Genomic DNA, 144,179 nt, shown 5'->3' on the forward strand with positions numbered 1-144,179 from the left:
TTTACTGATGAGTCTAGTAATATAGACTCCTTGTCTGGCGGAGGTGCATCACCTGTAGTTTGGGAATTTGCCCGTTTGCGGGCATTTGCCACTACCAATGAGTCCAGAGGAAGTTGACTTAATGTAAACTGGATCACTTGGAGCCGATTTGTATTTTTATCTCAATTCTAGGATTGAGTTAGCTCAGGCAGTCTTTAAAAACCTCAGGGATATGTTTAATCATCCATTTGAGCACAGGGAGAATGTGTTGTTTTTTGAGGCTGTGAGAATTTCTCTAATAAAAAATCCTATTCCAGGGGATCTGAATGGAGTTGACGCCCATGGTATTGTGCAGCTCTATTTATTAGTTGCACAAACCTTATGTTGTCGCCTGGAGGGGTATAAATCTGGCTCAGGTACATCTGGGACATTATAATCTTCCGAAGAGTCATGAGGTGGAATACTGTGGGTGTCATCATCAGTATCTGTATCATGATGTTGTGGGTCTATGTCCTTACCCTCATCCCCACCCCCTAAATCCTCATTGTCATCTTGTGTTGCAGGTGATAGAGGAGGTATTGGAGAGTGTGCTGGAGAAAGTATAATAGCTGGAAGCTGTGGCGGTGGTGAAAAAGGCCTCATAGGTGAGGGTATCTCAGGTGTTTGGGAGGTGTCCAATTTCCTCTTTTTAGGTGGTATAGAGGTGACATGCCCAGTAATGGGGTCAATATGGAGTGCCTTTTGCTTAGGATCCGGTGGATCTGGATGGAAAAGTTCCTTGGATGCACTGTCATTTTTCGGTGCTGAGCCCATCTTCCTTAGCTTTAGGAGTTTGTCCCCTTCTGCTTAGGTAGTGTGTTCGACTCCGAAGATTTTGGCCGTTTTTTCGGATCCAAAGTTTTGGATGTAATTTGCTTTGGTACCGAAGTTTCTGGTATTTTCAATTTCAGTGCGAAGAGTTTGGAGCCGACAATAACTTGAGCTTGCGTTTCAGTGCCTAAGAGTGTTTTGGCACCGTGATGTGGTTGGCTCGATCCAGAGCAGCCTGGAGGCTTAGTGGGCTTCGGAGCCAGGCCTGGAGGTGGGGCTTCTGAAGCAGTATTGACCCAGACCAGATAGTGAAGGTGTTACCGAAGCCTTGTGTTTTTTCGGGGCCGGGGCGTCTACGTCAGTACTCCCGGTTCATTGACCTGGAGTTACTAATGGTCCTTGTCTGATTCGTCGGCTTCGGAGACGCTGGCTTGCTCATCTCCTGTCTCAGATTCGTCGGGGCCTGCCTCGAAGAGGTCTTCCAGTGCCATGACTGTTGATCTGGACATTTTGAGACGTTGAGCACGGCGATCACGTATAGTCTTTTCAGACCTGAAAGAATCACAGGCCTGGCAGTGTTGACTCTTGTGTTCTGGAGAGAGAAAGGTTGCAGACCTGGGGGAGATCTGTGTGTGGGAATTTAGCTCCACACTTCCATTTTTTAAATGGAGTCCTTCCCATTTGCTGCTTGATGGCGCCGATCGGCCTAATGGCCCACGTCAACGGCCGGACTCAAATCTCTTTGGGAAGTAGATGAGTCAAGAGATCGCGATCTAAATAATACCGTCGAGCGGTGAGAGCTTTGCACGTCAAAGGGGAATCGAAATGAGACCCGGAGCACAGCAAATGACATCCAAACCTGATGGCGGAACAAACATACTGGAGATTGAGTCGATGACCATGCGCACTACTAAGCAAAGGAGGATTCGCCTATCATGACAAAGACTTCTACAACAAAGTGCAAAAATCCAAGCCCAACACTAGATGGCGATTTATGCAAAAGTATGCGATCTACAGCGCTCATGCCTAGAACAAAATCAGACATCTCACAATTTGTTAGGTTATATTTCTAGCAAAACACACAAGATGATGGACGGAATGTTGGACATTGGCAAAACATTCACCCTGTCACAGATCTGGGTTTAATCCATTGTTATTTTGTTCACCACGCCACCCCAGTTCAGACATGGGCATATGCAAATCAGTCTTGACCCTGTGCCTCATGGGAACAGTCCAGCCCGAACTGCCAAGCCAGGTCTTCCCTGGACCGGAATCACGCATCCTAGGACCGGTTTCTGGCTAGCAGCCAGGATAGCTGTACTCCAGTGGCACAGTGAGCACGGGACCCACGTCTGGGCATACCCTTCCCACATAGGGCGAACAGCAAAACACACAAGTTGGACGGAATGTTGCACATTGGAAAAACATTCACCCGAGTTATATTTCTAATCATCTATTGTTAATTTGCCTATTTGCCACAGGCGACACAGCAGGCCAATATTTTGAAATAGTAGTTCTATCCACAGAGGAAGGTGGTGCACAAGAGTGCATTGGTGGATTATGTATGGGGCTTGATGCCCAACTCCTAGAGGGGCAGTGCTCTGCCTGGACCTGCAGCTGCTTGCGATTTTTAGAAGCGCATTGAGTGTTTACAGTACTTTCGCATCTCAATGTGGTCATCAAACTAGGTGTGAGTGTCTTCCTCCTTGGGCTCCAAGGAGTCGGAGACTAATATTTCTGATGGACCGGAAGATCAGGGGACTCCCCATATTCTTTGGCGCAGAGCAGATCTGCCTTGCTGAAGATGTCCAATGCCTTTGAGGATGACCAAATAATTTTGTTGTGGGCCCACCACCTGTCTCTCCGCTCTTGAAGGGCCTTTTAGCTCTTGAAGGTGGAGCATGAATCACAGCTGTTATGGTTGTGCTCTGGCAAGAGGCACAGGTTACAGATAGTGTGGAGGTCGGCCCAACAATACTTGGAGTGGCATAGAGGACATCTTTTGAAGGGTGTCCATTTCATAACCTTCCACTTGTCATTCTCCAGAGTCAGTAAAGAGGATGGATGTGCTGCTCCTAAGGTTGGTGGCACCTTGAGGGCCAGGAGACCAGGTTATTTGACTGAGATCTTCAGCAGTGGAGTAGAGGAAGTTGAAGAATAGACAATTTGAAAAATCTTCGGCAATCGGAAGACAAGACAACTGGCTTCGGGGCTGCAATAGTCAACATTGAACACAAAGACCGGGAGCCATGGCAGAAAAAAAAAAATACCTAACTATGAGCGCTCATGACCAGAGGATGAGTCATCAAGACCACACGACTCAGACTTCTTCAAAGAAAAACAAGTTGCAACAGACCGAGCCTAACCGTTGATGCCACACAAGCTATGCACCTAACTGTTCACTACATCTTTTGAGACACTATAATCATTTTTTTAACTAAAGGATTTGGTGTAGTTGATGGAGCAAGGATTCGCACGTAAAGCGACTTGCTCTTACTCAAGAACCTCGCCTAACTTGTAATAATATTAATTCAACCTGTCCGTCATTTATTTCGCCTTTTTCCCCAACACGCAGGTGTCCCTAGGAGGCTTGCCTATGTGTTTTTCCATAATAACAAGCTTGCACTATTGAATGGCCGCTTCCCAGAAATCCAGTCTGCGCATGCGTCGGTCATACCCACGTGATGTGACGCACTCGCATTTTGGAGGGAGATTGTTGCTCATGCGCATTGTTGCTAAAATGGCCGCTTGTAATTAACCATGTTCTCTGCTTGCTCAAGCTGCTTTTGCACATCTGTCTTTTTTCGCACTAACTTTAATGCTATAGATATTATAAAGTAAGGGGTGCAGTGAAGCATTACCTGGTATACAGTGTATTCATTTTTGTCTGTGTTTCTAATTTGTTTTCGCTTACTTTTCATGTATTACACATCCATGGGCCTGGGTCGGGAGATTGAATCCATTTTGAAGCCTATAAACTCCCCGCACACGTGATGAGGGAAAAACCCAACTGCGCAGAAGCAAAACTCAGCCAGCTGGCTCCTGAAGCAAGATGCGCCTGGGAACCTACCTAGGTCATGGGAGAAGATGCTGCTATCTACCTAAATTGTGCTACAATGTTTCTATATTCTGTACACTCATTGTTTTCCATATTCCTATGCCTGGGAACGTGAACGCAAGGGGCGGGTATGAAAAATTAAATATTCATTGTGGGAACACAGAATTTTAGGTGGTAACCATGACATAACCACCTCTCCTGACCAATCATAAGTTGGGACCTTGTCACTTGCAACATTTGTGGGTGGTCTAGGGGTCCCAAAAGAGTATAACTAGTCTAGTTAGCTTAGAAAATTTGTCCGACTTGTCCGAGTAGCAGACCTGTCACTGACCCTACAAACTCTATAGGTGATTGATACAGAGCGCTGCGGAGCACTCTGTCCACACTTTCCACCAACTCCAAGGGGTGGAAATAGACCGAAGTACTGGCGAAGCACTTTGCTGGGAAATTCGAAAACCCAATCGGGGTTACTGGCGGATTCCGTGCAGAACAGGGGGCAACGCAGGCGTTGCATCCGAGGCTGCAGGTGTTGGTCGTGCCCTTTGGGGAGCCCAGTCCTGACCCAAAACCTGAGGGGTATCCTGTCCTGACTATCCGTGAGCTGCACCTGCTCACATTCTGGTATTCCTGATTCCTTGAGGGTCCTTGTCCCCGATCTTGTCCCAACTGACCCGTGGCCAGGGTTAGTCTTCATTCCTGTCCTAGGTAAATATTTTATGTGGGTGTCCGTTTGACTATACTCTTACCTTTCCTCTTCTTAATAAAGCACTCTTGCCTGTGATATTGCTCTATCACCTTTAAAGTGATTTATATGCAGTTGTTTATTAGTGATGTTCCACTTCTCTCCCTACCTGTAGGACATTATTAAAACTGTCACATTATGTTGGTGTGTTCCATTTTTCCTTCCCTTTATTATGATTGCAGTGAACTTAGTAAGAATAGCATAGAGTTTAGAATAAGAATATTAGTGCACATGTTAGGTCCTTCTCACGCCCCTGCCTTAGTTTAAATTTGTACTGAATGAAGTGTTCTCCAATACTCTAATGGTACTTGCCCTAATCCATAGTTACATTGTGGCTTTAATCCTAATTATTGATGTACTGATTTGTATCTGCCTCATTATCCTGGCATATTCATTCTAAAGATTCTTTATATAAACTTTGAAAACCCATCAGGTGTCTGTGGTCATTATACATTATAAAGTGTGGATAAATGTACTAAGTGTATAAAAGTTCTACTCCTTTTAAGGAATCTTGTTGCCTGTCCACTGCTAGCTCCTGGTCCATCAGGAGTAATGTGCCTGTGGTAAGTCAGGTACATGAACAGTAAGTGGTGAGAGAGTCACCCCCAAATTACTCATAGTAGCGTGTGGAAAATCACCCGGTTCACGCAAAACACTGTCATTCGTATGCACGCCAGGGCCCAGTGCGTGGAAATAGGGAAAAAGGTGACCCGGGTGACCTGCGCGCTCTATCATAGTCACCATTGAGACTTTTTCAATATATTGGTTTAATCATTTTAGGTGCAGGACTGGTCTCCGCTCCCTTCTTCAGAATTAGTAGGAAAATTGTTAATAGTACCCTTGGTCACCTTTTCTATTGTTTTTTGAGCAACTGTAGGTACTTGTGCTTTTTACGTTTTGGCATACTAGTCTGAGGTTTGATGATTAACTCCAGCACATGAACCTTCATATGTTCCCAGGACCCATTTGTCTTCTGATAGGTTTGCAGTCCTGTTTGAAACTTGTTCCATCATTGGCAGGGACAATAGGATCAGGGACGTCTTCAAGTGGTTTGTCTTTTGGCGGGCCAGTTTCCAACCCAATCGATTGTTTTAAAGAAGTGCCTATATGACTTCTTTGCCATCTTTGAGGTTAATCAAATTGGCATGAGTAATACAGTGGCTGGTATGTTCCAAGAATTCATATTTTTGGCAATACACCCAGAACAGGATTTAGCTTTTGTATGAACAGTCTTGCCTTCTTTGCAGAGTTCCTAAAGAACATTCCATATCAGCGTGTTTATAGTGCTTGGTGGACTTAATCTAGTTCTTTGCTGAAAACGTTCTTTCCAGTCAAATTGCATAGCCATTATTTTTGCTTGAGCTTCTGATATTGATCTAATGCTCTTAAGCCAACCATGTCTTTGCTACTGAATTTGCAGTTTGTTTAATGACTATCATAAACCAGCAGTTCATGGCTGAATCTATTATAGCCTTATAGCCCACCGTAGAGGACTATACCGGCTATTAAAGGCCCTCTCCAGCGTTAAAGGTCCCGAGCCGAAGGCGAGGGCCTTTAACAAGGGAGAGGGCCTTTAGGCTATTAGAACATTCTGTCACTAGAGGACAGAATGTTCTAACAAAAAATACAAAGCCTTTTGGGAGCGTCAGGGGCTTGGACTACCCTCAGTCTCCCTGAAGCCTTTGTTCACAGCCAGAGCTGTGAACAAAAACATTGGAATGTTGGAGCACCAGGCTTATACCAGCCATTATAAGCCCAGAGCACCCCATTGTTTTCAATGGAGCTCCCAACATTCCAATGTTCGAATAAGGAGGACAGCTCATCTTCCTGCATTATGGTAAAGGCCTGCACATCATCTTCCACTGGTAACGTCTGAAGAAAATAGGACATGCCAAGATTGCCTATTGTAACTGGAAACTGTAGTGGATGCATTAGTGTTTTTTCATCCCGGGTGCGGATTTAGTTTCCCCATAGTATCCCATATTCTATGTTATTTGTCTGGTGGTGCAGTGCACAGTGCTAAAGGTGTTTTTTGTATCTTTGAGCAGCTGTTGAAATTAGAGTCTATACTGGGTTTGATAAGAGTAGGCATAATTACTCCGGTGCTTTGTTTGTTCTCATTTAGCTATATTAACCATAAAATATGTGGGAAGTTTCATGTTTTGAAGCCCTTTCTACCAAAGATGCTCAAGAATTAGGATTGCTCCAATTGAGTTTTGGGATTTTTCTTTACAGTCAAAGACAATGTTTACATGTGCATTTAGGTAGGCTAAATTCATAAGAACCTCCATCCACAAAGATCATCAGCCGATACAGTCAGTGGAGAATCCTTTGCTGTGGGCTGTGAACTTGCATCGTCTGGTGCTACATATCAACCCACTCAAACATAGGACTTGTTATCTAAGCACATGATTCTCTTGGTCCTCCTTGCTACACGCTTCCTGGTTATCTTCATCTTCCTCAGACACAAGAGGAAGTAGTCTGGTTATGTTCATCATTAGAAAACAAAAGGGTTCAGTTTGTCTTGGTGATAGCCTTTCCTTTAGGTGTGATGCATTTGACTCAATAGTAGCCCAATCTGTAGTAGGCTGATCTTGAACTTTATCTGCAACATTCAATTACTGATTAATATTTTGTTTTTGTGGTAGATATGAAGATGTAAATGATGTACTCATTGACTGCAGTGAAAAAATCAAGTCTGTTGGGACCTGACCCATTGGAGCAGATTGAGTGTTTCTGGAAGTCATCACGAATCATACCTTGTGCTGGCTGGTGATTGTAAATAACTCCATTGGTATGTTTCCTAAGCAGGCAGTAAAAGGGTTGGCAACAACAGAATATGTACTTGGCCAGGCTTGCAGCTTTTTTGTCGTCACCTTAATTAACCAATGACAATAAGGTTTCAATCTTATTCATTGCCATCATTGTTCGAAATCTCATCTGAGAAGACTATTGGTCACATTTTTGGAGGTCATGGTTTGGGTGAAGGGAAGCATTACATAAGCTATGCTTATCCTTCTCATATAACTGTTGCCACACCTGCACACTTTTAGAAACCGGAAAAGACAATTGGTAGTTGTGTTCCCTAAAAGGGGGTAACCACACATCTAAATATATATAATTTTAGAAGAACTTATTAATCATGGCACAGAAATGTCACAATTGCTGCGAGTACAGCCGGAGTGCTAGAGACCACTGTCACCCACTACCCAGAGTGACTAGAGCAAATCAATGTGACCTGCTGAACAGAAAAATTGAAAGTGTCAGTAAAGCACTATCCAAATTACAACATTGAGAATAACTTATTGGTCGCAAGATTGTTTCAACTGTATAATTGTAATATGCACATAATACATCAATCATTTGTGATCAGGACCTTGATTGGTTTAGCTCACTTTTTACCAATTAAGATTTTGGATATTATCTATGGACATAAGGTGACACTCCAACTTAATTTCATAAACCGTATAGTGGAACTCTATTTCCGACCTGTACCCCGTGCCTGAGACACTCCCTAAGGATGCAAGTCGGTCTTTTTAAGTGAGCCAATCCACAAACAAAACTTAAGAAACTTCTTCCTGCGTCTTCTCATCTGGGACCGGTCTGGCTTGGGTATTTCCTGCTTGCCACCACATCCACTTCCTGCAGCGACTGAATTTCTTTGTGGTTGCTATACCACAACTTCAAGCATCCTGATTCATTTAAGATATTCTTGCCTTGAGGAAGTCTGGGTACGAACTTTGTACTGACGAAACACGTGTTGGCTGCTTTTGGCGTTTGAATTTTAATACATGAATAAAAGAAAATCACATGCACAAAGTCTTCGATTTGGTCATCTTGCCTAACAATGTATTGATGTATTACAATTATACTGTTGAAACAATTTTGCGACCAATAATTTATTCTCAATATTGTAATTTGGATAGTGCTGTACTGACCCTTTCAATTTTACTTTTAGAAACGTGACTGCTCCTTACTGTCATCTTCAGCAATAAGTGAGTTGGTAGTGAAAAGGGAAATGGGGAATAATGCTAAGGTGCACTAAATCCAAAGTTCCTTTTTTTAACTGAAAATGTTGTATGTAGATCTGATCTATGTGTCAGGTTCATTTCATAAGTGAATTGTGAAAAAACCTGGCAGTTGGAGGGAAGGCTGAAGTTTGGATTACACAATGAGATGGACTTATATGTATGCACTGTGTTCGTCTGAAGTTAATACAGCACAAGGACTGTTTTTCAAGCTAATTTACTATGAAAGATATATATATATATATATATATATATATATATATATATATATATATATCTATATATCTCTCTCCCAAAATCCAATGCTGAACAGATTATATACGTACTCCTGCCCCATCATACACACTTTAGAATGACTGGACTTCACTTTCATGCAGTTACCCCACGCAGCTGCGCACTCTGCTGGCAATGCTTTCGACTGTATTCCCGGTAGCTCCCTTGTTGCAGTCCATAACCTAAATCAATTGGTTTGGGCAGAACTTGGATTGTTTCTACATATTTATCCACCTTTTACCTCAGTTTCTATTACTAGTGTAGACTGCGGCACGTGTAACCACCTTTGGAAGAATGTTAACCGTAGATCATGACATTTTGTCCTTTTGAAAAATTGGATTTTTAATTCGGAGCTTAATCAGGACCACTAGCCCTCTTATTTTACCAAAACATTTTAAGAGCCAGTCCTAATCCCTCAGTGAAATTGCTTGAATCAACCGTTATGCTGAGTAAACCGCAACTGAAATGGTTTACTGATAAACATAGGGTTGAAAAAAAGCAACCATCTTTCAATTGCATTCAAAGTGGAGACCAAATTGATAGCAACATGAACTTAACGCACAAATATATATGTATTTTCCAAATGTTATTTTCTGGGTGCCAAATACCTGACAAACAGAAATAAGTTTCTCCTGCTACAACAAGAGTAAGTTTCTTTAATTACCTTCATTATTCCATCTTCTGACCTGTACACCAATCCAATTTTTGTTGTTTATGGGGTATGCGGATTTCTCCATCTAAATCCACTCGAGGTTAAAAAATCCACGAGGAGGTTAAAAAGTAGGTTTGTGGAAGAGAAACACACAGGATCTTACTTTTTTTTTACAAATTATTAAGCATAAACGTTTCTTTGAGAAATTATGCCCCAATTTTTGGAAGATAAGCGCTGTGAACTTGTAAGGCCCCTTAAACATATGAGTTTGTTGGTGTGCACGAACTTTCAGCTCATTCCACCATAGACCAACAAATACCCACATACTTATCTGTCCATGTTGGCAGCTAACATTAACCATGTTAACATTAGTAAACTCTATGCCAAGTTGAAATTGCTGTTTCCAACTGAATTGTAAGCAAAACTTTATCATCCTGTTTTTTCTGCAGTGAATGCACTGGTTTCATCCAGGTGGGCTGGCTTCCTTCTATACAAAATGTAGTGTCTGGGATGAAGGAAGTTGTACATGTCCCCTGTTCCAAGCTCTACAGACCGGGCCCTTGATCAAAAGGGAGACATTTCAATTTACTGTCCTTGGGCTAACTGTATCAAACTGCCTCACAAACTTTGAAAAATAAATTCCAGAAGCACCATTCTTTGGGCATCTTTCACTCCTATGTCAATGTAAATGGTGACCTTTTGGCCTAAAAAGCGATACAAAAGGGGATGATGGACGGAGCGTTTGAGCAAATCAAACACTCACCCCAGTCAACTGATCTGGGTTTAATCCATCACCATTCTTTAGCTCACTCTGCCACCCCAGTTCAGACATGGCGCGGCTGAGTGAGCGAAAGAATGGTGATGGATTAAACCCTGTTCAGTTGACTAGGGGTGAGTGTTTGATTTGCTCAAAAGCTGCGTCCATCATCCCCTTTTGTATCGCCTTTGGCTTAAAAAGCGCAGTGAGTAGGGTGGGGGGAGCATTTCAGAATCAGGTCTTTGCTGAAGCCACAAGGGAAATGAAGGAGGAATTGGAAGACATTTAAATTTATGTAAAGGCCTGAAAATGTAATGAGGAAGTCAGGGAGCAAGTTTTGCCAAAAAATCTATAGCATAACGAATCAATGTGTTAAGCGCTAGATCCAATCACTCAAGCACTTTAAACCAAACATCTGTTTGAGAGATTTGTACCCACTGAGTGCAGCTGCTTAAAGTACTTAGGATTTACTTCCTACTCTAATTAGAACACACCCATGACCAAATGAGATCCCTTCCAAATGAACTCAAGTTAAAATGTTTTCACTTGCTGAGGCATATTTATTGGAGTAAAATTAGGTGCGGGAGAGCACACGCATTAAGAGTACACTTAAATAGTAAGATCCCATAGGAAAAAAATCCAAAGAGAATTAATTGTAAATGTGTATGTAATAAAGAAAAAAACTCAAAGGTAGAAGATCTTTATTAAAAAGTTGCAAATCTGATTTAACACAGGTGGTAAAAAGAGGCACTCAAGCCACTGATCTAGTTTGAGGAGAACAGTAACAATTACACTTTGTATGAGCAAATAGAAAACACATTGGAGTGTGCTCACACAGCATTTAAACCCACAGGAATTGAATATCTTCAATATCTATTAAAGACAAACAACATTGGATGGGGATTCTTCAATTTCCCCACAAGAACTAAAAACAAACAATTAACCGAATGTCAACTCATAAAATATAAACAAAAAGTACCAACCGAATACTCCATGTGGATTAATGCACTCATCCATATTTTAATTGCCCATTATTTCCCCATAACCAAATAGGACTACATTGTTCTGAAAAACTGCAGCAAGAACTACACATAACCATTCACTCCAGGGACATGGGTGCAAACATCATAAAAGCAATTAGACATGCTCTTGGTTAGCAATGGTTTTGAGCCACAGCATGATCGGTAGCAATCTGTATCAACGATTCTAGTACTGGAACAAATTTAGGTTAATTTTAACATGATTCTTTTTTACAGCAGTTAATTACCAGATTCATGCTACGTCCTGCATAACAACCCAGATATTTTAAAATGTGTAGATTACGTGACGTGTGTAAAAATTACATTTAGAAAATGTCTTTCAGATGGACCAGCAAACTTGCTTTGAACACCACATTAAAAGGGTATCATTTCAATAATAAAAATGGATTTCATTAATTACTCTCCCACTTTTCTTCCCAATCTCCAATAATGAATGTCCAATAAAAGTCCTGTAAAGAAAGTCATTGAGAAGATGTTTTGCTCGCCAAAACTTTAATTCACTTTCCATTTAAAGAGTGTAGGCATTATTCATGAGGCATTCCTTATCGTCAATAGGACTCCACACACCTCCAAGACCACTGTTGCGCTGGTTTCGTCTAGCCATCTTGACGAAAACCACCACCATTGCCCCAAGTAATATCGCAATCATGATTGCAAGAAGCACTGACAATGCAACGGCTGTGAAAACAAGAAACATGGTTTACAAGGTCACACTTTGATTACATGGATGTCACAGAATTTATTAAATATCTTTGCTAGAGGCAAAAAGCATCGCTAGAACTCTCAGAAATTAACCCAAACAAGCACGGTGTGCAACTGCATGACTGAAATAACAAATGTACAGAAGATTTTGCCACCTGACCTCATATCTGCCAACATGGACAGATAAGTATGTGGGAATTTGTTGGTCTATGGTGGAATGAGCTGAAAGTTCGTGCACACCAACAAACTCATATGTTTAAGGGTACTTAAACTCCTTTCAATCTCTTCCCACAATGGGAAAGGTTACACATTTACTCTGACAAGGGCAGGAATAAAACATTTTAATGTGCAAGGAAAAAAAAAGGCGGTGTAGAAAAAAGTGAACTTCTAGTCACTCAGCAGGTTCTCACATCAGAAAATACATATGCATTTTTTTTGTTCATGTTAAAATGGAAATTCACAGAAGTATTCTAGGAACAGTTTCCAGGCAGACTTTCGCACATGCTTGTAAATTCATGAAAGTCATAAATATACACCATGCAAGAACAAATACATGTCACAATCGCCCACTGCATCCAAAATAGTGGACACCAAGACCACTGAGGACGTGCTGCAAACAATCAGAGACCCATCCCATAACAAAACACCAGGTCTTGACTGTATACCCATCTAGTAGTACAGCACTTTTTCCTCACCACTACCACCCAAATTGACCGACATGTACTAAGTGGCACTGGCTGTAGGTGAACTTCCACCGTCGCTCTGAGGAATCTCTCATGGTTTCAGTCGTGAAAGCTGGTAGACCCCTGACACAATCCACATATTGACCTACTGACATTCTGGGGGCACATAAGAGATTGGGCAAAATGCTAGCAGACATCCTATGTCCAAATACTCCCAGATCTCATCCATATAGATCAGAATTGATTCGCCCCATAGCGCAGAGTTGCTCAAAATATTTGCCGGCTGTCCCACATACAAGCTAGGTTGGAGGACGCTCTCGACGAGCCGCTTTGCGGATATTAAACCTGGAGAATGCGTTCAATTTGCTAATATTGAGCTACATTTTCCAGGTCGTGACAATCGGGCATTGGTCCCCAACTTCTTGCATACTCTACTCCTTTAAACCAATCAGATATCATTGGTCCATCTGGGTCGCCTCATCTCTGCCCCTATTCCCAGTGAGCAGGGAAACCAGACAGGACTGTTCCCGTTCCCCTCTGCACTTCGCCCTCACAGTAGAGCCCATAGCCATCTGCTTACAAAGTGAGGGCACTGATGGTGGGATACCGCTGGAGGATAGGACACATGTGGCATCCCTGTACGCCAATGAACTGCTCTATTTAAAGACAACAGCCACTGGACTCTGGGTAAATTAGGACATATCAGTGATCCAGCCCCTCCACTCTGACCAACCACCCTGGTCGGTACATCTGGGCACTACCCCTCTACTACGCTGGCAGGGTAGACCCACTCGCTATTTGGGGGGGGGGGGGGGGGGGGGTTGTCTTTACCACACTCCCTAAGACACATTTGATGGGAACCTCCGGGCAGTAATGCAGGGCATCAAGCCACAAATGCATTTCTGGTGCTAGTTAACTCTGGACCAGATAGGGAAAATTGAACTGGCAAACATGATCATACTGCCTCACCTACTGTATCACTTTACTAACCTCCATTTGGTCCAGCCCAGCTCATTTCAAGAGCTTGTCTCACTGTGAAGTCCTCTTATCTGGAGCAAAGGATGGAATTGTGTAGCACTTCGCAAATTATAGCTCCCAATGGACTGAGGAGGGTTGGGTGCCCAGTCTTTTGAGGCGTGTTATCTAAAAGCACAATTGCAGCAGGTATCACTTTGGACTGCTGTGAGATCCGTTGGGAGACATGCAATGCAGATGGCGTGATATCATCCCCGGCAATCCATTGCCTCCTACTTAAAATACCCCCGCCCCACCTCACCACCCATAAAAGTGGCTGTGGCCCGCACTAGCATGACACGTATACACAGCGTGTCCCCGAAATCACTGGTGTATGCTTCTGCGTTGCCCTGGTTGGTCTTCCAAAATTACCCAGGTTCTATACAAGACTACCTGACTCTCCACAGAACGCTTGATTGACACAGAAGGGATCTTTACCTCAATGGGCAATTTCTCTCATTTGATCAGCTGGTAACAGATTATGGTTTACCCCGGGGCAATTCCGCTTCCACCGCCAGCTCACGCATACCTATCCGATCCTGTGGAAAGCCACAGTTAAAGCCCATAACACACCCTGTACTACAGAAGATTTGAATGACTGGTCCTGGCAGTCATCTAATTACCTGGCTGTATAAAGCTACAAGAGAGTTAACTAGGATTCCCCTAGACACTCTCCGGCATAGATGGGAGGAGGAGTCTGGATGAGCACTGCATGACTCAGCCACATCCGGCCTCAAGTTGGTGCCAAAACTATGAGAAGTTCCCTTTCCGAAAAAGGTGTAGGTGCCAGCAAGGCAAGCTTTCGGCGCCGCCCCAGCGCCGACTCAACCTCATCCAAGACAGGCTCCCATTATGGAGAAAGGAGTGGAGGCGGTGCTGAGGAGGGGAGCTTCCAGCGCCGGAAAACCACCAACCCCAGCTCAGGACAGGCGACCGCCTGTCCAGAAGCCCGGGGTGTGCTCAAGTCAGGGCTAGGAGCACAGGGCAACCACCTGCAGCGCAGCAGAGGTGCTGTGGGTCAGAGGGGGACCCAGGTGGGCCGCGCCCTAACTAATCCATTTGGAGTGAAAAGGGGGACCCAGCCGGGTCTCGCCCTGACACCACATCTGACGTTCTTAGGGGCAAAGACTCAATATGCGCCAGGCTAAACCCACCTGCGACTCAGTCGGGGATCCCACAAGAAGCAGAGGCCGCGAGGACGCCCCAGGAACAGGAGAGGACACAAGAGGCTTGCAAAGTCACAGCATATGCCTCCATCTGGGCCCGCGTCTCCACGCACACCCGGAAAGGGCGGATAAGGGGGGGGTGACTGTCTGTAGCGCACGTCCGGAATGTTCTGGGAACCAGTGCTCCTGACAACTGGAGGAGAGGTTGAAGACCTTGGCGACAAGTGCCTCGGTGGTGAACGAATGCCCGGGACCCCCAAGTGCGATAGACAGCAGAACTGGACAGTAGAGGGAGCTGCTGTGGACGATGGGGCCGGGGACGAGACGACTCGGACCGGGACAGCCGAGCTGAAATAAGCTTCATATGATGCTCCCGCTGAGACTTCGGTTTCAGATGTTGGCAGGCGTCGCAATCCGTGGAGTCATGGTGCTCGGCCAGACACCACATACAAATAAGATGCAGGTCCATTACAGACATCTGCCATGAACAAGAATTACATGTTTTAAAGCCCAAAGGCATTGCACACTGTTCCGGGTGCGAAACAGGCCTGCGAAACCGCTCACTCCAGATCCGCGTTGCACGAGGAAAAGGAAAATTATGTCAGAGCGCCAGGAGGGATTTATATGACCTCACTGTAGTCACGTACTTTGGTGACCTCACAGTGGGGTCATGTGGCACCGTCCTCCGGCACACACAGGTGCTGCTGCAAAAAATTCCGGATCCAGTCTCACGCCTGGGGATATTCTAAGTTAAGGAATCTGCAGTTAGAGGTCTATCAGATACTTAAGCTTTAAAAGGAACCAGACTAAAATAACTGAAATTATGCATACCTGTAGTTGAATGATGAAATGGATGCAGGGGATCATAGTTTTCATGCTCATCTAAAACCAAAATACAAACTCCATTAAGCTCCTTGAGAAGAACAAGAAACAAGATTGGCAGCAACACTATTCTTAAGTAATTTTGTAGAAAATATAATTTGGTGTTACCCATTGTTCATCCAGGATGGGGAGAAACAAATTAATCTCTAGGCTATATTGTGTTTTCAATAGAAGCAAGGGTACTTCAATTAACTGCAGCAACCAAACTGGAGTTCAAACATTACACACATTGTAAGATTGGTCATACATGTATCTCTAAAGCTCATGGCAGTTACTGAAATATCAGGCAGTCATGTACGCTAGTCACTCTAATTTCAACAACCATCAGATTAATTGGCAGAGTAGATTGTGGATCACTACAATATTTGACAAGTCAATGACAGCCTAAAAGCAATTACATCTGCTACATTCAGGTACATCAATTCAAGGAACACACATTTAGCACAGGGAAAGTACAGACTTTGGTAGAGGTCAAGGTATTGTTCTCTTAAAAGCTTTGCAGTCAGAGTTGAATACTTGCAGATGTACCTTATGGCAGACAGTCACTACCAAATCCAAAAAGTTTTTTGTAACGGAAAAAGCTAGCTGGAAGTAGCAGTGGCTGACTTCGCAGAACATGTACTGGACCAAGGCCATCGGAAAAAGGTGCTGTACACATTGTTTTATGCAGAGTTCAGTTGAAGCCAGTTTACACAATTTAGAACTGTACAGTAATGTACATTTGGTAGTCTGGTGACTGAGCGGTTCCGTCACCAGCAGGGGAGGGGTTAAAGAGGGGCAAAAAAGAAAACAATGCTTCGTTTTTCTAGCTGTATATTAAGAAATGATATTCATGACGTTTATTTTTTGCTCTCATTGAGAGATTGCAGAAAAGTCAGAATCTTTCTGCATGTTTCAACTGGGCTATTTTTTGTGCTTCGTTTTCATAAACAAAAATATTAACTTGTGTACATGCTCCCTCTTTGATTTGAAGGAGCCATGCACCAAGGATTTAAGTGGTTTGTGGGAAAGGTGACGGTGTGACCATGTATTATATGGAACAAAGTACACCCGGACGTACATGATAAGAATACTGCAAGTCACCTTGGAGTTCCATAACCCAATTAAAGAAAACCTGCCTGTTTTCCGCATTCCTCTATCTAGTCATAACTTCTTGGTGACTTGCATTATTCTTAGAATGTATACCTGGAGTACTTTATCCCATATATCTTACGAGTCACCTTTTACATATTTATAGTTTGAGGCATAAGATTCACACTATTTTCCCAGTCAAGTAAAGTAAACCTAGGTCGCTTCCAGGGGAATCCTCAAAGTCCTACGCAATTAATTTAACTGCCACACAAAGGATCCCAGAGAACTTAAAAAACATTTATAAAAACTACACATTTATATATGCATGATGCTTTTCAGAATAAAAGTGCCCTTAAAAAGAGAAAAAAAACCCTGTTGCAGCCTATTAGCAGGCTAAACATGGCCAATTTTTTTATTTTAAACAAGTAAACAAAAGTCACCACATTAACTAAAATGGTTAGAAATACCGGTCAGAAAAGAAAATGAATGGTAAGATTAGCAGATAGGCTGCCAGAGACACGGAAAAACTAGTACTGAACCTTTAACCCTGTATCTGCTGAGGCAGAGCAGTGCCCTGGAGTGTTTGACCACTGCATTTGTTTCCTAAAGTGTTTTTTTCACAAAAGGTATCCAGGCCATATTTGCATCTCCTTGCCCAGACCCCACCTATTTTGCATATTCTAAAAGTTATGTGGGTCCCTTGCTCTTTGTCACTGGATTCAGGCTAGGATGGCTGATGGGCGTTACCCCGAAACTGGTCCCAAGATGCAGGTTTCTTGTCAAGTGAAGAACTAGCTTGGCAGTTTGGGCTTGACTGTTCCCACAAGGAACATTGTCATGACTGATTTGCATATGGCTGGGTCTGAACTGGGGTGGCGAAGTGCGCTAAAAAAAAAAAATTATGGATTCAACCCAGATCTGTGACTGGGGGTGAAGTTTAAACACTCAATCCATCATCTCCTTCTGTTTTCTTTGCAATGATAGAGCCTGGTCTGCAAATTAAGATCAACGGAACAAGAACAAATTCATACAGAAATCTCCGACCAGTCTTTCAAAAGTGAATTCACATTTGACCTGGGTTGAAATCTCCGACCAGTCTTTCAAAAGTGAATTCACATTTGACCTGGGTTGATGGTATCTGGAGGCATAGTTTGGGTATTTCCTGCTTTCTCAATTTGTAAACAATCCTATTTGAGGAGTGCCAAAGCTGCAAAAGACACTTTCCAGCATAATGTCGTTTAGGACCTGTAGGTGGGTGTCTTGGAATGATCAGCTGAGTGTCGGCCTCCACATTTTGGATCCCTGGCAGATGAGCCACCATAGTGTGCAAATCGCCTGCTATGAGCAACCACCAGAAGGTTGGCACTTCCGTAAGCAGGTATTCTTAAATTTGTTCAGGTACATTGTAGTCAGTCTGAACCTCAGGCACTTTCATCTTTTTGGAGTGCTCTCAATTTCAGCAAGTTAATTTGATAGGTGTTCTTCAACTACATTTCCCGATCATGGAGATTGTGTGTTTCCCATCCATGAAGGGAACAGCCCGTGACAAGTGTGTTGGATGATCTTGGTGGAAAGCTATTCCCTTCAGCAGATTCGACCTACACAACCAGGGAAGAGGCAATCACTGGGACACCATAAACTTGTTTTCCGTGTTGGCCATACGCAGACTCCATTAGTTCCCGAGACACTGCTGCAGTGGTCTCCTAAGCCTGGCAAAACCCCAGAAAAACACAGGAGGCCATCAATCCTAGCAGTGATAACTGTCATGTAGAATGAGTTGTCCGCAAGAGACGGCTGCTTCTGAAGGAGCTACTATTGTGACCAACGTGCCCAAGACTGCACACGTATAATGCATCTTTTGGAATGGAGTTGCATTTTTTTTTTTTTTTTTTTTTTTAAACAAACACATATGAAGACTTGGGTACAAAAGATCTAAGAAGAATGATGCAGTGGTTCAGAGTTCCCTCTGAAGTCTCAGCCTTTATCAACCAGTCCTTTATACAGGAGTTGCCGAAAATCTGGTGCCATGTTGTGCTGCAACCACCTCCACACACTTTGAAAGTTTATGATGCTGACTTCAGTCATTATATATATATATATATATATATATATATATATATATATATATAGGAGGACCTTGAACTGGATAGGATTTTCACCTACCACAAACTCAGAACTTACAATTATTTCCTACAGGGGGATAAGAAAAGAAGCATCCTGAAGATCTGTGACACCAGTTCCCCTCGCCCCCTCGATTTAACAGGGGGAATGTGGTGTAAAATCAACATCCTGAACTTCCCTCTCCTTATTCATTTTGTAAGAAATTGGGTTATTAGTTGAAAAGGATGAGAGTCCTTCACAAATCAGTCTGCAATTGTCTTGGGAACCAATAACCCCATTGCAGCACTTTACTCTCTCATGGTAGTCAAGCAGGGCAACTCCAGGACTACTTCGTGGATGTGGTGTGGCCTAGCAAGCTCAGCTTGCTGGTACACAAAACACAAATTATTGTCCAGTTTGTTAATCTTTTGAAAAGGAAAAGTACTTAAAATTACACATACAGACACTACTAAATACTACGCATTAAATTACAAACTTCTATAATTGGGTCGATGGAAATACCTTTGGCTACACCCACATATCACGGTTCATCCCTAGTGGGTTCAGAAATGTGTATCCACAATACCCCCAGTACTACTAGACACTATTACCAATATAAGGGGGGTGTCCGACAGTAAGGCAGATCTATTGACTATCTGAATGTCCCCACATTGGTAAAAGCAACCAAGTAATACTTAATCAATGTGACATAATTGAAGTCCATGGGAATCATACCAACAGCCAATAGCAGTCATTACACTGCTGAGCCTTGCAATGTTTTTGTCACAATGTTGACATTGACAATACAGTCAATAGTTCTGCATCGATATTCCCTTTTACTTTTATTAGTCCAGAAAAAGCCTTGGGACCAGCCACTAAAGGTTCCTGGTCTCCCAACCCCATGGTCAAAAGCTCAAGGAGTGCTTGTAAGTAGGAAATACAGCCTCCCCAGGTCATGTATCTTATGAACTGGGAGAAATAGGGCGTCTTCTTTTGCTAGTGTTTCTGGGGAGGCTGCTGCCATTCAGAAGCCCCTGACATCAGCAATGTTTGTGGTCTCCCTGATCCTCCCAGGGCACAACAAAGACATATGAAATTAGTTACTTGCCTGTAACTCCAGCTCTCCAACGTTGGTATCTTTGATATATTCACATGCTTGAGTCCTCAGTACATTTAAAATAGCAGTGTTGAAATTGCCACAGGTATTAAACATTTAGTTCGTAGCACATCCACCTCATTTGACAAAAACCTAAGTTCAGCCAATGAGGTGGAAGTTTAAGCTCTCGTACTTCCCCTAGCAGCCATAATAGCTCAGATTTCAAAGCACAAGTATGATGAGTGTATAATGAATGAGTCTCTGACCGGGAGGGTTGCATGTGAATATATAAAAAATAAAACATTGGAGAACTGAAGTTACAGGAAAGTAGTTTCTCCAACATTGGACATTTTATAAATTCACTTGATTGAATCAGAATAGCAGGCAGCAGACATTAAAGTGGGACGCAGGCTCACATTTATCGAAACAGGTTTCTCAGGACTGCCTGACCCACTGAGACTTCAGCTTCTGCACCCATGACTAGGCAATAATGAGTCCTGAACGTATGTCTGCTGTTCCAAGTGGATGCATCGCTAATGACTTTCAAGGACACACCAACATAGACTGCCACAGTTGATGCCATGCTCCTACTGGAATGCACCCTCGCTCTGCTGTTGTGGGCACTTAGCCTGTATTGCCTTCTGTTATGTGCAGGCTAAGAGCCACGAGCTGTCCCCCATTTGGACAGGTCATACCTTTGTGATTGTCCAAAGACACAAACAGCTGGTCTGCCGTGCGTATGTTTCTGTCGATGAAGAACCTGAGACATGAACGCAGGTCGAAGGAATACAATGAGTTTTCTACTGTAGTAGACAGATTTGGAAAGAAAGATTGGAGAATGACAGGTTCATTTAAGTAAAAGTCAGTAGGAGCCTAGAGTAGAAATCAAGGGTTGGGTCTCAAAATTAATTTTTGTGAATCTGAGGAAAGGTTCCATGATGCTGAATGCTTGAACTTCACTCTCCTTGAACCCGTCAAGGCTGGGAGAAGAGCAGTCTTCCAGGAGCCAATTTCAGATGTGCCTTAGTCAGTTAATGCTACCTCCTTTCGAAAAAACTACCCGAGCACAGTGTTAAACTCTTGTAGAATAGGTGGGAATGCCTTGAAGAACCTTTCATAAACTGTTTTGGGATCCATTAGGACAGAGTGAGTGAAAGTTCAGTTCTTTTAAATCTTAAAATTGCAGCCAAATGGACTAGGACTGAAGAATATTTAAAACTGCTTTAAGATAGATCCAACAAATATGGGAAAAATGTCATGAGCTGTAATTCAAAGAGAATGATGGCCTTTATCCCCAACAGACAAAAAAGGTTCATTTCGCGGTGTAAGTCTTTGTGGTCACTGGAGCTCGTGCCCTCTATTTATTTTTTTTAAGTCTGCCAGATTCTTTAGCATAATGTCCATGTTAAGAGACCGAAGAGGTGGCTGGAAACACTGTCCTAAATAAGTCAAATTCAGGACTGAGCTTCCTTTTTTGCACTGCCTTTGTGGAAGTGGCTGGAGGAGCATCTTTCACTGAATCTTCCCCCTGACGAGGGTTGGTCTCCTTTAGAAGGTGACAAATCTCTTGAGTGGTCACATATAGTCTTAGATGTAAATAAGTCCCATAGAGATAACATTTAGATGACTTCTGCTTTGGATGAAGACAGACTGAACAGGAGGATAATCAATGTAAATCTTTAAGACCACAGGATGAACAAGCCTTGAAGAGAGATTTGTTACCTCCTTCAGCTAAAGTGATGGCTGGCAATTAAAAAGATCTTCCTGATCCAGAATTTTCCTAAAAACAACTCACAGTACTTCAGAGCTGAAGATGGGGCATGTTCACATCAAGTGCAGACCAAGTTTGTAACAAATTATGGTTCACTGAAAGGTTAGAGCAGAGCTCTTCCAGGGGCCATCCTCACAAAAAAAATCTGCCTATGGAGGACTCTAAGGAGCGTAGAAGAGCTTAAGCTTCTACCTTATATGCTAAAGGTTAGTTTCTTTCAAATGAGGTCAATGTGGTACTAAATACACAAAGTTGTTTCAGGCCAACAGCATTTTTATATTAATATATCCTAATAATGCTATGCAAAATGTTAACATACTAAGATAACTGCTTTTAGAGCATGTAATACTCGAAGTATTGTCAGTTTAGAACTATGGTTGTAGTAATATCAAATACAGTAACAATGACCTGCTAAAAGTATGAAAATCAAAGGGATCCCAATTCAAGTTACAATTAGTAAGCAACTTAAAACAGAAATACCACCATACCTGGATGATCAACACAGTTTTGGGTGCAGTCAGCTTCTGATAAATAATTGTTCTTGTTCCCTTTGCATCCACCGTAAATAAATTTTGAGCATGCACCAGTTGCAACATCATAATACCAACGAGGGAAAGCAGCACGACAGGGACCAGTAACTTTATCAACTGCACAATATTCTAAGAGATTGAAGAAAAATTATTTAGAGGGTGTCTGAAGAAAAACTGAATTGACAGAAAATTGCAATTAAACAAAACTTGCCTTGGAAGCTTCTGCCATTTACTCCTTGAATCTTCTGGGGATCAGGCTTGGGAACTGCAAATATTAACAGTTATAATCATGGTCAAATGGCAAGTTTATTTAAGAAATAAACATGTTAAAGTTATAGCAGAAGCCTTCATGATTCTTTTGCAAGGCGAGAACTGAATCATATGAAAAGAGCTGGCAAAAAGGCTTGTAGTTTGCATGGATTAAAGGAAAGAGCTTCTGTGACAGACAACAAGCTTTAAAAAACCACCAGTTCATGGTCTGCATTGGACCCCCTCTTTACTCCCCCCCCCCCCCCAAATAAAATCAAAATATTCTAAACAGCTTTTGATTACTTACAAAATATCATAAGCAGAAGAAATCAACATTACAAATGTTAGTTACATGGACAGAATTGTAATTAAGTGCAGCCAGTGAAATATAAAGTTTCAGATTTCCAGAGATACACATTGCTAAACGCAGCAATGCCACATTTGCTTGCATTTCCTTTTAGCCATTCCTTCACATGCTTTGCTACTGAAAGTGGTGCATTAAAGAAATGAAGTAGATGGCAAAGGAAGGTGGACTAGTCAAATTATAGTTTCTCCATAAGTATTTTATTTGAAATCATACATTTCAGCAACTCCACCTCAATTACGTGGAATCCTAGAACTCATTTCAATAGATCAAATACAGTTTTCTGTAGTGATCTAGACTGAAAGATGCTAGTCAGAAGATGCTCAAAAATAAAAAGCTGAGATTGTAGTGCAAACTTAAATCAATTTTTCGCTATTCTCTTATTTGGAATGAGTGGATCCTTACTCTGATGTTTCCATCTAAATAGACCGCAACATGTGTAAAAGAGTACTCCCAAGTGCACCATTTCGGGAATTGGATCAAGAAAGGTGCCTACTCCAATGGTTTTCAGTATCAAATTTTACTTATTGCCGCATTTTTAAAAAGTGGTGGAATCTATACATATTTTCTTTGAGAGTTTACAAAAACTCATGGTTTTCATGATGGATCCTACTGAGTGAGTCTGCTTCCAAGTTCTTAACTCTTTAGAGATGAACTCCTTAATAACCAGCCAGTTCTAGATAGTTTGAGTTTCAAAAGGCAACATTTGGGGTAGTTACTCTTTGCTTATTTAGATCATGTCTTATGTCGTTTGCTGGACTAAATAATGACTGCAATGTGAAAGCTGGAAGAAGAGAATTGAGAACAGGTGGACTACCCTCAGGTTTAGGAGGTTGTAGTGGTAAGGCTTTCTCTCAGTCCATGAGCATTGAATTGGCAAGGGGCCCTTGTGCCCATCTCATCTCAGAAGGGAAGCAACCATCAATATGGCCTGAAGACCTATCCCAATGAAACAGGATGCTTTTTGGAACATTCTCCAATCTGCACCACTAGTCCACAGACTGGATTGCAGCTGTTGAGTTGGTCAACCCAGCTGCCTGAAAACTGACACCACTAAACTTCTAACTTCTGTTGTAAGCAACAGTCTTATGTGAAGTCATGCAAGATGAACCAGTAATATGCTAAATAGATGTGATGTCTTTAGAAGATTGTGACACTTTAGATGCAAGTCTCTCCACCAAAGGATTTGCCAACTATCTATCCAAAAGTATCTCCAGATAATGGGGTGGAGAGAATGAGAGCTTCATTCAAAGTCATGCATGCTTAGGCCTGGGCACTGCAGAATAAAAACAGTTATGTGAAGTGTTGTTGGACCTTGTGAGTTATAAGCTTTCAGGAGCAACTCATCCAGTTACAAAGATCTTCACTTGTCCTAAGTATTCAGCCTCCTCCAGCATGCATCTCGAAACAATTTGCAGACACTAGTCCAAAGGGAAGGACTTTATTGATAGTGCTAGTTTCCCACTATAAAATCGTATGCATTTGTTAAGTCTTTTGGATTTGCATGCAAAAATACACATCTGCAAATGTATTTTAAGCATCCAGTCTGCTTGATTTTGTTGACAGTGGATCAATGAAGGGTAAGCCATTCAAAAGCTTTCCTTTCTAATCTATTTGATTGCTGTTCTGAGACCTAAAATGTGCCTGAATTTGTGCAATGGATTCAGCTTTCAACTCAGAACTAGGGATATATTCAGATCCCTGTTCAGTTCCAGGAAGGAACTGCCTTCTCCACAGCTTCCTTATGCAGTAGGATGCCGAAATAAGTCTCAGACAAGACTACTCTGAAGGAATGGCTGGACAACAATTGAACAGCATTTACTGGTCTCCGGTGATATTATTCCCACGGTTCCAGATAATTCCTAATGCTTCTCCTCCCTCCCCCCTCTGGGATGGCAAATGGAGAGGAGTCAGTAGTTGGCACGAGACTTTCCAGCTGCAACACAAATCTGATAGCCACCTCTTCCTTTACTTGACTTTTTAGGAAAATGCCGATTAGGCTGCTGCTGATGGTACTGCAGTGGCCACTAAGGTATGTGTACCCTCTGTTGAGAACAGCAGTAATTATAGGAAACACTGCAAACATCAATAAAAGCCCTGCTTTTTTCTAAGCTGACTGCCTTTGGGAATTTCCAACTTAGTGTACTGTATAACTTCATCTTTGCAAAAGAAAATCGTAAGCAAATGGAAAATCGTATGCGCCGCAACAATCTCCGAGTCCTGGGAATACCCGAAAAAAGTGAAGGGGCGACATACGTGGCTTTGTGATTCAACTTTTTAAAGATACCTTCCCGGAGTTATCTTCATGGAACTGGGAACTGGAAGTCCAACGTGTTCATAGAACCCCTGCTACACTTCGTTCTGCCAACTCGCAGAGCAAATATCCTAGGGCAATCCTGGTCTATTTCGGTAACTTTTTGCTACGACAAACTATTGCGGAGAAAGCGAGACCTGAGGCCCATCGGATTCGTGGTGATATTTCATATTTTGTCAGGCCGGACTTCTGTCATACAATTGTGGAGCGGAGATGGCGTCTTCGGCAGCTAATTAAACCTTTTTTGGACAAAAAAGCTAAGGTTTATTTGAATAACCCAGCCACACTTAAAGTGATGTATAATGGTCAGGTAAAAATTTTTTCTTCCGAGATCAAAGCGAAGGCTTTTTTAGATAGCCTGAACTAATTTGAGACATTATGTCTTTCTTTAATGAATACTTTATGCGACGTTGATTAACAACTCAGAAAATTATACGCATATTTCAACTTTAATTTTTTTTTCTTTCTTCTCTATCTTTCTCTGGTTATTTCGCTTTGAATAAGACTTGAATATGCTGTATGCTCTATAATCTGGCATAATAATCTGTTATTGTTATTATGAATTCTTTTTCTTCCAGCATTTATGGGCTCTACGTATGAGCCACTGGGTACCGTGTAGTTCTAGGGGGTACTGTGTAGTTCTAGGATGATTATTCTTTTATAATTTTGCATATTTCCTTTATTTTCTTTACATACCCTTCCATTAGTCTACACACGAGTAATTTGAAGTCTTTAGAACTAAAGCCCAGGCACGGTCACAGGGTGTCTCCCCATCACTTTAGACTCTAGTGAGAGTCTACATGCCTCAAAGGGTGGAGTGTGGGGGGAGGGGGGGGGGGGAAGGCCTGGGGAGGGGGCTGAGGAGGTGGGGAGGGAAGGGGGGGAACCAAAAAAGAAAAATTGGCAAAATCAGTCATAATCTATGCTATATAGGGAGCAAAAGCTGCAGAAAAGTTAAAACAAAGCAAAACCGTACTATGCATCTAAAAGAAAACAGCGGCTCTAAGCATTTTGGGCTAGCTTTTCAAGCTAATACATGGGGAGAGTAAGTCTATCTACCTGGAATGTGGCAGGCCTCAACCATAAAGACAAAAGGGCTCAACTATTTCAATTAACTCAACAAAACCCTGTTGATATTTTATGTCTCCAAGAGACACACATTGCATATTCTGATAGGAACTTACTTAAACTACCTGGTTACAATTTAATGGCAGCTACATCCCAAACATCTAAAACTAGAGGGGTAGCCATCTTCGCTAAACCTATAATAGGTCCTCCAATTCGTAAATTAGTTGATAAACAGGGTAGATGGGTCATCATTCAGCTTCAATTGGGTATTACTATTTGTGTAATCTATGGCTCAAATTTAGACGACCCTGCTATTTTTCACGAGCTCGAAGTTGAATTGGCCTCTTGGACTGGTCCTTTGGTTTTTTGTGGAGACTTCAACATTGACATAGGGTTATCTTCTGGGAACTATTTATCTCAAATTTATAAAGGACGCAAACCAAAGGTATACAGTGCATTGGATCAGATGATGAAAAGCCATAACTTAGCTGACGTCTGGGGTCTACTCCGGGGGCCTAATGTTGATGGTTATACATATTTTTCTTTCCCCCACAACAAATATGTTAGAATTGACTATATTATGTCAAGCATAAATCCGAAGGATATCATTGAAATAATTAAATCTCCGAAAATCTTATCTGACCACAATGCACTGACCTTTACCTTTGATACGGATAATTTAACTAAACCAATTACACAATGGACTTTTGATAGGAGATTATTGGTTAATCCTGAATACATAGCTCATATTAAATCATGGACCCAGTCTTTTTTTGAATGTAACCAGTTTAGTGCACCCCGTATTATAGTATGGGACTGTTTTAAAGCGGCACTGAGAGGAGAAACCATTTCATTTGTTGCTAATAAACGTAAGCTCGAAAAACAATCCAATATAGAAATGACGTTGCAATTATCTGATCTTGAGGCCCTTCATGCCTCCCAGTTAAATCTATCTCGTAGAGGACAAGTCCATCCTACTTTAGATCCCGGGAAAACCCTAAATAAAATAATGGTCTTAAAAAATGAGATTAATAGCACGCTTATTCAAAAAGCTGCGGAAACCTATCAGGCCAATAAAGATAGTCTGTACGAATCAGGGGAAAATGTGGGGAAGCAGTTAGCACTACGTACCCGACAAAAGCAATCACGTAGTAATATTAAAAAGATAGAATTTGAAGGAAATGAGTATACTACCCCCAAAGATATTATTAAAGTATTTCAAAAGTACTATCAAAAACTTTATAGTAGCGATATCTCACACCCTGTTAATGAAATTACATCATTTCTAAATAATTGGCTCCCAGACCACACTTATCATAAAACTATCGACGAAGCAAGTAAGCTTTATCTGGATAGAGAGATCACTATCACTGAGGTGGAGATTGCATTAGCCGAGATGACTAATGGTAAGGCGGCCGGACCAGATAAAATTCCATTGGACCTGTATAAAATTCTTGGCCATCAGATAATTCCTTTTCTATTCGATTTGTTTCTTGGAGTTCATTACCACACAATTCCCCCTGAGTCTTGGAAACAAACAAATTTAATAATTTTTCATAAGAAGGGTAAACCACCTCACCTACCTTCTTCATATAGGCCCATATCTTTGATTAATTCCGATTCAAAGTTATACGCTAAAATTTTTGCAAATCGTCTGAGTGGGGTCAGATTAAGTAAGTAAGATTAGCGACATTAGCGTGGCAACACGGTTTCATACCCGGCAAAGGTACTACAGATCACACCCGTAGAGCTATAACCCTATTTGACATCATGGGTGCCACGGGGGGCGAAATGTCGATGATCTTCCTTGATGCCGAAAAGGCATTCGACCGAGTATCATGGCAGTTTCTCTGGAACATCTTGGAAAGCAAAAACATCGGCAATAATTTTATCAATGCCATTAAAGCCATTTATACTAATCCCACGGCAAAAATTTGTGTAGCAGGTAACGAGTCGGAAGTTATCACGATCCAGAGAGGTACAAGGCAGGGCTGCCCGTGCTCCCCGGTCCTATTTGCACTCTATATAGATCCCCTTATTCAAAAATTATTAATGTCAACATCCATACTACCAGTATTCACATGGCCCTTTTCCAACAAAGTTATGGCATATGCGGACGACATTACCGTAATAACCACTAAACCATCTGAAGCAGTTCAGGAAATCGAGTTAATTACTCGAGATTTTGGCAAATATTCAGGGTACTCTTTGAATAGGGATAAGACTATGGTATTGTCCACTAGTAATACCCAATATGAAAGCACACTTAGGGTTAAGCAGGCCACTTATCTAGGTGTGGCGCTCTCGGCAGATATAAGTAAGATTAGCGACATTAATTATCTCCCCCTTATTGATAAAATCAAAAGCGATTTAAGAAGGGTAGATAGTTTACACCTCTCTATCATAGGTAGGTCCAATTACGTTAAAATGAATATATTCCCTCGTGTTTTGTATCTTTTCAGAGCAATCCCTCTTACCTGGGGAGCACTTTATGAAGACCATAGATTCTCTCATAGCAAAATTTATGTGGAGCTATGGAAAAATAAGGCGGGCCCTCCCCCTGCTAGCACTTCCTCAAAGTAGAGGCGGCTTAGCCCTACCAAATTTAAGATTATATTTTTGGGCATCATTATTACAACACATGGATCCTCTTTTGACCGCAAAACCTGGTGGCCCAACCTTTATAACTCCATATATACCATCGATATATACGAGCTCAGTTTAGGTAAAAAACATAAGGGACTTTTTTTAAGACAGGTTGAAGCATCCTATTATAAAAAAATTAAATTAAAAACTGTTTTAGATGCTCGCTCAGTCTGGGAAGCTATTGGTAAACATCTACGCCTTCCCATATATACAAAATATACACCGTTATGGCAGTGCAAAATTTTTCCTAGTATCCTCATTGACAGCAGATTCAAGAGCTGGGAGCTCCTTGGCATTAAAACAATTGGAGACTTTTGTGTTAATAATCTCCCTCTTTCTTTTGAGCTCTTTCAAGAGAGATATAATGTCCCCTCAAGTGACTTCTTAAAATGTTATCAAATATCTGTTAGTATCCACAATTCCAACCCTAAAATCCTACTAGATAATATCCCAATTTTTGATATTATAGGTAAAAAATCTACTAGAATTGGGGTTCTATATCAGCTACTTTTAGCCAACACTCCCGATGATTTGGAGCGCACGGAACAATCTTGGGCTTTAAAATTATCTAACCCAAATGTAGATCTCTTTAGCCCTCTCAACTAGATATTTTATAGCCTCTAATTTAAAGGCTCAATATTATAGAATCATCTATAATTTGTATTACACTCCGGCCAAATTGTTTGCATGGGGGCTCAGAACTGATGATAAATGTCCTAGATGTAAACAACCACTCGCAAATCTCCTACATATGTTTGCTGAATGCCCTACACTCGTAACTATTAAAACTATGATACTGGAATTCTGGACCCAAATTTTTGGACATCGCATTAAGGATTCTGTAACATTGCTCCTATTGGGTCATGATGACTCTTTGAAACACAATAGTGAAGAACAGGCAGTTTTGTTTCTGGGATATGCCGTGCTACGGATAATTCTTGCAGCTAGGTGGAAAGATACAGAGCCTCCTACTTTTAATATGTGGCTTAGTCGTTTTATTGCTATCTATAAACAAGAAATCTTAATATATACCACAAGAGGTAGGAAAATGAGAGCAATAGGAAAACAGATATGGGAACCTATTACCAGGTGGTATATTGAAGTAAGGGGTAATTAGTTATAGGGTCTTTTGATTGATTGTTTCTAGTCTTGATGTTATTTTGTATTTCTTTCCATTTTCTGTCTCGGTGTTCTCTCTTTTCGTATTATTATTCATTTGTATCTCAGTGTTTCTTTTCCTAATCGTCATATTTTTCCCAGAGGTAGAATTTTTGAATTTTTGATTATTCATATTTGAGTATGTACCTTGTAATCCTCGCATACCGTATCACTCCATATTGTTTATTCTGTACTGTCATGTTTTTGTCTTCTGAATTTGCCAATAAAAAAAAAAAAAAAAAGCAAAAGAAAGCAGTCCCAGAGAAGAGTGGATTTAGAATTATTTAGAATCATTTGCTGAAGTTGTGTCATTAATCCTGCTAGTCGAAAGAAGGGTGAATGCCTCTTGGCCAATCCATGGCAAAATATGTAGGTTGACATATCTGATGAATTAGTAGAAGCATTGATGGCTTGGTTGACCACCACCTTACCTTCCTGAGGAACCTACCTAACATATTGCCCAACTTTAGATACACCTTCCATTAAAATTTGGAGCAAATCACACAAGGAACAGCACTTCTGTCCAAGCGATGCTGTGGTACTAGCAGCTTTCATGGCAGACACAGATGTTCTACAGAACTTTCAGCCAACAGCATCCATCCATCCACTTACATTCCTTTTCACGAGGCACAGTAGATCCTTGAGAAGTAGGATGGTGTCCCTTTGCAGCATAAGACACAGTTGAGGGTCTGGCTGCAGAAAGAATCTTTGAACAGGGCGTGCCTCGTTTCTGCAACCAGACTCGTGGCCCAGATTAACAGCTCAAAGGCATTCTTTCAAGCCTGAACTAAAGGAAGGAGAGATTATGTAGCAAGATGCTGAATGCTTGATGTCGTTATTCTAACAGTTATTATGGTATGTGGTAATGTATGGGGTAATGTTTGGGGTAATGTTTGGGGTAATGTTTGGGGTAATGTCGGTTCATGAGGAAAACACTTCGCAAGGGTGAGCAATGCCTGGTGGAAGACATATGACCAGAGATCTTGAACAAAAGTGCTATGTTGACCGGAAACTTATTCAAACCTGGAAAGCAGTACGTGAGGTCTGCACCTTCTAGAGTGCCTTACCAATGAGCTGGAGAGGTGTCGGTCCATCAGAGGTTTCTGGTCACGTTAAAAGGTCAATAAAAGCATCAGGGCCAAAGTCACTGGCTGAGAAACTGGGGGGGGAGGTGGGAAAGTTAATGAGTTACCAGAGGTGTTAGGTCTGCATGTAGCATGAATTGGAGAAGCAGACAATACTGGTGTTAAAAGCTGAAAGGGGGGGGGGGGGAGTTGTGTTAGATTACACACTCTTCCTATGCAGAATACACTCTGGAGTATTTAGAGTTCAATGTGTCTGGAATCCTTCTGTGTTCTAATTTAGACCTCCCCTTCTGCAACAAGGTGTCAATATTTGCTTGATACTGTTCCCTATGGTGAGGAAATAAGTTTGAATATATAGTTTGACTTACTGTGCTTACATGAGGGGGCCAGAACCTTGGAGTACTGCTCAACTCCCTGGCTGGGGAATCCATTGTCGAGCAGCCACAGCGCCTGGAGGCGCAGCAACAATTTGGAAAGGGGGTGGGGCCGCTTGAGACCAACATTCAAAAGCCCAACCACGCTCTACCGATGTATGGTATGTGTCTGGGCAAAGCCCGGGCCAAGGGCTGGCCGGTCATTGGCCAGAGGATGTATGGCTAGGCCAGACAGACCCCATCTCTCCCCACTGCCGCCTGGACTCAAGTGCCTGGAATAACCATGCGGTTCTGCAATTAAATCATCCCTAGTCAAGTTTCACAGCCACGTTTCCTGAAGTGGAAGACAATCTATATGCTGGAACCAGTCGAGAAGGGACTTTGAAGTCACTGGAGAACTTGCGCATGGAGGAGCGAACTATATTCTTCATCACCAAAATAAGCTTGGTGACAATACTTTTGTCCCTGTTATTGGCAACTGCCTTCCCTTATGCATCGGGCAGTTGGGGGTGGAGGGGGTCAGCACTACTAATTAACCGTTTGCCCAAGTATTTACATCTATGGATTGGATCTACACTTTGGCTGAGTGTGCAACACCACTAAATGTAAAGCCCCCAACTCTGCCAAATCTGGCCAACTCACCGCATCACTGGATGAATATATTAAATGGGCAGTGGGGGTTCTAAATAAAGAGACCGAACAGGTGGAGGGCCTTTTAGCAGCCACTAAGCTGCAGACCCAGAGGCTCTACCAAACAACCGGGCCCAGAACCTGGTACTGATGCAGCTTCAGGAATGCTGCAGGACCAAGTGGTAGTTCCGGTGGTAATGTCAGTGAGGCACACTCAAGCCGGAGACAAAGGATGCAACATCAGTAGTCCTATACCGTTTGAGTAATAGTGCTCCCCCAGCCACACGCAAAAGGAGACCAGTGACGAAAAAGCTCCACCATGCTACTCAACCTAATGTAGCTGTTCTCAATAAAGAGAATTTTACTGTTTCTTAGCAGGCTGAGGAAGTCCAAGGACAACCCGTATTCCAATTTGAAAGATGTTGAAAAATCTGTTATCGCCCATTCATGAACGGCTGGGAGTGATTAAATGACAATTGAACCATAGTAAATCAAAGTACATCTTGGCTAACGGAGCACTTCCCCAGACAATCCCACCAATACAAAAGGTCCCTGCTGTGTGGTGAGGACGACCCTGTAACTGCAATGCATATGCAATGCATATGCATACAACCCTGTATAGGGTAATGGTATATTACAGATGTCTCCAGCTAGTCATTGCAAGCTACCAGTAACTCACAGATCTTCAGAGAAGCTCATTTTTTTACTAACTATGAACTGCATTTTTTTTTTTTTAACTATGAACTGCAATAACTAAGTGTCGCGTTTTTCTTTCAAAGTTCAGGGTAAGGATAGGTGTATTTTGCATTATAAGGCTGCAGATGGAGTCTGATAATTAGCAGTGTCCCCCTCAAATGTATTAACCATGTGGGCACCACAGGTTCAGAACTGAAGCACTGATGTATTTAACTCAAATAAAAATAGTTTTCAACTCAGTATTGGAGCATGAGACCAAAATGATATTTCTGAATGCTTTTCAAATTAGAGAAAATTAAAATGAAGTTAACTTAATAAAGTTTACTCTTCATTTTAATTTGGCACCATTTCTACAGGCACTGGGAATAATATGCCTGCTGTTTGGAAAGCCACTTTGACTTTGGGAGAAAAGGAATGGTTTCTTACCTGTAACGTCTTTTCTCTCTCAGGGGAATTTCCATGATTGAGATAAGCGCTGGAGTCCCACCCATGTGCGGGACCCCAGAGCAGTTATATATAGAAATCTTCTTAAGTGTAGAATGTTAGCATTACTTCAGGAAGGCCTGTAAAGACACTTAAGAAAAAGAGACAGATTATGCAGACTATTTACCTAGCCTACACTGGCCAGGGACTTCATCCTGAAGAGAATAAAGTGGCCAGAAAAAGTAAATTTGAGATAATTTTAGTGTTAATCAGTAGAAATCTCAAACCCTTTTTTATCCTTATGAAAGAGATGAAGGGAGCAGGGCAGAGTAGCTTCATAGGCGGTCATAGGTCTAAAAAACACTGCCTTTCAGGGATCAGGCACCACCAGTATCCCATCATGCATAGCAGGTGGTAGTTACTTCAGTTCTTTTGGAAGCTACTGATGACAGTTAAGAAAAACAACTCTTCCGCCGGGGAGGAGGGAGGGTTGCTTAGGACCATCATGGAAATTGCCTTGCGAGAGGAAAGTTACAGGTAAGGATTTCCATCTAGCCCATTCCAAAGAAAGCGACGAAACAGAGGAAAAGACCAAAGGACTTAGGAAAAAAAAAAAGATTCCAGAGTGAGGCTGGCTTGGCCTATGAGAGTCTGCTCTAGCGTCAGAATCTAGGCAGTAATGCTTTGTAACGAATAGTTTTACCTGTCGGTGTAGTTTTGCAGCTTGAAGATCTTTCTGGATTCACTATGCTGTGCATATTCCGCGGTCTTGTGGTTGGGTCCGGATTCGTAGTTTTTTTTTGTAGCCCTTGTGGCCGTCGGCGTCACACCTCCTCGGGTGCATTTCCGGTGACGTCGGCATGCTTCCTGCGGAAGCTCCCACTCTTGGGCGCCATCTTCGGATTTTTTTCCGTATCTTTCTTTTCCGAAGCAATGGCAATGTTCTAATCAGGTGATAATTTCTTTACCACTTGTCCTTATATTCTCTCTTTTTTTTTTTTGACCACCTCTTCTCTCTCCAGCCTCATCTTTCTGGCGGAGGTGGGTGGGTTCGCTAGTGAATCCAGAAAGATCTTCAAGCTGCAAAACTACACCGACAGGTAAGAAACTATTCTTTTTGCAGCATGAATCTTTCTGGATTCACTATGCTGTGCATAGATTTCGTAGCGGTTTCTCATTTCCGTGGCGGCTGGGTGGAAGATGAGCTCTGGTTTCTGAATATATGCTGGAGCACCCTTTGTCCGACTTGTGCTTCTTTGTTCATCTGAACATCCACGCAATAGTGCTTCGTGAATGTGTGCACCGAAGCCCATGTTGCCGCCAGGCATATGTCTTGTATGGGTGTATTGGCCAGGAAGGCTATTGTAGCCCCCTTTTTTCTAGTGGAGTGGGCGCGTGCCCCCTCTGCCAGTTCTTCTCCTGCCCTTTTGTGGCAGAGCTGGGTTGTTTGCGCGATCCATCGTGCAATAGTGGTCTTAGTCACTGCCTTGCCCATGTAACTGTTGGCGAACGACACAAAGAACTGTTTGGTTTTCCTGTGTCCTTTTGTCCTTTCAATGTAATGCATGACCGCCCTTCTGGCGTCCAGGGTGTGCAGAGATCGCTCTGCGCTAGTGGTTGGTTTTTGGAAAAAACTTGGAATCTGTATGGACTGGTTCATATGGAACTTGGACACCACCTTCGGCATGAAGTGTGGGTCGGTTCTCATCACCACCCTGTCATTGTGTATTTGTAAGTAGGGCTCCTGTAGTGTTAGCGCTTGCAGCTCGCTCACTCTGCGCAAGGACGTAATAGCAACCAGGAAAGCGTTTTTCATAGTTAGCATCTTCAAGGAGGCCTTGTGGAGCGGCTCGAAGGGCTCCTTCATGAGTTCAGTCAGGACTACGTTTAGGTTCCATGCCGGTGGTGGCACCCGCTTGGGTGGTGCAATCCTTTTTGCTCCTTCCAGGAACTTCTTTACAATTTGTGATGTGAAGAAGCTTCTGCCCATCTCACCCCTTGTGTATGCCACTATAGCCGCCAGGTGAACTCTTAAGGAGGACGAGCTGAGATTTTTCTCCAGCAAGTGTGTCAGGTACTTCAGTACCGTTGAGTCCTTTCTCATTTTATTGTGGAGTCTCTCCCTCCTGCACCACATCGTGAATCTTTTCCACTTTGCGACATAGCACTTCCTTGTGCTGGGCCTTCGTGCCTCCCGAAGGACCCTGAGGGTGCTCTCTGGCAGTCTCAAATGTGCGAACTCTGTCCTCAGGAGCCATGCTACCAGGCTCATGCTCTCCGGTTCTGGGTGCAGCACCTCTCCGTTCTGCATGGAGAGCAGGTCTTTTCTTCTGCCGAACCTGTGGGGTGCACACTGCGCCATCTCCATGATTTGCGAGTACCACGTCTGCCTCGCCCACTGTGGCGCGACCAGTATCAGGGTCATGGTGCTCGCTCTGCACTTGCTCAGTACTCTATCAGTGGTATTGGGGGAAAAGCGCACACAAATTTCCCGGACCAATCTATCCATAGGGCATTCCCAAGGGACCCTTCTTCGTGTTGTCTGGATGTGAAGTTTCGGCATTTCGCATTCTGGCGTGTTGCAAACAGGTCCACTGATGGCGTTCCCCACCTGTTGAACAGCCTCCTCGACTCCTGAGCATTGAGCTCCCACTCGTGGGATGCCGAGGTCTGTCTGCTCCGCCAGTCTGCCTGAATGTTCTCCTTCCCTGGTAGGTGTATGGCTAGCAGGTCTATCTGGAGAGGGATGGCCCACCTCCATATCTCCTGCGCCAGCGTCGAGAGCGTTGTCGACTGTGTTCCACCCTGTTTGTTTATGTAGAACATCGCCGTAGTGTTGTCTGTCTGTAGCAACACCCTTTGCCTGTACAGTCTTGTCTGGAAGGCTTTCAGTGCAAGGAAGATTGTCTTCAATTCGAGGTAATTGATGTGCTTTGTCGCATCTGCCGGCATCCAAAGACCCCTCACTTTGATTTCCTCCATGTGAGCGCCCCATCCCTTCAGGGATGCGTCCGTGGTGATGGTCACTGTCGGAGTTGGGAGTGTTAGAGGCAGTCCCCTTGTTAAGTTCTCCAAGGTCCACCATGTCATCTCCTTCTGCACTGCGTGCGTCACCACCACAAGATCCTCCCAACTGCCAGAAGCCTGTGACCATTGTTCCTGGAGCCATTCTTGCATGGGTCTCATGTGGAGCCGCACATTCGGCACTAGGTGGATGCACGATGCCATCATCCCCATGATCTTGCTCGCAGTCCTCACTGTCCGAGCTTGTCCCTTCCGGTAGAGGCGAGCTTCCTTGACCAGTGCCCTTGCTCTCTTCTCGCTGGGGAACACTTTGCCCTGTAAAGTGTTGATCTCTGCTCCCAGGAAGATCTTCACTTGCTCCGGCTCCATCGATGATTTCTTCCAATGGACGGAGAACCCCAGGTTTATGAGCGTGCTCGTCACTGTATGTGCATGCTGCTTGCACTTCTGGTACGAGTTTGCTTTCACCAGCCAGTCGTCCAGGTAAGGGTATACGTGTATCCCCCGTCTTCGTAAGTGCGCTGCGACTGCCGCGAGGCACTTCGTGAATACCCTTGGTGCTGATTTCAGTCCGAAGGCCAGCGTTGTGAACTGATAGTGGCCCCCTCCGATTGCGAACCTGAGCATATGCTTGTGCTTCTCGTTCATCGGTATGTGTAAGTAGGCGTCCTTGAGGTCTATCGTGACCATGAAGTCTCCGACCTGCAATTGTGGCAGCACCTCCTGCAGAAAGGTCATTTTGAACTTGTGTTCTTATGAATTTGTTGAGGAACCTTAGGTCTAGGATGGGTCTCATCTTGTCGTCGACCTTTGGTACTAGGAAGTACGTTGAGTATATTCCCTTGTTCCTTTCCCTGAAGGGAACTCTTTCTATGGCCTGTTTTTGTAGAAGTTCTTGCACTTCTTCCTGAAGCCTCGCCAGCTGTTCTCTTGCTGGTGGCTTTCCCCTTGGTTTTCTGTTTGTTGGCTCTCTCCAACTCCAAGCAGTATCCGAATTGGATGTTTAGGATCCATTTGTCTGATGTGATTTCTCTCCATTCTTGGAGAGAACTTTAATCTTCCTCCCACTGGTGTCATGTGGTCGTAGGTGTTTAGATTGTCCTGACCCCTTCGTACGTGGTGCCCCCTGGGATCCTTTCTGTGGTCGGGCACCCGGAGGTCTCTGAAGTCACTTCGAGGTGGGCTGCTGCCCCCCTCTTCTATTCTGGCCACGTCCATTCCTCCCTCGAAAGGACTGACCTCTTGGCTGGTACTGCCAGGACTGCTTCTGGTGACCTTGCTGGGCCTGCGAGTCTGCCTGGTGCGTCTGCTGGAAGGCCTGGTGCGATGTACCTGGCTGGTTTCCACCTCTCCCGCCGGGCAAACGTGCCGGGGTGCCTCTCCTGTTGCCTCTGAACTGCAATGCCCCCATGAATCTTGCCGTCTCGTTATCTTTTTTGAGTTGGCATAGTTTCTCGTCAACTGTTGCTCCGAAAAGCGTTTCGCCGTTGAACGGTGTGTTCAGGATACTGTGTTGTACCTCGGGTTTGAACCCTGAGATCCTGAGCCAGGCGTGCCTCCTTTCCGTGACACCCATCATCATGAGCCTGCTGGCGGAGTCTGCCCCGTCCAGGGCCGTCTTAAGGCAAGAATTTGCCGCGTTCTTCCCTTCTTCGATCAATTTTTCGGCCTTCTGCCTGGCATCCTGGGGTAGGTCCTTCAACTGTCCCAGCCCCTCCATGATCTGATACATGTGCCTGTTTAACAGGGCGTTGGAATTAGCCATTCGCCCATGTGTCGCGGCATTCCGCTCGATCCTTCTCCCCACCAGATCCATCCTCTTGCTCTCCTTATCCGGTGGTGGGCCCGAGGTAGTGGATACGCTCGCCCTCTTCCTAGCTGTGGCCGTGATAATGGAGTCGGCGGAGACCTCGCCTCGAATGTAGGCCGGGTCCTTCGAGGAGTGTTTGTATTTTTTCTCTGTTCTGGGAGTTACCGCCTTGCATGTTGCGGGCTCTTTGAACGCTTCCTTTACCTGAGCCAAGACGCTCTCGAGCATTGGCAGGAACTGGCTTCTTGTTTGTGTTGGGAGCAATGTCTCTAGCAGGAAGTCTTTCTGCTTTTCCTCGTCGAGCTTTAGCTTGAATGCAGTTGCGGCAGATTGTATCGCCGAGTTGTATGCCCCGATGTCGTCCGGCGGCGAGGGTCTCGAGGGGTATGAGTCGACCGCCTCTTCCGGGCTCTGTGTCGACGTCTAGGTAATCCTCCTCGCGTGGGTCAGAGGTGGCCGACTCTGCGTCCAACCTATTGCCCTCATCGTCCTCATAGCTGTAATCCTCGTAGGGATTCTCTTCACCTTCCTGGTCGTCGACCATCTCGTCGCTAGGCACATGGTCGTCGACATGTTCTTCTTCCTCCTCGACCAGATCTAGCACGACGTGCTTGGTCTTGTGTGGAATCGTGAAGGCACTCATCTCGGCGGCGACATCTTTTATCCGCTGCAAGAGGCTTGCCATCTCGGCTTCTAGCCGACGCCTCTTCCTTTCCATCTCGGCCGAGTTTTCGCCTTCGGAACGTTCGGCGGCGAGATTTTCGGCGTCGACGGCTTGGATGGCGAACTGGCTTTCGGGTCCTTTGACGGTGCCGAGGCTTTAGGGTCTTTTTCCCTCGACGTCGATCGGTCCCTTTCGGCGACAATCTTCAACGCTTTCTGCTGCACAACAGCTTTCGGCGCCAGGGACTCCTTCTCAGAGGATCCGCTGGGCCTGCTTGTGGTCGCGGACGGCAGATGTCGCTGCGTCGGCGCCTTCGGGCTCTTGGCCTCGTACTTTCGAGACTCAGAGTCTCTCGTGCTCTTGTGGGACGTCGAGTCTCCTACCTTATCAGGCGTCTTCTTGTAATCGGTCTCTACGACCGTGTAGCTGTCGTCTTCGGCGGCAGCGTTGTCCTCCTCCGAGGACATCCCCAGCTCGTACAGCGATGGCGTCTGGGATTTTCCTTCGAGGGCGGCGTGTGCTACCCTCTGTCTCTTCCTCACACGAAGGGTCTTCTTGGCGAAGACGGCGCAGCCGTTGCAGTCCTCGCTTCTGTGTTCTACCGGTAGGCAAAGGTTGCAAACCGGGTGCTGGTCCTTCTGCGCGTACTTGTGTCTGCAGTTCGGGCAGAACTTGAACGGCGTGTTGTCCATCCTCGTGCATTCAGGCCTCCCTGACCGCGTGGACGTCGACGATCGTCGAAGTTCAAGGTTTTCACCTTCTTTTCTCCTAGTCAATGTTCTGTGAAGTCTTCCTTAGTCTTCTTCCAATATCTACTCCAACTTCCACTCTTTTCAGTACTTTTTCCAAAAATGTCTGGAGCCCAACGGGAACGATCCAGACCCGACCGCGGAAAAAAGAATCTGAAGATGGCGCCCAAGAGTGGGAGCTTCCGCAGGAAGCATGCCGACGTCACCGGAAATGCACCCAAGGAGGTGACGCCGACAAGGGCTACAAAAAAAAAAAAAAAAAAAACACAAAGAAAAGACTACGAATCCGGACCCAACCACAAGACCGCGGAATATGCACAGCATAGTGAATCCAGAAAGATTCACACTGCAAAAATGGGTGTACTGACTTAGTTGGCTGCTTTACAGATCCCTGGAACTGGGATATTACATAATAAAGCCATAGTGGCTGCATTTCCCCTAGTAGTGTGAGCCTTAGGTTTGGCTGAAAGGCTTACGTTAGATTTCTGATAGCATAAAAGGATGCAGGAGACTATCCATCTTGAGACTGTTTTGAAGTAGCAAGCCCTGTTCGAACTGGGCCATAGTTTACAAATTGCTGTTGTGATTGGTGAATACTTAGTTCTATCTAGGTAGAACTTCAGAACTCTTTACATCCAGGGAATGAAGAGATCTTTCTGCTGGTGAAGAGGGATTCTGGAAGAAAGTTGCAAGGGATATTATCTGATTGACATGAGTCGGATACCACCTTGGGGAGGAATTTAGGGTGGGTCCTCAGAACTACCTTGCTCGAGTGGAAAACAGTGCAAGGTTCATGAGAACACAGGGCTTGAATTTCACCAACAGGCTGATTGCCATAAGGCAAGCTGTTTCCCAAGATAAATGTTGGAGATGCCTTGTGAATGGGTTTGAAAGGGTCTTGCATAAGGAGAGAGAGAACGAGATCAAGCTCCCAGGGGGGAGAAGGTCATCTGATTGGAGGAAAGACTTTTCTCAAGCCCTCCAAGAAACCCTTAATAACCGGTTTGTGAGAAACATTTTCTCTAAGCAGTCAAAGCTCGCATGTGAACTTTTATGGATGAGATTTGTTAGCCAGATTTTGCTAGGTGGAGTAAGTATGGAAGAATAAAGTCTTCCTGGCAAGAGGTGGGATCTAAGTTTCTGGAAGAACACCATATGCAGAATCTCTTCCGCTTGAATGCCTATGCCGAACGCGTGTAAGGATGCCTAGCCTCTGAGGATCTCCATGCAGTCTTGTGGCAGGTTCAGATGTCCATATTGTAACAGCTCAGGAGTCATGCGGCCAAATTCAAAGAGGAGAGACTGGGATGTACTATCTGGCCTCCGAATTTTGTTAGTAGATCCGGTCTGCATTTCAGCCACAGATGTGGACGGATGGACCGGTGAAGGAAGTCTGTGAACCACCATTGGCGTGGCCATTCCGGAGCTATGAGGATCATCCTCGTAGATAATGGAGCCAATTTGATGAGAATGTCCAGAATCTGGGGGGGGGGGGGGGAGAAAAAAAAAAATCGGAGGAAAGGCGTAGACAAACTTTCTGGACCAATCGATCAATAGGGTATTCCCCAGAGTTCCTGTCTGGTAAAACCTTGATGCAAAGCTTCAGCATTTTTTGTTTTCTGCGGTGGCGATCAAGTTGATGCTGGGGAGTACCCCCTCGCTGAAATCAGTCTTGTACCACATCGTCGTGCAAGACCCACTCACGGTTTTCCTGAGTATGCTGAGTGAGTAAGCTTGAACATTTGACACCTGGGAGATGTACCGCTGCGATTGTCAAGCCCCTAGCAAGAAGACAATTCTAGATCGTCTGAGACTCCCTTCCTGCTTGTTGAGGTAGTACATCATTGTGGTGTTGTCTATTTGAACAAGCAGGGAAGGGGTTTTGAATGAGGGGCAGAACACTTTGTATGCCAGATGAAATGCCCGAAGCTCCAAGAGGTTGATGTGGTACGAAGCTGCCTTCTCTTACCATTTCCCCTGGATCTGGAAATGGTCCATATGCGCTCCCCAGCCCAGCAACAATGCATCCATGACAACAGTCGGAGGAGGAATCTCCTGATGAAATGGAGTGCCCTGGGGTAGATTGAATGAGGCGCACCACCATTTGAGAGAACTTCACATGAAGGGATAGTTGAATCTTGTCCTCCCAGTTAGCTGGTCCCATTGTTCCTGAGACATTCTTGCAGAATTCTCATGTGCAGACAGGCATTTGGTGTGAGGAATATGCAGGGAGCCATCAAGCTGAGGAGAGAGACAACAGTCCTGGCTGTTGGGTGGGAAGCTTTCATGAGCCTCTGACACTTCAGAAGGATTGATAAGAGTCTCTCCTCTGAAAGAAGTGAAGCTGTGCCTCTTGAGGCAAGGAGGATTTGATTAGCCAATTGTTCAGATATGGATAGACTAATACCATGTGTGTCCAGAGATGGGCAGAGACTACTGCCACACATTTGGAGAATGTTCTGGGAGCTGACTACAGCCCAAAGGAAGGACCTGGTACTGGTAATGGTCCAGTCCCACCACGAACCTTAAGAATTTGTGATGCTTTCTGGCAATTGGGACGTGAAAGTACGAATCTTTAAGGTTGATCTAACAGAGCCAATCTCCTTGATTTAATTGGGGATACATTTGGTGTAAAGCCAGCATCCTGAACTTTACTCGCCGAATCCATTTGTTGGCTGTCTTGAGTTCTAGAATGGGTCTGAATCCTTGTTTATATTTCTTCTTGACAAGAAAATATCTTGAATAAATGCCTTGTCCTCTTTGATGGTGAGGAACTGGTTCCCCGCCAGTTTCTGTAAAAGGATGTTGACCTGAGCTTGTAAGAGGAAGCCTGTCTGCTTCGGAGGGATAGATGGTGGAGGACTGATCAACTGCAGGCAATATCCATTGCACACAATATTCAGCACCTATGAGTCTTGTTATGTTTTGCCACACTATCAGGTAATGACACATGATTACCCCCACTGGTGTGTGTGTGTGGGGGGGGGGGGGGGGGGGGGGGGGGGGGGGGGAACCAGAAGAGGGTGAAGTAACGACTTGGGGCTTCTGCCCAGCAGGCAGTTTACCCCTTTGAGGGTGTTGCTGGGAGGATCTTCCTCTTGTCTGACGTCGTGGATATGACTGGTAAGGTAGTTGTTTTGACTGCGGGCCACCCTGCTGTCGACCCAGGTACCATGATGAAAGGTGACCTCTGGGAAGATTAAAGTCACTGGTAAGGCTGGAAAGATTCTCTGGTCTCCATTTCCGCTTTCAGGCGCATCATCTCTTCATCCGCGAGTGATCCAAAGAGAGTGGTGCCTGAGCAGGTTAAAATTCTTTGCTGCGCCTCTGGCTTGAGGTGAGACGCAGTCACGATTGCCGTCTGAGATCTATCCTGTGTCAGTACTCTTGAGCGGCTAGTAGTGAAGTCTGCTGCTGCACTGATCACCTGGTTGGAGACCATCAGGCCTTCGTTGAGGATCTCCATGAAGTCCTCATTTTTGTCCTTGGGTACACGGTCCAAAATTGGCGTAAGTACTCCCAAAGGGCTCTATCATACCTGCCTAGCAAGGCAGTGGCGCTAGCTGCTTTTATGGTCGTTGCAGCTGTTCCGCACATCTTACAGCCTACAGAGTCCAGCTTTCTTTATCCGAAGGGACCGTGGATGAAGGAGAAGTGGCATGTTGCTTTCTAGCCACCACCACAGCTACGTAATCTGGTGCAGAGTCAGAGCGGAGAAAGGCTGGATCCTGCTCTGAAGGTCAGTACTTCTTTTGAAGTCGCGAGGTAGCTGTTTTTAGGTCTCGCCTAATGCGCACTGCTTAGGAGGGGACCTTTTGAAATCAATCAGCATTTTGGGAAAAAGCATGCACGTTTTGCATTGCCATCTATTGCAACTCGTGCACGTTTGGCATTTCCTTTGTGGGAGCGAGCAGCGGCGCCATCTGTTAGCAATTATCGCGCTGGCTGCCAAAAGGTAAATGCCGAGTGTCGCAGTCAGACACGCCTTCCTGATTGCCAATCTGCCTGCCCCAGTCCCTGCTGTTGGCCGCACTTCCCCCCCACCCCTACCACTTGTTTATTATTGTAGTTTTAAAGGCGGCAACTCCCCTTCCTGTATGCAACGCTAGCCGGGGACGCACTTGTTTTTCTTTGCCGCCGCTGCAGCTGCTTGGAGCTGCCTTCCGCCCACACTTGGCATGTTGACCCCTCATCTCCCATGGGACACTTATTTTAATTAATTTCTGTGCACTCGCTGCTCTTTCTGCCCATGCTGCAACATGACCGTATCGTTGCCTGCATAGCAGACGCCAGCTTTCTCTGCTCGCGATGCAGGGCTATACAAATGCAGCCCCCATGAAATACTGGAAACAACTTGCTCTCTCGGGCACTGCTAAACAGTCAGTGATATCTCCCTGGATTACTGTGTGCCTTGGCTGTAGTGCCCCATGAGGGCTGCTCCCAAACAACTGCATCTACCTGGTTGAAAACGTGCTCCCCTTTCCCATTGCGGTCCTAACTCATGCTTGGGCTTGGGCTGGCTGGCCCCCTGAGCGATATGAGGAGCCATTGAGACGACATGACTTTTGGTAACCACTTGTGCTAAAGTAGATTCATCGTTCTCATTGCCTGACCTACCTTCGCACATAAACCCCCCCCCGGCCCGGTTTTCGCCCAGGTTAACCCTTTCCTCCCATAAAATGGATGACATCTTCACTAGGCTTTCATTTTGGGTGCCTGACCACAAAAAGTGAAAAAGGATTCTGACTTACTTGCCTGCTCCCATTGGAAGAAAGCCCACCTTCACCATTACAATGATGGTCAGAAACTAGAAAGCAACATTGGAGCCCATCCTTCCCAAAGCCAGAAACTGAAAGTGGACTCCTTTGCCTGAAATCAACAAAGGAGGCAGACATCTTGAAGTGAGCCCTGGCTTCCCATCTCTACCCGCATTTCGACCCAGCGAGTTACTCACCTACCCACTAACCCTTTCCCTCCCACAGGCAATGCTTGTTCATCGAGGTCATACTCAGGACATCACCCCCTTGCTGGGCTCTTACTGCAGTGGCTGCACCTTCAACGTATAATCCACCAGTCTCTTTATTCCTATAAAGGGCTAGATGACATAGGGCCCATACATTGCAGCTGCTTACAGGGTGCATTAGTGATAATAATGGTACCCCTCTGATCGTAAATAGTAATATCTACCTGTTTAGGATCAATGTCTTTGAATGAGAGCCTTTCTATGCGGCATGGAGCCCTCTCACCTCACTAATCCCCTCCCTAATGGCACCCTTCCTGAAAAGCACCTTTAACTACACTAATTTACTCAACCCTAAGTTAAGTCATCCTTGGCTTTGTCAAGAGGGTCACCAAAGTAAAATGCCATGTCAAATACCAAATTTCACACTTGAAACAAATTGATTCAGTAATCACATTTAAACATTCCCTATCAATAAGTAAAACATTGTTCATCCACAGTTGTCAAAGCAGCATTTGTTTTCAAAAACGTATTATACATACGTTAGTCTTTCTTTACCACTTAAGGCCACCTAATATATGTATAGGACCAACCACCTGGGATCCTTTTACCCCCAAGTTCAACAATATCAAGTTCCATCTCCAGGAATGCTTGACCTAAGATCTAGGCTTAATTTCCTAAATCAGTCCAGGGAGTGCAGCCGCACATCCTGAATCCCCTGCAACACTTAAACAAGCATTGGTATAGCCAATAGGTCTTGCCTTTGGGACTTGAAAATAATTTAATTATGCAGCACAATCTTTGGTGCAACATCAACTGTTGCATAGCTAAACACTTATAAGGTCCCAAAGGAGAGACCTATCGGCTATGCCAATGCTTGTGATTGATGCTGGAGTAAGGAAGAGCTCCATGGCCAGTTCAAGGGAGCCTGGGACCAAAGACAACAATGGCCTAGCAACAGATCTTTGTTGAAGTGTTTCAAAATAACCATTGTAGTCTGAGTTGGTGTGGATAAAGGGATATTCAGCTTTGTAGCATCCATCCGAGAGATTCATGGAGGTGGAGAGTCAGTCAATGTTGGTGAGCATTGACCTGTAGAAGTAGAAGATGTTGATCTCGTATGATGGAGACAACAATTAGACCTTTGGGAGAAAGAGGAGAGACGATAACGATGTCTAGAACATGATCAAGACCTTGAATCTTATTGGTGGTGGAGGCGGGAGAGGAGGAGGCGTGAAAGAGGAGGAGAAGGAGGTGGCGGAGGAGGCTAGGGATGCGGAGGAGACGCAGGCAGCGCTGGTGGCGATGGAGAATATTCAGAGTCTGGTGAGAAATAGATGCGCCTCCTCTTTTTTCCTGACTTCTAAAGACTGGAAGAAAAAGATAGACTTCAAATGCCTCAACGTCGACCTGCTTGTCAAAGGAGTGTCGACGGCGCTTCGATGAGCTTGAGCGCCTCAACGTCTTAGCTTCCAGTATGCCTCAATGGCGATCTTCGGTGCCTTGACGTCTACATCCGTGGTCGACTACATTGATCAGTGTCCATGTCTCGACGTAGACTTGTGAGGTGTACGCCTCTATGCCGAACTTCACTGCTTGTGTCTTGAAGGAGACCTACTTGGAGTCTTGTCATCATCCTCCGGCGCTTGCTCAACGTTGTGTCTTGAATCAACAGCAAGCATGTCAGCACAGTATCTCCGCTCGACATCAATCGGGACCGATGTCTCTGCGTTTCCCTCTTCCTGGGACTCTGAGGAAGTTAACAGAGACTTGGCAGATGTTCTACACTCTCAAAGTCCTGAGGTCCCACCTTCAGATTGTAACTTTCTCCGCTCCTCAGTTCCATGGAGACTAATCTTCTCCCGGTCTCAGTGTATGCTTGGAGAAGCCTGCAGTGTTGACATGATTCAGGAACATGAAGGCCTGGAAGACAGAGGATACAGAGCTCATGGGGGTATGTCTTGGCCTGCTTTCTCCCATAAGCTGGTAGAAATAAGATAGCTTCTTGCTTCTCCATCCTGGGGCAGATGGTGGCTCGGGCAGTGCTGCTGCTGCTCCTTCTGGGGTTGGCAGACGCCTTCCAGGGAGACAGGGAGCCCATGTACCTGGACTACGTGAGAAAGTGTGACCGGAGCAACTGCACCGCACGTTTGTGCAAGAAACCACGAGGGAGCGCCACACAACAAACAATACACAAATGGTTTTCTTATCTGTGTAGTTTTACATGTAACTGAGCAAATGTATTTAAAGTGCCTCACTGACATTGAGAGATGTTGTCTATTTCGAAGTGCGGGTGACAAAGATTGGAGGACGCTTACAGTTTAGGTATTGACCACTGTACTTCGTATTTAACCAGCCGTATAATTCTAAGGCAGCACCGCAGGCAATGGTTATACTGTTAGTCTTTACAATATAATGGCAGCCAAAACACAACAACTTTAAAATACAAATACTTCTATAGGCTAAAAGTACAATAAAGGACCACAATTCGTCCTACAATATTTTCTTACAACCTCATTATCCTCAATTGCAGCTAAGTGCTCAGTTTTATTTGATGCTGGACGTTTGCGTGCTTAAGGCAAAGAAAGCATACATGTCAAGTCCCTTCTTGATTATTGTGCCAATTTGTGAGGGCGATTGCTTGGAGTGGCTTTTGTTCCTAGAGCCCAGGGGTAGAATATCAGTGGTCCTTCCTGTATTCTTTGGGGGTGCACAGTAATCTCTTCTGCGAGCTGGCTATTAGCCGCTGTGACATCTTTGGCTGGCCCCAGGCTCCCTTTAACCATTCGAAAGGAGCTCCGATTGTTTAGTTCAGGGGGATATGAGTGTGAATAATCCCATCTCTCATATCGTGGGCACTATGGCATTAGCGCAAGCACTCCTATAATATTTCCTTTGCATTAGCAGTGCCAACCAAATTACGTCTGACTATTTTAAATATTTGTTTAGCTTCTAGGCACATGTTCAAAATAATTACCAGTTCAAGCAGCATAAAGTGGATCTATTTTTTTGTCTGTCCTAATTGAAGTGTAGATAATATTTCGTCCTGTGGTCTCCACAGAGGATTTATTTTTTTCCTAGTCAACAGCTCAGTCAGATTGGAGTGAAACACGGAGCGATTGTCATTGGTTAGACTTCTAGCAACCATTCCATGTGTTTAATTCAACGACCGGAGGGGCTAAGTGTATGCCCAGGCACAGGTCTTGTGCTCACTGTGCTACTGGAACCACGCTGCACCCAACCGAAGAGAGGTAAACTGTGAAACTGGTCTTTGGTTAATTACTTTCTGGTTCAGGAAGGTCCTGGAAGTTCAGACTGCACTGCCCCTATTGGAGAAAAGTCGAGACTGATTTGTATACAACAGGGTCCAAACTGAGGTGGAATGGTTGGAAAGAGCGATGCATTAGAATGCCACACTGATAGTTTGCCAGTGGTTACACTTATTGCAAGCATTCCTCCCATCACCATTTGTGTTTCAGCGCCATAATTGTACATCTTTAGTTCTGCCTTCACACTGCAGCTCTCACTATACCTTGTGTGAACACCAGAAAAAGATTTAAGAAGAAATACTAAAAGATGGTCTTAACTTCTGCCCACATGTTTTTTCTGTACACACTTGATTAGGCAGGAGGTGTGTGCTTCTACTGAAAGAGTGCTTGTTTTGCCTTGTGGGAAAGTTTTTGCTCAATACAGTGAGCTGGAGTTGATCATGGCTACAGGCCAGTGGCAAAAGCTATAAACTTGATTTGTGTGTCAGGAAACGTTATGTCAGGTGCTATAGGTCTGGTTCCTTTGCAATGAGAAGGTAGAAGTCCTGCCTTACTGACTGTGAAAAGCATATATTGAATCCAATATACCTTTTAAGGGTGTGAAGTAATTCAACATCTGTTGAAGCTTGCACATAGGTGTTTTGTTACCTAGAATCTCACAGGTTAGCATAGCAATAGCAAGGGTTTTGGTATTGGTTTTTCCCTCTGAGAAACCTTGGTGGCAGAAGATTTGTACTATGAGAACCTTTTTAGGCTCTTTGAGAGGTTTACTATTTTGCCAACTCATTTTGTACATATTTATAATGTCACAAATATATACCGAATGGTTGCCTTGTGCAAAAACTTTTCCTCAATATAGTAGACCGTGGTTGGTTATGGTGACCCGTTCGTGTTAAAATCTGTAGCTTGGTTAGTTTGTTGTTTAGAGTTATGTCAAATGGCATATGTATGATTTGTTTATTATAAAAACTTGAGAGAAAGACAGTAGGCCTGACTTTTTTTATTGTGAAAAGCATGTTAAAGCCAATAGATCTTGGTGTGAATTATTTTAATATGTTAAAGCATGTCAATAGGTATTTTATTACATGAATTTCACAGACTGGGTGTGTATAAGGGAAGGGTTGAAGCAACAAGAGGGTAGGGAAAGCAACATGGATGCAACAGAGTGAAAATAGAGGGGGCACAGAACTACAGGCGTGAGATAGGGCAATACGGATGTGGGTTTCACAGAAACACTGCTCATGGCGTGCAAGGGAAAACAAGCATTGGCTTAGCCAATAGGTCTCACTTTTGGGACCTTATAAGTAGTTAGTTATGCAGCACAATATCCTGGGGGCAACAACATCAACTGTTGCATCGCTAAACACTTATAAGGTCAAAAAGGCAAAACCTATTGGTTATGCCAATGCTTGTTTAGACATATAATGACAGCCTATGAGGCTACTCTAACCTGCTCCCTTGATTTTTCATAAGGATAAAAAAGGGTTTGAGAGATTACTGATTAACACTAAAATGATCTCAAATTTACTTTTTCTGGCCACTTTCTCTTCAGGATGAAGATCCTGGCCAGTGTAGCCTTGGTAAATAGGCTGCATAATCTGTCTTTAGGTGTCTTTACAGACCTTCCTGAAGTAAGGCAAAAATTCTAGACTTAAGATTTATATATACACAACTGCTCCAGGGTCCCCGCACATGGGCGGGACTATTGAGCGCTTAGGATTATCATGGAAATTCCCTTGAGAGAGAATTAAAATTATGTTTTATGTAATGCATGCAAACTTAAAGTTTACTCTTCAGTTCAATTTTCTACCATTTCAAAGTGTTGCATTTACACACAGCAGGCATTTTCCTCCTATTGGCTGGTAGACATGCTGCTATATTTGTAACGGAAAAACACAGCCATTTGCTTTTAAATGGAGAAATTTAAAGTGCAGAAAATGTTCCATATTATGAACATTTTTCTGTAGAAAATGTTTCTGCACTCCCCCCCCCCCCCATGTTTAAAAAAGAAAAATTGGCATATTTGTGTTGTACGTATAGCAGTGCCACATACAGTGAAAGGTATGCCCTGTGCGGCAAGAACATACGAGACAGGGTCGCAGTCACTCATACAAATCTATTCCATTCATTCACACCTTCATACATTCAGACCATGGATTCTCGGATGCACATGGCAGCCCTATCATAACACCGAGTAATCGGATTTTGTTCAAACCATAGTATGAGGCCCCATGGACGTTGGGTTTAAAGTCCATGAAGCTGGACAAGGGGGTGTGTGGTAACAAAATGCGAGTAACATGGCCTTCAGTAGCTAACAACAATTTTCACTGATCAGAAGCAGCTCTCATTACAGAAAAGGTTGGAGACCTTGGTACATTACATAAAGATCAGTTAAACCCTACAGATACGATTGGGACTGTGGAAAAGCCACCTAGACAAGCGGACCCCCCCCCATATTTTGGTTCCGGAAATAGTAAGGGGTTCGCCTCATTCAGTTATATGAGCTTAGAATAGATGGTTGGTCACCTTTCCTGGTAATAGATGCTCACCTGGCTCATTATAGACCGGTACCAGCTAGCAACTAAGGGACAATACTAGTGCAGGGAAGAAGGGGGGCAATTTGAGATTATTAACATCAATATACAAGCTGCTTGTTGCCCTTATGTGGCAATTCTGATGAGCGTCCCCCCTATGAGCCCCGGAACAGTGGAGTAATTCGACCAACTGAGGAATAAGGGCATACACTGGCTACAGACCAAGTCAGTTTTCCCAATTGCGGAGCCGACCAAATAATTATGACATGGGTTGGGTAGATTGGACCTACTAGGAAGACAAACGGGGACTGTTATAGAAGTCAGACATCCTAGAGCTACAGGAGAGATTCTATTAAGGGCTCCAATGCCCAAAATAGACTTGTGTGACCTTTTCCTCATGGGGTTCTTCTACCATCAACTGCCCCCTCTTGTCAGATGTTAGGTGCCCTCCCTCTTGTTCAGTGCCCCAAACACCGCCCACACAAGATTGATCACTAATTCACCATTACTGCAGTTAACAGGTTTGCGGCCTTAACCAAGTTGCGCGAGACAGACTGACCCAACATATCATGGGAAGCTCCATTAGGAGGAAGTAGGAGATCCAAGTTAACTCTACAAGCCCTAGTTATGGTCTCGCTGCAGAACAGATTACTCCTCTACTCCTCTTCTTCCTTCTCCCCCCTCCCCCTACCCCCCGACCTGACATTAAGGGAAGGCCACGACGGCCCGTCTCCGGCAAGGAAGACCCCAGCAAGCGCCCAACCTCCAGGGAAGAGTGTTAAAACAAGTTTTAGACAATTGTCCTGAAAACATTCTAAAAAGTACACATTAATTTAAACCTTTAAATGAACCCCCTCCTCACTGCCCCATCCCAATTACATTTCATTTTTTAATTTATGTTTAACAGATCGTAAGAACCGAGCAATCCCAACTGCCACATCTAAATAGCACATCTCAGACAGTAAGTCCACCGCTTTGTTCCTATGAAGATAATCATATTTAAAACACAAAGGTCTTAAAAACTTGATCCGATTTGCAAGCTAAAAAGCAAGATAAAAAGCGCAGTCCATAAGAACATGCGTAACAGTACATTTAGCTTTCAAAGGGCAGGGACAAAGACCACTATTATTCTGAATCCCAGTACTATAATGGTAGGATGAATAGATTGGATTACATCCCACCTAAATCCTTAGGATTTCTTTTCTCCAACCTGGGGGAAGAGGGCAGGCCTCCGCCACATCACACGGCTGGAACCGAGGCAGCAAAGGGACAGCGTCGACTACCTCCGATGAGGTAGCCGCCTGCGATAGGGATGAGAGGGACCCGGGGAGTGAGGAGAGGGAGATGGGGAGTGACAAGGAGTCCCCGCCAGCCTTGACCCATGATGGTATGGGGGGGTCCGCCGCCAAGGCAGACTACCTCCAGCGAGGCAGATGCCTGCGTGGAGGGACGAGAGGGACCCGGGGGGGGCGAGGGGTCCCCCATCAGCCTTGATCCATGATGGGATGGGGAGGGGGGTCCGCCAACCCCTGTGGCGCCGCAAGGGCCAACAGCTGCCAGCGCCGTAGCAGCATCACCTAGGCCTCAGACAAGATCACTGCCTGTCCATAGGGCGGAGAGGGGCTCATGGATGTGACCAGAGCCCTGGCAACCTCCAGCGACACCACAGGGACTCCCGCAGGAGTTTGCGACAAAGCAGGGGTGCCGTAGTCCGAAGGAGGGACCCCGAAGGGCCACACCCCAACAGCACCACATCCTCCAAGCCTGGAACTGAGCCAGTCAGTGCCAGAGCCGCCCACACAAGGGATCCGCCGATGTCCCAGGAGGAGGAAGAGAAGCCAGCTAGCCCTGCAAAGCCGCCGCATGTGTCTCCATCTGGGCTCTTGACGCCCCCTCACCGGAAAACGGTGAGTAGGGGGATGATTTGCGGGGCTGAATCACCAGCGGAGAGCCCATGCCTTCAACTTGCCGGAAACCAGCCCTCTGGGACAAACTGCGACACTCAGACAGGTAAGCGACGCTCATGCGGCTTAGGAGAGGGATGAGGACGACGGCGGCTTCGAAAACCTTATGCAGAAGTCGAGCGAGGTGATGAAGCCGATCTGGACATGCGATCAGAGAGAAGTTATCCGGCACTCCTACCGCAACTTCAACTGCTGGCACACCTCGCTATCAGAAGAGTTGTGATGTTCCCCCCCTAAGCACCACATGCAAATAAGGTGAGGGTCAGTCACCGACATCAGGCGTCCACAAGACGAGCAAGTCTTAAAGCCCAAAGGCATCCGCACACTGTTCCCACAAACACACGCACGAGCAAAAGGGAAAGGCCTAAACAGGCCCAGAGCACGAACAGGATCTGCGTTGCACGCAGAAAAGGAAAAAACTGACGTAGGCGCGCCGGGGTGGAACATGTGACCTTGCCGACATCACGTATGCGGACAATGCCTGGGCAGTCACATGATGCCGTCCCACCAGCGCACAGGCATGCTGTGGGAAAAAAAAAATCCGGATCCAGTCTCACGCCTGGGGATTATTCTACGTTAAGGCATCTGCGGCTAGTAGTCTATCAGATAGCAAAGGCACTAATTGAATACGAAACAAGTACATGACTGACAAGAATGCCAAGCAATATAAAGCAACAGGTTATTCAAAAGCCGGCTGTTAGTACTTGTACCGACCGCAATAAGTCTTTCGACAGACCGTTAAAGAGGCCTGCAGGGGAGACCTAAACAGGACGAAGTACAGGAGATTTCTTGCTGAGTGCTGGTACTGGGTGGAGACAGTCAGTGGTGCAAAAATAACGCAGATGGATTCTTGCAAGGGGGAGATTTACAAATACCTACTCACTGCATGTGAGAAGTTGGCCTGGTATATGCTGTCCACTAATTAAAGTGGGCACCCTGTACCAGTCCAAACAACCCTTATGGTGATTTAAGAGGTCAAAGATAAAACTTAGAAAGGTATCCAAGTGGTAGCTGTGGAGAGCAGCCTTCAGGCTTAGTCCTGAAAGAATGTAAAGCAGCTTATTTTACCAGAATGCAACCTTATAGTATTGGTTACATGAAAGGAGAACCACACATGGATTATAAACATATGGTTTTATTGATATAACACTAAGCATGACATAAGCCTCTACACGAGGATACTCACAAATAACACAATACTGTAGCACAGAAACAATAGTAAATGCACTAATACACTGTGGCTCCAGGGGGAGACCAAACCAAATACTGAAATAGTGGTATAAGAACCACGACTTGAGTAGAGTCAAGACAGTGTCTAGAGGATGTAGAACTGCTGGGACCCCAAGGAACCACACGAGGAGAGTGAGCAGGGACCCCACGGAGGACGGGTGCAGTGTGGGAACATGATCGCGTGCTACGTACAATTCTATGGGAGAGTCGTGGTTGAAGTTTTAAAAATTAAGATCCCTTCTAAGTGGACTTCAAAGAAACCCCGTGGAAGTTAAGCGGTTGGAGAGGCACCCCACCCGTGGATACCATAGTACCAGAATAACCTATCCCAGGGAAGTTGGGTGCATCGGTCTGAAGTGGCGTTGGAAACCATTGATCTCTATGGAGGACTTTGAGGAAGAGCCACTGTTGGAAAGAAGAAAAAGTGTCAGTCGGAATCCAAAGGTGGATTCTTGGTTAAGAGTACCTGAAAGCAGAAGGGACAGAGTCTAGGTCACTCAGGAGTGATAAGGGGCTCGGTAGACGAATGCCCACTTATGTTGCGTGCTTCAGGCAGGTGTGCCGAGGTTTTGTTTGACTCTGCAGCCACCGGGACCAGGAAACGTCAAGGATGACCAGGAGCCGGATACGAGCTGCCCCATGAAGAATGTTGAGTACTTCGGGGTCGATGTCCGTCTGGAGAACCAACAAGCCTTGGCAAGGGCAACCCACGCAAAAGGTCAAAGGTTACAGATCAGACCAGCAAGGTTCAGGAGACTCACCAAACACAGGGAAGTCGGGAAAATCCTGGAGCAACCAGGGGAGACCAAGAAAAGTAAAGTGGACCCTCAAGAGGAACCACAGGAGTCGTGAGGGGACGTCGAGCAGTTTTGCAAAGCAACAGCCCACGGAGCACTTGGTGCGAGGAGGCCGTAGTTCTTTAGTGGGAATGGTCTCAGAGGTTGGCGCTACTCAGAGCCCAGTGCACTTGTTTTGGAAACGCCAACAAGCAAATGCACTTGCAAAAGTATGTGGTGCCCAGGGGTATGGGTATTTCAGCCCCCATGAAAGATTCTGGCCTCATACTTGGTGAGAGGAAACTTTGATCTCGCGGGACTTAGAAACCCAGCTCCTGTGTTGCTGGAGCCTTCGGAGTCCATAGGAGGTCAGAAGCAGCAGACCGGTCAGTTGGGATGTCGTGCCTGTGGTTGCAGGGGAGCAACTCCTTCACACCAAGAGAGATCTCTTCAGTTGTCCTTGATGCTCTACAGGTGCTACACAGAGCCTGTATGGTGCACGGGCACAGACTATGCTTGGACGGAGAGGGAGATTAAGTCAGGCCCAAACAAAGACCAGCGTGTTCAGACGGTCAAAGGTCAGTAGTTTCTTGATCAGAATTTTGTTCATGTCAAATCTAGGGTCCTACAGCCAGAAAAGCCCCTTTGTACCCACGGGAGAGGGTTGGGCATGTTCAGGGGACCCTCCCTGGGGAGGGTCTGGACAGTGGGGAGTTACTCCCATGTCCTTTGTCCAGTTTCGTGCCAGAGTTGGTGCCAACGGCTCCCAGGACTGGTTTGAAATAGACTATGCATAGGACACCAAATGTGCCCCTTGTACAGAGTTGGTCGCTGGCAAGCTTCCAACAGCCACTGTTCTTGAACATAAATGGAATAAAGTCGATTTTTTTCTAAAAAAATTGGACATTACTTGTATCGTCTTTGTAATACGTTTGTGATCGAGATTGTTCACAAATTCAATATGTGGTGCACCTGAGCTTATGTATGAAATAATACCACTCTATGTCGTGAATGGTAATGTGAGAGAATGGACTGCGCAGGCTGCAGGGGTGTCCTGCTCATGCATTGGCACCCGCTCACTTAGAACAAAGCACCCTGCCTTCAGAATTGTTAAGGCCTGCTATAGGGATGACTTATCGGTTTTAAGTATAGTGACCTTAGAAATAGTAAACCTATATTTTAAGTGGTGCATGCAACAACTAACAGGCTACAATGGCAGGCCTATAGTTCCATTTTGCATGGCCTATCATGGGTGGCATAATACATGCTTCAGCCCATGGGAGGCCTCTGGGGTACCTAGGCCCTGTGTACATGGGTACCATTTACTAGGGACTGACAAGGTGTTGGAAAACGAGGCAGCATCTGTGAGGCCTGCACAAACATGACACATTTGTCCTTCTCTGGGAACCAAACACCCTAGGGAAGCGCCTGACTGAGGGTAGCGTTGCAGAGCAGTCTGAGGCTTACTCAAGGGAGGTGGTGTGGGCTAGTAATCGCCATTTGCAGGTGCGCAGGAATAACTCAATAATTGATTGTCCAGTCTGTACTTTGCTTTATAAAAGTAAGAGTACATTTATTAAACACACACCACTCAATACTATACACCAATTTACAAATATACATAAGCTGTTGGAATTACTTTGTGACAATGCATAACATCTCCACCCCTCCTGCAGGGGGGTGGGGTCTAGTACCACCACTCCCATGTATGCACATCATCTTGCCCCCAATGCAATTAGTTGAACCTATTATACACAAGCATCAGTGCACATCATTTGCAGTTACTATTATCCAATTGGGCAGTCAGCCTCCAAATCCAATGTCTCTTGTCTTATAAGACCACTTCCTCAATCCAAATGGAAACGTATAGAGTCAATCAGTACAAAAGTTTCTTTATTTATTCCTTTTCTTATCACAGCCAACGGGCGTTTCGCCCCAATGGGCTTTTTCAAGGCAAAAACTTTTCCAACTATGCGGCACTTCTTCCAAAACTGTAAATTTTCTTAAAGTGTGCAAGGCACTGTTCCTTCAAGCCTCTCTTTAGTACGCGAGTAATGAATGTTTCTTTCTTTTCATAGGGTCCACACAGTAATAGTCTAGTGCTGTATCTTCATTTGTTTAGGATCCTTGATAAGTTCCATCGCCAATGCGTCCGATTGTGCTCCCAGCCCGATGTGCTCTCACGCGTCTTCCGCCTAAGCCTGCACTCCCATGTATGCACATCATCTTGCACCCAATGCAATAAGTTGAACCTATCCTGGAGCGAGGGCCCTGCGCACTGGCACCATCCCAGTGGCGTTCCCCCTCCCATTACCTCAACAAGCATTAAACAGGATACACTTGCCTTGGTGACACATGACCCTGACCAAGCATCTACTGACCCTAAAGTATACCCCTCTACATCTTAAGGGCTAACAGTCTGGGGTCTTCACCTAAGCGCAGCAGCAGGACTACATGTTTACGCACACTTTAGAATGACAGTACTCAGCACATTTGGATATCAAAAATTCATTGCAATTGCAGCCCCTAAAGGCATCAGATTATCGCAGGATTAAGTTGTAAATACAGTCAGATACCCTAGCAGGAGTGTCTAGCCACTTCAATCCACTTTGCTTGTGACCACCTTACACCAGTACTTCACATTGAACTTCAGTCCCTCTAAAAGAAAAAACATTAAGAAAATGCATTTCAGTGCAATTACGCCATTTCACCTCCAGGGGATGCCCTTCGAGACATCTCCAACTCAGACCTTCAATCTTTGATGCACTTCTAAATGAACCCCCAGCTGTAGAGAAAAGTTCCAGCCTAGGAGGTGATGCAATCTTCGCTGAGAGTTGAGGGGTTATTCTTTTTAAATCCTTAAGAAACTTAGGGTGGGACTTCGCTTTCTGCTGGGGGCGAGACTGCGCTGCTCCAGCAACTCCCCCCAACACCTTTTCACACTCAAGGGTGACCTCTGTCCTCTGGGGGCCACCAAAATGCCAAAAACAATCCATTCCTCATGCCTTGCAAGGCATCATGGGGCTCTTCAAGCTCCTGCTGCTTTCTGGGGCCTTGGTGGGGGGCCCGGTCCCACCCGGACCCCTGGGTAAGGGTATGCGATGCAGGGAGCCCACACCTGGCCGCTCCGTGCTTTGGTCGGGGGCCCGGTCCCACCCGAGACCCCCGCAGGCTCTCCACGTTGGAGGGCGGTCCCCGGGACCTGACCCACCACGGGGGCCTTTTCTGGACCGGCGGCGGAGCCTCACGCGTTTTGCCATCAGGGGCCACAAGTCAAAGGTCGCTCACCTTTTGGGGGCCATATCTCAGCCCCTGGAGGTCCGATCTGCCCCATGTTCGGGTCTTCTTGCTCCTGGCGGTGTCCCCCAGCCACTGGGTGCATTCTCCTTCACCCTCCGGGTCTCCAAGAGGGTCATTCTGCAGGCAGTCTGCACTGGCTCCCTGCGCAAGCCTTTCGCCTGGCTCTCCTCCTGCGCCTCTTCTCCCTGTGCAGAGGCCTCTTCTGCACACGGGTCCTGGGCTCTTCTTCTGGTGCTGTTAGGGGCCGGGGGGGGGGGGGGGGGGGTGTCCTCCTTCCAACTGCCCATTGCACCAGGCTCCAGCACCTTCTGCCTCCGCAGGCCACACCCCAGAGAGCTTCTCTTCCTGTGCAAGTACTTTTTAAAAGTTGAGTAGAGGCTGGCAGAAAGTCTCTGTGGATCCTATCAAACAGCGACACATCACTTCGCTGCCGCTGCTCCCTCCTGGTCAAGCCTCTGGGTTTGTTCAAAATGGAGTCATCCAGTGTCTCTGGCCACATGGCCTCTGAAACCCTACTCTTTCCTTCTTGGTGCAGCCTGGTGCCTGGCATCCAGTGACAGCTGCTAATGGATGAGCCTGTAGCCCCACCCATCTTTGTGGAGAGGAGGCCCTAGCTTGTGGAAGAAAGGTTATCAATCCATCCAGCTGAGGTCGACCCTCAGCCTGGGTCTGGTCATGGCTGGCTCACAGAACTGTAATTTTTTCTCCATGACCCAAAAGCAGTACATATGACTTTGGACTATGCAGAATACTTATTTTCACCTACTCTACAATGGACTTTAGTGCGAGTCTGGAATCTGTAGGCCTTGTGGAAGTCATTTTAGCCATGGGCTCCACATTCCCATAGGGGAATAATTAAGTGAAAACACATTAAAACACATTGACTGTCCCTGGCATGTTCCTTTCCCAGGGTATAAAGCCTATTCAGTGTTACCACCCAATTCTGCATAAGTCCTGCCACACCATTCACTCTGTAGCTGCTCCTGGACTGCGCATGCTAGGAATCTCCCCTGCGCAGCTCCTACACATGTGCACACGCATGTACACCCGTGTCTGCATGTAACCAGCAGTGTCCCATACTCCAGCTGCTGCGCAGCAGCCTAGTCAAGCCAGATGGACACTAGTAAAATCTCCATGCAGTCTCCTTCATGAGTTCACTGTGGATGAATCTCAGATTAGGAGGCTCCCCCACAGTAAAAGCTCAACAATTAGGTGCTCAAAATGCGATAATTTCAGGCGGCCCCTAGTGTCAGAACCACTTTCTAACACAAGGGTACACCAGTACCCAATCTGGATTGTACCCAAGTACATAACAAAAGGTTAGGGAGAAAGTAGATAGGGTCCTGATTAGCCGGATTCCAGTCAGACTAGTCAAAAACCAGCACAGCAGCAAGCAAAAAGTGGGGGTAACTATGCACCTTCTTAAACTGCATTATTTTGGAGAAATCGCATGCAAGTGGTAATCAGTTGGTACAGAGGGAAAGCAGGACTATAGCCTTTGCATGAGGTATTCCAAGTCAGAACAGGTTCTTTCTCCAGGACTCTACAAAAACTTCATAGCAAACACAAAGAGGGGACTATATCAATAAACAGAGGGATAGCATGTTTAAGGAGGGTGGAAGGGTTGGTAATGTTAGAGGGGGAAATCATGGTCTAGGTTCTACAGGGCTGGTCGCATTCTGGTTGTGAGAAGCGATACTGAAAGGTTATGGACCAAAATAATACGGACAGCTCGCTAGTTAGGTAGCCTTGGGAAATGAGCTGGAAAGTGGACTCCAGAGGACCTCTTCAGTATCAATTCAGCAGGGCTTGAGTTTCTTAGAACTTTAACATTTTGATTTAGAAGTAAATGTTGAATTAATTCATTATACAAACAAACATTACAGATGGAGTTGTAGCTGCCACGGTCACGGTTGCACGATTGCACAATTACATGTGTAGCTTTAGCCACTACAAGCACAATTTTTATTTTATAGCAAAAGAAACAAAAGCACACAAAAAACTGTAAATATTGTGGAAATAGAGTAACTGAATGGGAAAAATAAAAAGTAGCTGAAAATGCTCAATGTGTCAGCAACAAAGACTAAACACAAGAATAGCAGATTTAGCAGATCGCCCAAACAAAATAACTGCAGAACAGAAAGTGTCATATAAAGTCAGTCTACCCCACCCAATAATTCCAGTTTCCACCTGGATTTTGTCTCCCTCTTCCACACACACCCTCCATAAGCTATTCTAGCCGTGTGAACGTAGAACTATGAGAATCAGAGTACAAATGCATAAGATTGGGTCCAACACACTGAACAAAGAACATTTTTCATTGCTAACTAGCATGGCTCAATAAAGTGCTAAACATGCTCTTTGTATACTTACCAAAGCATTTATCCAGGCATTCTCTCTCAGACTTAAAGTTATTCTTGTTCCCACCACACCCTCCAAAAGTGAATGCTTTGCAGGTACTACTTTCAGTATCAAAATACCAGCGAGGGATTGCAGCACGGCAAAGCCCAGTTTCTGATTTTGGAGTACAGTAATCTGGAAGAAAAATTAATAATTTGGGTCCAGCTTTAGAAAAGTCTTAATCAATAAATCTCTATTCACCAGTCTTTATAATTAAGTTGCCAATGCTGCTCGGACCCTAAAGAACAAGTTACTTATCTGAACAGTGTGGTTCTCCAGTATTGCGATCTTTCATAGATTTAGATGCTTGAATCCTTTTTGTCATCATGGTAGGAGTACTACAGTATTAGTTTAAAGCAGTGCACTGAAGAATTAAAGACAATAGAAACAAGTGACCTTGCTAACCAATTTACATGCGCTTAAAAGAGCCAAAACTCAGCCAATCAGAGAGCAGTACCTAAACCCCTATACACCTGCAGGGGCATCATACCTCAGATTTTGAGTATGGGTGTACCTAAACTTATTTTAAAAAAAAGATTGTTCTGAGTGGTGAACCCAAACAGGGAGGCAAGAGGGTTGCATGTGAATCTATTAGAGATATCGATACTGGAGAGTCACATTGTACAGATAGGTTATTTGTTTTTTCTCCCCTATTGAATCTTTTATAGATTCACACGCTTGAATCAGAATAGTGAGCAGTATTTACCAATATAAGTGGAGGTGGGAATAACCAACCACCCAGAATAAAGAACAAACCTTCTTAAACCGGTTTAATTGTTATGAAAAACCACAGTTTTGTTTTTGAAATAAGAACTTTCTTAAACATTCAAAAAGGAATGCACTATAAAATTAAAGACTTTCCTTTGTTAAAAAGGTGGCGTAGAAACCCTTGGCCAACTGTGGAATATGCTTTCCAAGATGAATCCAAACAATGCTTGGTAAATACAGGAACACTGGACCAACTTGCTGCTCTGAAAATATCCAGCAAAGAGACTCGGGCAAATATGGCAACTTTCCTCCTTGAATGTGCTCTTTCACCTTTGCAGTCAATGGTCTTCCCTCCTTATGACAATATGCAATAGCTGCAGAAACCCAGCTCGCTATACTGCCCCTTGGTCAGACTTCCTAAAAAAAGTCTTTGTATTTGCAATTTAGAATTTCAGACATAACTTGGCCTCCAGGGAATGCAAAGCCTTTTCACAGCTTCATTAGAAGGGTTCTTGAAAAAATGTATTACGACAATCTAAACAAATGTTAAACCTTAGAAATGAATTAAGGGTTGCTTCTCAATACCACCCAATCTGTAGTATGTAAAGATTTATAAAAACGTGTGAATGCTGATCGGCGTCTAGGCTAGTGTCCTAGGAGAAGCCATAAGATGGAACCTATTCAGAAAGAGATAAGAGCCACGTTTTTAACATTTGTTGTAGGTTAAGGTAAATGTGCCAGGTCCTAGAGGAGCATGGTGTTCCAAAGCATACAGATAGAAAAAAAGTACGCATCCCATCTTGCTTTGTTGATTCTTAGAATGGCCACTTTTTTTAATATAGAAGGCCAGTCTTATGAAGCATCTTATGAACCAGACTAAGCCTTAAATCTGACCCTCACAGAAGCAGCCAATAAAGGTCGAAGATGCTCAGAGAGACTGGGCTGTAGTTTTGGCATTTTCAAAAGCTGCCAAGCTGCAGCATTTTGCAGAGATTGAAGCTTCAGCAGCACGCGCTTGTGTATGCCCAAATACAGTGTGTTGCAATAAGCAATTTTGCAAAGGACAAGAACCTTGACGACCATTTTCTGAAAATCTAAAGGAATGTAAAGGGAAACGTTTCTCAAGAAACGCAAGGAGATAACAGGATTAATTTACAAGCTTACTATCGAATATCCCCCATAACTTCTTAACTCTCTGAATAGGTGTTAAAGAGGGCCATGGTTGGAGGGCCATGGTTGGAGGGCCACCAGGAAAGATTACAGAATGTAGTATTTTCGAAGTGGAGGCATATAGTTTCTCAGAGTTCAATTTGAGACCAATATCCAGCATCCAAGTTACAATATGTGCCGGGCAGTTCTTAAACTTGTTGGCAACCTCGTCAACATTAGATGAAATTTACAAGTATTTGAATGTCATACGCGTAGGAGACAACCGAAAAGCCATGATACCGAATGAGTTTAGTCAGAGGGATAACAGATGTTGAAGAGTCCGGGGGCTTAAGGATGATCCCTCGGGCACCCCACATGGGAGGGATAAAAGGTGTTTATGTGGAATCACCAAAGCAACCACCTGTTCTCCGTTAGGTAGTAAGGAGCTATGGATGGTGAGGGCTATATCGCCAATGCAGATACTCTTTAGCCGGTTGATAAGCAAAGTATGGTTAACCATATCAAAGGTGGCTGAGCGAGTGAGAAGAACCACCGCTGCCCTCCCGCCCCTATCTACCAACAATAAAATCCCCTATGTAGCGCAACAAATGCGGACTCCGTGAAATGGTGTGGTCTAAAACCAAATTGTAATGGGCCCAGGAGAATATGGGCATCAAGAAAGATAATCATCTCCTCATTGATAGCCTTTACCAGTACCTTAACAGGCAAAGATGGGTGGGAAATGGGTAGATAGTCTGCCTCATGGACTCGCACGTCCTGGCACTCTATCCATCGATGCAGAAAAGGCATTTGACAAAGTACACTGATCATTTCTTTACCAGGTCATGGACAATGTGGGACTTGGGAAGCACTTTGAGCTGGGTCTGGAACAGATATGTTGGCCCCACTGCCAGGGTTAAAGTAAATGGTCTAGTCTTCCAGTTTTTTATAATAGCTAAGGGCACCCGCCAAGGTTGCCCTCTATTACTCTTCCTCTGTGCCTTTGCCCCTCGCAGAAGGGATGCAAGTGAATGGACAGGTCAGAGGCCTTACTATCAGCAAATATGAACCACAAAATATATGCAGACATCATGATCGCCCCAAATCAGCCATACATCTCAAACCAGGCCCTCCTGGGTGAACTGGATGCATTTAAGTAGGCATAAATGCCCAAAAAACCAACATCCTTAATTTAAGGATACCACTGAACAACAAAGCCGACTTAAAACATCTCTTCCCCTATCCATAGGCATCTGCTTGGGTGACATACTTGGGACTCGCGCTATTCCTCACACTAATATGCAAATATGCCAACCTCTTGGCTTTCACACAAAAGGATCTGAGGGACTGGAAAGCTAGAGGCCTATCTTGGGTGGGCAAGATCACTGCTGTGAAGATGACCCTAACATCCAAGATACTGTACATTATGCTAACATACCCAAGGCTTCGAAGTTAGACGTAACTAGTGAACTGCAGCACCTACTGTTTCATCCACTGCAGTGGCAGAGTAAAATATGTGTAAGATGATTGCTTTTTGCATGTTTACCCCCACTTTTTGCTGGCTTAGGGGTAGGTGTAAGGATTCTGCAGAATGGGGCATGATGTCTAGCACCTAGTGTTATGCAATCTGACCCTAAAGAACAAGTTACTTACCTTCAGTAACACTTTTTCTGGTAGATACAATATCTGCCTGTGGATTCCTCACCTTGTGAATATCCCCTTGCGCCAGCAACATTCGGAAATTCTTTTGTAGCCTCGCGCCGACGTAGACTGACGTCATAGAGACACGGCATCGCTCGCGACTCCGCTGACATCACCGACGCCTACAATAGGCCCACGCCGGCGTGATGACATCAGTTCCGCCCTTTTTTCCGTGCCATTGAGGTACATGGACGGACCAATGATAGTAGATATATACAAAGTATACACAGTACACAATAGTCAAGGCAAAACACACAGTGCAAAGCAAAAGCAGGAAAGCAAATGTAACATTTCCTTGACATCAAAATAATTAAACATTACATTACAATAACTCTGGCATAGAAGAGTGGACAACGGGGAGGCGGGTGGGTCAGTGAGGAATCCACAGGCAGATATTGTATCTACCAGAAAAAGCGTTACCGAAGGTAAGTAACTTGTTCTTCTGATAGATACATCTGCCAGTGGATTCCTCACCTTGTGAATAGAGTCCCACAGCAGTCCCCACTCCCGGAGGAGGGTGTCCACTCTTCTAAACCAGGAAATCCTGAAGGACAGAGCGCGCAAAGTGGCCGTCCCTCCTCACTTCGGTATCCAAGCAGTAATGCTTCGCAAAAGTGTGGAGGGAAGACCAAGTTGCCGCTCTACAAATATCCTCAACAGGTACACCTCTAGCCAACGCTGAGGTCGAAGACTTAGCTCTTGTAGAATGAGCTCTTATACCCTCTGGTGGTTCCTTACCGGCCAAAGAGTAGCAGATCTTAATGCAGAGAACGATCCATCTTGATAGGGTTCTTTTATGGACTGCCTTTCCTTTCTTGCAACCAGCAAACCCAACGAAGAGCTGGTCCTCCAAACGAAAATCCTTGGATCTGTCAAAGTAAAAGGAAACCGCCCTCTGAGGGTCCAGACGGTGCAGTCTCTCTTCCTCCTTAGAAGGAGGAGGGGAGGATAAAAGGAAGGTAGGGTAATGGACTGACCCAAATGGAAGGGAGTCACCACCTTAGGCAGAAAATCAGCCCTGGTCCTGAGAACCATTCGATCAGCATGAATGGTCAGGAATGGGGGCTTAGAACTCAGAGCTTGAAGCTCACTTACCCTCCTTGCCGAGGTTATTGCAACGAGGAAGACTGTTTTAAAAGTAAGAAGCCTCATGGGACATTTGTGAAGAGGCTCAAATGGAGCACCCATCAAAAAGGACAAAACAAGATTTAAGTCCCACTGAGGCACAATAAAAGGTGAAGGAGGGAACCTATTTGTGAGGCCCTTTAAAAATCTCAAAACCACGGGAGATTTAAAAAGAGACGTCTGGTCAGGCAAGCAGAGAAATGCCGACAGCGCCGAAAGGTAGCCCTTCACAGTAGCAACAGCAAGCCCCTGTTGCGCCAGAGAAAGGGCAAACTGGAGAACATCAGACAAATGGGCTCTCACAGAGTCAATAGGCTTCTCCCTACACCACTCGACAAATTTTGACCATCTATAAGAATAGACTGACTTAGTGGAGTCACGCCTGGCGGATAAGATGACATCCACCACATCAGGCGGGAGAGAAAAAGAACTCAGGTTGCCCCGTTCAATCTCCAGGCATGAAGGTGTAATGTCTGGAGGTGGGGGTGTAGAACCTGCCCCTCCATCTGAGAGAGGAGGTCTGCCCTGAGAGGGAGATGGAGCGGCCGGTGAGAGGAGAGGTCGAGAAGATCTGAGTACCACACCCTTCTTGGCCAATGCGGGGCGACCAATATAACTTGGGCCCGGTCTTGGCGAATCTTCCTCAGAACCCAAGGAATCAAGGGTATGGGAGGAAACGCGTAAAGGAGTTGATTTCCCCAACTCAACTGAAACGCGTCCCCCAAGGCTCCTTGCATCGGATACTGGAGACTGCAGAAAGACGGGCAGTGAGCATTCTCGCGAGTGGCAAATAGGTCCACCCGAGGAGTCCCTCACGTTCGAAAGACGTGACGAACCACCTCCGGGTGAATCCTCCACTTGTGGTCGGTAGAGAACCGCCGACTGAGACTGTCTGCACGCACGTTCAGAACCCCGGCCAGATTTGCCATCAGACAAATCCGGTGGTCCTGAACCCAGGACCAGAGACGCAGAGCCTCTCTGCAGAGACACTGCGACCTCACTCCTCCCTGCTTGTTGATGTACCACATCGCGGTCGTGTTGTCCGTCAGGACTTGGATCGACTGTCCACGAAGGGAAGGGAGGAAGGCCTTGAGCGCCAAAAGTATCGCCCGCAACTCTAGAAGGTTGATGTGAAGCAACCTTTCCTCTGGAGACCAAAGACCCTTGACCTCCAGATCCCCCAGATGAGCACCCCACCCTAGAGTGGATGCATCCGCTATAACCGTGGCCACCGATTGAGGTAGATGGAAAGGCTTTCCTTGAGACAGATTGCCTTCCACGCTCCACCAAGACAGATCCACTGCAGTGTCTCTGGAGATCTTCACTGACTCCCCGAGATCCCCGTTGTGCTGATACCACTGCCTGCGGAGACACCACTGGAGTGCCCTCATGTGCCAGCGTGCATGGTTGACCAACAGAATGCAAGAAGCCATTAGACCGAGCAGGCGAAGGACTTTCAGGACTGGAACGACCGCTCCATTGTAAAATAAAGGAATAATTTCCTGAATGTCGCGAATCCTTTGAGGACACAAACACGACAAACAGTAGTGTCCAGTACGGCACCTATGAACAGGTTGCGCTGGGAGGGCACCAGGTGAGACTTGGGTACATTTATCGAAAAACCCAACCTGAACAACAAATGAGTTGTCTCTTGCAGATGGAGCACCTTCTCTGACGGAAGGGAACACAGGTATCCACCACCGCCATCACCTTGGTGAAGACTCGAGGCGCAGTAGTAAGACCAAACGGGAGGACCGCAAACTGGTAGTGCTGCGACCCAACCGTAAAACGGAGATACTTTCTGTGCGACTTCAGGATTGGTATGTGATATACGCATCCTGCAAGTCGAGCGACACCATCCAGTCTCCTTCCATCAACGCTTGAAGAACCTGAACAAGGGTGAGCATCTTGAATTTCTCCTGCTTCAGATAGAGATTCAAGATCCTGAGATCCAGGATTGGACGAAGCCGGCCATCCTTTTTGGGGATCAGGAAATACCGGGAGTAGCATCCCTGACCCCTTTCCTGCTCTGGGACCACCTCTATCGCACCCTTTCGTAACAGAGTTAGAACCTCCTCCTGCAGAAGAGACAGATGTTCCTCGGTGCAAAAACCTTGACAAGGAGGGTAAACAGGGGGGAATTCCCGAAAGGGAAGGGCATACCCATTTTCTACAAGATTGAGAACCCAAAGATCTGTCGTAACAGATTACCAATCCTGTAGAAAATGGGTAAGCCGACCCCCAACCGGACCCACATGATCCTGAATAGCGAATCTAGGGCTGCTTTTCTGCGGCAGGGGGGGTTGGTAGAGGTGGAGGAGGGCTGACGTCCACGAGGACGCGCTCTTTGCTTTCCCCCTGTACGATCTGTACACTGAATTTTGCTGCTGTTGGCCTTGCCAGAAATTCCGAAAGAAGCGACCAAAGCCCCTAAACCTCCTGTTGGAAGAAGTGCCTCTGATCTGGAGACCTAAAGACTTAGCTGTTGCTCTGCAATCCTTGAATCTCTCAAGAGCCGCATCCGCCTTCTTCCCAAAGAGACCTGATCCATCAAAAAGGAAGATCAAGCAAAGTCGCCTGAACATCAGCTGAAAAGTCCGATGACTTCAACCAGGCTGACCTAGTGGCGACAGCAGTGCCCATAATACGAGCCACAGAGTCGGCAGTGTCCAGACCACTTTGAATAACCTGGCGAGCTGCCGTCTGAGTATCAGAAATCACTTCCTCAAAATCCTTCCGGTTGGCATCAGGAATTTTTGGAACTGCCTTCCTCATAACTAGATGGTAAGGTTGGATATCCTTAGAAGGAGCACCAGAGCCTGAGGGCAACTCCCACTCTGGAGAGAAATCAAGAGTTCCTGAATCCGCCAACTCCTCAAAACAGCTCTCCTCCAATTCACCTTCTTCAACATCAGATTGTGAATCCATGTACCTCTGCTCTTCCAAAAGGCGTTGAGCTTCCCTTCTGGATCTTTCCTTTACACGCCTCGCAGCCGGATCCACCTGCGGCTCCGACGGATTCGGGGCTGACGCCGGTATCGAATCCGATGGCACAGAAGAATGCCCTCGAGGACGATCTGGAGCAGGAGACTCTGGAATCTGCGTCGACGACTTCGGCAGAGCCGGAAATTGCCAATGCGGCGTCGGAGCCGGCATGTAAGGCATGAATGGAGCAGGAGGATAGGAGTGAGGAACACCCAGGCTGAAAGCTAAAGGCCCCATGGGACCCGAAGGTGCACCAGAGGGGTACCACGCCCTTAAGAAGACGCCATACATAGCGTTAAGAAACGCTGAAGGGTCCTGGCCTGGAGCAGGAAAGGGCGGCTGAAAACCATCAGGCCAGTCCTGAGGAGGGATCAGATTCAGCTCTTCAACAGGCGCAGAATCCACAACCTCCCGAGCCTCTTCCTCTTCACGGGCCGGGGACGGCGCTGGAGACTGATTCGGAGCCGGAGAGGGTACCGGAGCCGGAGTGGGAGAGCGCCCATGCGACTCTGAAGGTGAGGCCCCACCTTCAGGCTCAGAGACTTCGAGTGTAACCACCTTCGAACGTACCTTCTTCGGTGACCTCGACCTAGAGCCCGACTCCTTACCAGACCGACATCGGGACTCATGTCTCCTCTTCTTGTGTTTCTTCTTAGACTTCGAAACATGATCTGACGCCGACTTCGAAGACGACCTCTCTCGAGAACCAGATCTCGACCTCGCCCTGGACTTCGACCTCGCCCTTCGAGAACGAGACCTCGATGACTTCTCCTTTCCAACTTTCACCTTAGCAACCAGAAGTTTGGCTTCTCTCTCCCTCAGGGCCTTCGGATTCATCTTCCGACATGAAGAACAATCCTCCACATCATGGTCGGAACTTAAACACCAGATGCAGTCATCATGGGGGTCGGTAATGGACATCATTTTACCGCACTCCCTACAGGGCTTGAAGCCGGTCTTCTTGGATGACATCGTCGAAGAGACAGGATACAGAGAAGCAGAAATATGCAACAAAATGGCAACAATGTACCAGTAGGCTACAGAGATTCCCGATAACCGTTAGCGTCGATGACGCGGAAAAAAGGGAACTGATGTCATCACGCCGGCGTGGGCCTATTATAGGCGTCGGTCACGTCAGCGGAGTCGTGAGCGGAGCCGTGTCTGTGACGTCCTATCCACGTCGGCGTGTGGCTACGAAAAAAAATTCCGAATGTTGCTGACGCAAGGGGGATATTCACAAGGTGAGGAATCCACACGGCAGATGTATCTATCAGAAAAGTCTGGTGTCCAGAAAATCAGTATGTGATACTAAAAAGTTTGGAAAGCTCGGATCTAGTGGCCCACTAAAGGATACTAAGGGCAGATTACAATGTAGGTCGGAAAGTCTAAGAACAACATTCGGTTTGTCCGAAGTGTTTCCAACTGCCACAGAAAAAATTCCGACTGCCCCATGACGAAAGAAGGTAGTCATTCGGTCTTTCCGAATCAGTTCCGACTGGCATTCAAAGACCCTGAGTCAGCCATTACCGAATCGTAGAGATCTACGGGCCACGTTTCTGAATGGCCGATTGCAAAACCAGATTCCGACAGACGTTCCGACTTGGTCTGTCGGACAAAGATCGGCTGACAGAAACAGACTTTGGGGCCCCAAAGCAGGCCCCTCGCTCACCCAGAGGCCTCTGAATAGGCCTGTGGGGGTACCCATAGCACCCCTCTTTCCAACCATGCACAGAGTGTCTGGCACCATGGGGTACCAGTCACAGGGTGCAAGGTTTTCACAAACCACCCTTTTTTTTACCAATGGGAACCTGTGTTTTCGGTCAGGACACAGGCTCCCATTAAAGTCAATGGGAGTCCGACCAAACCGTGTTCAGAACCATCGTAATAGTTCGGACTCCCAGATCCAGAGTTGGTCGGACTCACCGTTCCAACAGTCTGTCAGAAAGCATTGCAACAGACTCTGGCCCATCGTAATCGGTCCCTAAGTTTCAACAGGATATATAAATCACCACTTTAGCATGCCCCTTTTTAGGCACAGTGGCTAGAACTTTAATTCCACAACCCTCACATGGCCAGGTCTCTAGCATACATAATCAATGACAAATCAAACTAAGAATCAAATCCTGGTTGAGCGCAACATGTCTTCCTGACAGAACCTCTTCCACTTGAAGACATGTGAACAGAGTGTTGATGTCCTTTTTGCTTCTTTGAAGACCTTTATACAGTCATTTGTAAGATAAGCGACTGTATTGAAAGTACCCAGGCAGCAAATGAAGGCCGGAATGGTGAATCCGACCAAATATCCCTTGCAGAAGTTTGTGAACAGAAGAATTTACTGCGGTTGAAGCAATACGTGGAGAAAATCTGACTACTATCACTGCTTCATTCAAAAAGGTGCTATTCGTATAATTTTTATCTTGTACTTCTGGATTTTGTATTTGGGAAGTACCGTAACCACAAATAACTGGCAAATTATTTTATATCTTAGTTCGATACCCTTAATAAAGTTACTTGCTGTGACGGGTTCCAATGTCAGGTAGCTCTGTATTGGGTACATTATATAGATAAGTAATTGCATTTATATAGCGCTTACTATCCCTTATGAGGCATCAAAGCACTTTTTTGGGAGTAGCACGCTACTCCAGAACCCATAGAGGATTAGTGTTGAATTAGTATAGTGAAACATGCAAGTACATTTTAAGTGGTGGATAGGTTAGTCAGTCAGTTATTTGGATTTGAAATGATAGCAGAAGGATAAAGGAGGAAAAAGGTTTGTATTTATATAGCGCTTGTTACCCCCGAGGGTGTTGATGCACGCTATTCAGGAAGCCCATAAAGGAAGAGTGGTGAATTAATATGGTGAAATATGAAGTAATTTCAGTGGTGGATATTAGTCCGTTATTTGGAGTGAGAAGGACAGCGGAGGGATAAAAAGGGAAGAAAGGTTTGCATTCATATAGCACTCGTTACCCCTGATAGGTGTTGAAGTGCTTTTCTGGCAAGTAGCACGCCACTCCGGAACCCATAAAGGATTGGTGTTGAATTTGTATTGGTGAAACATGAAAGTAATTTTAGTGGTGGGTATGTTAGTCAGTTATTTGGATTGAGATGGTATGGGGAGGGGTTTGTTTTAGGAGATCGGTATAGTAAAAGGTGTCAGATGATGCAAGGAGGAGTAGAGTAGGAGAGAGTATAGAAAAGGGTTATTTTGGGGATCATAGTAGTGGTATGGGGTTTTGGATAAACGAGAGAGCGGGTGTAGAGGATTTATTGATAGATGTATAGGCTGAGAAATGGGGTAGTGCATTGGAAATGCTAAATTAGAAGAAAGTGATAAATATATAGATCCATAGGTACATTGAAAGTATATAGATACATAAAGGAGGCAAGTATATTGGGCAGCATTTCTGGCCCCGACCAGTCTCGAACAGGCTCAAACAGGCAACTGAGCCTATTAAGGTTAGAGGTGACAAGGGCAGTTGCCTGTTTGAGCCTATTAAGGCTAGAGGTGACAAGGGCAAACAGGCAACTTCCCTTGTCCTCTCTGCCCTTCGCCTCGATGCCCTAACCCAGGCCTATTATAGCACTAGTAATCAGGGGACTCCTTCAGCCAATGGGAACCCTAGCCCTAACACTAGCCAACCAACACTAGCCCTGAAATCTAGAACCAATAGGAGACCAGGACCTTACAGCCAATCTTGGCCCTAGTCCAAGCACCCAATCAGTTCAAAAATCTTGATCTCTACGTACAATAGAGGCCTTATCCCTACCAGTAGTCCCAACCCAAGTCCAAGCAACCAATGGCACAGGAAGCCCTAGTCCCTATTTCCAATAGAAACCCTAACCCTAGTCTTAGTCCCACAACTAGTCCAGCAACCAATCACACCAGAAGCCCTAATCGCTATTTCCAATAAAAGTCTAACCCTAGCCCCCCCCCTACTCCCAACAACCAATAACATAGGAAGCCCTAGTCCCTACTTCCAATAGAAATCCTAACCCTAATACCAACCCTACATTGATTAAGGGTTCTGCTTGGTTTCTGGGTCTGATTCAAATACCCAACCAATGAGGACACCAACCATAATCGAATAGAAACACCAGATACAACCACCAATCAGTGTACACATGTACCAACCACGATCAGACCACATAAGGTCCCAGCAACCTCAGACAAGGTTTGCTAGCCAGGAAATTGGAAGCTGCTTCTAGTGTTTAGAATCTTCTAGGAGACAGACTGGCTCAATCCACATGTTGGACTTCTGCAGGTAAAGGCTCACTAACTTGAAATTTAACAATACTGTTTGAATAAAACTTTACTCCCTCTCCTGGCCAAACGACGAAGTGCACAGTCCCTAGTAAACAGTTTAAACAGCTCAGAATATATAAATCTATTATATAAGCTATTATATATGGTTCTTCTTGGTCTTAAAGTCAAATATTCAAAAAAATGTTGACAACCAGGAATTCCCAAGAAACCCATGCCTAATCTTTGAATTTGGCTGCATGGCTCCTGAAATTGGACAGTACATACGTTTAACCCTACCCCCTACTTAACTGAATGAATATTCAGAGAGATCCCAAAACACCCTACAGCGAGATCTCGTGTGTTAAACTAGAAAAGATTTTGCCTCTCATGTCAAAACAAATTAACATGATCCCATTGCTAGTAAGGAAGACCTCATAGTGACATATTTAATCTTATATAAACAAAACTATAAACGTCATCAATTAAACTGCATTTGGCAACTATAACTGCCCTCAGAAGATTCTCACAACATTTGCTTTTCTTTAAGATTCCTGTAGGGAAAAACAGTCACCTCCATTGGAGATTGAGGTGATGTTATAAAAAAATTGATGATCACCCCTCTCCTTTGAACCTATACACAAATCTACTTTTCATCTGTCATGAAAAAAGTCTTTTAGTAGCGATTAAATTAGTAATAAGGGTTAGGGAGACTGTCAATATTTATGGACATTTTTCCTAAGTTTCTAGTAGATTCTTTTTTGTATACATTTCCGTGCAATGTGAATAAAACATTTTTTTTTAAATTACCTTCATAATTAAATAGATCACTGGAATGTTTGAGAGGATAACGATCCAGAGGACTGCTATTGTTTTCAACAGCTGAAAGAAAACAAATTCATGTTAAAAATGGAAAAAGCAGCCACCACAAAATTATACTGATTTGAAAGCATACAGCTTGCTCATCAGGTCAACACCCATATACTATCTATATGTGATGGAATGCAGGAAGGAATTGTGAAGCAATGTGTAAAGGTGCCAGAAAAAAAATGAAAAGCTTTAAGTGGACAGTAAAGAGAAAATGATGAGGATCTGGTAAAAGTACCGACTGGTTGATGTTTGTGTAATTCGACAGCACTCAAAGGCAATCAGATTCTTCAGAGTTTGATCACAGTTCATAACATACTCTGGGTAGGGGGTTTGATCTCTATGGACTGAATGCACATGGAGACCTGATTCATGTTTAGATATATTTGTGCAGAGCTCCTACAGGTCCTCAGTACAGTAAAGGTGGTATTTGGGAGAACACTTTCTCTGCCAGGAAGGATTAATAATCAAAGGTGCCTATACTGTGACTTGTGTGTGACAGTGCTTTCAGGTTCCCAACTGTCAACCAGTGAGAAGTGGTCCCCGTGGAGAAGTGGTCTTGTAGGAATCATTCCAGTTAGTTTTCAGTAAGAATCAGGGCTTACCCGCAGCTCAGCACCACAGGGCTCAGAGTGCGCAATCTAGGCATTAGAGCAGGGGAAGCAAAGTGCTTCACAAAGGCACACGCATGAACCAGCATCTTCAGGACATAGGAGAGAATCCCCAGGGACTGCATGAGCAGAAAGCTTTTCATTTGGCCACTTCTAAAACACCAGAGGGCAAGTGCCACGGGTCCAAAGAGAGACAAAGCATAGAGAATGAATAGGAGTTTTAGGGATCCCAGACACAATTACTTCAATGCAGCACTTTAGTAAGATACAATATGGTGTACACCTATTCTGTCCCTGAAACCCAAGAATCCAGAAGTTTCCCCACCTCCAAAACACAAATTGAAGTCTACTGGTGATACTCAAGTGATGAAGAATTGCTAGAATAATCCCTATGGCAATCACACAGACCTAATTCTAGTTAATCAATTTTCACCCACTGTTTCATTCTAGAAAGACAAGCAATAAACAACTGTCTTGGTTCGTATCTAATGAGAACAGCAAAGAATGCCAGGCCCACTCCAGACAGGAATAGAAGCTACACAACTGCCTGCTTTGTAGCCAATATAGTGGTCTGAAGAATTATTTATGGATGAGCCAGCATCTACTCAAAAGAACAGAGGGCCAGAGCTATGAATAAAAGCAAGGCATTGTAGAAGTGTCCTTCTTTCAAAAGGAGTGTACGTGTGTGGGGGGGGGGGGGGGGGGGGAAGAATTAGGGAGGGAGATAGATGATACAAAGCACCTAAAAAACAAGTGATAATTTTTAAGTCACACTCTAGAGCGGTGGCCCAGATAATGCCTATGGCAGTTGCGGTACGATAGGCACTGCAGGGCATACCTGCTACATTGCAAGTGTACATTCACAATTCCTTAATGTAAGAAGGAAGCCATGAAAGAAAAAAAATATTCCAGAGAAAAGAATTTAGGGTAAAAAGATATTTCAAGACCCTAAAAACAGTCATTTCTCCAGTGCTGTCACCAACTGATGTCCCTTACATATTCATAAATTAGATCAGTATTTCCCTCATATGATGAGCTTGTGCTAGCTTGAAGAACCAACACACTTACTAATGGAAAGAAGTAGGTTAAGAAAACAACTCTTGGCATATGGTCTGTAGAGTCCATATTACTTTAACAAAGAAGCAGACACAAGAACCAATTTAGCACGGTCAAAGGAAGTATTACTAAATCACAACTTGCATGGCCTCTATACAGTTCATCAAGAGCAGCTCATGAGATCTTCCAATCAACCCTCCTGACACTCACACAGCCTGCCAAGAAGCAGTCTCTGGGGACAGAGTGCTCATATGTTCAATTTTTCAGACTAAAACATTGCTCAGAAAGGAGAGAAGGGAAAGGATATGGAGGATGAAGAGGAGAACTCTGTGGCAGCTCCTGCACCAACAGATTTTCTCAGGACAACTAATTTTTCTGCATTCTGGTGAAACACCACACACATGCTATGAGAACAGATTTAAAGGGAACCACAACAAAATAGTTATCCAGTTTAGAACATTGTTGCGACACCAATAACACCTCACCATCTCCAAGAACCAGTACAGACTTGTTAGCCTCTGGAATTTTTTGTGCATAGATATTCACTCTTCCACAGGCTTGAGATTACATGACACTGTCCAGTTCTCCACACAAACTTAGCTACAAACACACTTTTCCATCCCTCCTACTGCCCTGGGGTACTTATGTTTGTAAGTGCCAGCGGCAGCCCACATCCAACATGGTTTAAAAAATTTGTACCTAACATTCTGCAAGGGAAGTAAAAGAAGTCACACCAAAGGCAGTATAGAGAGTAGACTGCATAGATAATATCAAATGAAGGGTTTCTGCATTACCTCTCACCTATGAGATAATACATGTTACATCCCCATGCAATGTCTTTGAATCTGCAGTAAGCCCCATGTTAAACCAACTTTCTCAAAAAACATTACACACACTAGACACAAATTGGAGCCCAGGGACAGTAAATAAGTAATGGTAGTCAGACCATTAACACCTTACTGGAAAAGTCTGCTACTGTACCCATCACTGCTTGCAATTGGGTACACTTCACACATTTTTTTCCAGAGTTGTATATAGCCAAACTTGACCTGAAGGTATCAGGTATCAGAGTGCTTTACATGAGCACCAGTTTTGTAACATAAGGAGCATACTGTAGTGAAGGCAGGGCCCTGCTTGCACACATTGCTATGTTAGCATAGAAGTTTAAACACCATTTTGTTACTTTGCCACTTTTGCACACAACACTACATGTAACTGTTGTAAGTTAAACTGCTTGGTTTTCCCTCGCTTGAAAACAGCTCGTTTTGCACATCCCTAGACTTACATCGCAACCTCAGTCTGTACATAGTGTGCAGAAGCCTTCAAGGTCACCATAACAATGTATGCGGTTATTCGGGTTGATCAGCTCACGCTCTAGACACATGAGCACAGCTAACTGAAATTCTAGCGCCTTTAATATTGCACTGCATGCATGATTTGGTCACTTGGAGAAAATCCTTTTCCAGAGAGCGAGCTTTGCTGATCCTGATGTGATTCACTTCTGCTGAACTTGGAGGTATGGGGTTCCCCATTCAAGCCTAAGAGACCTATTACTATTATTATAAAACCTAGTTCCTATCAGGGGAGGGTGGTTGACAAGCTGCTATAGGACCTGTTCCCACTATCATTATATGATTTCTCCCTTTGGGTTTTATGGAATTGTAGCAATACTGATCGTATTATTTTTAATCATATGCCTGATTATGTTAGCAAAAATACTACATCTTAGAGCACGTCGTTCTATTAAAGATTTTCAACTTTTCACTTTGTGGACTGGTATGACAATTAAAACAAAAAAGTGTTCTTGATTCCTACCATTCCTGAGAGTACCCCAAGTCGCATGTTCTGGGTTGTCTAATTATTGGTTGCTTTGCTATAGGATGGATAGCTAATGAGATACTGATGCAAGTCAGTTAGGGTTTCTGGGTACTGAGGAGAGTTTTTTTGGTACACCACAATTCATTGAGGTCCTGGGTCTCTGCACAGTTCTGTGTACGAGCAGAATCCCTGCAACAATACTACCAAGACTAAACAGTACTTTTGCATCTTCCCACAATAGGGCAGTCTTTGAAAGTCTGAACCCCATTTTAGTTAAAATCTCAACCAGTGTACAAGCAAATATCCCTATGCCCCACAATACTTTATGCAACAGAATCCATCGGCTAACCATCTCCCTAAAGTGCAGACTGAGACCTTCAGGAATTAATCTAGTTATATACATGGTTTTCCACCTCATTAACTCTATAAAATTCTACCCAGTGTAGAATTCATTATTTCCTACTTCAAAGCTTGATGATTCTACCTTCTCACTTCCTTGTTCTTGCTCAGTCAAATTTATCTTGTAGCCTTCTCCACATTTTCTGGATACAAGATTTCCTGCACTATGACATGGCTGCCTCATAAGTTTCCTTTCAACTGACTGATGGCAGTTTTTTTCTTTCAAATGTGTGGTTTGGCCACCTCACATACCTAGCATTTAAATGGAATTCACACAATACCAAGACACCATCACCAAATCCGGTAGTGAAAAACAAAAGCTATTTACTCCTTTACGCGATCTATTGAAGATCTCTCAAAGATGTACTTTTAAATGTCGTAGTGCCTGGCCACATGCCATAGCTTCCCTTTGTTCCCTTGAGGGTTAAACGCAGGTTCCAGTGTTACAATCTTACCAAAAAGAAAGGTCATAAAACTAACTGGTAAAAAACGAATTCCTACACAAATTCCAAGAAAGGTCTTACAATGCATACACCTCCCCATTGTTGTAAAAGCAAATTCCCTACCAATGTATTTGAGGGCTCGGGTGTTAAGTGATAAAAATGAACCCAACAACTCAGAAGATCAGCAACTATTTCAAGTGTGGTGGCACATATGGGTGATGGGTGCAAGGCACAAGAGACAGCATGCGCACTGCATAGGCAAGGCCTAAATATGGATGGCACAACAGTTAAACCCCGTAATTAGAGGCATTCCCTTCTCTCGAAGTAATGAAAAAATCTGATTTTACCCTGCATCTTGTACAAGAAAAATGATATCACATTTATTGCCACTAAAGTCTTAGTAGATTCTCGGTTTCTCTGATCTTACGGTGAGGCAATTAAACAACCTATATTCCATATACAGCCACATCCTGCTGAATATGAAAATGTGTATCTCGAAGAGCCTTAAAAAGATCACCAGCTGCCTTAGGCATATTTACGATTGGATGAGAAAAACATTCTAATATTTCATTAGCTCAGGATCTACCACAGACTGCATTTATTAGGGAGTTAAATGTTTTGAACTATCCCTTCAATAGCCCAGAAAGATAACTGTGGTGTCTGCTTCGGGCGTCAGGTCTGGTTAACACCACATCATTTGTAATGCGGAGATAGGTACATCGCCTTCTGTAAATTAACCAGTGCATGTAACCGACTAGATACCTTATAATTTTTTTTGGCTGGGGAATACTCTGATCTACACAGCACGCAGGCTACACAGACCACAAGTACATCTATAAACTTTACATGTACTTATGGGTTTATATATTTGTTACTTTAATTCAGCATATCCAATGCACTACCCTATACCTCTATCAATATTCCTCTACATCCACTCCCTCATTCATCTCAGACCCCATACCACTACTATGATCCCCAAAATAGCCCTTTCTAGATTTCATTACAAGACCAGAGGCTACCAATATGAAATAACTTTTATTGCTGCCCCAACATGCAGCCCTTTAAAGAACATGTGTTACATCACGAGCAAAACATTCCATAGAACTTTAGAAACATAACATAGTAACAGTGTAGCAGGGCATTATCCTCTTTTATTAGCTCCTCCTCACCAGTTAAGTACATTTAACCTGTAACTCCTACTTTTGCTATAACTAATCTTTATTTTCAGGACTTACAAAGTATGGGACCTTGTTTTTATACTTTGGTATCAGCCCCTCCAATTTCTGATCGGGTCCCTACTCTGCCTGAAGCGTATTTAAAGCCTTTTATGGCTTATTTGTGAGATTAAATGCTTACTTATGCCTGTGCTTTTAATGCTCCGCGTTTTTTACTAATTATTAAACATATGAATGTAAATGATCAAGAAAATCGTATGCCAGATAGAACAGACTGACATCAGCTCAGCGAATGCGTCAACTGGTTCATATGGCTCAGCTCCTTTATAGACTGTCCGATGCAACTACCTCGGGCTCCGCGCCCAAGACTCAAGAGACACCGGTTCTCCACAATCACGGTGAAGTGATCAAGGGCACCGTGGGGAGGGCCTCCAGACTCTCGCGGGCCCCCCTCCTGCTGATGACACCTCTGACAGGCTGTCTCTCTCTCCCCTTGAGAGAGACTATCTCCACAACCAAGGCTTTAGTCCTCACGCCACGCGACGCGACCCCCCCCCCCCCCCCCCCCCAAAAATCCAAGTGGATCTATTCGCCAGCAGATTAACATATCTAGCTGGAGACCAGACCGCAAAGCTATGGGAGTAAATTCTCTACTTCAAACCTGGTACATGAGGAACTTATGCTTTTCCCCCTTTCACTCTAATACAGAGGGTATTATTGAAAATACAGCGAGAGAAATACAAGATCATTTTGGTAACTCCCTTGTGGGATACACGGGTATAGTTTCCCTGGGTCCTGAACTAGCAATAGACTTTCAAAGTTTAATTTCAGGGAATTCAGACCTTCTCGTAGGACAAGGAGAGCAATGTTGTACATAGCTTATTCCTATCTGTCCTTTCCCTGCCTGCCCTGGCTCCAACCTTCTAGATTGTTAACACGGTTCTCTCTATGTCACTATCACTGATTCTAATCTGTGTCAGTTACTGCTTGGCCAGATGGGAAACGGTCCTGTTACTTTTCTGTATGCTGCAATAAACTACTTACCTGCCACCTTCCTGGATGTGGAGTCTTCTTCTATTTACTACATTTTGGCGACTTCTGGATGGGAGCATCTGGCCATTTCTGCCTCATTTCGTTTGCAGCAAAGGAAAGACTGGAGAAACAGTGATCCGTTCCCCAACGAACTCACGAGTTGCAGCGTTTATACTTCTATCGACTACATCTTCCGCAGCTGTTTGGCGTCGAGATTTCCAGACCCGAAGGCTTATTCCGGATTTTCTCCGCCTTTTCCTTGTCGGTTGATGACGTCGTAAGCAGCGTCGCATAGCAACGGAGCCTAACAACAACGGTGCGTATGTTAGCTTCTCTGTTGCCATACCAACTGCCTCGCGAGGAACTGAAGGCGCGAGCAGTGGCGAGGGCGTGAGCTGTGACTGAGCGTCTTGCGCGCTCACAAGAACACTAAACTATTGGACGCTACGCATTGCCTACGCGAGGTCATCAACGTGACCTTAGTGACGTCATGCGCAAGCGGCCATCTTTGTTTATGTTAATCCTGTGATTATCATCGGGAGTCAGACGCTGAAAAGTTTAACGCTGAGGTGATTCGTTAATTCCTTGAACAGACCTCAAGGACTTCTGAACTCAAGGAAGCAGGCCATCCATTACAAGTAAGCTCGTTATTTGATATAAGACATTTTATTGTTTTAACAATATCGGCAAGCAAGATAAAGGCGAATTTTTGAGTATTGTATTAAATCCATTGTAAGGTTCGTGTCTACAGCCTTCAATACTCATCTTGGCTACCCACTAGCAGTTACGTGTTGTGTTAGACTTACAGTGCTTCGTGGTCAGGGACAAGCACTTTCTCTACAACGTGGGTTATTGCTGTGTACTTTAAGCTTACTTGATCATTCATAGAGTTCAAGACTGTCATGGCACAATCCATAAATGTTGCTCTTCCTCCACAATTCCTGAGTGAGCCAGGCAATCCTTCCACTCCTTGGGAGGACTGGATTATTATGTTTAACGATTATATCGAAGCCCTGGATGGAGAAGGTTTCTCTGCCAAAAGAAAGATGGGAAACGGTCATGTTACTTTTCTGTATGCTGCAATAAACTACTTACCTGCCACCTTCCTGGATGTGGAGTCTTCTATTTACTACAAGCAACATCCTCTCTTACTAGAAGGAAACATGAACCTTCTTGTTTGGTGGATTTCAGGCAATCAAGCAGATACTTGGGTCTTTCAAGAGAGGCTAATAGTCTACTGCCGTGGTTCCCAAACTGTGCGCCGCGGCGCCCTGGTGCGCCGTTATGAGTTCCCAGGGGCGCCGCGGCACGATGTGGGCAACATGCAGAGAGGAGCTCCAGGGGCTGTTAGAAGGGGTAAAACAACAGCAAGGCCTCATTAACATGTAAAAGGTCTTTAAAAGACCTGTGATGTGCTCGGGTGCGGCTGTGTGTGCCCCCGGGATGCTGTCTCATCCTGGACTGCCACACACGAGGGAATCATGCAGGCACCCCTCCTCCCCCCTGCTGCCACGCGAGGCGCGCCTCCCCCTGCTGCCGCAAGTTAAAAACTTCAATTTTCCACAAGTGCTACACATTGCAGGCATGGCTGCCATGTCACGCTAGCTATAAATCTTAGGTTTCTTCAACACACGACTATTGCAGAAGAAGGTTGAGTATCAGCCTTTTGAACCAGCCAAGATTTATAGCTCGGACTGCTGGCAGGTTACTGTTACCGAAATACAAGCGTTTCACATGACGGGTTTGCCAATGGGTTTACCAGCCACGAATTCCCTGCGGAGGCTCAATGGCAATAAAATGTTCTGGTCACTCAGTGCGGAGTAGAGAGTAGATAAAACGGACTCTTTCAGCACACCCGGGCCTGTCATGTCAGTCTGTCGTGCGTGCACAGAGGGCATTTTTATATTTTAGTCCGTTATTTGGAACAAAAACTCTTGACATTATCAATATGGCACTGAGCAAAATATTACCGACCGAGCTTGCCGTGGTGGACTCCCAAACAAATGTTACACCTCACCACTTAAAAATGTCACCAGCTACCACTGGAAAGGGGCAGTCTCAGGGTATGAAGGGAGCAGGCAAGGAGTAAAGGGGCAGTCTCAGGGCACGAAGGGAGCAGGCATGGAGGAAAGGGGCAGTCTCAGGGCACGAAGGGAGCAGGCATGGAGGAAAGGGGCAGTCTCAGGGCACGAAGGGAGCAGGCATGGAGGAAAGGGGCAGTTTCAGGGCACAAAGGGAGCAGGCATGGAGTAAAGGGGCAGTCCCAGGGCACGAAGGGAGCAGACATGGAGGAAAGGCAGTCTTAGGGCACGAAGGGAGCAGGCATGGAGGAAAGGGGCAGTCCCAGGGCACAAAGGGAGCAGACATGGAGGAAAGGCAGTGTTAGGGCACGAAGGGAGCAGGCATGGAGGAAAGGGGCAGTTTCAGGGCACAAAGGGAGCAGGCATGGAGGAAAGGGGCAGTCCCAGGGCACGAAGGGAGCAGGCATGGAGGAAAGGGGCAGTCCCAGGGCACGAAGGGAGCAGACATGGAGGAAAGGCAGTCTTAGGGCACGAAGGGAGCAGGCATGGAGGAAAGGGGCAGTCTCAGGGCACGAAGGGAGAAGGCATGGAGGAAAGGGGCAGTCTCAGGGCACGAAGGGAGGAGGCATGGAGGAAAGGGGAAGTCTCAGGGCACGAAGGGAGAAGGCATAGAGGAAAGGGGCAGTCTCAGGGCACGAAGGGAGCAGGCATGGAGGGAAGGGCAGTCTCAGGGCACAAAGGTAGAAGGCATGGAGGGAAGGGGCAGTCTCAGGGCACGAAGGGAGCAGACATAGAGGAAAGGGGCAGTCTCAGGGCACGAAGAGAGCAGGCATGGAGGGAAGGGGCAGTCTCAGGGCACGAAGAGAGCAGGCATGGAGGGAAGGGGCAGTCTCAGGGCACAAAGGTAGAAGGCATGGAGGGAAGGGGCAGTCTCAGGGCACGAAGGGAGCAGACATGGAGGAAAGGGGCAGTCTCAGGGCATGAAGGGAGAAGGCATGGAGGAAAGGGGCAGTCTCAGGGCATGAAGGGAGCAGGCATGGAGGAAAGGGGCAGTCTCGGGGCACAAAGGGAGAAGGCATGGAGGAAAGGGGCAGTCTCAGGGCACGAAGAGAGCAGGCATGGAGGGAAGGGGCAGTCTCAGGGCACAAAGGGAGAAGGCATGGAGGGAAGATGCAGTCTCAGGGCACAAAGGGAGCAGGCATGGAGGAAAGGGGCAGTCTCAGGGCAAAAAGGGAGAAGGCATGGAGGAAAGGGGCAGTCTCAGGGCATGAAGGGAGCAGGCACAGAGGAAAGGGGCAGTCTCAGGGCACGAAGGGAGAAGGCATGGAGGAAAGGCATGGACAGATGAGGTAGTCTGAGAGCACGAAGGGGGCTGGGATGAACAGAAGGGGAAGGAAGTCTGAAAGCACAGTGGGAGCAGGCATTGCCAGATGGGTCAATTCAGGGGGCACACATGGAGCAGTCATGGACACAAGGAGCAGACTGAGTGCACGAAGAAAGGAGGCATGCACAGAAGGGGCAGTCTGAGGGCGCAGGGGCAGGTATGGACAGAAGGGGTAGTCAGGAGTATGGGGGCAGGCACGGACAGAAGGGTAGTCTGAGGGCACGACAGAAGCAGGCATGAACACTAGGAGCAGACTAAGGGCGCGAAGCGAGCAGGCATGGAGAGAAGGGTAGTCTGAGGACACAAAGGGAGCAGCATGGATAGAAGACACAGTCAGAGGACACAAATGGAGCAGGCATGGAAAGAAGTGACAGTCTCAAGACACGAAGGGGACAGACATGGGTAGAGGGGGCAGGAGAGGTCACGAAGGGAGCAAGCATGGGCAGCCACAAGGCATAAAATAAGAGACGGGGGAGACATCCGGGGGCAGGGGGGAGAGGGTTAGCAGGGTTCTGGCAGGCAGGGGGAGAGGGTGGCAGGGGAGAGAATGTTGGTAGGGTTCTGGCAGACAGGGGGAGAGGGTTGACAGGGGTGTATTAAATTAATTTTGGCATGCGTGTTTGCCTGTTGGGTGCATGTTTCCTCCAGTATGCAATGATAAAACAGAGTGGCTCCGTCTTAACTTGGTGGAATTTAACTCCAGATTAACCGAGAGTTCTACTGGGTTTGGTCTAGAATAGATTAGAAAAAGGACGATGGACCTGTCTGTAAACGCACATTTGAAGATTTTTGAAACAAAATACACTTTTTAAAAATGTCATTGTAAATGCATATTCCATATATTCAATAGGGAATATGCATTTACAATTACATAAAAAGAAAGTGTATTTTGTTTAAAAAAAATCTTCAAATGTGCGTTTACAGACAGGGCCATCGTCATTTTTCTAAACTATTGTAGGCCAAACCCAGTAGAACTCTCGGATGGTCCTTGAAAGGGGAGGGCATTAAAATATTACTGAAACATCAGTATGGTCACTGGCTCCAATACAGCCTCCCACGCCTGAGTTCACAACGCATTTACTTTCTCGATGAGAGAAAACGTATCAGCAGAAAAACAAAAAGTTTGGTTTTCCCCTTTTTCAACTGTTATCTTTTTATATTGTTACAAATATGATTAAATACCTTCATTGCATCCCAATTAATTTAAGGAAAACAACAGGAAGTACTCTCGAGGTCGGGCTTACATCTCCACCCACCCGTCCACCGATAAAAAAATGGGGGGGGGAGCCACGGCCAACTGCCAATTTGATCACGGGAGCCACGGGTCCAAAAAGTTTGGGAACCACTGGTCTACTGGATGAGTCGTGGGCACCAGGAACAAGGAAAAGATACACTGGTGTATGGAAAAAATGGTCTAGTTGTTGCATGGAACGAGATTTGGATGCTGTGGATGCTCCTATAATTTATACAGCCCATTTCTTAGCTGAGTAATTTAGGTCAGGCCTTTGCTAGCGGACTGTTAACAGTTAAAGATCAGGAATTTCAGCTGGTCACTCACTGATAAATGAATTTTCTGTTGGTAGCGATCCTTTGATCGTCAGAGTAATGAAAGGGATAAGACGTTAACACCCTCCTAGGGCCAAATATCAGTCCTTATGGAACGGCAATCTTATTTTTGACTTATGTCCTGACATGACAACCCTTTACTATCAAGAAAACAGCTGCCTATGAAATTAGCTACTCTTCTCTGCCTCATATCTTTCAGAAGAGTATCTGAGGTTAGAGCACTAGAAATCTGCACCAGATTTTTCCCCCCGACTGGGTCTATTTTGACATTTGTAGAAGAACCAAAACAATGTCTGAGAGTATAGTTTACCCGTAATTAATGATTGTAAAAAAACTTTGCATTGTCAGTGGTTTGAAAGCTTATGACAGTTACGTCGATTAGACTAGTTAGGGATAATCAATTGCAGATATCTTTGGTGAAGCCTTATAAAGCCTTATCTACAGCTACTATTTCTAGATGGGTAAGAACGATTATGTTAGAAGCTGAAGTGGAAAGAACCACATTGGGAGCACGCTCTTTCAGGGGTGCACTGGCCAGTCAAGTCTTTTGGGCTGGTGGTACGCTTTCAGATATTCTTAAAGTGGCAGACTGGTCCAGTGCTTCAACGGTTGCAAGTTTCTATCTTAAACCGGTGGAGCACGTGAGCAGTATGGCGTTAAATCGCATTAAACTTGCCTAATGGTAGCCTCCGGTCTTGTAATGAAATGGAGATTCTCCAATTAACATACAGGGAGAATCTTGATTTCATTAAAGACAACGGAGGATAACATTATCCCACCCTCCACACCCATGTGGTGTAAGGTTATATTTTTAAAATAAATAAGACATTCTAAATTTTAATTTATATTTTATATGTATGTTAAGGATGCTTTGTTGCCTTTGCAATGCTTATTTTAACTGATTTTAAAATGTTAATTATTCTTAGTGGTCATCATTTATTTCTATTTTGTTTAAGACAATTACTCATCATGAAGTTTAGTCATCAAGCAATACCATCAATTCAATAAGTTTATTCAGAGGAGTTTAACCTTTCATCGCAACCTTAATAGGATAATGCCTAGCTACACTGTTACTATGTTATGTTTCTAAAGTTCTATGGAAAGTTTTACGTGTGACCAAACACATGTTCTTACAGGGCTGCATGTTGGGGCAGCAATAAGTTATTGCATAATGCTAGCCTCCGTTGTCTTTAATTAAATCAAGACTCTGTATGTTAATTGGAGAATTGCCATTCTCCCCTACTCTACCCCTCCTTGCACCATCGGACACCTCTTACTAAACTGATCCCCCAAACAAGCCTTTCTAAACTCTTCCCTCTGACTCTTCCCCTCCACATCCCTTTTTACTCATCCTGTGAGAAGTTGGCTTGGTATATGATGTCCACTAATTAAAGTGTGCACATTGCACCAGTCTAAACAACCCTTATGGCGATTTAAGAGATCAAAGATAATCATAGAAAGCTATCCAAGTGATAGCTGTGGAGAGCAGCCTTCAGGCGTATTCTTGAAGGAATGTTAAGCAGCCTTCTTTACCAGAATGCAACCTTGTGGTAATGGTTAAATGAAAGGATAACCACACATTAGTTATAAAAATATGCAAATAATATTATTATTACTACACTAAATACCTCACAGTATCTGCTACATGCAGATAAACACAAAGCACACAATACTGTAGCACAGAAACTATCGTAAGTAGCACCAATACACAGTGGGGTCCAAACCAGCTACGAAAATAGTGGTATAAGAACCACAACTTTGGTCAAGACAGGGTCTAAATGATGTAGAATCGCTGGGATCCCAAGGAACCACCCAAGGTGAGTAAGTAGAGAAACCACGGAGGACGGGTGCAGTATATGAACAAGACCACGTGCTATGTACATTCAATGGGAAAGTCGCTGTTGCAGTTTCAAAGGTTAAGGACCCTTCCCAGTGGATTACGCAGAAAACTTTTGGATCATAGGATGTTCAAGAGCCATCCCACCTGTGGATACCATAGTACCAGAGTTACCTATCCCAGAAAAGCCAGGTGCATAGGGCTAAAGTGGTGTCGGAAACCGCCGATCTCAATGGAGGACTTCAAGGAAATGCCACTGCAGGAAAGACAAAAAGGTGTGCGTTGGAATCCACAGGTGGAATCTTGTCAAAGAGTACCTGAAAGCAGAGAGGACAGTCAGAGTCACTCAGGAGTGACCAGGGGCTCAGTAGACGAATTCCCACCAATGTCGGATGTTTCAGGTGCGATGGAGACCATGACTCTACAGCTGCAGCAATCAGGAGCAGTCTAGGACAACCAGGAGCCAGATATGAGCAGTCTCATGAAGGATGTCAAGTGCTGAGGGGTCGGTGTCCGGCGGGAGCACCAACAGGCCGTGGCAATAGCAACCCACGAAGAAGGTAGAGTAAGGGTACGGTCTGGCCCAGCAGGGACCAGGAGACTCACCACAGCAAGGGAAGTCCGAGCAGGCCCGGAGCAATCAGGGGAGCCCAAGAAAAACAGTGTAGTCCCTCAAATGAACCCACAGGCTGAAGTCACTAGGGGACCTCTAGCAGTTTTACAAAGTCACAGCTTGCAGGGCAGAGTGCAAGGAGGCCGAAGTACTTTGTATGAAATGTGGGCAGAGGATGGGGCTATCGATAGCCCAATTACTTAGTTGGGGGAACACCAACAAGCATATGCACTTTCAAAAGTAGGCAGTGCACAGGGGTTTGGGTTATGCTGTCCCCACAAGGGATACTGGCCTCAGACTTGGTGAGAGGGCATTTCGACCGCACGGAACAAAGGAACCCACCTACTGTGTTGCTGGAGCCTTCGCAGTCTGCAGGAGCTCAGGATCAGCAGATCAGTCAGGTGTGTTATGGTACCTGCAAATGCAGGGGAGGGACTCCTTCACCCCAAGGGAGATAACTTCAGCTGTTCTTGATGCTCCACAGGTCCTACACAGAGCCTGTATGGTGCACCAAATACATTACATCCTGTCTGGGAGGAGGTCACACCTCCCCGTGACAGGATGCCTTTTGTGCTGCCTTTCCCCTGCTTGAGCTTGGCTCAGCAGCAGGAGGACAGAAATGTGTCTCTGGTCGGCAGCAACCATTTTGTGCAGTCCCGGGGCGAGAAGGCTGGTACCGGGAAGACCAGGGACCCCACAAAGCTCACTTCAGAAGGGTGGAATCATACCTCCCACACTTGTTACCAGTGGGGAGGTAAGATTACAAACTGTTTGATAACAAACACGACATGTTTTGTTATAGCAGTTTGATATCTTTTTACGCGAGCATATAATACACCTCTACCTATATGTCTGGCTGAGTCACCGACAACCAGGGAGAATGGTCTCCAAAGAGTGCTCTGCTCATGCAGGGGCACCTAATCATGTAAAACCCAGCACCCTTCATTCAGGATTGTCAAGGCCTACTAGAGGGGTGACTGATGGGTTTTAAGTGTAGTGACCTACTGATATAGTGAACCTATATCTAAAGTAGTTGGGGCAAGCACCATCTTACACAGGCAGCAATGACAGGCCTGTAGTTCTGTTTTGCATTGTCTCATGGGTGGCAGAATACATGCTTCAGTCAATGGGAGGCCTCTGGAGTACCTATGACCTGGGTACCATATACTAGGGACAGAAAGGGTACCCCAGAATCCAATCTGGAGTGTACCCAAGTACATGGCATAACATTTTAGAGAGAAAGCAGATAGATTAGGGTCCTGATTAGCAGGCTCCCTGTCAGGCTAGTCAAAAAGTGTTACATCAAGCAAAAAGTGGGGGTAACCATAAGAAGCAGATCCTACTTTCCTACACCAAGCCTCCCACTACTGCTATGACCTCCAAAACAAAAAAGCCTAAATCCATCCCTTTTCTATCCCTCCGTTATCCTTTTTAATCAAAATAACAGTCCAACATGTCTCATATTTCACCATACTAATTCAACTCTAATCCTTTATGGGTTCCAAGGTAGTTTGTTACTTGCTGAAAAAGTGCTTCAACACCTCATTAGGGGTACCAAGCACTATATAAATGCATACCCTTTTCCCTCTTCGATCCCTCCGCTATCCTTCTCAATCCAAATAACTACTAACATATCCACCACTCAAATTACTTTTATATTTCACTATACTAATTCAACACTAATCCTTTATGGGTTCGGAGTAGTGTGCTACTCGCCGAAAAAGGGCTTCGATGACTCGTCCGGGGTAGTAAGCGCTATATAAATGCAATTACAATACCAACACCGTTGGACTCTGCCTAATCTTAAGGAGAAATTGGCACATTACCCTAGCCAGGAAACAATACTTCTCACTCCTAGAGGACAGAAAGATTACATTCAAGATGCTGAGCAGTCGTTAAAAATTCTAGGGTATAAATCCGGAGACTTGTTCCTTACATTATTTCTGGTCCCACCCTCAGGTCAGAGAAGGCACCTATCAACTGTCACAGAATCACAGGGATCAAAACTAAGCAACAACCACAAGACCACTATGAAAAACCAATGCAGCCCACCAGCTTTAAAGACCTCTAAAAGTCCAGTTTTCCTTCTAGGCCTCACAACCAGGACAGGTGTTAAAATGTGGCTTCCTGGATAATTTTGCCTCTTAGTCCTTGCAAATCTGCTTCTTGCCATTCGGTCCTGAAGATTAGTGGTCCAAGGAAAGTCTGATGCTGAAGCTTGTACCAATGTTGAACTTCAAGAGCCCCTTCAAACATGGGGTGTTCTGCATTGATTGTGTACACAAACTAGAGGCTTCCTCCAAATTAGGGGTGTGCAAAATGTGCATACTTTTCTTACACATTATTAATCAAAGGTAAAGAAATTCTCCAGGGTTGGGACAAAACGAATAGGGAGAAAAGCCAATCAATAAAGAGAAGGTAACTTCGCGACAAGAAAGCCATGTAATCCAATTAGCGTACAGCTGAATCAACTGCAAAAAAATAAAACTACAACTGTCTTTTCCCATTAAGGCAACAACATAATTACGGATACAGAATTAAAACATGCCTCCACCTAAATGTCTAAACAATAACATACTCAGGTCAGCTAGCTGGGACTGTGCTTCCACCATTCTTTTGCTAGCAGAGATATTTTCAGTTTCCCGATCTGGAAAAGAAAGAAGTCGTAGTTTAGAAGAGAAGAGAATTTGTTTTTAGCAATTATGAAAAACTAGTTACACCAAAACTGCAGTGCTGAGCAGAATACTATCCAAAACTTACTATAATCTTTACATCTCTTCATGCAATCTGCTTCCTCACGGTGATTATTCAAGGTTCCACCACATCCTCCATAGTTGAACACTGCACAGGATCCCTTTGCTGCATCATAGGCCCACATCTCCAAAGCAGCCCGGCAAAGGCCAGTTTCTGGCTTTCCACCACAATAATCTTGAAGAAAAATTATATTTACATTAATAGATCTCATATAGCCTTCCACTAAGCGACTAACAAATACCTATGGTGTGGACATTATAAAAGCTAGCCTGTAACATCTCATGCCACACCAAAACCACTTTGCACTTTACCCACTTCCCAATACTCTACCCTGCCCCTTTCACTTTTATGCATCACTGAATTGTTTGGAACCTCTACCCTGCCTAGGCAACGATAATAAAGCAGACAGACCAAATCGCCAAAGACGTGAATTCCACTTCTACCATAATGCGTACAAGCCAGGAGACCTCAGCCCCTATAACATGTATTTTCTGTAACATTAAGTGTAGGTACTGCAATGTGGTGCCCCACTCCACACCTTTCATTCATCGCAAAACCCATTCAAACCACATCAACATTCTGAACTGGAGCTCTATGTTCAACAGTTGTGCCAGAAATGCCCATCACTACAAGCTTGAATATCATTGCTAGACTCCGATTACAAGCTTCGCCCTACAAAGCCCAGGACAGCCAAATCTGCTCCAACACTTTACTATGGTGGCAGATCGGTTTAGGAAAGAAAAAGCAGAGGACCACTAGCTAAAAAGATAACTTGCTATTAGTATAGTAATTGCCTACAGAACTTCATAGCATGAGTCATTTTAATGGTGTTTCAGTGAATTAGGTCACAATATGTCTCCAAACAACAAATTCAAACAAATGGACATTTCAGAATGCTATGGTTGACTTTTTAATGCAGGACTAGGTGAAAAGAACAGTTCTCTTCACTTGAAAGCTCCTTTTCAGCATAGCTTCTCACACAACTTCCTTAGAGGTTTAATTCCATCCAAAGCATTCAACTTCAAAATATTGCAAATTGACTGCCTTGCCAGGCTCCTCTCAAACAAGCATGCCCTTAAATACTACGTATAAGCACTGTTCTTTGAAACCTAGGATGGCCTTCCAAGAAGATAAGACTCCAGACACCATGCTTCAGTCACACTTTACCTCTGTGCTGGAACGTGATTAGTCATTTCCTATAGAGAACTGCTGTGAGCGTAGATCGGCGGTTAGTCTCACTGAGGTTTTGGCCAAAACCACCACAATGAACTATCGTGGTACAAAATCTGAAGTTGTGAGCTGTGAAACACAGCCGCCACATTAGACCTTGTAGAGGTCATCATCTTGGCTAACAGTAGATCGACACAGATGGACAATCTGGCTAGAACTAGGGATCTTAATCTGCTGTTAAACATTTCCGTTCCTGCTGCAAATCAGTGAAATTAACTTTACAGGCATTCGTCCAGTGCAGTTGTCACTATTTTGTAGTACTACTAGTGCTTTCGGAGTCTGAGCATCTTTGACAGTTCTGGGCTTTTTGTTGACCAAAAAGAATGCAGTCTTTTGGTTTGCGTTCTTTTGGGGTCTGTCTAATCAAAGAATAGTTATATAAAGGGTGAATAGAATGCATCTTGTCTGGCTTGAAATATTTAAGCACATGGTGTATAGATGGATGTCTTAGGCTCATTTCATTCAGCCATGGTGTACTGTTGTGCATTACACAGCCTAAGGAAGCGATTTGGTTGAAGGAAATAATTTGCAGTTTATATGATTGAGGCAGTGACATGTTCGTGTTCCACGTTTAGGGTACCGGCTATTCAAACCCGTAAGAGATTATGGATACACTGTTGAACTGGCAGGACATTGAGAATATTGCTTTGGTTCTGTGTAGTGCACACTTTAGTGCCAGTGGGTGGGCATGTTGACATTCGCCATGGTACATACATCTCTGGATCTGAATAAAGATGCCATGCGGGCTGGAGAGTGCCACAGAGTTCAGATCTTGAGCGGAATGTGAAATGCGCTGAGGCGTTCTCTAACAAGACAATTTTATTGTTGGTGCTGTTGGGAGCACTGTGATAAAATAAACAGCATATCTGGAGTATTCGATACTCAGATAATCAGCTTAAAGGGCTGCTGGAATCTGCATATACCGTTGAAGTGAAAGCATACTGTGAGAATACAGGTCTTACAATCAAGGAAAGACAAAACTGGGCCCATTTACTCCACTAGTGATGTGAAGAAATATCAAAGCCTAGTTCAGCTAAAGGACGGATTCCTTCAGCAGAAAGGAGAGGATATAGATATAGGATAGAACGCTATCAGCCCAATCATACAGTTAGGGAATAGATCAGGAGAGACGTGACCAATTCTTGGTAGGAGCCTCCGTTGCGCAAACACAATATGGTTATGGAGTGGAGGCTCTCTTGTAACAGAGCAAGTTTTGCGCAACAGCAAAATGCCTTCCTATGGAGACCACCCAAATGAATAAGAACAGTCACAAACAAGAAGCACATAACGAAATTAGTAAGATTCTCAACAGTGCAGAAGTCAGATTGCTTAGCTGTGGAGGAAGCAGCTGTGATGAGACCTGTGACTGAGCGTCCAAAAGGCGCAGGCATATTCCACCCCTGAAAGGTAATCGGTTATGTGGTAGGACTCCCTGGCTCAAAGACAAAAGGCTTTACTAATAAAAAAATTAAAAAAAAGATAGAAATATTGTCACATGTGCAACTAACCCAAAAAACACACTTAAGAAAAATGTGCATAAAACTAGAAGACTAATAAGTGAACATGTGCGAAATCAGCTTTTGCGTAATTAAGCAAACGTTTGGGTAATGTACATAAAATAGTTTCGAATGTGTGCTAGAGGACGGGTTGAACACCGGTAGAGTGACTAGATTGATTTTGTGAACAGCGAGCTGGACGTGAAAGATTGACAATTTGCTAATATAGCACCAGTCCACAACATAACCCATGAGATTTCGTCCATGCACACCACTTACAGCATCACCTGGCTAATTCTGGGTACCCACCCTCGCTACACAGAGCAATGCACACTAACACCTGCTCTCCCTATTGCATGGTCACTAAAACTCTAGGATGTGGGGTGCCTATGTTTGGAAGAAGGAATAGACCGTTTCTAATATGACTAGCATATCTTAATTTGATTACTATATTTCTTATATTAAGCACCTAAAGAACTAATGGCTAATGAGTAATTCTATTTTTGTATGCCGCCATGGCATTCCTTGAAGGGATGCATGTTGCTGCCTGACCTTCAGAGCACACTTCTCAAAACATCAAACAAGCAATGCCAAAGCCAACAGGTCTGACCTACGCAAGAGCTATTGGCTTTGACAATTTTTTTGCTGTGTTATTTAAAAACATTTTTTTTAAATATTCTTTTTATTTTAGTGTGAAAGTAGCAGTGCAGCGTTTTGAATAGTGATCTGTGATCCTGAAATTATTCTAAGTGGCATTGTTTGTGGCTCACAGCAGGACTAATAAAAAGCGGTTCACTGACTTTATCGGGTATTTGTTTTGGCTTCAAAGGGGACATGAAACATAGGCTGCTAGCTGCAAAACTGTCCCAAGGATTTTGGCTCAGATGAAGCCGGGAGATGATTACGTGCAGAGCTGCGGACTATGGACCTGGGGATGTAGGTTCGAATCTTGGCATCTTGAGATTCTGGGCACATTAAATAATATCAGTCCATAGAAATATGAATGGGATTGTTTGATAAAAGCTCTTAAGATGATTTAAATCTATCCCAACTCTGAACAGAAGAGAAGCTAATGCCTCATGGTTTGTGAGGGTTAGATGTTTTATGCTTGCTAGCTAGACCCCCACTCCCACTGACCACACCTGGAACCTCTACATCATACTAGACTCCTCCCTCACCATGACCCAACAGATCAATGCAGTCTCCTCCACGTGTTTCAACTTACTCCTAACAAGCAGCCTGGGTTATGGAAAAGCTCTATGCCAGGATAAACAAATCCCTGCTCTAAAAACTCCAGACCATCCAGAAAACCAATACTCTTCTCATCCTCTGCATCCCGCAACTTGAACAGATCACCCAGCACCTACGTGACCTCCACTGGCTCCCCGTAGAGAAGAGGAACCTTCAAGCTGCTCACTCACGCCTACAAATCTCTTCACAACACTGGACCCCCCTTACCCCCCCCAATACCTTACCACAAGTCTCCTCCCACGTACCCAAGAGAAACCTCCGCTCCACCGACCTTGCCGAAACCCCATGCACCCACAGAGCGGTCGTAAGAGCCTACTCTTACATAGCGACAAAGACCTGCAACGAGCTCCCGCTCAACCTCATGCGTTCTCCCACTCCGCACATCTTCAGGAAGAGTCTCAAGACCCATCTCTTTTTCTGATTCGGAGCTTAACACCATCCCCCATGCCCATCCCCCATGCCCCCCCCCCCCCCCCCCCCCCCAGCGCCATGAGACCCTCACGGGTGAGAAGCACGCTTCACAAATTCCTGATTGATGGATTGCTACAGGCTTCTAATGCAATAGCAAGGGTGGCATGTGCATACATGGCAACATTCTATAAGTGGAGATTTGAAGAAAGAAGATAACAAAAAACAGTCTGGTGAAAGTATTTCCCCCATCGACTTCAATTGAGGGCAAAGGAATTTCAGGCGGGAGACAACCAAAAGAAATCTATTTTTTGCTTCATTAATCGGGAGTCTCCAGATTGAATATAGTCTATTGGCATGCATGCTTGTGTGCCCACCAGTTTACTGTCTTGGTGGAGCAATTAACAATGTGGAACGTATGGGGATATTGCATGTATACATACACACTTTGCAGTGTGGTGTTTATCTTTACTAGATTGTGACCACACTGCAAGCGTATTTACATTTCAAAGTAAATTGTGTTGCACCGCGAGTTAAACACAGAGAGAGGCCATGTTAAATGGATACAGGCAATGGTACAAAAAAAAAAAGACTATCCCCTGGCAATGAAAGTGTTAAATGTACAGAGAGAAGCACTCTTTCCCTCCCCCCCCCCCCCCCCCCCAGTTCTGCTAGGCCAACATGCCATGGCAACACAATACGCCCCGGACCCAGCAATCAATCGACAATTTAATACCACCATGAAATGCATGAGGCTCACAAGTATAATAAACATCACAACAGTTTGCTGTTGTATCATTAACAATGGTAAATCTCCCAATACACTACTTATCGGGTAAGATCGGTTCTGTGATTGTATTAGACAGATAGCTTTTCTTTATTTGCCATTTGCATGATTAAACCATTAATGCATGATTTAATGTTTAATAAATTCTGTTTCATTGCATTCACTACCCTCCCTATTTTTGGTAATCACGTGAGTCAAGAGCCCTCAGCCTTAAATTGCTTTTACGAGGGTCAATATGGTAGCGGAAATGTTTTAGTACAGTGTTCCAGAATTATCCTTTTCTTTAATCATTGTTGCTCCATGTACATATATCTATATGTATGCAGCATGTTAGCACTTGTGGACGGGGCAAGCTACCCCGTAAGACTGCATTAGAAGAGGAAATTGGTACACAATTTGTTAACTTTCAAACATGCAGAACTAGACAATTATTATGCTTTCATGGCTTTTAAAAACAGTGGCGTCCCGTGAACTGTGCCTGGCATATGTCGCATTTAGGGCCTTCGAAATGCTGGACATGCATGGACTGAGGTTCTGTGATTTTGCGTGCTTTTAAAGTGCACGACTTTCTTTTCTAAACATGGGTTTTTGCCATGCGTCATGACTGCCATCTGGTGTTGCCTTTTACGTAGGCCTCAGAAGTTAGTCTGCGAGCAAAGCATTCTGACCTTTTGTGGGTCATGTATACATTAACTAAGGTTTTCTTCGTGCGCTGGAGTTAATTTCAGAAGCTGGCCTTTCACCTGGAATTGACCCTGCCAAGCCAATTTCTCTGCAAGATAGTTATCCACTTTCCCAATCACCATTCAAGACATTTGTCAACTTTTTAGTTTCTTTACGTTTATTATCTTGCACATAATCTGAAACTACTTTTCTTTACTGTTTCTTCATTTCATGGGTTACGCTTTCAATTAAGGGTTTGTCCGGGCCTTCCAGATTATTATTTAGATATGCCTAAATATTAACTTGTGGGTTGGGACACTGTAAAATGAGCTTTACTATATGATGCTGTGTGATGTAATGTATTTTCTATTGGTTGAATTTTGGTGCAGGGGCGTGCATTTTAAATGTACCTTTGTGTATAAATAGGATGTCTTGCCTTAGTAAAATGGAGCAGTTTCTTGAGTTGTACACCGTGTTGTATTGCTGGGATTTCTGCTACTAGCTGCAGCTAATAAATTTGATCTGACGCCACCTAGAAGTATTCTGTGTCTCTGTATACCAAGGCAAGGGAACCCAGAGGACTTTAGGGCGTGTCCCTGGCGCCACTGGTATTTGATAACCCAGTTCTTCAGTTGACGCGGCCAACGTGGGGAGACTTCAGTGGTACCGGTCCAAGCCCGAAGATTGCGAGGAGCCACGTGAGGAAATTCTGGAGGAGGGCCCCCACTTCATCGACCCCCTGCATGTCGACCTGGACCAAAGGTCTTTTCTGCGAGGCTTCCCGATTTCCAACGGCTACGAAGGACTGCTGCCCTGACTGTCGCCTTGTCTTGGACCCTCCGATTGAGGTTTGTAAAGCGAGACGATAGACTGTCTCCTGGTGGCGTGACAGATATTTGGTGAAGTATAAGTGGGTCGCTCCCACGACTTGGTTTGGTTCCTTGGTTTTGATTTAGTTGCTGCAGTACCCAAAGCCGAAGGGCTTGTATATTTACGAGTATCATTTTTTGATTCCCTTTGAAGTTTGAAACCAGACTAGTGAGCAAGATGTCTGGTCTTGGTAAACTTGGTAATTGGTTTGTTTGTGGTAGTAACAGGGATTCCCGATTGGAGGATTCATGTCCGATACCTCCGGTTGGAACTCAGACTTATGAGCTCTATTCTAAACACGGAGTGGGCCCTATTACTTATAACAAAGTATGGGTTTGCTACACAAAAAAAGATGGTGTTTTGCAATGGCCCCCACATGGTAGTTTTAAAATAGATTTGACAATCTAGAAGTTCGGCTATTTAAGAAGAAAGTCCGTCCGGCAATGTTGGACTTTTTCCGCCTTCGGCGTAAGGAAGCCAAACAGCAAGAAATTAAGCAAGCAAAGAGATAAGAAAGATAAGAATATGTCAGTACTACAAGCTGCTAGACAGTTTAGGGAAGATGGAGAAGAGCGTGCGAGTGAAGTCTTAGATAGATAGCGTTGCATGGCCATAGATAAATGGTATCCGGCCTTGCCATCTTCTCCTCCGAAAGTGATGAAGACCTTGAAAAAAAGATCCTTTGATCTCATTTACTGAGATTGCCTCCTCCCTATGTGCAGGGTGCTACTGCGCCTCTATTACCCCCGGTTGTTCCACCCTTTGTTGTTCAACCTCCTGCTGTTCAGCCACCCGGTGCTCCACAGATGGTTTTGCCTCCTCCTGCGCAACCCATTCTAGGGTCGCCAGCTTTGCTACCAGCTTTGCCTCAAACTCCTTTGCCTTCTGCTTCTGCATCTTCGACTTCTACTGTTCTTGTCCCTACACCTTCCTTGCCTCAGAATACCTATTCTCCTGTTCTTATGTCTACTTTTTCCCCTTCTGCTCGAAAACGAATGACCGAGACTGTTGTTAATCTGTTGTCACCATTGTTTGGGTCACTGATTATGACCCCTGTTTCGGAACGTAAACAGAGTCTTAGTCAGCTTCCTAATTCTGAAGAACGGACAGTGTTGGATTGGTCGGCTCGTAGGTGGATTTTAAATGCTCTGAGGTATGATTTGCCAGCAGTTATGGATGTTTTCTTTCAGTGGGAACCGCCTAAGCAAAGGTATATTTTTGATGTAATGTGTACTTTTCTGCGTCAGGAATGGAAAGATAACGAGTTGGGTCCGATTCCGCAGGATGTGCTCGATGTTCAGTCAGATTTTGCTAAAGGGATGATAGTGGAATCTGATATTACAGATGCTGTAGAGACAATACTTGCTTTCAGATCTAGACTTGCGCCTCAGACATTGTATGAGCCTGATTCCTCTGTTAGGAGCAAAGTGAAACAGTACCCTATGAGAGAAGTTCCTCCTGTATGGAAAGAAGCAGTTCAGGCTAATGTAAATTTGGGTATTCAGGCCGCTCCGGCTCATTTTCAGCGAGTATGGGTACATGTCCCTTGGAAGAGAGCAGAGGTCTTGCCTCTTAAGCAGACCTTACCTGACCCTCGTAAGAATCCTGCTGGTTATTACAAGGAGTTGTCCCAGACAGTTGAAGCGTGTATTATGAATTTAGCGGACATCGATAGGTTGATGGGTAATCTAGTCCCTCAACCCTTGTGGGCGAAGATTCGTCATGAGAATCATGCTGCTGAATTAGGTGATACCTGGGCGAATATTGTTGCTGCAGATGGTAGACAGGAGGGAGGTGCTAAACCTGAACCTTTAGTTTCAGAATTACCAGGTAGAATTATTAATCTGATGAAAACGATGATTCCCGCTTTACGAGTGAATTGGGATAAGTTAGCAGCATGTAAGCAAAAGAAAGACAAGTGTCTGATTTCTTCACAAGGTTTAAAGAAACGTTTATCGATCATAGTGGTCAGGATATGACTACAGAGGGTGGTCAAAGGTTGTTTGTGGATAAATTTGTCTTTAACTTATTAGAAAGTTCAGGAAGCAAATTAAAGGACTGAGTTCATGGGCTGTCTCTTCGTCGGCCCAGATATTGGCTACTGCACAATATTACGAGAATAGGGATAAAGATGAGAAGGATAAAGTGGAGAAGAAAACTAAAGAGTTAAAGACGAAAGTTCTATTGCAGCAAGCTTATCCGCCTCGTCCGAATCAGCCTCAGTTTCAGCAACATCCACAATTTCAGAGATTGTTACAGAAGCCTGAGCCTTATGTTCAGCGATTCTTTCCTGGCCCTAATCAGTGCGCCTATTGCAGAGAGGAAGGTCATTACAAGAATAGTTGCCTGGCTTTGTTACAGCGTGCGAATGGTGTATCTGGTCAGAGAGGTTGTGGTAGTTTTCAGCAAGCTCCTAGGGGTAGGGGACGTGGTGTGATCCCTCAGAATGAGCATTCCTCTTCCCTACAGAATTCTGCGAATTATTTTGACAGACAGAATGTTCCGAGTGGTCAGTCTGCCCAGTACTATGTTGAGGATTACTATGTCGAAGGTGAGAGTTCTGGTTATAATGATAACTAGGACAGCCATGGACAAAGTGAGGGAGTAGTGTCAGTTCCAGTAGATCAGAGTGGACCTTATGTTGAAGTGAGCACATCAGGTGTGGTAGAACCTTTTCTTTTGGATACTGGTGCGATGAAGAGTTCTATTATGCACTCTAAACTTCCTGGCGCACCTTTGTCTGGCTTGACCAATTTTCCAGTAGGATTTTCAGGCGCCCCAGTCCGTAATCCGGTTTCTAGTCCTTTGTCCCTTTCCATGGGCCCTTTTGAATCGGAAGCTCCACTTATTCTAACGACTGGTTGTGGTGATAATCTGTTGGGTTTGGACCTGCTGAAAAGATGGTGTGCGACATTACATTGTTCTCCTTCAGGAGTACAACTTACCCTCGGTAAGAAAGTGATTTCCCCAATGTATTTGTCTAAGGATTGTTTGCTGGTGGAATTGCGTTCGCTTCATGATACACTTTGGGATACAGGTCCAAATGATGTAATCTTTTACAGACTCCACCTTATGTTGGCACCCTTAAGTCAAATGCTAGGCTACCTCGTATTCCAAAATACAAGATCGAGTGATGGTGAGAGCTCTTTTAGCGATTGTTTATGATCTGGGTGAGAAGGGTGTAGTTGAGGAAACTAGAGGTAATGTTTGTAACAGTCCTGTTTTGCCTGTTCTTAAACGTACTGATGCTTCTTAGCCACCTGTGTACCTTCGAGAGGTAAACAAGATTGTCGTGCCACAGTTTCCTGTGGTACTTGATATTACTGCTTTGTTGACTTTGATTCCTACTTCAGCAGCTTGGTTTTCTGTCATCGATTTGAAGAATGCTTTGTTCAGTATTCCTATTGCTGAGGAGAGCAGGGATATTTTTGGCTTCTCATTAGGAGGCCGAAGCTTCCGGTTTAAGAGAGCTCCCCAAGGTTATTGTGAAAGTCCCTCCATCTATAGTCAGGCGTTGAAAACTCAGCTTGACTGTTTTGTGTTACCTGTTGGTGCTACTCTTATTCAGTACGTCGATGATTTGTTGATTACTGCTGATGATAAGATTTGTAAAGAGGCTACTCTTTCTTTGTTGCGGTATTTGTCTGACCATCATAAAGTGTCACCTTCAAAGTTGCAATATTGTCGCCAAGCAGTGACCTACTTAGGTCATCTCTTGTCGAAGGAGGGAAGCAGATTGACCGCAGAACAAATTCAAGCAATTGCCAAATGAATGTACCATCCACACAGAAGTGTGTGCCTTTTTAGGTATTACATCGTATTGTAGACAGTGGATCCCCAATTTTTCACTGTTGGCGAAACCCGTTAGCATGGACTCCGACAGATACCCTGCATCCTCTTCCTTGGTCTGACGAATGTCAGAAAAGTTTTTCTGAACTACGCGATGCATTGTGTTCGGCTCCTGTGTTGGGTACTCCAGACTATAGTAAGCCTTTCACGTTGTACGTGCACGAGAGAGAAGGTTGTGCGTTGTCAGTGTTGACACAACCATTTGGGGACAAGCAGCATCAGGGGTGGGGAATTCCTATCTCCCGACGCCCAAGACATCTAGATTTTTTAGGAGGGCAAGAGGTTTTAATATGCATTTTGTCCAAAGGACAAGTAGACAGTCTTATGGGAATACGATACACAACTGTTCAACCCTGTAGGTCACAGCCAGTGACCTTGGCAGTTGAGCAGTTTATTGGCAGTGAAAGGGTCAATGCAAAAGCTGGGGCCTGCACTTTAATTTCCCCAGAGCAGAACAGCAAAATGATGAAGCAGAGCTCAAAGTTAGAGCAAGCTCGATAAGCTCCTGTGGCTTCCAGGCCCTCCCCTGGTCTTTTCATTTTCTTCAAGCATGAGACACACATTAAGCTTCTGCAGCTCCAGTACACTGGCAGCAATGGCATGTAAGAGGCTGCTTTTTCTGCCTCTTGGCCCCTTGCTCTGACTTGAACTGTATGACCCCTGCCTTGTACGCTCCTCCACTCTTGGGCCTCATAGGGCTCCAATATCCCTGTTCATCTTCAACTCACTTTGATTTCCCTTCTCATGCACCCCCCTCCTTGGCACTTTGCGTTTCCTGTACCCCTTATATTACACCCGGTGCCTGAACCTGCTAACTCCACCCCACCCCACCACCCCACCCTCCGCCACCTACTCTACCATCCCTGACCCACTCCCCTCGACCTCTCATATCATCGAGGGCTTACATTAAAGCTCATTAGTTTCCCATGAGATTTCATGCAGGCCTAAGGCCACCCCCAATTCTGTCCTTGCACTAGGCCTCTCATCTCACTTTGTGCCTGTTCCAGGGGCATTGTGAACACACCGCTGTAGTAACTACAGCAGCTGTAGAGTTTTAGATGGGCCTCTTCAGTCTGCAAGTCCGCAGACAAAGCGGCCCATAATGGACTTGAAAGGGTGGGTGGGAGAGTGAGTGAAAGGGTCGATGAATAGATGCATGGATGAATAGTGAAAGGGTGGATGGATAGATGCATGTATGAATAAGTGAAAGGGTGGATGTACAGATACATTGATGAATGCATGCACAAGTGGATGATAGATGCATAAATTAATTAGTGAAAGGGTGAATGATAGATGCATGTATGAATAAGTGAAAGGGTGGAGGTATAAATGCATGGATGAATACGTGCAAGAGTGGATGTTAGATGCATAAATTAATGAGTGAAAGGGTGAATGGATAGATGCATGGATGAATGAGTGAAAGGCTGGATGGATGGATATTTGGATCAATGAGTGGAGTGAAAGGGTGGATGTTTAGATGCATAAATGAATGAGTGACAGGGTGGATAGATAAGTGCATGGGTGGATGAATAGATGCATACATTAATGAGTGAACGGGTGAATGGATAGATGCATAGATGAATGAGTGAAAGGCTGGATGGATAGATGGATGAATGAGTGGAGTGAAACGGTAGCTGCATGGATGAATGAGTGGATGGATGTAAGGATGGATGTGTGAAAGAATGGTAGGATAAGTGCAAGGGTGAATGAAGGGATGGGTGAGTGGATGGATAGGTTATAAGTGGATTGATGAGTGAAAGGATGGACGGCTTATTGAAAGGGTGGATTAATGGGTGAGAGTAGATGAATAGATGGCTGAGTGGGTGGGGATGGGTGGGTGGCAGAGTTGATGGGTGGACAGTTGAGTGTAAAGGTGGATGGAGGGATTAGTGAAAGGGTGGATGGATATATGAGCAAAACAGAAGATGGACGGGTGAAAGCGTGGATGGACGAGCGAAAGCATAAATAGAGGAAGTGAAAGTCGGTGGATAGATGAGTGTAAAGGAGGATGGATGGATGAGTGAAAGGGTGGATGAATAGGAGTGAAAAGGAGGATGTGTGGGGTGAAAGGATGGATGAGCAAAAGGAAGTCAGGCTGGATCAATAGGTTTGGAGATGGCAGGATAAGCAGCTACAGTAGAGGTGGAGCTACAGTAGAGGTGGAGCTCTTGATGGGACTCTTCTGTCTGCAGCTCAGCAGACAAAGATTCGTAATTAATTTGAAAGGATGAATGGATGTGTGGGTGAAAGGATGAGTGAGTGGAAGTGTGGCTGGCTAGATGGATGGATGAGTGACCGGGATGGTTGAGTGACATGGATGGTGGATGGACAAAGGATGTTATAATCAAGGAAATGGTGAATGAGTGGATGGGTTACAGGGTGTAAGGATTAGAGAGTGAAAGGATGGATGTGTAAAGAATAAATGGATGGATGAGTGGAAGGAAGGATTGACGGATGGGTCGAAGGGTGGGTGGCAGGATGAGTGAAAGGGAGGGTGGATAGAGGAGCGAAAGAATGGATGGATGGTTGAAATGGATGGGTAGGTTTGGATATGGATGAGCGGATGGACTGAGATGAACAGATGGACGAACAGATTGGTGAAAGGCTAATGGATAAAAGAATGAATGGGTGCCAATGTAAAGGTGAAATGTTAGATATCAGTGGGTGAAAGGATGAATGGATAGATGCTTAAATGGAAGAGACAAGCAAGCTATTCGGTTGACGATTCCAATGACTTTTTTGCTTCCTTGGTGTCATAAGAACTTTAGATCAACATGGGGGTATTTTAATTTTCGGGGTACTCACTTGGCCTACACTATGCTCCTTTCTCTACCTTGGGATTATCAGGTAGGTCTGGTGCTGTATGCCAGCGCGTTCTTACTAGACAACTAGTATTTGGTCACATAAAGGCCACATTGCCATGGAAATTCCTGGCACTGAACAAAACTACTTTGTAAAAGAGCAGAATGCCGTGACATAATGAAGCCAGCTCACAGATAGGAAGAGATAGCATTTTATTAAAAACAAAATGTCTTGGTTAACTCAGATGTATTTAGGGGCTCAAATGTTAAAGTCACAAAAGTGCACCCATGATACATGTCCTCGTATTAATGCAGATTTACGTTTTTCAGGAAATCACATAAATTTCCTTAAGTAGGCAAGGAAACTGTAGTCCTAGAAAATGTTTGTGAATTGCATCTTTGCATGAGCAAAATTAATATGCCCCAGCAGAAATCTGTTGTGTGTTTACAAGTTCACTTTTTCTCCAACCACCTTTTTCCCAGCCCTGGAAGAAACTTTACTTCTGCCATGGTCAGAGGTAAATTGCCAACATTTCTTAGTATGGGAAAAGATTAGAGAAGAGCTGGTGAAAAACTCCAAAATTCAAATCCTTCTATAGTATTAGCCTGCCATAACCAGAGATCCTATTTATTATCAGAGGTCTAATATAAAGAGATTGCAGCCATTATTTGACGGCGCTCTACATGGTACCAAAGTGACAAATGGATTTTGTTACAGGACATGTAGATTTATGAAGCTACTTGTCCCATGGACAAGTACATATTTCTTTAAATTCCACACCCCTGAGCGTCCATGTGCGTATTTTTCAGCAACGTTAGACCCAGTTGCTAAGGCGTTGCAGAGTTGTCTGAGAGCTACAGCTGCAGCGACTGTTTCTATCCGACAGTCTGCTGGTTTGGTATTGGATAATACGTTGATTGTGATGGTCCCACATGCAGTGGATACCTTATTAAACAGGACTAAGACACAGCACCTTACTAGTGCACGTCTGTCAGGTTACGAGTTGACATTGTTGGCTAGTCATGTGCACATTAAAAGATGTAATGTGTTGAATCCAGCTACGTTTTCGATCTCTACAGAGACGGATCCTCAGGAATAGCATGATTGTTTTCTTCATACAGAGGAAGAAACGAAGGCTAGAGTCGACCTGAGGGATACTCCCCTTACGGATGTTGATGGTACCCTATGGGTAGATTGTTCGTGTTTTAAGCTTCCGAATGGTGAAACGACTGCAGCGTATGCTATTACAAGTTTACATACAGTTGTTGAGACAGCACGCATACCATTTTTGAAGGCCGAAAACTCAATACGATGACACCAAGTCACCCTTTTAGGCATTAAATTGTCAGAAGGTGTTAACGAGCTAGTCTCTTTCGTTAGATCAAGTAGAAGTACCACAAAGCAAACCATCCTTCCGAGGAGTGCAAGAAAGGCACCCGCACAGTATAATAATCATTGGCAAGGGAAAATCGGTCTCACGTATGAGACTTACCGGCTTTGCCAATGACTTAACCAAGCTGTGCAGCAACGAGTCTGCTGCACAGCATGGCTAAAAATACAAACGTCCCATCACACAGCATAGTTTTGTGGGTGTGCAGCAGCATGCATGAATGTGCCTACAAAGCAAGCATTTTTCTTTATTTACACATCTTTTCATATATCAATACAATATGTATTGGTAAATAAAACTAACGCTCGCTCAGCGCCACCTAGGGAAGTAGTTCCTGGAAAGCTAATACTAAATCGAAAAAAAAAAAAAATAGAGGGAGCCAACCAGAGAGAAGGTAACAAGCTACGCTGAGGCACAAAGGCAAGATGAACGAGCTAAAACACAGAGCCAGTGAATAAAAAGCTAGCAAATGTGAGTGACTAAGCACCGAGCCAAAAGGTAAGCAATGGAAGGAATCCTGTCCTGGGTGTGCTTTCGGCATGTTCCCAACATGTCTTTCGGGCAGGTTGCAACTTAACTGCCATTTACTTCGATGGACACAAATATAAGCAGATATCGAAAATTGAAGTTGTGTGTACCTCCTTAATCGGGAATTTTACTGTAGTATTTTTTATAGCACGACATGAGTCGCAATAAGTGTTATTGGGGTTAAGCATGGTGTAAAGCAGGGCAATGCAGTAATATGCAAAGATCGACAAAGGCTGATTGCGGAAACGCATCTATGCCCAGAGTTCATTTTGGTGAATAAAACCTTTGGTACTCGCCCCCATGAGTGCTGTCATCCTTGGAGTCTAAGATTACCCGGTGGAGCTGGTAGTGTATACACAAAAATATATACATACATGCTTTTTTTAATCAAATGGAAAAAACTGATTTTTAGTAAGACTTTTCAATCTTCCACGCTAAATACACACAGGGTAAAACTTGGCAAGTAAGACAACACTTCAGCTAGATGGCAGATCCCTAAAGTAATGTTGTTACTTTTTTCTTACAACAAACCACACGAAAAACTGAAAAAATATTTTACGTAAAGACGCCTAGATATAGGAGATAATTTCAGGGAATATTTAGGTATTTTGGCAAAAAATGATGCTCTTCCTTACCTTTTATTGTGCCACATGAGCATACAATTGACTCTTCAAGCGAGACACTTCCAACAAGTCATGGCCAGGTTTTTTTAAAACCCGTCGTTATAACATTAAATTAGAAGTATCAAATGCAATGTCTTGCTGGCTAAAGTATCAGGAGCCAAAGTTAATAGCGATGCAAATATTGCAGCATGTGTGTTTAACCAATTTATAAATGCCGCCAAATACATTAGGGTCCGTCTACAAGCAGCCAATCTTGAAGTGTCCATTAGTGATCAGCAAGATATTAGGGCTATTTGGAGACCACAGATGAGACCTACTTGCAGCCAAGTTATTGAGGAAGAAAAAATAATTCAGACAGCCCACTACATAGTAGTTTGCTGCATCTGTTTTCTTCCACTAAATGTGTAGCGCTATTAAGGTCTCGCCTAAAGTCAGTTTTAAGTGGCCTGTTGGTGTATCCTACTATGGACAAAACCAATACATAGAGACTTTGGGCCAGCCGATTGCTTGCTACTATTTCGCTTTTTTGTCAATCGCATGTGTTAGGATCTGAATCAATGATTTAATTTCGCTTTGTGTTTTTCCCTCCCACGGAGCGTAGCTTCCTTACAAAACCTATTGAATAGAACATTTTTCCACTATACATATACATATACATACATACATACATACATACACACACAGACACAGGGAACCATTTTTTGTTTCCTTTCAGCAATGCCATGTGTTTTTTCTTGCTCGCGCTATCATGTTCGGTTTGTAATCGCAGCTACCAACATCCCATGCACTCTGTGTCGCTACCATCTCCTCCGTTGAGTCCTATACCAATCCTGGCATTTTTGATTGTGTAGATTTATTTTTTTTAATTCCACCCACTTTAAACTCCTGCATTGCACCTCCACCCACTTTCTCACCTCAGTGAATCCCCCCCCCCCCCAATGAGCAGATAACTGGCCCGAAGGTGTCACTCTGCCTTCAATACCCATTTATTTAGGTTGTGCTTGACGTGGGAGCCAAGGAACACTTGCTAATCAAGGTGCTGAACTAAGCCTCATTACAAGTGCCTTGTTGAACCAGACAGGGCTGATAAGCCCACTTTTGCAGCAGGATATGCATGCTGTACATATATTCCACCATCTAGTGGTTGGGTCAGGGGTGTGGTGTGAAATCTGAAAAACTACTCCTTTTGAAAAGAAACCATTTTGTTACTGTTCCCTTCGGTATTACAAGAGCTGCAGAATGATGTGGGTTCCGAATTTTCACCTCATACAGGGGGGTAAGGGGTGGGGCAGGGGGTTGTTACCAGTTACTCTTACAATGAACATTTAAGTTACATAAGTGAGCCATTGCAGTCTTCTGTACACGCATATGGGTGTTTATACTACTGCGAAATGGGCAAACTAAGCAATATAATTTAAAACTCCCTTCATGTGAAATGTTTTGTTAGCAAAGATACTAGCAAACCATGCGTAATGGATCACGCACACAAATGGCAAGTTAGTGAACTCCAAAAGAAAAAAAAACAAGCATTTGCAATGCAATAGGTCTCGCATTAGGAAAGTGTGAGCTATTGGTATTGTAAATTAGATTTTTTTTAATCTGTGTTGGCTTTGAAAATATATAAATAGCATTGTTATTCACAAAGCCAATAGCTTACACTTTCCTAATGAGAGTCCTATTGGCTATGTCAATGCTGTTGGTAGCAAGAAATGACAGTGCTGTTGTGGTGCTGAGTGATGTGGTGGTGCCCCCGAGTGATGTGGTTTGTGAGGGTGTGTGGAGGGGTGAGAGGGTTGTGAGGATGTGAAAATGAGTCCATTACCACCGCACTTTTAGCCCCCCATGCGCCCTGCTTGCCCTATAATGCATTTTAACATCATAAGCCAGCGTGGTTGTTGAAAAATCTGAATCCAGCCACCCTTACTGTCAAAGCTACGCCCCCGAGAGGTGTGTTCAGTTTAATACACTGTTTTTGTGGTTGAGGTCATTCCCTTGTGTTTCTTGACCCATTCCTATTTTAGAAACACATTTTGGCAAAAGTAGCATTGCGCTTGAACACATTCCCACATCATGTGCTGTCCTTTAAACTTTTACACCAAATCCAAGGTATTGGCACAAACGTTTTCACTGGCTTCACACAATTGACATGTGATGAAGCAGCGGCACTTTGAATATTATTGTGGCAGTGGGACATCTCCGAGGGACGCTGGTCAATTACAGACCTGTCCCGCCTTGAATCTTACAAAATAAATATCCTTTGTTGCCAGATAAATAACCATCCAAAACAAAGAATAATTGTTGATAAACTCTACAGACAATTGTGTTCCGCCCTAAAGGAGGGCAGCGTTGCGGAGAAACAAGAGAATGATACACACAGAGGGGACAGTTAACATAAGCAGGACATTAGCCATTTTTCACTATTTCACTATCTGGGAGAAGTTGATACACTAACACACAAGTACACAACCGTGTGCATGAAAACGGGCTCACATGACCATCACGCGCTCAGCGCACACTGGCATCCTCATATGCTGCCAGTTTGTCTCGGCCCATAAATGAACCGACCAATCGTCTCTCCAGGTGTGAATGCTTCGTTTTGATACGTAATCAGCACTTGATTTTTCAGCAGAGGTTGTCGGTTGGCAAAGGGTGCAAACTGGACACTGCCCACTAATTCGGACTGGAGCCAGGTGTATTGATGTCTCCGTCCTTGCGTAACAAGCAAATAACATCATTAATCTCTCCTCCCCCCACCACCGTCGTACAGGTCTCAAGGCGTTGTGTGTACCTCAGAATAGCTTAGTGTTGCGCTCAGAAGTGCTACAAGGAAAGACTGCCACAGACCAAAAACGATCATGTCCTGGGCATGACCATCAAGCAAGTACATGCATCCCACCAACCTACCACAAAGTCGGTTGTATAGGACCTGCAATTCGAGCGCAATGTCGGTCCTCTTAGGTGCACTATTCTCAGATTTAAAACCAGTCCTGCGCTACCATCAGCTCTTCACCGGCCTGTGAGGAGTGGGAGGGCGGGGGCTGCCTGCGCGCCACTCCAGTTTCGTTTTGACGAGCGCGAGCCCGGAGAAGAAAGGTGCCGCATGAAGTCCCGGGTACCAGGAGGGGGCCCGGGTGAAGACCAGCGGGGAGACTGCGGGCCCTCATGCCTATGGGGAGAGCTCTGCTTCTTGGTAGAGTGGCAGAGGAGCTCGAGGGCTCTGCGGGGCTCCCTTGGCAGATGGTGCGAGCCAGAGTCCGACTCCAGTGAGGTAAGGGGGGGGGTGTGTGTGCCTGTATGTGTGTGGCTGCATGCGCGTGCCTGTATGCGTGCATGCAGAGGGGTGGGGGCTGGCTGTGTCTGTGCGCCGTTAATGCATGCGAGCGAAGCGAAAGCAGGGGCTGTGAGTTTGTCTGCGCAAGCGTGGCTCAGACGCGCGCTCCCGCGGACAAAACTGACTAGGAAAAGGCGCGCGTCTGACTCGTGCCTTCATTCCTAAATACGGGCGACAATAGGTCTAAAGCAGACACCATCAATGCTTACGCATTGAATGTAGGTCTGCTCGACCTAAAAGAGGGAAGACCAAAGCAAACATGTATGTAATATCGCGAACAGAAAATAAATAAACACAAAAGGACATAGACGGTACGTTTGGAAAATGTTTTTCAATTTGATAAATTAGAATTTAGGCACACTTTCATTTGAATACTTTTTTCTTAGACAACCAATGTGAACAAATCTGTATGTTTGAGAATAATTGACTGCCAAGACACCTAGAAACTAAGACCAGCATGAAGGAGGCAGAGAAATAAGTTGGTCGAGTGGTCCTAGTAATAAAACCAAACTCCCTTACCACCCCTCCAGACACCCAAACAATCATCCACACTCACTGTGGGCCCTGCCTTTTGAGTGGATTGAGACCCAACAACTAGACAAGGAGGAGGTCAGGGCCCTTCTTTGAAAGAATAGCCATGGTTCTTGCTGCTTGGGGTTTTGTGGAGTGCAGTGTAGATTACATTAAAATAAGTTTATTTTCATTTCTTACTCAGGACGATATACCCACAGCCTTCGTCTGTTTAAATGGCTCTACCAGACTCTACTAAGTGGGGTATTTCACTTCCATCTAAAGGAGTTATGAGCGAATGGTATAGAGTGGTGTGTAAGCGACGCAGGATGTGTAATGGTATTGGTATGTCTATACACAAAGTCTTGTGAGGAGCCACCCCTGGCTGGGGCAGAACAAATGTGCCTCACAATTGTCCAAGAGGTAGATAGGAATGGACTCCCTGATCTCATTGGTGCAAGCTGCATGCAAATCTGTAGCCTTTTCCAGAGCATGACAGTAACTAACTGGCATGTTTAACTTACGTACAAGTCCCTAATACATGATAAAAAGCGTATCCGGCCAACAAGTTAAATGGCATTAGTGGACTGAAGAACATACTGTGCAGTCACTACAGTGACAGGGCAAAACATGGCTGAACGCCTGCCACCAGTAACCTGGCAGTGCAGGTTTAGACTACATATTAACCTGTCAAAATAACCCACTTTGACAGGCCTAAACCCCTCTTAAATATTAACAGGTCACCCCTAAGTAGGTTTTCGATGCACATACGGGATGGAGCAGGTTATGTAAAAAGTTGTATATGTAAAAAAGTTCCATGTTAAACATGTCCCTACAGTGACAATGCCCTAAGCAATTTTCACTAAAGCAGGGTTAATTGTTCCATCAGAAAGAATTGGGATACACTTAACTTTAATAGTGTTATCTACGGCTAGGAATCAGATTTTTTTTTTTAAGGGGGTTACTTTTTTTTTTAATTACAAATACAATTCAATTGTAAAGTTGAATTCATAACCATTTTTTCGAAAGTCTCTTTGAACCAGCCTACAGTCTCTAAAAACCCATTTACATGAGCTACCGACTGTCACCCAGGTAAAGACTACAAACTCCTTGGGTATGGGAAGATGTCCTGTTCCTCTGGCAGGATAACCATCTGGAAAGGGTGAAAGAACTGAATTAGCTTAAAAAGGATGATTGTGCATTGTTGGCCCAACATCACAGAAGCTTCTGCTACATTTTTAGGTCTCGCTGAACCAACGCGCATGCGCTGTTCTGCGAGATTATAGTGGGCAAAGCAGCTCTTGAAACCAGCGAGGATTTGCCACAATGCATGTGAGTTACTCAAGCGCGACGCTTCCCCAAGCCGCGCTTGAGCTCACTTCGTAATCACACCCCATATGAGCTGATTTAGGCAAATGTTAAAGGCTACTTAATGTTAAAGGCTACTTTGCTAAAGATGGGGTCCATCGTCATTGCCATCCAGGCATACAGGTTGACAAACATGGGGTGCATTTGTCACAGGTGAGCATGGACACTTCACTGGACACGCAAGAGGCCCATTGAAAGCAGGTTGCAGGTCAGAAATTAGCTGTTTTGGTGGGGGGGTGAGGGGGGGCGGGCTCTTGCGGCGACAGGCCTCTAGAGCTGTGGCGGAGTTACAGGGCGATCTGGTAGCAGACGGGTAGAGTAAGGGTACCTCTGCAGCAGACGGGGAGAGTAAGGGTACCCCTGCAGCAGACGGTTAGAGTAAGGGTACCCCTGCAGCAGACGGTTAGAGTAAGGGTACCCCTGCAGCAGACGGGTAGAGCAAGGGTACCCCTGCAGCAGACGGGTAGAGCAAGGGTACCCCTGCAGCAGACGGGTAGAGCAAGGGTACCCCTGCAGCAGACGGGTAGAGTAAGGGTACCTCTGCGCGGCACAGTAGGGGGTGCCAAAGACCAGGAGCCTCAGGGCAGGGTCCTGGAAAACCAGTGATGGCGCCCTGTTAGTCCTTCGGGCGGTTGGGGGCCTGACCAACCGGGGGTTTGCCCTCCTACGCTCTGCCCTGAAAAGGCCATGAGTAATAGGGTGACCAATGTGTCACATGATCCGGAAGAAGATCACCAAAAAAGTGTAGTGCTGACTGGGTGGCCCACAGTGCTGGCTCATCAGGTGGGCGGGGCAGCATAGGTTGGTACATATGCCTGCCCTTGGATCACCCGGAAGACAACCCACCATATTGCATACTTTTGTATGGAATAAACCTGCATGCTCAGACTGTGGGTGGGGGAAGTTGCAGATAATGGCACTATGACTTTCCAGTTGTTGAGTAACCCCGTTTCGGAATGTCTGAAGTGCTCACTTGCTTCTACCACAAGAGTGCTTAGCTCAAGAAATGAGTAGAGCAAGCAACAATCACAGACTGTTGTGAACATCTTGGAGGAGCTCCATACTCATGCGGCCACCTTGCCTTGCCCCCCCACCAGCCCCCCCCCAGCCCCAGCCCCCCCCGCCCCAGCCCCCCCCTGCCCCAGCCCCCCCCCCCCCAGGTGAACACACTGAAAAAGTATTAGCAGCAGCAAGGGGGCGGGGAGGCAGTAGAGTGTCTGGCTGCAGTGTAAATGAGCTGTAAGGCTACTTCTGAAAGTAGGATGTACACATGGCTCAGCTTCAGAGCCCAATCCGAAAGCCACAATACAGTGGACCAAAGAAAAAGGAGTGCGCTTAGTTTGCGGAAACAGGTGCCTTTACATTAATGGCACTAAAAACAAACCTAGAAAGCAACCACAATTCAAAACACGGTCCCAGTACAGCAAAGTACCGGAGGCACCAGTAAAGTAAACAAACAGCAGTTGAACAATGGTGCTAGTTCTGTTACACACAAAAAAAAACATGTATTACAGGGTACAACCACGAGGGAAGCAAAAACAATAAAAATAGACTGTTGATATTGAATGCACACCTGTCAGACCTGGCTCAGAAGCGCAGACAGGGGCTGCTGAGTCACAACTGTGGTGGCTGGGTGTAGACTAGTCCTCTGATCTGCCCTACCATGCCTCTGCAAACTGGTACAAATACACCCCTTCCAGACTCCACTCATAGCCAGGGTGAATATTCAAGGCAGCACAGGGAAATAGTATGTGTGTGGTGGGGGGTTAGAGAGTCGGACCTCAAAAGGTCAAACCACTGTGAACCCCTACCCCTAAAGGCTGCACCAGTTTTGTCAATCCCATTTGGGGGCCAGACTGGGGTATGCATCCCCAATATGTGCCCCACCTCTTCAGGGTGGGCAGAAGGCTGATTGGATGTCAGATATTTCCCCAAAAAAACACAAGCATTGGAAAACTGAAGTGGTGTTGAGTGATGCTGAGGTGGTTGTGAGTAGTGGCGGAGGTGATCCAGAATGATTGAGGTGATGCCGAATGATACATAGGTGGTACGGAGTGATGCCGAGGTGGTGTGGAGTTAGGCCGATGTTGTATAGCTGAACAGGTGCTTATGAATTGTCCGTGTGCAGGCCTTCCACAGAAAACTTTATTTAATATTCCTTGTTGGATGTTTTTGGCATTTCAATTTAATCAGTGTAGCTGAAAAATAAAATAATGGTGGCAGCGTAGGCCTGTTAAGGGTATTAAACGTTCCTGCAAATTAACAGAGCCTAACCACTTACGTCTGTTGCACCAATCTCGGGAAGGAGACAGTGGGAGGGAGAGAGGGGAAGAGTGATGGGGTGGATGAGGAGCCAGTGAAGGGAGATAAATTGCAGCGATAAGAAACAATACACAGTCACTGGCCATTCTGCCCTTCATGTAGCCCACCTGGATGTTCCTTATCAGTTTGGGCAGTATCCTGTTTAATCTTGTAGCTGGAATCATTGTGTAGAGCCGGGGGCTTTGTTTTTTTTTTTAGGGACCAGACTGCCATTTCTATCTCTGTTGTGGTGATTTCTGCCCCCAGTTTAATGCGGTCTGCATTTTCTAGCTTCGGTAGCCCTAGTCTTTCTAGGTAATTTTTGCATGCATCTTTATCTAGTTGTTTTTAGTTTCTGTAAAGGTCTGAGTAAAATTGCCTGAAGACTGAGAACGTCCTTGTGTTTGGTGTATGTTTTGTTGTCAGTGATCGCTGTGACTGCCCTCTGATTGCTTTTATATTTTAGATATGAGGCCAGGAGTTTCCCTGCTCCATTAGCTTTGCATAGGTTCATTGCCATGCATCTGTTGAACCAGAGGCCGGCCTTCTTGCTAGTGATTCTGTTGTATTCATATCTGGCGTTAGTCTGTGGAGAGTGGGGTCAGCTAGTTTGTCTTTTATGAATTAGAGTTGGCGCAGACCAAACTGTGTGCTGAAAAAAAGTCTACAAAACCATCAGGAAGTTTCTACTTGTTTCATTGACTTTAAGGCGGCCTTCGACCGTGTCAACAGGAAATTACTATGGGCCAAATTGAAGCAGCAGGGCCTGCCAGATTCTATTCTAACGCCGATCATCGACCTGTACACCAACACCTGGATGCAGGTAAAGATAGACAATGGACAGCGGTTAACCCGGAAGAGCAATACCTTTGATGGACTAAAGCAAGGTTGTGTGTTGGCCCTCCACTTTAATTTATTCATGGCCGACCTGACAGTAAGCCTTTATCAGACCAATGCTCATCCACCGCGGCTAAGTAATCTTTGTGTAACACCTTTCCTATGCAGACGATGTGGTCCTACTAAGCCAGACGAGAATAGGCCTGCAACGTCTACTACAGGAATTGACCCGTTATACAAAAAAGAAATTGCTAGAAATAAACAGCACAAAAACAAAAACCATGGTCATAACCAGACGCCACAAAGTACCACCAACCTTCACAATAGACAATGTTAAACTGGAAGCGGTTGAAAGTTACAAGTATCTCGAGATACTACTGGACAAGCGCCTTAATTTCACCACCCATTACAATAGAATGGAAAAGAAGGGCACAGTCGTATTGCACGCTTTTAATAGCTTAGCAACCAAACTTAAAGGTCCCCTGGTTTCCCCCTTGCTAACAGTAATGAAAGCTAAGTTACTCCCAACAATAGCTTATGGGAGTGTATTACATCATGGCAGGAGTGCACAACTCCTGGACAAAGTTCAAATGAAAATCTACAAACATGAATTTGCGTTACCAAGCAATGCATCACCCGCACAAGTAAGACTTGAATTTGTTTTGCAATCCCAAATGCTGCTGAAAAAGTATGAGACTATAAAAGTGTCACCTGACCCATGCCTGTGACTGCTGTCTGATTGCTTTTATATTTCAGATTTGAGGCCAGGAGTTTCCCTGCTCCATTAGCTTCGCATAGGTTCAGTGCCTTGCGTCTGTTGAACCAGAGGCCGGCCTTCTCGCTAGTGATTCTGTTGTATTCATATCTGGCGTTCGTTAGTCTGTGGAGAGTGGGGTCAGCTCGTTTGTCTTTTATGAATTAGAGTTGGCGCAGACCAAATTGTGGCTCTAACACAAAACTTTCTGGACCCCAGAGCGTCTACACAAGCTAGGACTCAGAGATAACAGTACATGCTGGAATCGTAAAGGGGCCATGGGGGGGCCCTGGAACACCTGATCTTCCTGTGCCAGAGTCACGGAATTTTGGGGGAGGGTCTTTGATTTTATAGGCAGGATGTTCAAATGTAAAATGTCAACGGACTTTCCCTCGATCATCACAGCCTCTATCCAAACCAACCTCCCCACAGAGGAAGAGAAAGAACTCCTGGACCTTCTCCTAATCGCTGCAGTCAAGCTAGTCCTCACAAACTGGAAAGACACAGCTAAAGTGTTGTATGGCTCTCCTGGATCACCTACCTAAGGGGAGCCAACACACTAGCGATAAGTTATTCACCCTGGAAAACCACCTCTAGAGACTTATGGAAATCACTGGACAAGTCCCTACTAACCTTTGACCCACCATAAGATACGATCAATCCGAATGAACTGACAAGCGGAAGTGTCCCCCAACGCCATAATAATACCTTGCTATTACCAGACCTAAGCTATAATCTCTCCCTCTTTACTTATTCACATCTTTCTCTTTCCCTCTCCCTACATTACTCCTGCGAACTACAATAGGGGGCCTGCCATAATCTTACCATGTATGTTTTACCGAGTATGCTTGCCGGCGGACTTCCCAAAGTGAAGTAAAACCCGGTTTACTGTATGTATAAATAAATATTTAAAGAACTAAAAAAAAAAAAACTATACACAGACTGTTTACTGTAGAGCGTCTGTTGGAAGCGTGGGAGGGGTGGTGGGTCTGCCTCCTGTTATAGTAGTGGCTATGGTGTTCTTTATCTGGGCAGCACAGGGGCACAAATGTTGCTGCCGATTATTTAAAAACTAACAAATAGTGTAATAAAGGGCAATAATGTCAATGCCAAAGTTGCTAAGAATAATAAAAACTAATAATATACTATCACAGACACTTGTGACGTAGGAGTTTGTCCCTCTGCCGTGGAGAGGACGCGTCTTGTAAGGAAAGCTGCACAGTCCAGCACCTTGGTGCTTCTGTCACAGCACTTTATAATCCAGATTATGGCGGTGGGGCCTGTCCCTCGGCTGGGGTGGAGGGGAAGCGCCTTGTAAGAAAAGATGCGAGGTTCAGTGAGTTCACAAATGCTAACATCGGAAACCTGGGCATCTATGTGTGAAATGTGTTTATTAAAATAGGAAACGAGAGAACCAAGTGGATGTGTTGGAGGGGGCACGTGCAGTGGGGTGAAGGAAACACGCACCACAGCTGTGCATCGTGGTGAAAAGAAGCACGCACCACAGCTGTGCACTAAAGGTGAAAGGAGGCACACACCGAATATCTGCAGTGTTGTGAAAGGAAGCACGCGCCACTACTGTGCATTGAGATGAAAGGTAGCACTCGCCACAGTTGTGTACTGTGCAATTGGGGGGGAGGGAAGGGAAGAGAGGAAGGAGGCACGCACCACAGCTGTACACCGTGCAGAGATGTGAAAGGTATGGCGCACAACATCTTAACAGAGGCATTATTTAACAGCCGGTGCCAGCAAGCACGAACAAAAAGTGCTAATAATTAAGTACCCATGTGGGCATCGGCAGACACCGGCTCAAATTAAGCCCCCAGAAAAGGCCTGCGTTACGCCCCTGGCTCAAGTGAGCACCAAAAGCAATGTGGCACCGCAGCTGCGCAGAGATGTGAAAAGAAGCACGCACTCTTGTGGGAGTGGGGTTTCTCCCTCGGCCGGGGTGGAGGGGACACTTTTCTATCACAGACGAAAAGCCCACCCACACAAGTGGGGAATCCATATTATCGGGAGTAGTGTGGATCACTACAGACGCTGGAACTTTCCCTCAAAGACACGAAGAAATCGGCGATTTTTAGCACAATTATGACTATTTGCAGGGCTGGCTGGGTAGGAAAACTAAGTGGAATTCATGCAAGTCACAACACCACAGACTTCTACAGCCAATACGTGTACAAACTTGGAGTTCTGGACATACCGAAGTGCCCAATCATAACAAAAATATTTGATGACCGCTCCAATTCTGGGTTACAGCGTAGAACCGACACCTCAGTCTGCATGCTATCATAAATCTAGCTAAACTAGGGTGTTTTAAAATACACGTTTCGTCTCCGTCACAGAAACTGAAGCACAAAATCTCACATTCTGCGAAGTATTCTAGCACGAGTATTAAAGTGCAGCATTTAATGGTGATGGGATAGCTCGAATTTAAGTGCGACTCTTGCTTTGAAGATGGATGCCACCCATCCATTCAAAATCAGACTCCCTTTCACAAAATATAAGTCGAGTTACCAAGTATTGCCGTTTGGTCGATAAGTAGTAATGCGTTTCAACTAGGTGTCCACGTGGAAAGGTTCTTTTCCGTCACATCACCCAAAGATGATCTTACACACCACGGTTAAGAGCGCGCTTGTAGAGGCTTAGGTCTTTGCTTTAAGGCTCCTTTATGGTCCTCACCTGGCAGAATCGCCCTTCTACCCATTCCTCCGGGGGTGGCGCTGGGAGAACGAATTTCAGTGAAAAGAATAGAGGGGGGTCGAAACGAGCCCGTGGTTTCACCTGTGCTACATTTAGACTGCTCTTACCTGCCAGAGTCGGTTTCCGCCCAACTTCATTCTGGTAGCTCTCAAAACCTGGGATCGGACCCAACTCGCACACGTTCACATCGTTGTATAAACAGTCCACCAAGTAGCAGGTCTTCTTTCCGCCGACGTCCTGGACCATAGCCAGGTTGCATCTCTTGTCCGAACAGCAGCGGGCCGTGCACTGCTCGGCGGTGTCCACTGGGAAAGTGCCCACATCGCCGGCCATCATCGGCAGGCTATCATACTCTACGCCCTGGCCGGGCTTGGACACGAGGGTAGACGGGCAGGAGGCAGTGCTAGGGGTGGACTGCCCCCACACCGGCAGCACCAACGGCAACAGCAGGAAGAAGGGTAGTCGCCGCGCGGCCATCCTCGATCCGAATCCAGGCAACAGGGCTAACGGAATCCGCTTTATTCGAAGCGCGCGCAAGGCAGCGCTCGCGGGTTCTAGGCGTCTCGCGGTGGGTCGATTAGAGAGCTCCGGCGGATTCTTCAAGAGGTTAGAAACTCAGCTCGAACTTTTCAGCGTTGCGGACTGGTCGCGAGCTTCTCCCTAAGTAAGCAGTTGAACCTGTTCAACAGCTGGGAGAGGGCGGTGGGCGGGGCACTAGTAACGTGAAGTCGGACTCGGCAACGAACCCCACCTCGGCGTGACGTCACCACGCCGATAAAAATACCTGCCGCCTGGCCACTCCTAAACACATTACCTGGCCAAGTGCCTTGGTCTGTGCGAAGTGCTATCTGTAATGGAAGGGGACAAAAAAACTTCACAGCAGCCAACCGATAACGCAAGGAGAACTGAAATAAAGTGATTTGTTAAAATGTGTTTGAGGCTCTTGCTGCTGCCTACTTCTTTGAGAGGCGGGGCCCAACAGGTGTTGGTAGGCGGGCCTTAGAGTCTGACACCGCCTTCTTGTGACTCCTCAGTTTCCGGTAGGGAAGCTGCCTCCGACGCAGGAACCTGTCCAAGCCGCTTGCTTTATTGCTCATTTGAAATTTGAAGCGGTTTGTTTTTCTCTTTTTATTATGCTTCTTTTATGACTTTGTGAGCGCGCCAAAACCCCCACTTTGAGCTCACTGGCACCGGATTGTGAGGTGCAGTCCCTATCCCACTTTGGTTGTCCCCGCTGGATCTCTCTCCTGTATATCCAAATTACCACTTTTACCCCTCCCCCCTCCATTAATAGTCTGATTGTCTTTATTCCTTTATTGAAGGATATCAAATAAATAAGAACAGGTAGCGCCAGGAAGCACAACCACACAGATGTCCAGCCAAGCTCTAACTCAGCTAGCCACACTAGAACATAGGTGACATACACACATTCCAAAGCTCGCACCAACACGAGTGTAGTGTTGCCAATAATGACACTCGAGAAGAATTATAGAATTAATATTTATTCACTAGAAGAAAGAGCTTGTGAGAGGAGGAGTGACCGGCTGGGTCACAGGGTCGCTCTCACGCAAGCTGGAAGTGACGTCACTTAAATACGCCTTAACATTCCAGGTTAGCGCGTGCATAGCAACCAATAGGAAGAGGGGCAGAAAATAACAACTAGAACCACAACATCTCCCTTTCTAAGGGAAACAGTTACATTAATTCATATTCTTTAAGTGTACTTGGCAACTTGGATATTCTGCCAGATCTGGTGCAGGTGCCCTCCCAACCTCCTTGCACATTAGTAGAACTAACTGGACCAGGAACACACGTTAAGGATGATTGGCTGGGAAAAACATTACTGCTATCGTGCTGACAACAATCAATATCATCGACTTGGAGTTTATCAGTGTTATTACTAGTATCTCTGTAACTATTGCTGACAATGCTATCACTTCTGCTCACTTGTTGGTCTGGTACACACATTTTATCATTTTGAGTACAACAGTCTTGTTCTTTTTCATACAAGTAAGTATTTAACCATGAAAAATCCTTGCTACCCTCAGCATTGCATCTCTCACCTTTGTGCCATAACTCTACTTGCTCTTTGTTAATCTTTACGGCATCACTCTTGTTGCGCCACCCAGATTTTTTGAGACAAACAGCACCATCAGTGACCTCTACGATTTCTTCCGGGTCAAGGAATTTAGGCTCCCCCTTAAGATAATGACCAAGTTTAGTAACTAAAGCCCAATCACCCTTGAAGAATTCCTTATTTATGGCTCTATGTACCTTGTCATGGTACTGTTTAGATTTCAACTGACAATCTATTTTTCTCCTTCTGACCTGTAACTGATCATCGTTTACAACCAAAGTTAAAGGTAAAGTGCCTTCTCTCGTATCAAACTTCAGAACAATGTCATTGTCGCACCTTCTCCCTCTCATCAAAAAGAAAGGGGAGAATCCTGTGACGCTGTTGGGTGTGGTATTGTAAGAGAAAACTCTGTCTTGAACAAAGTCTTCAACAGGTAAGTTCGATGCCAAAGCAAATTGAACTCCATCTTTGAGGAAGCGATTGACCCTTTCAATCTGTCCGTTGGATTTTGGAGAGTATAATGGAGTTTTCTCTTGGCGAATTCCATGTAATTCAAAGAAATCAGTAATTTTGCTTGAAGTTAATTGCTTCCCATTATCTGAAACAATGACCTGGGGACTGCCTTCAATGGGGAAACAAGTGCGCAAAAAGTCTATAACTGCACCTGAGTCAATGTTGCTGACGAACTTGTGATAAATCCATTTAGAATAATAGTTACTTACTGCAATAAAAAATCTAGAATTTTGTCCAAGTAATTGAAATGGTCCAGCCATATCTATGGCAATTTTGTACCATGCAGAGTTGGGAATGGTAACAAGTTGCATTTCTTGTGCTCTGAGTTTCCAATGCTTGTCAGATTTGGTACATACTTCACATTTTTCTACTTATAGATTGACATCAAGGTCCATATCAGGCCACCAATAGTGTTCTTTAAGTATTCTTTTGGTCATGGTAGCTCCCAAATGAGATTTATGAGCAACTGCAATTAGTTTATTCCTAACTTTAGTGGGGGGAACAAGTACGTCTCCTCTCCTGAGAAAACCATTGTATATATTTAACTCATTAGACACTTGCTCAAATGTTCTCAAATCAGAAGGTAAATTGCGAACAGGAGGCCATGTAGTAAACATGAACCTCCTCACTTTCAATAAAACTGGGTCTTTGCTCATAGCATCTATCCACTCCTTGTCTGTAATACCCTTGTTAGCTTGTTGGAAAATGTCAACATTCGACACAACACACTCAGTATCGTCTTCTTTTTGTACCTCGGAACTACTCGTTGGTAAACGAGATAAGAAGTCTGCTCTGATATTACATTTACCTGAAATGTGTTTTATAGAAAAATTAAATTCTTGCAACTTAGCCAACAATCTTACTAGTCTAGCCGACGCTTTTCCATTACCTCTGCCGTATCCGTTAATCATAAAGGTTAAGGGCTTATGGTCTGTAATCAATTCAAACTCTTTTCCCCAAACATACATTTTTAATTTTTCCACAGCCCACACACAGGCTAGGGCCTCCCTTTCAATAGTACTGTAATTTTTCTCTGTGTCATTTAACCTGCGAGAAATGAAAGCTACAGTGTGGGTATGCTTACCTACTCTTTGCGTGAATACAGCACCTATACCCACAGAACTCGCATCAACTGTGATTATATTGGCGCCGTTGGCATCAAAAGGTTTCAAGGTAGGTGCTTTCAAAATTGCTTCTTTGACTTCTTTAAACGCATTGTCTTGTTGAATATTCCACTCAAAATTTTGACCTTTGCGCAAAAGGACCCTCAAAGGCTCAACCATCCTAGAAGAGTTCTCAATAAATCTTGAGTAATACTCACCAAGACCTAAGAAAGATCTTAATGAGTCCTTCCCTTCAGGTTGTGGCGCGTCTGTAATAGCCTTAACTAGATTGAGTTTCGGTTTGATTCCATCTGTACTGAGAATGTGACCCAAATATTCTATTTCAGTTTTGCCAAACTTACACTTATCTCTAGCTACAGTCATGCCTCTTTCTTGCAATTTACTTAAAACTTTATCCAAGATGACATTGTGCTTACTTACTGTATCGGCATGAATCAAAATGTCATCTTGGAACTTCTGTACTCCTCTGACATCCCCGAACATATTTTCCATCAGTTTTTGAAATACACTGACAGAGGATGCCAATCCAAATGGTAAGCAAGCTTATCTGTAGGCTCCTAGTGGTGTAATGAAGGTGGTTAACTTTTTGGATTCATCATCCAGCCTAACCTGGTGATATGCCGATTTAAGATCAATGAGAGAAAAGTATTTGGATCCGGACGTGTTAGCTAAAATCTCCTGAATCTTGGGAAGAGGAAAACAGTCCAACAAGATGTTTCTATTCAATGATCTTAAATTGGCACACAAACGATACTCACCACCTTTCTTTTTAATTAAAATGATCCCTGAAATCCACTCAGCTGAATCGGCTGGTTCTATCACTTCTTCAGTGACCAACTTTTCTAACAAAACTCGCAACTCCTCACGAACTGACAAGGGTAAAGATCTAACTTTGTGTCTGATAGGAATGGCATTTTCCTTTAGAATGATTTTATGTACAAAACCTTTAACGCACCCTATGCGATCTTCAAACAGTGAATTATACTTACTCAAGATGGATATTATGTCATTACAGGACTCTGATGGAATAGAAACAAGAGAAATGAAACCTTCATCTAATACAATGGGGTCATCTGACCCTGGTTTTAGAATGATTTTCAATTTGGCGAGGTCTCTCCATCCCACAATATCTCTACCTCGTTCTGCTACATATATTTTGGTACATATACATCTGCCTTTAATGCTCAACAACTCTTCAAAATATCCAAACATATTTATGTCAAATTCCCCAAATGCTTTGGGGTTTACGTCTGACGGCAATAAATCCACATTAGGCCAATATTTCAAATACTTTCTGTCAGATATTATTGTGATGGGGGACCCAGAATCCGCCATAATGCTGAGCTCAACTTCCCCTACATGTGCAACTCCTAACAGACCCTTAATTTCACTGTCAGCGTCGCCAAGAGCTAACACAATGTTGGAGCACATATCCTCATTAAAATCATCAACAACATTAACTTTTGTTTTGACAGAACGTTTTTGACCAAAATTTCCACACACGCTTTCAAAATGCCCTGCCTTCTGGCATCTAGTGCATTTCTTTCTGATTGCTGGGCAATTTACAGAATCCGCCTTGTGGTCATGAGAACCACATCTAAAACATACAAGATGGGTAGAATTAGAATTATACATAGACCTGTAAGAATTACTAGCACCAAACTCTTTTTAGGTTTCGACCTGGCGAGGGGCACGCAGTGCCCCTCCTAGTTCGAAAACTTTTGTCTTCAGTAGGGATGTTCGGACCGCCTCTGTTTCCAATTGGCTAGCTCCATAAATGGAGACTAGCCATTGGGAGACAGAGGCTGTCAATCACGCTTTCTTGCGAAAACGCGATTCGGGGGCGTTTCTCGTTCTTTTTTTAAGCCCCGCCCCTTTGTCCCGGGCCGCGCTGTGATTGGCTGCCGGCCCGGGACACCCCCGTGACGTCATTTCCCGGGCCGCGCTGTGATTGGCTCACCCCCGTGACGTCAGCCAATCACAGCACGGCCCGGGACCTGACTTGTTTAGGACTTGTGCCCTGAGCTCGACCTTAAAATGTTAAATAAAGTGGTATCCTCTGCAATAGGATTCTGATGCCTCAATAGGTCCGAGTTTCTGTCCTGCACACAGTCGGCTCTAAACAGAATTTCATGTACATTTCAGCCTCTATACCTGCCTTCTCACCTGGTGTGACATTAGGCTAAGGCCTCAGCACTTCAAATACTCGAGAGGTATTCGGGTCCAAAACGGCAAAAGAAGCACAACATTGCTTATTAATAGGCGCCCTCCACAGATCGGCGTGCTGTTGCTTCGGTCTGGATATGGATAAGCAGGACTGAGACGCTACTCTTCACGGGGGCGGGGCTTTGAAAAGGCTGCCCGGCGAGACACTTCCCTACCTTCAGCATGGGCTTTGTGTGCGCGCTCGTGCGTACGTGTGACGTTGTCGGCGTCATCCTACGTGAATTGTGTGTGGCTGGCTGAGCTGGGAGCCGGGCGTTCATTTCGGGTTCCCGCGTCGTGGTTTCGCGCGCCGCTGACAGGAGTGCGGGGAGGCAGGGGACAGAGTGCGGGGAGGCCTCGGGGAGAGAGCGGTGTCCCGTACGGTACTGGGGTGGGCTTCCTGATGACCGAGAAACCCAAAGCGGCGTTCCGGACCGAGGAGAGGCCGGGTCACAACTCAGGAGTAAGAGGTAAGTGCCGGGTTCTCTGTCAAAAAGGCCCACAGGTAGACTCGGAGGTTGAGCCCTTTCCCAGACCTGAGACCGGCCCTGAACTTGTGCCCAACTGCTGGACTGCTGCCGCTACTCGGCCGGGCTGCCAGCACCGACCCTTCAGTTGTTTGAATTGGGGGGCCCCGCTGCTCTTTTAAACTGTCTGTCGCACCCCTTCTGGGCCGGGTGTCACTCTGCAAACTGGTGGTGGCTGCCACGGTTTATAACCTGGGCGCTGCATCGGTTTCAGACTGAGGGCAGGGTGTTAGTACTATGGGTTGGTTCCCCCCTCTGCTTATAGGAGCAGTAGTTGGCATATTGGAGCCTGTATGAACTCCTGGATTGACGGTGTGCCTAGAAGACTGGAGTCCATGACCGTAAAAAGCAAAAGGCTTGGAAGTGCAGCCAGAGCAGTGGCTGTAGGGCTAGACGATTGTTTGATGGATTGACGGGTTGCAACTGGGAGGTAGTGGGAGTAGGTGATGGACATATAACCAGCCTTGTGCACCAATGTCAATAGCATGACTGTGGCTCGGCCTTTGATGGAGAGCCAGCTCGCGATCGAGTGAGGTGTAAGTGTGCTTGGGACGCTGGAATAAGGTTTTGATGGCTTAGTTTATGACCTTGTCCAGTGAGGAGAAAAACTACTGGGGAAGGCATACTGTTGCGAAAGTCAAGTTTACTTAGTGCTAGTTTATTACATTTATTAATCACGATGCAGTTAATTAAAACCTTTACCTGATAAAGGAGCACGTTGCAGAAAGGAAAACAGATGAGACTGATGGGTTAGCAAAAAGAACAAGCATTTACAATGCAACGGTTTCGCCTTTGGAAAAGTTAGAGCTATTGGCAATGTAAATGACAATGCCATTTATTTATCTGTTTTCAAAACCAACACATAAATAAAAATGTTGTCATTTACAATGCCAATCGCTCAAACTTTTCCAAAGGCGAAACCGTTGCATTGTAAATGCTTGTTTTCTTTTGTCATTAACATATGAAACATTCGAACATGTAGCACCGTTAGCTCTAGATAACTCTTTTCTGCCTTCGAGTGATCGTTCTATGCCTTTGGCAATATCAACTACATCAGATAGAGTAGGATTTTTACAGGCAAGCAACCTCTCCTGAATTTTGTGTTCAAAACAGTGAAATACAAATTGATCACATATGTATACATCTACTAAGTCACCAAAATCACATTTTGTGGCTAGCACCCTTAAACTACCAATATACTCTTCTACATTCTCTGACTCTGTCTGTTTCCTCATCGCAAAGCAATGTCTGCCAACCATAATGTTCTCTTCCTCATCAAACTGCCTTTCCAGTCTTTTCACAGCTTCCTGAAATTCATCTAGGGGAATAAATAGTCCTGGTTCTAGTTCGAATTCTGGTAGGCTGTCGAACATTTCTTGGCCGGCAATACCTAAAAGTCCAAAAAGAATAGCCTTTTTCCGTTCAGGATCAAACCTCTTGCCATTAATTGCGACTAGATAATTTTCGAAAGCCCTGAACCAGTTCTTCCACTTCATCACTGGTTTACCTGGAACACCAAGGAAATGTGCTGGCGCATTAAAATTAATCTCACTGGCCATAACTTTAGCTTCCTCTTCAGTCTCTTTCTTAATTAAGAAATCAATTTTGTTGGATTTACTATTGAAAGATATATTGAATAAATATGAACTTTTGGTAAAAGGAAATAAATAACTTAAATATATTAGATGTTCATCTGAAATTGAAGAACGAACGTGTTAGAAAGTACACCTCTAATGTCCACAAAACTGATCGGAAGTTCTTTCTATGTGAATCTGTACTTGAGTAAAGATCCTTATGCCTACGTCGATAGATTGTTTATCTTTTTTTAAAATATATATTTCTAGCTTAAAAGCACGAAGATTTAGTCAAAAGAGTAAACAAATTATGAAGTATTAGTGTGTTGTTCTTCCGATGAAATTGAGGAAAAAGTCGCTTCAAAATGGCGTCACGTACTTACTATGGACGTGATGACGTACTCACGCTGCTCGTCACTTACAGAAGATGCAGATCAGATAGCAGCTGTGTGTGATGCAACAACGTCAACTGAACTTGACAGTTGACAGTTACCGGGCGGCCAACGAACTTCTATAACGGTGAAATGGTGCGTCCGCCTCACGACTGCCTTAATCCAACAGCTGAATTACCACAGCTACGCTGCAACACATACGAGAAAAAATTCACAGAGTGTTGCTCATTTCCACTAAAAACAAGAATCTCTGCACTTGCCTGAAATAATTCCTTTGATCAGCCTCTCGACTTAGACGTTCTTCAACGATAACTCCGGAATGTAGATTTATGACGACACGTCAGTTTCTATCACATGAGCTCAAAACACGAAAAAGAAGCGAAATTACTAATAAGAACTGCTTCTTTTTAAGAAAGTACAAGTAATACCTGCCTCGAAATGAAGAATGTGCCTCCTGAAAATTTTTCCTCCACAAGCTCTGAACGTCCTTCGTCCTGTCCCTCGTCGCCAATTGTAGTGTTGCCAATAATGACACTCGAGAAGAATTATAGAATTAATATTTATTCACTAGAAGAAAGAGCTTTTGAGAGGAGGAGTGACCGGCAGAGTTACAGGGTCGCTCTCACGCAAGCTGGAAGTGACGTCACTTAAATACGCCTTAACATTCCAGGGTAGCGCGTGCATAGCAACCAATAGGAAGAGGGGCAGAAAATACCAACTAGAACCACAACAACGAGCCTTAAAGCTAAACACATACAATATAACACCCCCCCCCTTTATAACAAAATAAACACCCTATACAAAGGCTCAGAAAAGTTAACAAGGAGAGACGAGAAAGTAATAAAAATACAATAAACAACAAAACTAAAAGGAGTAGTTTCTGTCCTGTAACTCCAGTTCTTTAGTAGGGGTATCTCTGTTATAGTCATAATCTAGTGAATAGCCCTGCCCATGTGCGTGGACCCCGGAGCAATCAAAAATAATCTCTTAAGGTGTCGAAAAAATGCAGAACTGCACAGACACTTAAGAGAGAATTTAAAGACAGATAATGCAGCCTATATAACAGGCTACACTGTCCAGTACTTCAACTAGAAATTCCACCAAAAATCCACAAACAGCAAAGCCTGTCCAGATTTCCCTTGCTTCAGCAGCAAAAACCCTCTGGAATGATAGAGAGGAAGACATGGACAGACAAGCCCCATAGGCTGCCATTATGTGGCTCAGAACAGGATACTGTGCCTTTAAGAGAACTTACCAGAACTTCACAGTATCCCAGAATGAACTGCAGGTCCCTTTTACTTTCAGTTCTTTTTGAAGGCGTAACACGCCAGACCTGTAGCATTCCTTACATGAATATCTCTCTCCACCGGGGAGGAGGGCGGGCCCTTATGACTATAACAGAGATACCCCTACTACAGAACTGGAGTTACAGGACAGAAACTACTCCTTCTGAAGTAGGGGATCTCTGTGTATAGTCATAATCTAGTGAATAGAATGGCAAGCCTATCCCCACACCAAAACGGCGGTGGAGAAACTAGAAATAACACCACTATTGTGCGAACAGATTTCGCAGCGAAGCCTGCCCAACCTGAGCGTCTGCCCTGGCATCAGTGTCCAGGCAGTAATGCTTAGCAAAGGTATGGACCGACTTCCAAGTGGCCGCCTTGCAGATTTCTGCAATAGGAACATTACGGAGCAAAGCCGTAGTGGCAGCTTTTCCCCTGGTGGAATGAGCCTTAGGTCTACCCCCTAAGGTCTTCTTAGCCTTCTGGTAACACAGTTGTATGCAGGACACAATCCACCTCGAAATGGACTGTTTAGAGGTTGACAGACCCGTCCTGACTGATCCATAATTGATAAACAATTGGTCTGACCTACGAATATCTTTGGTCTTATCCAGATAAAATTTCAACACCCTCCTAACATCCAGGGAATGTAGTGACCATTCCGCTGGAGATGGAGGATTCTGAAAAAACGTAGGCAAAGTTATGGTCTGGTTGACATGAAAATCAGAAATAACCTTGGGAAGAAATTTAGGGTGAGTACGCATACCAACCTTAGCAGCATGAAATACAGTATAAGGTTCTTGGCAACACAACGCCTGAATTTCACTCACCCTGCGGGCCGATGTAATGGCCACGAGGAACGCCGCCTTCCAGGACAGGTGCTGCAACGACGCCTTATGAATAGGTTCAAAAGGCTCCTTCATCAATCTGGACAGCTCCACATTCAATTCCCATGAAGGCGAAGGAAGCCTGACAGGAGGGAATATTTTCTTCAAGCCTTCCAAAAAATCTTTGATCACAGGGATCTGGAAGAAGGAAGTCTGCGAAGGGCATTTCCTGTAGGCAGTCAATGCAGCAAGATGAACCTTAATGGAATGGACATTAAGGCCAGACCGCGCCAAATGTAGAAGGTAAGGAAGGATGACGTCTTCCTTGCACGTCGTAGGATCATAGTTCTTGGACTTGCACCAGATACAAAACCTCTTCCACTTGTAAGCATAGGAAGTTCGAGTGGAAGGTCGCTTAGCCTCCTTCAGTATGTCCATGCAATCTCCGGGAAGATTCAAATGGCCATATTGCACTATTTCGGGAGCCATGCCACCAAACTCAAAGACGAGAGGTTGGGGTGCAACATCTGCCCCCCAAACTTCGTGAGAAGGTCCGGCCTGCACAGCAGCCGTATGTGAGGAAGAAGAGACCTGTGAAGCAGGTCCGTGAACCACCACTGTCTGGGCCATTCCGGGGCGATCAGTATCATCCGCGCCCTGGACCGGGACAGCTTGATGAACACCGCTGGAATCAGGGGAATGGGTGGAAAAGCGTACAGAAAGCTGTTCGACCAGTTGATCCATAGCGCATTCCCCAGCGTCCCTTGCTGGTAGTACCTGGAGGCGAAGTCTCGGCATTTGCTGTTTTCGGTGGTGGCAGATCTATGTCTGGAGTCCCCCACCTTGCGAAGACTTTTCCTAGTACTTCGTCATTTATGACCCATTCGTGGTTTTCCTGAATCAGTCTGCTCAGCGCGTCCGCCTGAACATTCTGCACACCTGGCAGATGGGTAGCCGTTATCGTCAGTCCTCTGGCCAGAAGCCAGTGCCAGATCGCCTGCGTCTCCTGCGACAGAGTGTGTGATCTCGAGCCCCCCTACTTGTCGAGGTAATACATCGTGGTCGTATTGTCCGTCTGCACAAGCAGAGAGTTGGTCTGAAAGGACGGATGAAAGGCCTTCAGTGCCAAGTGAACAGCTCTGAGTTCCAGGAAATTGATGTGATACGTGGACTCCATCGGGGACCACGTTCCTTGAATTTGTAAGTCTCTGGAGTGCGCCCCCCAACCGTGGAGAGAAGCATCCGTCACAATAGTCTGAGTGGGAATGTCCTTGTGGAAGGGGACCCCTCTGAGGAGATTCCTCGCTGAACACCACCACTTCAGAGACTGAAGAGCATGCAGAGACAGTCGTATATTGTCATCCCAAGACCCTCTCTTCTGATCCCACTGATCCTCCAATCACTCCTGCAATGGTCTCATGTGCAGCCGTGCGTGTGGCGTTAGGAAGATACAAGAGGCCATCGATCCCAGTAGAGAAGACACCGTCCTCACTGTTGTAGATGGAGTGGTCATAAGAGCCTGAGCCTTCCGAAGGAGTGATAACCGTCGCTCCTCCGAAGGAGACACGCTTGCTGACAGCGTATTGATGGTGGCTCCCAAGTACTGAATGCACTGGACCGGAGTCTGGACAGACTTGGACATGTTGATGTGCAACCCCAGCTTGTTCAAGAGAACGCACGTCTTCTGGAAGTGTGCCTGAGCTTCCGAGAAGGATAGGCCTTGATCAACCAATCGTCCAGGTACGGGTAGACAAACACCTTGTTCTTCCTTAGGTGTGCTGCTACCACTGCCATGCACTTCGAGAATGTTCTGGGCGCAGACTTCAGCCCGAATGGCAGTACTGTGTATTGATAGAGATTGGTGCCGGCTTGAAATCGCAGGAACTTCCTGTGTTTGTGTGCAATGGGCACATGGAAGTACGCATCCTGTAGGTCTATTGCACATAGCCAGTCTCCCTGTTGCAACTGAGGATAAATCTGATGCAACGACAGCATGCAAAACTTTTCTTTGCGAATCCACATGTTTGCCGCTCGCAAGTCCAGAATGGGCCTGAACTCGTTCTTGTCCTTCTTGCGAACCAGGAAGAATCGGGAGTACAGAGCTCCTCCTCTTTGAGACAGAGGTACGTCTTCTATCGCCCATTTCCTTAACAGGATATCGGCCTCCCCCTGTAGCTCGAGTAGTTGAAACCGCGAGCTGACCGGAGGAATTGATGGAGTCGGGCTTGTGAACCGAAGACTGTATCCATTGCAAACAATATTCAGCACCCACTTGTCCTGAGTAATTTTTCTCCACTCTGCCAGAAAAAATTGAACGCTTCCCCCCACCGGAGCGGGTAACGGATGTAGGGGAAGTAACCGCTCAGGGTCGAGACCCGGCCGGGCCCTTGTTCGCTGTGGAGGACTGCTGGCCCCCTCTACCCTTCTGGCGCTTCTGGAAGGGTCTCCGGAACTGCTGCTGCTGTTGCTGCTGCTGTCCCGAAGACTGACCTCGTCCTCTTCCCTGTGCACCGAACCGTCTCTGGAACGGGCGGCAGGCCTTCTTTTCTTTGGGCATCTCCAAGCCCACAGCCGTCAGGGTCTCTGCCTCCGCCTTCATGTGGGCCATCTCATCATCTGCATGGTTTACGAACAGGGTTTCCCCGGAAAAAGGCAGATTGGCCACCCGCTGCTGGGCCTCCGGATTGAGTGACGTGAGCCTGAGCCAAGCATGGCGCCGCTGGTTAATCCCATGACAATACCCATGGGCAGCCAAAAGGGAGACATCCGCAGCCGCGCTGATGACCTGGTTTGATACCAGCATCCCCTCTGTGAGGATCTCTTGGAAGTCCTTCCTCTTGTCTCGTGGCAGAAGCTCCGTGAACTGTTGCAGGGAGTCCCACAGGGCACGGTCATACCGCCCTAGCAATGCCGCATCGCTGGACGCCTTCATGGCCGTGGAAGCAGTCCCACATGCCTTCCTTCCAGCCGAGTCGATCCATCGGCTCTCCTTATCGGGCGGCACTGTTGAGGACGGGGAGGTAGAATGTAACTTCCTGGCCACCATCACTGTAACAGAGTCAGGCACCAGATCTATCCGCAGAAAAGCCGGGTCCGAATCCAGGGCCCTGTACTTCTTCAAAAGTCGGGAGGGAGCGGCCTTCACCACCGCTGGCGTGAGGAATAGCTCCTACACAGGTTCTACCAAACCAGGCACTAGTGGCAGTAGAGGGCGAGATAAATGCATCTTGTGAAGCGTTTCAAATATCACGGACGTTGTGGGTGTTGGAGCCATCACTGTGATACCCAATTTTTCAGCCCCCCTCAGGAGTACATCCTGGAACGTACTGATGTCATCCACCGGAGACACCCTTGTCTGCGGGGATTCCGACAAGGTTGGTGAATAGGTCCTGGTCCTGGACCTGGAGGATTCCGTGCGGGACCTAGATCCCCGCCTCCTCTGGCGACGTCTTGACCTGGTGGAAGATCTACTTCGGCAATGGAGGTGGGGGTGAAATCGACCTCTGTGACGGGGTATACACCTCGGAGTACACCGAGCCCGGTGATCCGCCTTCTTTTCCAGCCTGGGACATTGGAGAACCTCCCATGGCGTCAGACCTCCTTCCACGGCGAGCGTCGGTCCCTCGACGTTGAGCGTCTTTTCCTCGGCGTCGACCGTCTCTTCCTCGGTGACGGCAACCTCGCCCGCCTCAACGACGACCTCTTGCGCCTCGACGGCGACCTCCTGCGCCTCGACAGCGACCTTCTGCACCTCAACAGCAACCTTCTGTGCCTCGACGGCGACCTTCGCCTCGACGGCGACCTTCGCCTCGACGGCGATCTGCGCCTCGACGCCGATCTACTCCTCGATGACGAGGATCTCTTCGACGACGATCTTCTCCTTTTCGCCGACGGCGAACTGCGGTGTCTCCTCGGCGGCGAGCGCCGAAGCCGGGCCTTTCGACGTCGATCACTCGAAGATGACTTCGAGGACGACGACGAAATCGTCACAGGAGACTTCGACGGCGGTCTGTTCAGTTCCTTCGACGTCGAGCATCGACGTCGCTTCGCCCCAGACGATGGGGAACAGACTGTAGTCATCCCTCTCGACGCTGTAGTCAGTGCAATCGACCCAGACGGAGAATGGGGACGCTTGCTGGTCTTCCTGCCCCTGGGGAGCCCCCAGAGGCCTCAGCACGGGCAGAGGAAGCCCTTCCAAACCCACCTTGCGCCTTCAGCCTTCTTTCCTCAAGGCCCTGAAGCCTGATCTTTTTTTCTGTCCTTCAGGGTCCTGCCAGAGAAGCCCTGACAAATCACACACTCCTCTGGGACATGGGAAGATGGAAGGCAGAGGATACACACCTCATGGGGATCTGATTTGGCCTCCTTCCTGGAGCACTCCGGACATTTGTCAAATAATGCAGGCATATTTGACGTCAAAAGGGTGCAAAAACCAAGAAGAAAAGCACTAAAGTACTTTAGAAAGCACTCACTTGAAACAAAAGTGAAATAATCACCAATAAACCCTTGAAAAGGGAGAGCTCAATGCTCCAGGGTCCTGCTAGCAGGAGCCGGAAAAAAGACCTGAAAGTAAAAGGGACCTGCAGTGCATTCTGGGATACTGTGAAGTTCTGGAAAGTTCTCTTAAAGGCACAGTATCCTGCTCTGAGCCACATAATGGCAGCCTATGGGGCTTGTCTGTCCATGTCTTCCTCTCTATCATTCCAGAGGGTTTTTGCTGCTGAAGCAAGGGAAGTCTGGACAGACTTTGCTGTTTGTGGATTTTTGGTGGAATTTCTAGTTGAAGTACTGGACAGTGTAGCCTGTTATATAGGTTGCATTATCTGTCTTTAAATTCTCTCTTAAGTGTCTGTGCAGTTCTGCATTTTTTCGACACCCTAAGAGATTATTTTTGATTGCTCCGGGGTCCACGCACATGGGCGGGACTATTCACTAGATTATGACTATACACAGAGATCCCCTACTACAGAATTTTTTTTACCTAACATATTCCTTAAGCCAAGCAGGCGAAACTCTTTTCCTCTTAAAGGATTCAGCATTTTCAATGTGTAACTCAGTATTTTTGTCTATACCATTGTTACTGGTATCTTTGTTTCCACATTTGTCCTCTCCATCTCCATGGCGTGACTTGGCTCCAACCACCCTATCCATCATAGAGTCATTCACCATCCCTTCTCCATCCCTCAATTGAGAAAACATACCAGCATCACTTCCACAACTTTCAGGCTGTGAGCTCTGTCTTCCCCCCAAAGCTAACTGGGACTGTAACTCACTGTTTTCGAAATAATCCTCCACCCAATCAAAATCTCTTGATTTTTCACTCACAATCACGTCCTCGCCATGATCTTGACAAACATCAAAAGCAACATCCTTAAGGTTCCAAACTTTTCCATCACTTAACTTAACGGAATTCCTAAAAACTTCAACCACTTGCTTTGGCAAATCAAATTTATCCTCACCCTTCGGAACCCTATAAGGCTTCCTAAACCTGACCCAATCTCCAACTTTCACTAGAGTATCTTTTGCATTATGACGTTTATCATAGTATTCCTTGCTCTTCAAATGAACCAACTCCAAATTCCTTTTCGCTTCCTCAGGTGACCATCTTTGTACACTCTTCCTAAATAACCAACCAGGATTAAATTTACACCTGGGTAATCTACCTCTCATCATTACAAAAGGAGACAACCCAGTACAATTGTGCAAAGTGACCTTATAAGACCACACAGCTTTCTGTATTTCCACCTTCCAATCCAAATCCTTGTTGATAGCTGCCTGTAAAATACCCTTAATCACCCTATTAAACCGTTCTACTGTTCCGTTTCCACTTGGATTATATAAAGCTGTTGTTTTATGCTTAATTCCACACTTCTCAAAGTATTCTTTAGCTGACTTGGATAAAAATTGCACTACATTGTCCGTCAAAATATTCACAGGCAACCCTTCCATCATAAAAATCTTATCCAAAAATTTCAGAACTGTCTGAGTATCAACCTTTTCTACAAACTTAACCACGGGCCACTTAGTAAAAAGATCAATAGCAACTAAACCATATTCCTTCACATCCCCTATTGGACCAAAAATATCCACTGCAATAGTTTCCCAAGGAAGACTTGGAATTAGGCCCTCACTCATTGTCGGTCTCAACGTCCTTAAAGATTTATCAGCCGAACTACAAACCGAACAAACTTTAACAAAAGCTTCTATTTCCATGTCAACCTTCGGCCAGCAAAATAAACTCTTGACAGCCAACTTAATTCTCACCATCCCAAAATGTCCCTCATGACACATTTGCAAAACCTTTTTCCGTAACCCCACAGGGGCAACAATCCTGTCCCCTCTCATTAAAACCTCTTTTTCAAAAGATAATTCAGAACGTACCTCCCAAAACGGTTTCATATTCCTGGTAATAAATCTTTCTTTAGGCCATCCTTTACAAATATATTTAGAAACATCCATTAATTCTCTATCCTTATCATGCTCTCTAGACCATTCTTCCTTGCTAATGGGAGGAACCCCAGAATCCTGTATCAAAGCCACACTTAAATTCCCCCATGGGTCATCAACACACTCCTCTAAAGGTGCAGGCAGTCTGGACAAACAATCCGCCACTACATTGTCCCTTCCTGGAACATAACGAATCCTGTAAATGTATTCCTTCATACGCATTGAAATCCTCGCTAATCTAGCTGACGCTGTTGCAGTTCCATCCGTAGACAAAATGTGGACCAACGGCTTGTGATCCGTCCGGATGTTTACCATTTTCCCCCACGCAAATGCACGAAAATGCATTAACGCACACGCCAAAGCCTCCCTTTCTAATATAGGATATCTGCTTTCAGCAGGTGACAAAGCTCTTGACGCAAACAAAATGATCCTTTCTTTTCCATCGTCTCCTACCTGCGATAGTACTGCACCTATCCCTTTATCACTTGCGTCCGTAGTCAAAAGACAATCCAGATTGGGGTCAAAACTTGACAATGCACTCACTTTTTGTAATTCCCACTTAATTTCTGCAAATTCCCTCTCACATTCTTTCGTCCACTCAAACCTCACATTCTTCTTCAACAATGATCTAATATTATATACCTTGGAAGCAAAATTGTCTATGAATTTGGTGTAGTATTCTGCCATCCCTAAGAAAGACCTTATCTCTTCTTTAGACCCTGGCGCCGGTGATGATACAATGCATTCCACCAGTGACACCTTGGGCCTGACCCCCTCCTCACTAATGACATGGCCTAGATAAGAGACACTCCTTTCCCTAAATTTACATTTAGATAACTCCACAGTTAACCCCGCTGAATTCAGTGTTTCAAACACGTTCCACAATTTTAAATCATGTTCTTCTTTGTTGGTACCTGCAATTAAAATATCATCCTGAAAGAAACAAATCCCTTCCATTTCTCCAAACAACTTGTGCATCAACCGCTGAAAAACAGCAGCGGCCGATGCAAGCCCAAATGGCATCCTCTTAAATTGATAACATCCGAACGGCATGATGAAAGCCGTTAGATGCCTTGATTCTGGCTCCAGAACCCCCTGGTGATAGGCGGCATAAAGGTCTATTGTGGAGAACCAAGTTGCTCCCCTTAAGGAAGAAACCATCTTGTTAATCTTTGGTAACGGAAACCTTTCAATGACAATATTTTTATTAAGATGGTGCAGGTCTATGCACAAACAAATTTTCCCATTGGATTTCCTCGCGACTACCACTGGACTAATCCACTCTGATGAATCTACTTCTTCAATAACACCTTTAGCTAACAGGCCTTGTATTTCTTTCTTAACCTCATCCCTTATCAACAATGGAATAGGTCTGACCTTATGTACTTTGGGTTGCGCATCACTTTTGAGCATAATCTTATGCTCAAAACCTCTTAGCCTCCCCAACTTTTCTCCCACCACATTGGTGAATTTGTTTTTTAAGATATCCTCTATCTTGCTACATTCATCTAGAACCAGCACCTTCTCTTTGCTGTTTGGGTCTAAGATGATATGTAGGTTTTTCTGATCATGCCATCCTAATACAGATGGTCTTGTTTTGGCCATGTATAACTTCCCACTTGTCAACCTTCCTTTAAAAAGGAACGTAAGCCATCTAAAACCCAGCAGACCTATTTTCACCCTGTGTAACTCACTGGGTTAACACCAGAGACATTCAATTTATCTCCTTTCTTATGTGTAAATTTCTTTTTCCATACCTCATTAATGATAGTGTATGGAGATCCAGAATCTGCATACACCTTCACTTTTATACCTCCTAAAGACACTTCACATACTGGTTTACCTTCCATTGCCTCGTCGGTGATATTAAGCATATAATTCCCCCTCACATTTTTCACACAACTTTCATCATCCTCTCCATTCTCATTTGCACTAAAATCCTCACTCCAAATACATTTTACATTACTACGTCTACGGCACATTTTGCTAAAGTGTCCAACTAATTCACACACGCCACACTTTTTTTTTAGGGTTGGACACATCTTGCTGTAAGCCAAATGTTCCTTGCTGTTGCATCGATAACACCTTCTCTCTTCTATACTCCTTTCTCTCCCTTGGTTCCTGAATGGTTGATTTATCCCTTTACTTTGATATTGTCTATCTGTTTTTTTTGCTGCCCCTTGTATCTTGAAAACTGCTGATGATGCTTTCTCAGATTCCTTTTCCGCATCTTTGACTACAATGGCACATCTTCCTGACATTTCCGACTTTCTCATTATAGCAAGTACATCATCCAAGGGTGCGTCACCATTTACCCAAAGACGGTCTTGTATTGGCGAATTATCATTGTGCATAACTAGTTGGTCCCGAATAAGTTAATCATGCAAATTATCGAATTTGCAATCGATTGCCAACTTTTTCAAATCATCCAACCATTCATCAACCAACTCTCCTTTCTTTTGTTTTCTCTGAAAGAATTTATGTCCCACTACACCAATACAAACTTTTGGTCCGAAATATCTGTCCATGTCTCCTAAGGCATTATCAAATTCACTCAAATCTGTATTAATCACCTTTTGCATGTGCGAATAAGTTTTCAAACCCTTTGGTCCCAAGGAATGTAATAGTATTCTTTTTTTCTGTTCTGCTTTCATTTTTCCATTTTCATCAATAGCACCAATGTAATTTATGAAATATTCTTTCCCTTCTACACATTTCATATCTGGTTGTGAGCCCGTAGCCCAAAAAGGTTGTGGAGGGCTGATCGTGAAACTTTGTTGAGCCATCTCCTCCTCTGATGTGCTTTCAGATTAATCACCTCTTTCCATATACTGTATTCAGTCTCTGTCTTCAACAATAGCAAAATACAAATAATTGAATCCAATTTCACTTTTAATGGTGCCCCGACAGTCTCACCTGTTCTTCATTCAATCCGCTTATTTATTTTTCAAATTCCTCTCACGTTGCGCATTTTTTTCGTTTGAAGCCTTTCCGATATTTCCTATATCATTCAAATAAAAAAATAAATGGCTGCCAGGCAGGGTCACGCTACGTGACCTTTCGCGTTGTCGTCATCCTGCGTATTCCACAGTGCGCGGTCCAAGAACTGACGTCAAGGCTTTCGTGGGCGAAGACAAACAAAGTTCTATGCCGGCAAGGGGATCGTGCTTCGAACTATGCCGCTGCTTAAAAGATGCAGGCTAGCGTCTTCCAACTGAATTACCACAAGGTATATTTAAATATTTTACTCCTACCTTGTGCGCGATGTTGCCCTCACCGCAACGTGAAATCAGTCACGCATTAATTCCTTGCCGATGTCTTCAACATACCCTTCTTCTTTTTTTTTTTTATTGTTCTTCTTTAGGCGTCCGCAGCTTCATCCACGACATAAAAAAAAAATATTATCCTTTCTTTCCTGCGTTTTTTTCCCTCGTCGCCAATTGTAAAGTAGAGGAATAGTCTGGTTGTCTTTATTGAAGGATATCAAATAAATAAGAACAGGTAGCGCCAGGAAGCACAACCACACAGATGTCCAGCCAAGCTCTAACTCAGCTAGCCACACTAGAACATAGGTGACATACACACATTCCAAACCTCGCACCAACACAAGCCTTAAAGCTAAACACATACAATATAACAATTGGTCTCACATTTGTGAGTTGGAAGTGCAGTGATCGTGTTTGCATAGTGCTATTGCAATCTGTATGACCTGACGGCGCTAGAGAACCATGGAAAATAGGAACTGAGGGAAGTAAGACAAGTAATATTCTGCCTGAAAAAAATAAAAAAAATAACATCCTGAAAAAAGCAAACACTCATAGGTAATGCAAGATTAAGTAAAGCATGTGAAATGTAAGCTGGAACAACATGGTTACCTTTATGCTTTTCAATAAACCAATCGGGATTTGTAGAGCACGGCTGCTGCGTTACCCGTTAGGGCCTCGAGGCGCTTTCAGATAGTGCTGCTCTGCCTGTTTTCTTTTTACACGTATTATGCAGAACTCAATGAGTGTTTGCATTGCTCCTTTTAGAGGCAGGGCTGAACGCTGCAGGCTTTGGGGTGTCCCTTGGAGCAGTAAGAAGGTAAAAGGATGAAAAAGTAAAACTGCATTCCGCCCATTCTAAACAATCCTTTACTGCACATCTTTAAGGGAGGAACTTGTCAGCCTGGCATCCTCATCCTTATGCACCCCTCTTACCAGCACCCTGGCGAGGATACAGTCTACTTCAAGGCCATGTTATGTTGCTTGGCCATTGAGGCATTGTCAGGAAACGCAAGGGAAGGGATCCTAGGACGTGGACTATGTCTGGGAGTTAGGGTTTGTGAGAAGGGCGTTTGGTGACAGGAGCAATACCAGCAAGGCACATGAAAAAGAAAAAAAATCTTTAGGGAAAAAAACATTCTAACACGAGAGTGCAAGCCTAACAAGAAGACATCTTGAAATATGCAGATAATGTGGACAGGTATAATAACATTCTAAAGAATTTCTGCCTATTTTTGTACTTACTGGTAAGACCGTTAGAAAAGGCAAGTGCAAATTAGGGATTTAAGAATTAGACTATCTAGGTCACAAAATCACTGCATCAGGGTTCCAGTGACAGCTGGTGGTGGTGGTGGTGGTGGTGGGGGTGATTCATCTGAGCGCAGTGTTTTGGCGCTTATAGAGGGAGTGGAAGCTTGGGTATGTTCTCCACACAGGCTGTAATGCAGCTTGGGTAGAGGACATGCAAAGTGAGCATGACTGTTTGGCCGGCGCAAGACTGTGCAAACAGTCATGTGCACTTTAGGTACAACATCTGCCACTCCTCCTCCCTGTGACACGGGGAGCCCAGCCCCGCCCTGCCCTAACCTGGCGGCAACTCAAATACAAAAAATGTGGCTTTATTTATAGCTTTCAAAAAAATCTTCTGGAGATCTGCATCTCTGTGTGGATTTGAGAACCTTGAATGAAAAATGTGTGGTCGACTGTTGTCTGTTATCTAAAATACAAGAGTTATTAGGAGCTGTCAGTAGAGCCCATTTTTCTATTCTGAATCTCAAGTCAGCATACAATCAAGTGGCGCTGGCTGAAGAATTGAGAGACCTCGCTACATTTGTCACTCCCTTTGCTGCCTAGAGGTTCTTAAGGTTGCCATTTGGCCTGGCCTCTGTGGCCAGTGTATTTTAAAAGTTAATGAACATACTTTTTCAGTTTATGGGTGGCATTCAAGCCCTTCAAAACAAAATTTAGATTTTTGCTAAGACTATCGATGACCACAGTTTTTTATTGGACCAAGTATTACAGATTCTGGAGGATAAAGGTATGATTGTGTGTATGAACAAATGTTGATTTTTGGTGCAAGAATTTGATTATTAGGGACCCAAAATTATAACGGAGGGTTAACTCACAACAGATTTATTGGATGCCATTGCTAAGGCTATCAAACCTTATGGCAAAATGTCCTTCAGATCCTTTTTAGGTTTAGGAGGGTATTATGCTTGGTTTGTTAAAGGTTATGATGTCTTTACAGAACCCCTAGGAGTTGGCCTAATGGCTAGGGCGTCCGACCTCGAATCTGGGGAACTGGGTTTGAGTCTCGGCAATGACGCTGAACATCCTGTGATTCTGGGCAAATCACTTAATCTCCCAGTGCCTAACAAAAATAAATGTGTCCTCATGTAATGCAACTGGTGCTATGTAAAGCACTATGATACCCGATTCGGGTCATGTTCGCGCTATATAAAAGTCTGTTAAAAAAAAGATATGTATTTGGACTGAAAAACAAGGCAAAGCATTTGAAAAAATCAAGTATTTAATAATTCGGGCCCCTGCAATCAAGCCGTTTGATCCTTCTGCTAAATGTTATGTTACGGTAGATGCCAGCTCACTTGGATTGAGTGCAGTATTTAGTCAAATTGCTAATGAGGAGGAAAGTATAGTGTCCTTTTTACCTAGGAATTTAGGAGGTGCAGAATTGCAGTTTAGCACCATAGAAAGGCAAGCCCAAGCCTGCGTGATTAAGAATATAGTAGTACAGGTTAAGGAGAATGGTTGGATAGAGGAAAAGTTTCCCAACACCTCATTTCCCACAAATAATGGTCAAATACACACAGCCAAAGATTTATAAAGACTCTTTTGATCAACCTTTTCCTTTGTAATTTCAGGTATAGACTCAGCGTTTCTGCCCCATGTAATATATATATAGATTTCTGCCTACAACCAGTTGTTAAAAACATGCAGCCATACACAAAAGATTCTACAATTTTTCTAAAGAAACTGAAATAGATCTAATGTGACATTGACTATCTACTATGTACCATGGATGGTAGTGGGTTTTATGGTACACAGGGAGGCTATGGAATATATTGAATAAGCATTGCTTAACTTGGAAGAGTGTGACGCAAACAAGATTTTTCTGATGTAACATTTGGAGATAATGTTGAATTCAAATTACAACAAATGAACAGATTTCACAGGTAACAGCAGTCTTATTGAGATCAAGCACAGCCTCATTTCATGTAATACTATGAACAACGCTATATGTTGGAGAAAGATGAATTGCAAAAACAAGTAATCTTTTATGGATGCCTCATCGCCAATATTTTCTTGGTGTGGTCAGGATTAAAGGAACAATTGGCAGACAATAAACGTACCTTAAATTAAATTCCTTCCAGGATATGATCCACACCAAATTTAAAAAAGAGAATATAATGTTTTTGGGAGTCTCGGTATGAAAGAAAATAAACAGTAAGTATTGACATCTATATTAAACTAACTAGCCTCTCGTTCCCATCCAGAAAGACTTAAAACAGACTGTCTTACAGTTATTTCCTAAGAACCAAGAAAACCCTTTCACAAGAAGAAGAATATTACAAACACACTGGGATCCTGAAAGATGATTTTTTAAACAAGGGTATGTAAATCATACTTTTCAAAAGGCCGAACAACCAATTTTACATTTGAATAGACAGTTTTTTAACTTATAAAGAGAAGCGAAATAAGAAACAACATACATGTCATGAAATATTGCGAATCAAAAAGAAAAAAACAAAAATTTGAAGAGCTTTTAAAGAAAAACTGCACTGGCTTTTGAAAATGCAATCTCTATTGTATTACAGTGGATTAATGCGGCAACTGAAATGTCTGAGACACTAACATTTGTAGGCAAACAAAATGTTGGAACATACCATTGTGAAAACTGTATTAATTGTAACTATGCCCTAATAGAGAAATGGTATACAATTGGAAAAATATAAAACTCAAACAATATGCAACCTATGATAGTAAGGAATGAATTTATGCCATTGTGACTGTTCTTTTTTACAACTCTTTTTATTGCTTGTGTATTGTACGGTGTAAACTCACACATAGATGACAGCCATTAACATCTGACAGAGCAGTGTCACATTATGCATGTTATATATAGAAAGCTGTGCATGTTGCCCATCTCATATGTTGTGGACTGCTCCCACCAGACAACCATATTTTTGTATGTTGAATTTGGCAGCCCTTTGCCTTGTAAATCATTTCTTCGGCTTTGGAGCAATAATCCCTGCCCTGGCACACTGCCCAATGTAGTAGTTTTTTCACTTTGCCAGTGGTGTGCAAGGTCCCTTTTGACCACCAAGGAACCTATTGCCAACAATGATGGTGCCCACCTTGATCTTTGACAGCCCTCCATTATGCTGTACGCAGCTACTCTAGAGTCCAAATCGACTGGGTAGTCCTGCATCCTCTCCAATGCATGGTGTATCTTCTTCCAGTATTGCACAAGCATTCCAAAATTGGGCACAGAAAGGAGTTTCTAGTCGCATTGTGGCTATTCATGCATTGGAATGACAAGAAAAAGTGTGAAACTAAGGTGGAATTAACGCAGATCAAACCCAAGTTAAAAAACAAAATACCTTCTTTGGTAAAACACTTTGATGACAAAGCTAATTAAATTTCACAAATAAAACTCTTAAGTATTGGAAATTTTTGAATGGGTCCAAAGAGGTTGAAAGCTCAGGGAGAAACTTCTTAGAAGAGACATTTACTTGATAAAACTCACTAGGTACACTTAATCCAGGTGGGCAAATGGTCAGGAAAATGTAAATAGCTTTTTGTAAATAAATATGAGCTAATATGAATAATTTAAATAATTAAACATATCAATTTATTAAAATAATTAATACAACACAGACTATTGTATAACACAATATTTATTAGATTACCCAATGGTTAAAAAAAATGCCCAGGGAACAAAATTAATACTGGGGTACTTTTTCAGAAATATTTATATTTTAATTTATAACTTTAATAAACATTTCCAAAATAATACACATATAAATTAAAAATAAAACTTAAATCAATCTAAACTAATTTATTTACGGCATTTTAACATAACATACATTTAACCCTCATTTTCAAAATGTTATTAAGTAAACACCAAAAAATACACAAACATGAAAATAATACTTAATAACATAAATTAAACTACTATTAATAAATCATACATTTTCACATAACAAAAGCAGTATAATAAACAACTAATACCAACAACTACAAATAGTTCTGTTTTAAAGATACGAATAGGCTAAATTAACTTTTCCTACTCCAAAAGATACTTGCCTAAGAGAAAGTGCTGGATAGTGTTTAGGTCAAAATAACTATTCCAACTCCAAAAGATGCTTGCATGAGAGAAAATGCTGGATAGTGTTTAGGTAAAAATTATTCTTCCAACTCCAAAAGCTGCTTGATTCAGGAAATGTGCAGGATAGTAGTATGTTAAAATTACTATTCCTACTTCAAAGGGTGTTTGCCTCACAGAAAATGCTGGATAGTGTTTAGGCTAAAATAACTATTCCTACTCCAAAAGATACTTGCCTAAAAGAAAGTGCTGGATAGTGTTAAGGTTAAAATAACTATTCCTACTCCAAAAGATGCTTGCCTGAGAGAAAGTTCTGGATAGTGCTTAGGTTAAAATTACTATTTCAACTCCAAAAGCTGCTTGATTCTGAAAAAGTGCAGGATAATAGTATGTTAACATTACTATTCCTACTCCAAAGGATGCTTACATCACAGAACATGCTGGATAGTGTTTATGTTAAAATAACTATTCCAACTCCAAAAGATGCTTGCATGAGAGAAAATGCTGGATAGTGTTTAGGTAAACATTATTATTCCAACTCCAAAAGGTACTCGATTCACAAAATGTGCATTATAGTAATATGTTAAAAGTACCATTCCTACTCCAAAGGGTGTTTGCCTCACAGAAAATGCTGGATAGTGTTTAGGTTAAAATATCTATTCCTACTCCAAAAGATACTTGTCTAAGAGAAAGTGCTAGATAGTGCTTAGGTTACAATAACTATCACAACTCCAAAAGGTGCTTGATTCCAAAAATGTGCAGGATCGTAGTATGTTAAAATTACTATTCCTACTCCAAAGGATATTTATATCACAGAAAATGCTGGATAGTATTTAAGTTAAAATAACTATTCCAACTCCAAAATATGCTTGCCTGAGAGAAAATGCTGGATAGGGTTTAGGTAAAAAATATTATTCTAACTCCAAAAGGTGCTTGATTCACAAAATGTGCAGGATGAGAGTGTGTTAAAATGACTATTCCTACTCCAAAGGATGTTTACATCACAGAAAATGCTGGATAGTGTTTAGGGTAAAATAACTATCCCAACTCAAAAAGATGCTTGCCTGAGAGAAAATGCTGGATAGTGTTTAGGTTAAAAATATTATTCCAACTCCAAAAGGTGCTTGATTCACAAATTGTGCAGGATAGTAGTATGTTAAAAGTACTATTCCTACTCCAAAGGGTGTTTGCCTCATAGAAAATGCTGGATAGTGTTTAGGGAAAAACTACTATTCCTACTCCAAAAGATACTTGCCTAAGAGAAAGTGCTGGATAGTGTTTAGGTTAAAATGACTATTCCAACGCCAAAAGATGTTTGATTTACAAAATGTGCATGATACTAGTATATTTATATTACTATACCTACTC

At 44.7% G+C, this 144,179-nt stretch overlaps 1 protein-coding gene across 1 annotated transcript; it reads right to left on the reverse strand.

Annotated features, from left to right (window-relative positions):
• Window positions 1-10,983: 10,983 nt before the first annotated feature.
• LOC147691801 (kunitz-type serine protease inhibitor 6-like) lies at window positions 10,984-117,948 on the reverse strand. Its single transcript, XM_086938093.1, has 9 exons — window positions 117,337-117,948; window positions 89,535-89,702; window positions 89,353-89,421; window positions 72,763-72,834; window positions 60,015-60,176; window positions 22,566-22,619; window positions 22,313-22,483; window positions 15,736-15,786; window positions 10,984-12,017 (listed from the first exon to the last, which is right to left on the reverse strand). The coding sequence occupies exons 1-9, from the start codon at window positions 117,704-117,706 to the stop codon at window positions 11,848-11,850; spliced, it is 1,287 nt and encodes a 428-aa protein (XP_086794219.1). The 5' UTR covers window positions 117,707-117,948; the 3' UTR covers window positions 10,984-11,847.
• Window positions 117,949-144,179: the final 26,231 nt, after the last annotated feature.

The sequence above is a fragment of the Lissotriton vulgaris genome, chromosome 9 (genome assembly GCF_964263255.1).
Source record: "Lissotriton vulgaris chromosome 9, aLisVul1.2, whole genome shotgun sequence".
NCBI lineage: Eukaryota > Metazoa > Chordata > Amphibia > Caudata > Salamandridae > Lissotriton > Lissotriton vulgaris.

Coding starts and splice junctions, on each gene's coding strand:
- LOC147691801 (XM_086938093.1), bottom strand. CDS start 117,706: ATGGCCGCGCGGCGACTACCCTTCTTCCTGCTGTTGCCGTTGGTGCTG. Junction 60,177..72,762: donor TGATCTATTTAATTATGAAG/GTAATTTAAAAA, acceptor TTTTTCTTCCAG/ATTACTGTACTCCAAAATCA. Junction 22,484..22,565: donor AAATGGCAGAAGCTTCCAAG/GCAAGTTTTGTT, acceptor TCAATCTCTTAG/AATATTGTGCAGTTGATAAA.